Source organism: Notolabrus celidotus, chromosome 14 (genome assembly GCF_009762535.1).
Source record: "Notolabrus celidotus isolate fNotCel1 chromosome 14, fNotCel1.pri, whole genome shotgun sequence".
NCBI classification, from domain to species: Eukaryota; Metazoa; Chordata; class Actinopteri; order Labriformes; family Labridae; genus Notolabrus; species Notolabrus celidotus.
The window spans coordinates 29,059,570-29,193,995 of NC_048285.1; the positions used below are offsets into that span (position 1 = coordinate 29,059,570).

Consider the following 134,426-nt stretch of genomic DNA (forward strand, 5'->3'; position numbering starts at 1 on the left):
CTGCCCAATTAAGTCTCTGCCGACTCTGTATCGATGTGTACCTATAAATTAGCTCCTCAGGCTAAAGCACATCTTAGCCAGTGTCCTTGGAGCCTCATGCATGATTCTGCAGCTCTCACAGAAAGAGGACTCGCACCACAGGATGAGTTAAATCTCACTCAGCATCATTATGTCAGTGTGAATTAAAATTTCCCCGCCCCCGAGACATTCAGCATGCCACAAGATGAACCTTCACCTGGTTAGAGTCACTGCCGCCACTGACTGTGGGGAGAGCACATTCACAATGATTCATCAACCCAGTTACCAGAGACCCAGTGTCTGACAAATGGGACAAATGGGGTAAATTAAGAATCCAGTGTCTCCCACCCCCACTCACTCTACCCCCCTCACTATTGACTCTCACAGCTTTATCAGTGTACATTAGCGTCAGTGCCAGTCTACATTTAGAGTAACTGTGCCAGAGGAGGCAGCCCATCAGCACATACAGGCCTGTCTGTCGTCATGCAGAGCCAACGAGCCTTTGTCACTAACAATCTTCATCAGTTGAGCCGCCTGGGCGAGCCTTTACTGTCCAGTCTGTACAGCGGAGAGACTGTACACTGAACTCTGAATGAGATGGTGGTCAGTATACTCAAACAGTGAAACAAAGGCATGAGAGATACAAATGTGACCTTTCTGTACTTCACATCAGTATCCTTTTAATCTGACATGGCTTAATTTAAAGCTCTATACTTTCACAGAACTCTCATCTTTTAAATTTCCAAACAGAGTCATTACTTAAGCTGAAGTATGTATTCGGAGAAATATCGATTGTTTTCATGTGTCTCTTTTTTTGGCAGCATTCCCAACATATAGAGCAATTTCAGAGTAAATGGAGGGATCAATAGCACATAAAGAAGACAAGCTCTTCGTGTAGCTATAATTTAATATGACTTATAACAGAATTAACACTGAAAACAATGAAGATGTATAGAGAAACAGGCAAGGTGGAGAAGCTTCTCCACACAAAGGGGGGTTGAATGAGTGATGTCTGTGATGACAGGAGAACTTTTAGTGATATACAGTGGGTATGGACTGTATTCATACCCCTTCACTTTTTCTACATTTTGTTGTGTTACAGCCTTATTCCAAAATGGATTAAATTATTTTTTTCCCTCAACAATCTACACACAATACCCCATAATGAGAAAGTGAAAGTTGTTATGTAGAAATGTTTGCAAATTAATTAAAAATAAAACACTCAAATATCGCATGTACATAAGTATCTCTAGGGAGAGTCCTGGGGCTGTATGCACATCCAGCCATTACACAAACGGCACCATTAGGCTTAACGTACCGTTATGGAACGGCCCATTTGGCTGTAGAGTTAGCTGCATGCACGACTGCAAAATATTGGCCCTACTTAATTGCGCCATGAAAGCGAGGCTGGTGCAAAACGTCATATGTCCAGGGAACCTCCTGGAAAACCCTGATCCAACAAATTCCAATTGCGCATGCCTACTATGCATAAACAACAATAAACATGGCAAGTGGTACCAGTGTGACTCAGAGAAGATCAAGAAAAAACAATTTTGCAGCTGAAGAAATTTACATTTTATTACAAGAATATAGAATGAACAAAAATCTATTACCAGCAAGTCATTCCTCAAAGATAACAAACAAGGAGAAAAGGGAAAGTTTGGTTTAAGATCTTGAACCGGGTAAATGCGTGTGGTGTTTCTGAGCGCACAGTAGAAGACCTACAAAATAAAATAACCAACATGAAAGCGGCTTTGCGCGACAAGCACCGCCACCAACGTGGTCCAGGATGAGGACTAAACGTGCTTAAACGATAACGCAGAAGCATGATGTCCGCCATCCTTTAAACAGCCTAACAGGTGTGGTAATCCTGCCGTTAGCACCTGTAATGGTGGGGTCTACTGCCATTAAATGGGGCGTTAACCTGGCTCATGCATACCGCTAATCTTTTTTTTTTCACCATTAATACAAGCCGCCCATTTCCATCGCTATTGGCTGGACGTGCATATGAGCCCTGGTGGTTGCAAACTTCTTCCATCATGTATGATGGACACCAATGTGCTCTTTGGGACCTTCAATGCAGCAGAATATTTTCTGTACCCTTCCCCAGATCTGTGCCTTGATACAATCCTGTCTCTGAGGTCTACAGACAATTCCTTTGACTTCATGGCTTGATTTGTGCTCTGACATGCACTAGGATCTTATATAGACAGGTGTGTGCCTTTCCAAATCAAGCCCAATCAATTGAATTTACCACAGGGGGGAGTCCAATCAAGTTGTAGAACCACTTCAAGGATGATCAGTGACAAAAGGATGCACCTGAGCTCAATTTTGAGTTTCAAAGCAAAGGGTGTGAATACTTTTGTACATGAGATATTTGAATGTTTTATTTGTAATTCATCTGCAAAAAATTCTACAACACATTTTTCACTTTGTCATCATGATGGAGTATTGTGTGTAGAATGCTGAGTGAAAAAAATACTTTAATCCATTTTGGAATAAGGCTGTAAAATAAAAAAAATGGAGGCAAAGTGAAGAGGTATGAATACTTACCCACTGTAAATGAAAGTCTGAAAGATATTCTCCACATAACTGATTTAAACACTGAAGCATAGTTGATATTTATTATTTTAATTCTACTGTCTTTTGTTATTATCTGACACTGTATATTATAGTTACAGTTCTTGTAACAAGACCAGAGTCTTAACAGGATTTTTAGATGCAAACCTCCTGACCCCGGCATTAAGTGGTCACAAAATTGACCCAAATGTATACACCAAAAATCTTACTAAAAACAGTGCGTGTTAAATGAAGTATAACAGTAAAGATAGAAATAACTGGACACATCAGAGACAGAACAGTCTTAGATGTGCTGTTATATTTTATAATGCCCGACACAGAGCTGCGTGCACGTCACTCAATACCTCACTTTCAATGTTAGCAAAATTCATACTCACCTCTGGCTGACACGGTTTCACACTGCAGGGTAAAACCTCCCGAAATGTGTAAAGTGTCAATTAAAATTCAAATGTGATTAGTTGTTAAAAGAGCAGCAGTTTTAAAAAAAAAACTAGATCTGCTTCAGTTCCCTCAGTTGGAAATGAAACACGCAGGCAGAGGTGTGGAGGAAAAGAAGTGGGCGGTGGGATCTGATTAAACGCTGGAGGGACACACACAGGTAGCTGCAGCGGCGTCTGACTCAACCACTCAATTATCTTTGGGCACCAGAGGTCATCAGAGAATATTTAATTGAGTCCAAAGTTGTGCGTTTTACTCTGCGTCATGTCTGAGGGGACGTGTAGCTGCGGACATGAGGGTTTTGACCCCCAGACTCTGGTCTTTTGAAGGATCACAATCACTGCTAACTAAAATAAATCTTCTAATCTGCTACAAATGCAAACGCAGAGCCGGCCATTGATTAGATTACAGCGCTATTTGCGACTTCCTCTTTGAAATGCTGATCCATGCTAAAACGCAAAACAAACTAACTGATCCTCACAACACAGCCAGTCGGGACTAATTCTCCTGAAGTCTCAAGGCTGGTTGCCATGACAAGTCACAACCAATTAGTCCCCTCAAGAGGATTTGTTTCCCTCCAGCAGCAGGTTTCAATACTCAAACCTGGGGTCAGTCAGCGAGCGCACATCAGCAGAGCAGATATTGCTTTGTTCTGTGAAGGTGTCAGAAGTATTTAATCCTCTTGTCTGAGAAAAAAGGCCTAATGACTGAATCTTTTTCAGAAAGGAGAAATGTGAAAAGGATGAGGGAGCAATGCATTTCTCTATAAAACATCATGATAATTAACCGAGTGTCAGACCACAAGAGATCTGTTGCTAGCTGGTTCGTTTAGGTGTATCTGAGGACAGGTCTTCACTCGCTCTTTGTCTGTAAACCAAACTGAAAAAATTGCTTTGTCCTCTGAATTCTCCAAAAGATGATGATAGTAATAATAACTTTATTTATATAGCACCTTTAAAAACAAAGGTTTGAATAACAAATTAAACCTTTAGACAGACAGGGAGGAGAAATTTTAACAATGCAAAACAGAATACAACAACAATAAATTAGGTTTTCATAATAAGAGGACGACATCACATCAAGAAAATTAGAAATGGTGAAAAGGATAAATTAGGAACATTATAATAATAAATGAAAAAATAAAATAAATAAATTCAAACACTAAATAATCAAATAGAATTGAAAACAATGAGTTTTATAAAAAATTACAATAATAATAAGATAAGATATTACTTTATTGATCCCCCAGGGGGGGGGATTCAGTTGTTATAGCAACCCAGACATAAGTACAATCAAGAAGAAGTTTCAATAAGTCAAATAAAATAAAATAAAATAGATAAATAAAGATAGAATACAATTTAGATATATACAATGTTACAAATGGAATATAGTTTAAATAGCAGTAATTACAGGCAGTATTAAAATTGGTTCAGTAGTGACAGGCTGACATGGTGTGATTATGGTTGGTAATGACAGATTAAGCAATAAATAGAAATAAATATGGGTATGTAATATGACTGTGAGTTGTAGTAAACAATAATAATGTAATATAAAATAATATAATATAGCAAGATGATTATATGATATAATGTATTATGCATTATAATGCCAGCAGCAGTCAAGAGAGTCAGTTTGGGATGAGATGATGGAGTGGTCAGCGTGGTGCAGTGGTAATAAAATAGAATCAAAAACAGTTAGAAGGATGAAGTCACATAAAAGATTGATGCATCTGTTGCAGAAACAGCATGTATTAGCTCATTCTGCTCTGCATGTCTATGCTTCTGGTCTGGATGGGTTTAAACATCATGCATCACATGTCTAAGGTTAGAAGAGTGTCATGGATATTTTTCTTTAACCCAATTAAAATGAATCCTACCAAACTGTTTTCACGAATGCTGAAAAAAAAGAGATCCAATCAAGACGTGTGCGCATGCATTAAGCATTTAATCAGAATAAAACCATGCTGACATGCCCAGAGTCGTCCCGCTGGTCGAATGTGTTGAAAATAGCAGAAGAAGAAACTGTTCCTGCCACCTGTTCCTGTTGTTAATAACCACTGAAACTGCTTTACTCTAATGTGTGTCACTGATTAAGTTTGAAATAATTAAACGGCTGTCACTGCACAACTACATATTACTCCTTTCATCCCCCCTACTCTCTCACATCTGTGGCACTGGAAGTATTTTCTTCCTTCTAAAGTCTCAGGCAAAACGTTGTATGAGCTGTCCATTTCTGTTAGAACAAAATCAGAAACTCAACAGGCAGACATGTCCATAACAAGCAGACATGTCCATAAGACTAATTGAGGTGTTTACTTGAAGTGTTTTTACCCTGATGAAGCTATTATTCTCTGTATGTGCTATTTCATCTGTGTAATATCATCACAGCTTTACAGGTAATAAATCATGTATGTAGTAAGGTTGTCTTCTGTTTAAGGGCTGCATGTTTTTAAAGTGACACAGCTCATTACACTAGCCAAACAGCTGAAAGTCAAGTAACCAAAGAGGTGTCTGCAAGATCACGAATACAACACCAGAACATGTGCAAAGTGCAATATTTTTGACTAGTTATCTGCATGCTAACCAGCTAGTATATCAAACCTTTTAGCATATTTTCCCTCACCTGGTGTGGTCTGAAGGGTGTGCACTGAAAGGTCAAAGTCAACAAGACTCTGTCTTCACATGTACAGTACCTCTTTTCGACCAACACAAACCGGGTTGTATTTCCAGGATGGTGCTTGTGCAGGTTCGGAGTGGGTTGAACTCACAAACCAACATGACACCCATGGTTGGAGAACCCAGTGAAGTTTGAGAAACCTCATTTAGTAACTTTGTAAAATAGATTTCCTCAGGCTGTGACCGTGGTGGAACAAAAACAACCAAACACATTCTTCTTTCTTTTTTTTTTTTGAAGCCATTTGTTTGTTAAAAAAAGTGTTTGTTTTTGATCCTCACCAGCAGCCTGTTCCTTCTGCTACAGTCAGAAACCAGCATGGCTTGAGGAAGAAGCACATTTCAAAAATATGAATCATTATTAACTTACTGCACTTCAGTGAATTGATGTTTTCCGGTTGATGAAACGTGAGATTTCAACACGAGCTTGAGCTTTAATTTGCTAATCAACGTTGGACATGTATTAACATAACTTAATGCTGGCTCTGACTGATGACATGTTTATTTATGTTTGTCTGAAGATGATGAAGAAGAAGATGTCTGATAATAACTCAGACCTTCCTATAAAAAGCTTGTTATCTTGCTCTGCTGAGAAGTTGGCAGAAGCTTCTTAGTACTTGTTGATCATGTGCATATTGTGCTGTTTGCTTTGCATTAGCTTCCCTCTGTGGACTCAGTCATCAAATCATGTTTTAAGTGCTGCCATGACATGAACCATGTTAGACACTCATAATGAACTGTTTGAATTTGTTGCCAGAAAGTCAACGCACTTAGAACTTGGAGAACGTCATGTTTCTCGTTGTGTTATATTTGATTTGCATCAGTTTGATTACTCACATCTGTGACATGAAACACATCAGAGTATACTCAGCAGCCTGCGTGATGACTGAAGCATTTACAGTCTTTTCTCTGTACCATAATGTCTGGAAACGTCTCATGCTTTCACTCGCACATGTTTGTTGGGGCCCTCACTGCCTCACATTCTCTAAAGACAGGACAGAAGTGAGGAATGGCTCCGCACAGGTATCAACAGAAAGACTTCCTGCCATGTAGTGTCCTCTCAAAGGGAAACTTGATCCACTGCTGTTGATTTAACAAGTTTCCCTTCATTTAATAAACGGCCTTGTGAGGTAAAAAGCTTCCTGTTTAAAGAGCAGGTATTCACCAACAGCGAGTGGAAGCATGGCTGATTGCTTTGTGAGTAACTTGGCATAATGTGGCTCTTGACAAGACAAAACACAGGAATACAAAGCTCCACTCCAAAGCTGAAATCAAACAGCCAGCAGCACAAAGCTTCACTCGCATTCAGGAGATCCAGTTGCTTCACTTCCCTGCAAACTGTGCGAGAAGTAATTTATTCATCCTGTCGTTTCTTATCTGGCTCTAATAATTAAGACAGCCATAATGTAGTCCACTCATATCCTCCCTGTCAATATTTGCATGTTTATTTGTACATATCTGTGTCCTTGAGTTCTTCACACAGGGGTTTTGGTGTGCTTGTTTCTACCATTCCAATGACAGACTTGAAGGATGTTTTCTTAAGAGTGACCCCGGGGCCTCAAAGTACAGCACTACATGTGCTCATGCTGCTGAAAAATAGAAATCTAACAAAGCACATCTATCAGCCGGCTGCAGTGTGGGAGAAGTACGTTGAAACACAACTCGAGTGTCATTTTCTTCAAGTCAGGATAACAGTTGAGTGATGAATCCGGTGACCGCACATGGAGTTGTGTTGTCAAAAGGACATTTCTCTAAACACAGTGTTTTATCTGAAGGCACTGGGTGCTGTTACACAGAAAGGGATGCTGGGTTATTGTAGAATATTTGCCGTTGCAGGGTTTGAATAGAACCTAACTTTAAAATGAAGGAAATAAATGAGTAAAATTTTGCCCCTATGACTGTTTACTTATAATTCTTTCAATTTCAATGAATAAAAGGCATTATTATTTTTATGCCTCTTCTTGCAGCAAGAACATTTTGCATAAAGAAATGAAAGGATGTTGGAAACTAAATTGATTTCCCAAACATTATTTTTCATTGTTTATTGTGTACAAAACTGAAGGTCATTTTCTTTCTTGGGATTGTCTTGTGCTAGCTTATTTGTTGGCATGACACACTGAATTCAGCTGACAGATAACTTAAGTTACCTTCAGAGACAGCCTCTGTTTTCATGTTTTTATGCTAAGCCAAGCATAGACTGTAAATAAAAATGGACAGCGTTGCTCCGCCTCTTCCCGTTGTACGGTTCTGAAGCCCAAAAACCCAGCTCCAGGGCGCAGCCATTGTGCAGCCAGAGTCTGCGAAGCCACAGAATTTCTGTGGTTGCAACGGTAATTTATGTGTCGGCACGGCAACGAGCTCGGCCCTACAGTGTAGCGTCACAAGATCCTATGAAGTTTCCCTCTATGGCGCCAGTCAATCAAAGCAAACCCGGAAGTAAACCCCCGTTTTTTAAACTCTAATAACGAAAAGAAACTTTATTGTATTTACTGTATTTATTTTTTAAAGTTTGACTGCAGTCCCATTCAAATGAATGGGGGAGACAGAGTTTTTGACCTATACTGCAGCCAGCCACCAGGGGGCAGACACTTTGCTGGAAGCTTCACTTCCAGCCGAGGGAGATGCACCCCTGAAGCCAAGCTAACTGGCTGCTATTTGTAACTTAAAGGTCCCATTTATTGATTTTCACATTTTTCCTTGCTTATACATACAGTATATAATCACCCTATAGCCTAGCAAGCCTCTGCATTGTTTCTGTATCTCACCTAATGGGGAAGCTATAGCTTCCTCCTGCAGTAACGCACTGACAGGAGGGATTTGCATAGGCATGCATGCAAAACAAGAAGTACTCCCACACCTTGTGCTTCCTCCTCTGCTATTGTGGTTTTACTCTGGAGATGGAGAATCAAGATTTCAAAGGTTAGAGCCAGATACGCCAGCTGATCAGTTGTTGGTTGCAAAACACAAAACAAATGTCTATATTCTATATTCACCTCCGACTGCTTCAACAACAAGGGTCAGTACAAAGCTTGGTTTGCTTCATTACAGACCCTCAAGGCCAAATTCCAGGTTTCTATTCTAGTCAATCTGTGAACTCCCACTGGATCCGCTCCGTTGCGTTCCGGCTGTGTCTCTGATCCGGCAGGTCGGAAAGCAACGGATCAGATACGCAAGACTTCGTTAGATCGTTTTTAACTTAACTATGACAAGAAAATGTCATTTTGAGCAGAGGCAGGCCTGGAGTCAACAGGTCAGAGGTTTTCAGAGGCTGATAAAGACAACATGGATGGGAAGAGGAGCAGGATAATCCTTGATTTAGTGTTTGCCATGGGAAAACCTCGGTCACATGACTCCAGCTGTCCAGCGATCCAGGTCACTGCTGCATACCGAAACTGAACCGGTGGGTATTGACGGATGAAAGAGCATGAAGACAGACCGGACACAGATCTGGTGGAAGTCCTGTGTCAGACAATAATAATAATAATGATAATAATAATTATAATAATAATAATAACTGATATTTATATAGCGCCTTTCAAGAAACCAAAGGTTGCTTCACAGGGTCAGGTAGGGGGTCTGGGTGGTGGGTAGGGATATCTAATTGGGAAAGGCCTTAAGGAAAAGGTGTGTTTTGGTTGCTTTCTTAAAAGTGTCCAAGGTTGGGGCGCTGCAGATGTCAAAAGGGAGAGAGTTCCACAGAGTGGGGCCTGCTACACTGAATGCTCTGTCCCCAAAGGTCTGCAGCTTAGTCCGGGGGATGGAGAGGAGACCCAGGTCCGAGGACCTTAGTTTCCGGATTGGAGTGTGTTGGTGGAGGAGGTCAGCAGGTTTTGGGGGGCGAGGGCATGCAGGGAAGGATCTTTACCAACAGATCAAGATCCAGAAACAGCAGGCCAGGCACCATTAACTGTTGCCATATTGTGGTAATAACCACAGTATCTTACAGAAATATTTGGCTTGGCACAAGTTCTTCTGGAGGGCTCGCCATGTTTATTTTGGTGTTTTTCCACCTCTGCATCCTTCTGCATAGTGCCCCCTCGGCTAATCAATGCAGCGCCTAATTACTATAGTCCTGCCTAATGAGTTCACTGCATGGACAAGGAGGTTAGGAACTGAGGGGCTGCAGATCCTTCAGAGGCTGAATATGTGATGTGTTTTGTAACTGAATTTAAAAACTTGCTTAAAGGACAAGCTAAAAATACCATTATATTTAACCTTCAATATTTACTATACAGACTTGATTATGGTATCTTCATACCCCTCTAACTCACCGCAAAAAAAACAACAAGAAGTTTATTTTTCAAAATGTTCCAGTAGAACCAGGATGTGTTGGTTGAACCAGGCAATCTATTAAAGGTGAGATCCACTGACCCTACAGCTTGAACAGATGGACAGACTGTTTTCTCCTTTCAGAGGTAAACAGGAAAAGAAAAAGTCCAGTGGTCTTGATGCATCTCCCAGCAGTGAGAGAAAAACAGTTGAGTTCAATAAACTTTACTCGTCCCCACAGGCACAAAAACAACGAACACATACAACAGTATACAATGCTGCATCAGCTGTACACACTATCACACGTACAACAGATACTTAGAGACTGTGCCCTCCAGTGCAGCAGTAAACACAGAGCTGTGTTGTTAAGAAATGAAGATCTGTTATATTTATTGTTGTAAAAAGGGAGTTTCAGCACTCAGGAGTGATGTGATTTTACAATACACGAGGACAAGTTGTCTTTTTAAGTGCTGCTTAAATTGCTAAATTGGATTAAATTCTGCTGCTTTGCAGGATGTTGGAGTTCAGAAGGAGTGCATGTACTATTGGTTTTGTACCTTTTTTTTAATCAAGATCATATTTCAACTCTAGTCCTGTTGTTGTATCAGTGTACGCTTGTTCTTGTTGTGCAGATTAGATCTTTTAAGGCTTACTGTGTTTTGTTGAAACAGGCCATGTTTTGCCTCACCTGCTGATTTACCTGGTCAGCATTAGCTCTAATCTGTCATGATTGGCACAAGTCAAACCATCCTTATACCTGCATCTTAGTCTTGTTTTTCTCCAAATACTCAACAAGCTTTTAACAGACTCAGAGGTCACATTTCAACTAAAACTAAACAGCTTCACTTTAAAGTGTCTTGCCCCTAAACAATTCAAACAGACAAAAGTAGAGAGATGTCAAGTATCACCCTTATCTTGATGAGTAACATGGCCACAGGTTAGATGGTAATTGATCCTCCAAAAAGCTCAAGATAAATATGTCCAAAGTTCAGACAATAGAAGGTCCAGAGTTTTGTGTTAAAGGTGACATATTATGCTCTTATTCATCAAAATATATTGGTCTAAGAGGTCCCCAAAAACTGGTCTTTAAAGTTTATTGCTCAAAAAAACACTTTGAAATCAGATTTTGTCATGCCTGTAAACCCCTCGTTTTCAGCCCTGCTTAGATCAGGCTGTTTTCTGTGTCTGTGCCGTTAAATGAGAATGAGCTCTCTGACCACGCACCCCTCAGGAAGTGGATGGCTACATAGACATGGCTGCTCACAGACCCGCGTTACTTCAACCCTCTGAATTTGATCCAGAATCTGATCCTGACGGAGAGGCGCCTGCAGCAGGACCTTTCTGAACGATTGGTCACAGATTTTGTGATTCTTGTTGTTTTATATGTCAGTATGTGGACGTGTGTCTTGGTACACAGCGACGAACATGTAGCTATGTAGCTATGCTAACTAGCGCTAGCACTTTTCCATGAAAAATAAAAATCATCCACTAGATCTTCAAATCTGCAGACGTGGGGAGTAAAACTGACCCCTGTGTTTATTAAGACAGCCTACAACTAGCATGCCTCCCTCCTAAGCTCCTTGTTAGCACACATGTGTGCAGCTAATGACAAAGGTGGAGAAATCAGAACGGGGCAGAATGGATTTTTTTCATTTTCGGGGGGTTTGTAGACATGCCAGGGACACATATTTCAGGTAGAGAATCATTAAAAAGTCAATTTTGCATGATATGTCACCTTTAATTATTTTGTTAATTATCTCAAAACGAGTGTGTGTTTATTACACCCATTAGACTTATTTTCAACTAAACTCAAAAGTGTTTTGTCTACAGAGTTTCTGAATTCATCAGCGCCTTTATAGACTGAAGCCAGGGTGACATGCTTTAATCAAAATCTAAAATCATGCAGCTTTATTGTTTGTAAAATAATGACAACATGAACCGTGGTGACAGCTGATGAAAGGGAAAAAAAATACCTGCAGGGATCACAAAGAGAAGCTCCACAAAAAAACTTCTGGATGAAATGAAATGGAAGTCAGAAAGAAAAGAGGGGGAGCATTCACAAGGTTCAGAAATGATTTCAGAGGGAAACGTCCTATCCGGTCTCATTCCATTTTTTTTCAATAGACTATTCGAGTTCTTTTAGTTCGAAATGAGTTCTGGCCTTAGCTCTTCTTCGGAGAGGTGACTGCAGTTTGAGAGGAGACTCTTCTGTCAGACAAAAATAATCAATGACAGACAGACACAGGTGAAATTTTAAACTGAAAGATGATTCTGCTTTGAAGTGAGAGTCTAGACGCTGTAAGACGATAATGAAATGTTTTTTATGGAGGGAAAATGAGCTTTTATAGAAAGAAGACTAAACATTTATCTGACTGGTGATTTTCAAAGCAAATATTTGATACAGCAGAAAATGAATAACAAGAAGAATACAAAGAAAGAATGTTGAGAGTAATGAGAAACTAAATCCACACCTGTGTGACAGACTCAGTGAAAACTTTAAGAACTGTATTTATATCAAAGGCCGGGGAGGCGTATTCAATCTCAGGGGAGTGGGTGACTCTGGGTCAGTGGTCATCCACATTGAACCAGGCTTGCTCGTGTAAGTACCCAGGGGTTCATGCTGATACCACATTCAGCTGTAGGGCTCATGCTGATAATAATAATACTAATACATTTTATTTAAAAGTGCCTTTCTTAACACTCAAGGCTTCTTTACAGAAGGATTAAAACACAATAAAATAAATAATAAAAACAACAAGCAAAGTAACACCAAGCTAAATGAAGCAGTGGATATTAAACAGAGGATGCAGACTGAAACAGATGGGTTTTGAGTTTTGATTTGAAGAGGGGTAGAGAGTCAATATTTCTAATGTCAGGTGGGAGTGACTTCCAGAGTTTGGGGAGCACAGCGACTGAAAGCTCTGCTCCCCATGGTGCTGAGACAGGCAGGGGGGCACAGAGAGGTGGAGGGAGGAGGAAGACCTGAGGGAGCGAGAGGGGTTAACAATATGGAGGAGATCAGACAGATACAGGGGGGCGAAGTTCTGAATGGCCTTAAATGTGTACAGGAGGATTTTGAAGGAGATTCTGATTTTGACCGGGAGCCAGTGAAGCTTCTGGAGGACGGGGGTGATGTGGTGAAAGTAGAGGGGGGTTCTGGTGATGATACAGGCAGCAGAGTTCTGAACTAGTTGAAGCTTATGGAGGGATTTGTGAGGGACACCGAAGAGGAGTGAATTATAATAGTCAATACGGGAGGTGATGAGACTGTGGACCAGGATAGCAGTGGTGTGAGGGGTGAGAGAGGGGCGGAGACTATGATGTTGCAGAGATGGAAATATGCAGACCAGGTTATGTTATTGATATGAGTTGAAAGAAAGTGAGCTGACTAGGATGACACCCAGACTCTTTACCTGATGTAGAGAGTCTCTGCTGCAGAACGCCACTGCAACTGTGTTTTTACACACACTGAGGATCCATAGAGTTGAGCAGAAGTGTGTGTTATTTTTTGATGCTGCTGTTTTAGAAAGAATAGTTAGAAATGGCAGAGCAGCCTGGGATGGTCACTTGTCTGTTCAGCTAGAGTCACAGATAACCTATCTTGTACAGACAGCAATGTAAATCATGGGGGTTAAAAAACACCCATCACTCTGAACAATCTGCAGTCTGTTGTTGGACAGGCGCAGAAAATAGCATCTGATCCGAGCCAACTTCTCAGGCCAGAGTTTCAGCTTTCACCCTCTCATCCAGGGTCCCTCAGACCGGGCTGAGTTGCTATAAACAGTCATGTCTGCCCATGTCCACTGAGAGTCCGAATCACGTGATGTAGGATGTGCAAAGAGGTTGTGCAGCATGTCAATATGTCACAGTGTTCATATGGAGTATTATGGATTATGTCGGGTTTATTATGTGAGTCTGTCAGTCCACAACAAATTTCCCTAGGGCACATTAAAGTACATCTCTTATATTTCATAGTTTGTGTCAGTGCTATTGTATTAGATTGCAGGGTTTTGTACATGTGTGGATGTTGCAGTGCCCTCTAATCATATGCTCTTATGCATCTTAAAGACAAAGACAGATATCAGAGCACATGAGCCTATTTCAAAGAACGGCGGCTCTCTGAATGTCTCTGAGCGGCTTCATTGTGGAGGAGCTCCATTTGATTTTTGCGTACCTCATAATTAAGTGCCTGTTCATCCATCAGGTGATGTCTTTTATTTTGGCGGGGCTGTGCTTCCATTTTATGTGGTGGCGGCCCCTCTCCTGTCATCTATTTTCAGGCCAGAATGAATCAGCTTCTCGTGTCTTTTTTGTTCGTTTTGACACCCGACAAAACTCATCGCCTCTGAGGGAATTGGAGGAGAGGGTCTTGTTTTGTTCTGGCAGTTCTTTCAGGAGCGGCCATCAATCAGCTGATGGATTGTGTTAGAGACGGACCTTTCTCTATTGAATTCATGACTCGCTGCAAAAAAAGCAGATGCTACAAAGGTATTGAAAGTTTTCCAGGTACATTATAATCTGATGTGAAAGAGCCTCAGAGAGAGATGAGGGTCCGGAGCTCCATAATGATTTCACTGGGGGTTCATATGTCCAGAGGAGGTGACCTCAATGGACAGGGCCTCTGTTTTAATATTATATGTGTTATATCAATACAGTCCTGTGATTATTTCCTTGCAGATCTTATACTGGCAGCTATTTGATCCAAAAAAAAAGGAGTGGGTCATATTATTCTGCTTTTCTGTTTCAATATGTTTATTAAAGCTGGGGTTGGCAGTTTCGGAAAACTAGCATGAATTTGAATGTAGCATTTCCTCAGGACTCCGTCTAACCCCTCCCCTCCTCCCTCAGAGCTCCTCCAAAACGATGCCCCCCCCCCACCCCCACCCCCCACCCCAGCCCCCATGAGCGCCGCTGACTTGCGACCATATGATGGTGACTGATTCAAAACCAGTCCTCACCAAAACATTATCATAGTGAAAGTTAAAAACACAAATAAATATGGCTGCTGTTAGTACTCACAACTGTCATTCTAGCATTATCCAGTTGTACCAGTGACACGATACTAATACTGTAACAGCTCTACTGTTTGTTAAACGTGTTCAGTGTAGAGGTTCTTAATTCCTACAGTGTTGACGGTTCGTGAAGGCATCAGGAGAGGTGTAGAGTGTGTGAGCTGGAGAGAGGAGAGACAAGAGAAGTTCTTCATTCATTCAAACATTGATTGTTGCTTTGTTGGTTGTCGTGATCACAGCCGACAGTGACCGGTTATTAAAGATCAACGTGTTCACGAATCGGCTCGTCATCCCTACAGCGTCCGAACGGACGCTACAATACATCTACATTTCTGTAGGAGTTACTAAATATCATTCATTCTTCTGCTTGTCAGAGCCCCCGTGGTGAGAGCTTTTTAGACTCTGATCCGGACTACAGTCCTGAGCAAAGCACCTCATCGGGTCAGAGGGGACAGGCCCAAGGTTGAGCGAGAGGGGCAGTCAGTAGAGTCAGGGGAAGCAGAGACAGGAGACGGGGACGGGGAGTGAACGCCGGGGAAATGTAAGCGCAGGAGGCGGGCAGAACGGCAGGACGGGATTTGAATGGTTTAAAATTTTGGCACCCAAAAAACGGTGATTGGTTGGTGTTTTCCCAGGTTTACTCCGGCTGTAGATAGCAGCTTTTCTTCCTTCTTTTTTAGGAACACATTATGTATTGATTGCCATCAGGACATAAAGATCATTTTAACCAGTATAACAAAAAGTGTATCTAAATCTGATTACCAACCCCAGCTTTAAGGAAAACAGGATCTCCACAAAGCATCCACATCGACATTCAGTTTTCATGTAACAGTGTAAATGAAAGGCCTGGTCTTACAGACATTACATCATCACTAATTTGGATTATTCATTCCTTATTATCAGGCAAAACTTTCTTCCTCATAGAGTTAACAGTAGAGCTATAACTAGAACTATCCCACCCTCCCCCCTCCCTGAACCCTCCCAAGGAGTGCTACCTGACAATGTACAAAAAGTTGATGATTTCAGTTCTGCAAAAAGGAGATCAGTGGGCGCCAAATTTTTTCAAACTTCTCAAGTCTGTTTTTAAGAGCAAATCTAATTCTCTCTAAGTGAAGTGTGTCTGTATTCTCTGTTAACCATAATTTGAGGGTAGGTGCTTCTTTCTTCTTCCAAAATAGGAGGATCAGTTTCTTAGCAGTAAGCAGCCCATAAGATAAAAGACAGCATTCAGAGACTTGGAGGTTCCTGAGCCCCTCCGACACCCCGAAGATGATCAATATGGGATTATTCTGCTTTTCCAGTAACGGCAAATTAACCCAAGTTTTGATAAAGCCGCATGATAAAAATAACAAATTTGAACCCTGCTATAATGGGCTGTTTAATCAAAAAAACAACATCAGTTGTTTTGATTCTGGGCTCCTTAACAAGCCGCTCTTTGAGGTTTTTGGAATATGATTGTTTAATGACAGACATTGGAGGAATGAGTGCTCTTTTTTCCATGCAGTAACTGAATGTTGATAGATCTGGGAGAAGAGAGAAAACAGAGGCAGGAGGTGGTTTGGGTTTGCTCACTTCATTTGATGCTCTGGCTGATCGATGAGAGGGTCTGAGCTGAGCTATCGTGAAAACATTTACTCTTGTCTCAAAGAGTGCCGAGTAGTTTGTAAGTCTTAATTTGCGGGCGTTGTCACTCAATGCTTGTGTTCTTCGGGCTAGGAGCTGCCCAGACGGAGGATAAACAGAGTGTAGGCTCTGTTTAGAGAGCTGTGATGGAGGGAAACCAGAAACCGAACAAGGATCTGGGAGAAATTCTGACTCGGGCATGATTTCAGCAGATGAGAAGTGCATGAACAATGCATGTTTGTTTTGAGGTAAAAAATAAAATAACACAACATTTTCATGACAGGCCTGCAGGTCAGTGATGCGCAAAACCATCTCTGGAAACCTCAGTGATGTCAGAGTCGGTTTCTCAGCACTGCAGCAGTGTTTCTGGGGCCCAGCAGAGCAGAGGGTGAATATTCAATCAATCAATCAATCAATCAATCAATCAATCAATCTTTATTTGTATAGCGCCAAATCACAACAAACGTTATCTCAAGACGCTTTTACAAACATAGGAGGTCTAGACCACTCTATGTCAAATTATGAACAGAGACCCAACTTCAAGACAGGGTAAGACTCAGTCTGACCCCACCTTAATCCATCATGAGCATTGCACATCGCAGTATTTAGCTAGTTACAGTGGCGAGGAAAAACTTCCTTTAACAGGCAGAAACCTCAGGCAGAACCAGACTCATGTTAGACAGCCATCATGCCTCCACTGAGTTGGGTCTGGAAAGACAGATAGAGGGGAGTAAGAGAGAGAGGTGATAGTGATGAGATGAGTAGTAGAAGCTGTTGCCGCTGGAGTCCAAAACGTCTGCAGCAGGAGGACGTCTACGGCAGCTCAGAGGAACCTACGAGACAAGGGAGCTCAGGGACTCCAGAAAGGTCTATGGTTAGTAACTTTAATGGGACAGGCAGAGTTAAAGTAAGTGATGAAGGGGTTGGGGGGGAAGGGGGTGAGCTAGGATCCCAGTGTGTTAGTGCGCCAGTTCCCCCGGTAGCCTAGGCCTATAGCAGCATAACAAAAGCTCGTCCAAGCCTGATCCAGCTTTAATTATAAGCTTTATCAAAAAGGAAAGTTTGAAGCCTATTCTTAAAAGTGGAGAGGGTGTCTGCCTCCCAGACCTGGACTGGTAGATGATTCCAAAGGAGAAGGGCCTGGTAACTAAAGGTTCTACCTCCCATACTACTTTTAGAGATTATAGTTACAACTAGCAAGCCTGCATGTTGGGAGCGTAGAGTTCTAGAGGGGTAATATGGCACTATGAGCTCTTTAAGATACAAGGGTGCTGGATTTTTTAAGGGCTTTATTGGTTAAGTAAGTCAGACACATGCCTTCAGCGAACAAACTATATTTTATGAAATAAATTATACTTTTTATGGATCCAAACTGCAAGCTTTGTGGAAGATGATCCACCTGTCTGATTGGTCGATTCGTCCAGTTTTCTTTGAAGAAGTTTTGATGCACATTCACAGATAATCTTGCATTAGAAAGTACTTTTTGGGGTCTTTTTTGCACACTTCTTATAGTAATATCACACACAATGTCCATGTAAGTAAGTTTGCCTTTCAAAGTAGATGTTTCTACATCATGTGACCTTTAAAAAGCAAACAAACTCTAAGGCAGCACTTTGCAGGTGATGCATACAGCTTTTTTGCACTCTCTGAAATAATCGCCTTTCTCATATGAAGTTATCGATTCCTCGCCCTGCTCTCTCTTTTCATTTCAGACATTAGTTTGTTCAGGCACATGCTCATCTCTTTTTCCAGGTTTTGTTTTATTGAAATTCCGTTCACGTTCCCCCCACAGTGCACCGTAATTATCCAGAGCCTCATAATGACGGCAGCCTGCGTCTCCGGTGCCACGCTGCTCGTTAGGCTGACATTCAAACACGGTTCAGGCTCAGTCTCTCTCTCTCTGATACTCCGCTGTGGCTTTCTATTACGGCTGAGAGAAATTTAAAAAAATCTGGTGGTGTTCCCACCCCCTGCCAGCTCGGGCCAACATGGCTCCCACACAGTGTCTGCTCCCAGGTCTCCCGTGGAACAGTTTTGTCAGCTGTGCGGTGGAGGAGTGGGTAATGACATGCTTACTACAGATGTCTCTAATGAGTCATGACAGGAAAACACTGGAGCCAAGCCGCGGTTATTCTTTTCACCGGACAACGCTTCATTTCAATAGTTAGTGAGCTAGATTTGATAATGATAATAATAATAATAAGAAGACAGAAAAGCTGCAGAGTGAACGCTACAATACAATTATATAAAACCACTTCAGTTCTACATTTTACAGACACATTTGGTGGAGAAATGTTTCAATGGAACTAAGCCAAATTCATTGTGGTTACTCATTTCATTACTTTGTATCTTAAAAGTTTGCACCTTTACTTATTTAAGAAAATATCCAAACTTTTGTTAGAGCGTGTCAAATAAGTAATGGATGATGTTGTGTATGGGTGGTGAATCCTGACAGGGTGAGCAGGACCCAACACAAAGCACAGCGGTCCCTGAAGTGAAACTACCCATTCACTGTACATTTTGCTGCTGTTGAGGAGTGATGGCAGTTGTTTTGGAGTTTTGACCAATCAGAGTTAAGTATTTAACACATAAGGGATAATGTATGGTTGTTCAAGGTAGTCCGGCTACTAACTTAAAATACAAACATGTCCTAAAACATTGATTAAAAGTTTATTTTATTGATTTAAAATTATTTATTTTAACAGTTTTTATAAAATAGTCTGAGTGATTCCTCATCAGTTATCGCTCCCTGGCGATGGATTCCTATCTGCTTGTTGCAGTGGATTTAACATCAAACTGTCCTCACTCAGCTCTCTGAGCTCTGCGGTTCACACACCTTTAAAAATAAACAAGACAAATGTCACAACTATGAGCCCTGCTGCTGTCATCACCACCGCTCATGGTTTAAGTTTCTTTGTAGAGATCGCCAACCTAAAGTTTCTCTCACCTGCTCTGCTTGTTGCTAATATTGCTGGACAGGATCCAATATGTAAACATCAGTAGTCCGCCGATTTAGCATGCTAACCAAAGCTAACATTTTAGTCACATTGTTTGCCAATATGATGCTAACGGAAGCTAATGGTTTTACCACACCTTACGATCGATGGTGTCTGTAAGGGCCATTTCACGATGTTTGTGTGTGTGTGTGTGTGTGTGTGTGTGTGTAGGACACTAAGTTATCCACTAGGTGTCACCCTTGTTGGTTACACATGCATACTTAGGTAGGTGTGTTGCTAGACGTTGGAGCACAAATAGTTTTCTGACCGCAACGTGCCGCAACGCCAGAACGCTGGCTGGGTGAAATGTTTGTGGAATAATTGTGATTTATGGATTTTGATGGACACTAAAGTTGGATTCTTGCATGTTACACTGTAGAGAAAAGACGGTGAACAATAAATCATCCGTAAATGCAACCAAAGGACGTCAGGTACTTCTTTTCACAAGACACAACGAACGGCAAGCGCGTCAATTATGTTTAGCCCGTCTAGGCAGCCCCTCAGTGGCTTTAAGTTTTAGGCTTAGCCGCTACAGTGTCAACAAGCAGAAGCTCAATGAGCCGGAACTCTTTTCAGAGGATTGATTTGACATGACGTGTGATCAGTTTGCCTCTGGTGTTGCTCATGTTGGTGAAAGTTATTAACCTGTGTCAAGGGGTTTTGACCAATCAGAATCAAGCATCTTACACAACCAGAAGATCAGTAAAGGCTGATTTATGCTTCTGCGTCAAATCGACGGTGTAGCCTACGCCAGGGGTCCGTGTAGCTCCCGTACCTACGCAGAGGCCTACACAAGTAGCTGATGTGTACCTCCTCCAAAATGTAACTACATGTAGAATCAACGTGGACAGCAAGCCCTGTGATTGGCCCGCTTGGCGGCATTGTGTTTCCTGCATTTACAGCACTTCCGGGATCCCAAATCCTCCTCTCTATTCTTCATGTAATCATGTCTGTATGACAAACAGCAACATGTATCAGCTGTAGATTAACATAACACGCTCTGAATCACTGTGGAAAAGTAACCAGAGATCGTAGCGGGGCCGGAAGCAGGCGACCGGCTATCAGAGACCACACTGCCCACACTGCGTACGGGCGACGCTGAAGTATAAATCAGCCAAATAATAAACTATAAACATGTTTTCCTGTTTGGGTTTAAAAACCTGTTTACAGATGAACAAATAGGATACTGCGTGTTTACTTTCCAGAGGAAGGTTACATGGGAAAATGGATGCTTCTCCTATAAACATATATCTACAGCCTGCAGCTTGTTAGCTTAGCATATGATTAAAAAGCAGGGTAGAACAGGTAGCCCGTCTCTGTCCGCCTACAAATTCAGTTACATAACCCATCCATACAAACATCAATGAGACAAATACAAAAATTTGAAATTATACAGCGAGTTAGGTGCCAGACTATATCTTGGCTCTGTGCTGTTGCCAGGCAACCAGTGGAGAGGTTACCGGTCCCAGCCAAAAAAGAAAACTGGACTGAAACTTGAAGTCAGGCCAAAAAGTCAAGTGGAGGTGCTTGAATGCTCGTAGCTGCTTCCAGAAAACTCTGCAATCGTTTTTTTTTTGGGGGGGGGGGGGTTTAAGTGGCAAAACTTACTGCTCAGAATATAACGTGCATCACTTCAGAGAGCTTCTAAATATGAGCAGATATCCTCCCTCAGTGGAAGATTATTGATCTGGGATGGTGAGGCTTAAAGAGAATTAGGTTATAATTTCAATCAGAATCAAAATCAGATTCTCACTTTCTTCAACTGGTCATATTTTGGTGATGAAGTTGCATCAGCTCTTAGATATCCTGAAAGAGGCAATCAAACATTCAAACATCTCCTCATCAGTCAGCGGTTAAAGTAAGAGACACTTCTTTGCTTTTCTAGAGTCGGGGAGAAATACTTGACGGACTAAAAAGAGGGAGATTGGTGACCATCGCTGTAATGCCCTCCTCTTTGAGTCCAGAGTGAGATTAAGGGAAAGGTTCCCCTTTGAGACTTGTGAGATAAAGAGTTTTTCACTCCCGATGCCCTCCAGAGACTCGGCGCTGATGATTAGGTTCATGTGCCACTCAATTATCTGCTCCCTTAAAGCTCTCTCTTTGAGGATGCAATTATACAGGATGGATGTGATGGGGATGTTGGACACTGTGAAGCGAGGCTGGCCAGTGGTGGAGCTTTAAATGGTCGGATTAATAGATCACACATGTGTTGGCAGTGTTTGTGTTTTCATTCACAAGACAGGAGTCGTATTCTTAATGGAAATAAGAGTTGGTTAAACATGATGTGGCAACACGCAGAGAGAATGACGCTTCACTTTTCCATCTGTGCAATCAATTCCTAATAAAAAGTGCTCATGGTGCTTATTTTTAGCTTCTCTGTTTTGTTTTTTTAATACTGTTTTCTTCTGAGTCAACCCCACTGACCAGAAACAAGTCTGACCCCGCTGGATTTCTGGTAAAAACTATCATGTCGGTGCAGTTTTGGCCTGGCTCCTGGGTCTTTTATGGAGAGGTTTTAACTGTACGCTGCCTGCTTCTCCAGATCAGGTTTCCACTGTTCCCCCACTGAATCTCCCCCAGGCCCCGCTGCCTGGCAAAGCATTCATGATTAAATGTGAGACACGAGCCGTCCTGCCAAGAGAAAGCTGGAGGAGGGGCTGCTGGCTTAGGACAACCACAGTTTGGAATTTCTTTGCTGTTTGTCATACACACAGAGCAAAATGAAAGCAGATGTAGGAGCATGGGGGAGAGGGGGGGAGGACGGGGGGAGAGGCAATCATCAAAGACAAGATGTCTCTCAGGCAATAGATACTGTAGGAATAAATCTAAAGCAATATTTGTAAAGCAATATAGGGAGTATACGGAGCAAGCTGCCAAATGGGGTTTCAATTATACAACCATTTCTCAAGAGGCACAAGGAAACTTATTGGCTGTGCTCAACCAATGTGGGCGGGGCTGAGGTACCCACAGTTTTTCTGGCTAACATGCTAAGTAACATTAAAGCTCCACTAATGTTATAATTATATATGAAGGAGAGGAAGCAATATTTTTTAATTGGCACTGAATGAAATATTGGCGATGGGAAAAGGATTGCTCTCATTATGATCCCACAGGGAATCATTCCTCTGTGTTGCAGCTCTGGGTAACTCTTTAGCATCATTTAGCTGTTGCAGTTTTACAGCCTACAAACTTAATGTGTGGTACAGTCTCAATTCTCTTAATGGCTTGGTTGCTTGCACCAGGTACACCGCCTTCCTGTGAGCCCCGACAGTAAACAGACAAAGTTGGCAATCTATGCTAGCCAGTAAAGAAAGTTCAGACCTCCGGGAACTAAAGACAGAGTATTTTATCATCCAGTGAAACACAATCACTATCACACTTCCTGGTCTTTTGACAGCGGCAAAAAAAAAAAATGGACTTGTGAAAAATTGAACTTGAGTAGAAAAATGTCTTGAGAAACTATTTTTACTCTTGCTAGCTGCGACTTACAAAATATTTTCTTACTGCTGCTTCTTCAAATTGAGCTCTGAGAAAGGGGTTCTCAAACTTTTTAGGCCTGTGTACCCCCTTTTCAAAAACAATTTCAGCCAAGTACCCCCTTGTATGGCCGAGAACATTTCAGGAAATAGTATGAAAAAATAACATGAATAAATGTATGCATGCAGTTTTACAGTGTCATAATAACATTGAAATGAAAGATGACAAATTCTATACTTTTGTGGAATATTTTGAGACAGCTAGTCAGTGGTGGTTCTAGACCAATTTTACTTGGGGGTCCAGGCTGGGGCCAAGGGTGTTGTCAGAGGGACACATTCAACCCTGACAAAAGAGACTGAGAAGGGCGAGGACCGGCTGAGAACAAACTGGCAAAACATCAGTGCATCCCTATATACTAGACATATATACTACTGTGTACTAGATCAACATGCAGACTGACAGCAGCTGTTTGGCTGTTTACACTCAACATGAGTCCCTAAGTGCTCTAAGGGACTGGAACCAAGTGCCACACGCATGTGTTCCCCCTGTTGGCCCCTCCCCAGAACCGCCACTACAGCTAGTGCCTTTAAAGGCCCAAGGAGCACACTGATTTATTTCTGTCAAACAAGAAGCTTTTCAACCACCTGTCCATTGTTATCCTCCTGGCCTAGCTTTTATTAGCATGCAAATGTACGTGATCGCTCACTGAACAATTGAGACAAGGCAACAGATGAAGGTTGTCTGGTCCAAGCGGTTTTGCAAGTAATATAAATTTATGTATGAATGAATATGCTCAAACCTGTCCAGGATGTACCCTGCCTTCCGCCCGAAGCCAGCTGGGATAGGCTCCAGCCCCCCGTGACCCCTAAAAGGATAAGCGGTCAAGACAATGGATGGGATGGATGAATATGCTCAATTTGGAAATATTTATTTATTTATTTATTATTTATTGATTTCCAAATTGAGCATATTCATTCATTCATAAATGTATATTATATATTTGATGTTGCATTGAAATAAAAAAAATTATTCTGTTGATAAAGTTGTTTTTAAAAAAAAATAATTAATTTGTTATGATACAACTATTTATTTTATTTTTTATTTATTACATTTGTCACGTACCCCTTGCAGTACTCCCAAGTACCCCTAGGGGTATGCATACCCTCATTTGAGGATCACTGCCCTAAGACACTGAGCATGCTAAGGTTCAGTAGATAGTCACCAAAATAAGTCCTGCCAAGATTTTCAATAAATGTTTAATAAAGAGGAAACAAGTTATTTACAGTAATGAAAACGTTAGCCAATTTGTAATATTCAAGCTCCTTCCAAAATTGTATGGTATCTTGTCAGTTGAGGCCAGGCACACTGTTTCTGACCTGACTTTGAGTCACACGAATGATTTTGAAGTTGGGCCAAATTCACGCTCCATCCTGCATCATTTGCCATGCAGCAGTATGCAGGGGGTTGATCACAATGTTTCCGGTTGCTTACTCCTGCACAGGGAAAGGACAACCACAAGCTGATTCCCACACCTTAGGACTTTTTTGTCCTGATTGAGTCTGTGCAGAATGGTAGACAGCATCTGACAGCACCACGGCGACACACGGCATGATGTAGACACATGGAATACACATAGATATATCCGTGCAATCCAGAACAATGACTTGACTAGAAATTCTACTTCTACAAATCCACCACATTTCTGTTTTTCCTGGCGATAATTGTACTTTGTATTTATAGTTGAAGTCTGATTCTCGTCAGTCTGTTGGTGTTTCCAAAGAAAACTTTATTGACATTGTCAATGCTCCGTCCTGTCTGAACACAGCGTGAGTACAGAGTTTGTGAGCTTTAATTGTGCGTGTTGAATGATTCACAGTGTGTACTAGGCTTCACTAAAAACTTCACGAGCCCAGTGGATGAACGTCAGGGAAAGTTGTGCTTACCTGCTCAGACTTCCCGGTACATAGTTAAAACGAATGTCACTGAGCTGCTCTGGTTTTCTGTTTTTAGTTAATTTTAGTTGCACCAACAAGTACCAATGCAATGACGCAGAGATCACAACCTACTGAATTGTCACTTTAGTTTGCTTCACACCATTCGATTTACTCTGTGGTGGAAATCACATGAATGCATGGTTAGGAAATGTTTAGTTCACTCAGGCTTAGTCGCAATTAACTGAAATCAGTTGCAGCTGTGTTGGCTCATTCTGTGTGTGTCAGCATGCTGAGACAGAAAACATTTAATTTGATGAGCTTTATGAGGTCAATTGTAAGAAAGAGACACAGGATGGTCATTGTTGTAAAGACACAATGGTAGCAGGGGAGTGCAAACATCTTTAACTTGTTGCTTTATGATGGGAAAGAGCTGGATTTGATCATATTTCAGAGGGTACCGAGGAATATCTATGATTTATCTCCAACTCTGCTTTCTGCCATTAAGAATCATGCTTGGGCCTCTAGAACGCCGACATAAATCTCACATCACAGGTTGGTCATGCTTCATTTTTAACCAAGATTTCCAGTCAGAAAGAACAGTACACTCAGTGTGTTTGACAACTAATAGTTTGACATAATGACGGTAAAATGAACTGCAGACCTGCAAGAACATTTTAAGGTTTTATCCTTGCTAAATGATCGCAGCTGTGGAAAACATAAGAAGGTTGAGTGTTTTGTTCTTGAAAATAAGAGCTTGTTTTTCTATTATCTGCATACAGTTCAGAAAAAATTGTGAAATTTTGACTTCCAACTTATCGTCTCTTGCAAAAGTCAAGCACTGGGTTGTATCAGTTATGCATGAATTTAAATGTGGTGTTGTTTGAATTTGCTCCAGTTGGGATAGTTCCAATGGATGAAGTTACAACTTAAATCTTACACCTAACCTTTAGTAGGTGCAAAGTCCTTTGTAAAATAGGCTGTTTTGCATCTGCAATGCGTTCTCTGTGTTAGATTAAATCCCTCAGAAATCTATAGTGACTGATTTGCAACCCCACCTTCATTTTCTATGAGTGGAGATCATAGACTGTATAGATAATGGATGTAGTATCCGTGACGTCACCCATCTGTTCCTGAGTGCTGTTTTGAAGCCAGTTGTCGGTGGGAGCCATATTGGAAATGCTGAACTCAACCAAACTTGGTGTGAGGTAAAGAGGCGGGGTTTGAACCTCCTAGCCAACAGCTACAGTGCTCCCGCCTGTCAGTCAAGTCAGTCATGTCCTTCTTTGGGCAAAACTCGTAATCTTAATATCTTCTGAACTGTCACGTTGCAAAAAAATTCACCCCCTACACATAGAAGTTAGCTTCGTAGACCCAAGCTGTTTTTTGAACCAGGCTGTAAACATGTTTATTCATGCTGCAAGTGTCGTAATTTTTGAATGGGTGTGTATGTGGTTTTTGGTGTTTCTGCAGCCAGCCTCTAGTGGATGCTTGATGAATTGCAGTTTATAACACTTCTGCATGGGCTTCATAGTTTGAGACCAGAGGTTGCCTCTTGGTGGAGATACAGAAAGTCACCTATCTGCTGTCACTGTGTTTGTTATATTGTGACAATCTGCCCAATCACAGAGTTCCATTATGTTATCTTATGCTGTTGTTGAAGATTTCACCAGTTGATGTCACTGTTGCTGTCACTGTTGCTGTTGAACACATGCTATTAATTAAGGATGCAGGCTTTAGTCATCACTGAATTATAATGTTTCACATACCTTTCACATCATCAGCAGAAGTAGTTAAAGGAAACTAACTTCAGCCTGTTCAGAGATAATTAAGCTACAGAGACAACACTGCTTTAGGAAAAGTCAATTTCTCTGATTGGCAAATGGAGGTGTCATTTCTGGTTCAATTTTTCAGCTACAGTATATGTTCAACTAGTCAAAATGAACCTTACGTCTTCTTGGTGCGACCACAACATTAACACAGCTAACGTTACAAACTAGCCAGCTTCAGTGCATGGTTCAGTGAGGACTTAGAGGAGAGTTTACAGAGAGACAAAGGGAGAGATGGGAAAGCTTGAGGTGTTCGACCCAGGTCATGCAGCGGTCTCACCATGCTCACTGAGGATACTCACTGTTGGTGGCTTGTTTTATAAAAAGAGATGGTTGTGCAGGTTTTCTCTCCAGGACCTTATTCAATTGAAGAATAAATGAGTTCTGTTGGTAATTTGGAGATAACCTGCGCAGTGGCTGAGCTTAAAAGAAGATAAGAAACGACACAGAAATGAAGACAAGAAAACGAGACAATTTTTCACCCTGCCTTTTGCTAAATTAAACTTTTCCCAGCCCTCTTCAGACTTTAATTAAAACACACACTTGCATGCACATTGCACACACAGGTTCACACAGTCCGGCTCATGCCGACGCACGTCCACTGGATAATCCAAGAGGGGCAATCAAGCAGTTTGAAAGAGATCAGTAGACAGTGAGCAGTGAGCCTAACAGGAACATACCGGAGCTTCTCTATCTGTCTCTCCGTTGTTCAGATTAATCAGAGAGGTTCACTCTGAAAGTCAATGCTGCTTTGAGTCGTGAAACACAGAGGTGGTGCTGGGGATTTAGAAAGGGTCAGTTCATCCAAAGAACAAAAAACATGTTTTCTCCTTCGCTCACTGGTTTCTTAACAATGGCACTGTTGGTTTTATTCATGCAGGATTTGCGGTATCCTTTAGAGATTGTCGTTGTTAACCCAATGCAGTGGAGGTGAATGGAAGCTTTGAATTGTTTTCAATCAAAGAAAGCAGAAATCGGTGCACAGTGGTGGCAGGAGAGCTGAGAGAGCCTCGTTTTGGGAAAGACACGTTGCTTTGAGTTATCTGAATGTCATGCTCTTAACATTTCAGCAGAAGACGTTGAATTTTCCTCTGTTTTTTAAATGACAGCATATGTTCAGCATGTTAAACTGCAAATATACCTCCAGGCATAGGTGACTAGATAATAGAGGAGGACTGAGCATGAAGCAAATTACACAGACAGTTAAATAGACTGACAGAACCACCCCAGGCCAGAAACTGGTCTGGGAAAGTGCAGATCAAGGTAAAGACCAATTCCTGTGATTTGGAAACTTTTGGACTTCAGCAGTTGTCTCAAAGTTGACAGAGAGAATAGAAAGAACTGAACAAGAAGAGAGTTGAAGCTCCTGTGAGGAACATCAATTTTGGTGCTCGCTTGTGGACAATAGGTAGTTACGCGCTACCCGGCAGTGTGGATTTGTATTGTGCGCTGTTAGTACCAAAATAAAAGCTTCATAAAGCGATACAGATATCCCGATCATAGTCTGTTAGTACTTACTCCTCCGGGTTATAGCCGGACTGCCCGCTGTAAAAATACTGTATATGCAGTTTTGGAGGCTATAAAGAGATTTCACAACACTCAGAGACAGAACTGACTCAGTCTGTGGAACGGACAAGCTAAGTTGCTATTGCTAAGTCTGTATCTCTTTATGAAGCTTTTAATTTGGTATTTCCAAAATCAGCTAAATATTTAGGATCACAGAGCAACATTTAGTATTTAGATTTAACATTTAACATGTAGATTTAACATTTATATTTAGCATTTAGATTTAACATTTTGATTTACATTTGGCATTTATATTTAATATTTATATTTATATTTAGCATTTAGATTTCTATTTAACATTTTGATTTATATTTAGCATTTATATTTATCATTTTGATTTATATTTGGCATTTAGATTTATATTTAATATTTATATTTAATATTTAGATCTATATTTAACATTTATATTTATATTTAACATTTTGATTATATTTGGCATTTAGATTTATATTTAAAATTGATATTTAATATGTAGATCTATATTTAACATTTATATTTATCATTTATATTTATATTTAACATTTTGATTTATATTTGGCATTTATATTTATATTTAATGTTTAGATTTAGCATTTAGATTTATATTTAACATTTAGATTTATAATTAGCATTACGATTTAGATTTAGCATTTATATTTAGATTTAACATATGGATTTACATTTGGCATTTAGATTTATATTTAATATTTAGATTTAGCATTTAGATTTATATTTAACATTTTGATTTATATTTGGCATTTAGATTTATATTAGCATATTACCTATTTAACATTTAGATTTATATTTAACATTTTTATTTAGCATTTATATTTATATTTAACATTTATATTTAGCATTTATATTTATATTTAACATTTTGATTTATACTTAGCATTTATATTTATATTCAACATTTAGATTTATATTTAGCATTAAGATTTATATTTAACATTTAGATTCATATTTAACATTTTTAATTAGCATTTATATTCATATTTAACATTTAGATTTATATTTAGTATTTATATTTATATTTAACATTTAGATTTAGATTTAACATTAAGATTTATATTAAACATTTATATTTATATTTAACATTTATATTTAGCATTTAGATTTGTATTTAACATTTAGATTTATATTTAGCATTTGGATTTACCTATTATTTTAACTTAATATATTTTTCACAACAAAATTAAATGTGAAGAAGATCACAAATATTCCTCTTTTTTTCGGTGTGCACAACAAACGGCGCCCCATAGTTTTGGCAGCATGCAGTAGATTGCGTTCTGACACATACCCCCAGGTAGTGATTAAAGACATTAAAAATGATTGCCTAGAAGAGGTTTACTTTATGTTGATGATATGGTTTTCTTTTCTAGGTCATAAAGAGACATCAACTTTAATTTCAGGTTGTTTTACAGCCAGATAAAAACTCCACACAGGAGCTTTAATCTCACTTTTCAGATATAAGTGCTGGCTGGTTGTTCTGCTGAGAGAAACAGACCACAAAAATACTGGCGTGTTTATTTGGTTAATCTGAACCTCGCTCATTTGAAAAACCTTTAACATGGACGTGTTTTCAGAAGAGGCTCTCAGATGTGGTTGTTTTGCAGAATAGATCAACTATCCAGAACAATGAACACACACAGGACAAGTGATCCAAACAAACTATTTCAATAGGAGTTAATGTAGCAAAGAAACAACAATGAGTAATGCTGCACTCTTAGGCCTTTTGTGAGTCATGCAATTGATTTAGATTGGTTTTTAAATTGTCTGTGATTCATCCAATATATCTCGATGCAGTTTGTCTCAATTTACCTCGTCACTGTTACATTCATGCCTGTCAAATTTGAACAGCAGTAATGGATCACACTGGCGTTCTTTATTGTCCAACAGTACGCTTTATAAAACAAAATCTGAAGCCTGTACATCACAAAGTTAAATATTCATGTAGAGTGAGCAGATCATCTGTGCATCTGGTGTTTGAAACAAGTTTCCCTCTGGGGTCCTCGCCGCCAGTCCTCCTTGAAATTACGCTGTTGCAGCTCCACTGAAACCGAACAAAGAAACATTTGGTTGTAAATGGCGCTGCGAACCTCCACATGTTTGCACTTTGTGGATGGGAGCGTTTAACGACTCGTCTCTGAAGCAGTTCCCCTGATTCCTGCACGATTTACCAGTCAAAAGCCGCTTTGCAGTTTGTGTTGATCATCTTGTCTCACGGTGTTGATGGTTGATAGCAACACTCTGATCTGTAATTAATGCTGTGTCAAGACACAATGAAACATGAATATACCAACACTACCAAGTACACTTCCTCACTCTGTCTCAGCTCTGAGTTTACTACACTCTGAGATGTTTTGTTGCATAGAGTCCAATCATTTATTTTATTTTCCAATAGGATTAGCCATAATTTTCATTTGTCACACACACAATGTTATGATTTGCAACAGAGCATGAATGTCCAATCCAGTCACAATACACACAGCATCATCCAAACTAGTGATACATTTTTCCATCTGCAGCAGCAGCAGCAGCAGCAGCATTGAAAACAAAAAAGCTATTTTCCCTGAAATGAAATATGAAGCTGTGATGTGAGGAATCATCGCACGTCTAAATCTTTATTCAGTCATGATGGACCTAACTGAACTGTGTCCCTGCTGTCAAGGTAGGGTTAAGGTTAGATGTGTTTGCTTTGGATCCTGGGAGGAACTTTATGTGTGTGTATGTGTGCGTGCTGGGCTCTAGGAGAATAATAAAGTATGTTTTTACTGAGTTGTGTTGACATCTTTTCCTTTTTTTTTTTTTTTTTACTTCTCTTTCTTTCTTTCTTTCTTTTTTTTGCCACAACTGTGTGGTTTCCAAAAGTAACAAACTGAGCCCAAAGAAAGAGAGATGTGTAAATGTTTAAACCTGTTAGCTCTGCGCTCTGCTTGAAAAAAGGGAGATTATTTTTTTAAACTCAGTGTGTGCATGTTTGTGCACATTTAACTGTATTTATATGAAAACAAGGACAAATCCCCCCTCAGTGTTGCACTCAGATTTCTCCTCAGCTTGAGGGAATAACAACAGCAAAGCACAAGAAAAGCTTCTTTCTCCAGCTAAACTGATTTGGTTTCCAAGGACTTGCACAACTTTAATTTCTATAGAGCAGCGTCTTTTTTCTCCTTCCTCCTCGCCGTGCTCCCTTCCCCTCGCAGATTTCCCACCACAGATAATTTTCAGTGACCGCAGCAGAGTCTTGAGATTCCCCGGCAGTATTTAGCGGTGGAAGTAAGTAGCCTCAGCAGCTCGATGAAATGCCTTTGAAACTCTTCAGAGTGTCTAAGCAGTGTGTGTGCTCGGAGCCGAGCTGCACTTGGCTGGGGTGAGGGGGGTGAAGGGGGTGGAGGGAGGTGAAGGGGTGGGGGGGTGGAGAGATGGTATGCGTGCAGAATCACAATAGTCACCCCTGTTACGTGGTTTTGAAGCAGATCTGAGTTCAGGCGGCTTCTGTGAGTGCAAGGAGAGATTTTCCCTTTTTGTCTGTCAGTAAAACGAAACACCTCCTTTTTTTTTCAGTCAGGTCAGGTTTAAATTAGCCAAACACCCTTAAAAATGAGACTGTCAGTGAAAAATGTGCATGCAAACTAGCATACCAGCACAGTAGTGTCATCAGAGTTGAATTCGGGGTGAGTTTTCTGTAATACACTCAGATCTCTGGACTCATTTCTCTTAAATATCATCTTGTTTCATCATAAACACAATGAGACTCAAATCCTCTGTTGAGCAATTGCTCAGTGATTGTGTTGGCTGACCTTCATGGCAGACATCTCAAAAAGCTCTCCTCCTTCATTGGCTGTAATAGCCATAAATTGTGGTCTGCGGTGATGGGTCATATATGTCCCAGTGGTCACTCTGCAGAGTCAGCACGGTTCCTAAACGACTGTAACCGTCTCTGTTCAAGGATAATAACCTGTCAGATTCGCTGGTGTTCCTTTTTCTCAGAGCAGAGCACAGATTTCAGCTTCACGCCGGGATTTGAAGTTTGAGATAATAGCAGATTGGCGTCATAAATATATTTTCCCTCTCAGTCGAGGTGCGATTGAGAGAATCCCTTGAGTGAATTTTAAGGGGTTTATTTCCACTTGGAAAATTCAGAATGCAACCATACTGTGTTATTCTCTTTAGCTTCCTCCTCCGTGGGAGCCAGGAATCCAGGATGAAAGCATTTCATACATCCATCGATTGCTGCCTCCACCGTGAGTGCCACATCATGTTTTCACTAAAGTGTTTGCCTTGAATCTCAAGCACTGTGGAGACAGCCAATTGTGGACTTCTTATGGCAACCTGGCTTTCCATAAACCACAATGAACTGCACATTAGTGCCAGTCTGTGGAATCTGCATTCCAGTGGAGCAGCAGGGAAGGATGTGCCTACAACTGTAATTGTTCTGGCTCACTCTCAGACGTCAGATTCTCTGCATATTGATTTTGTGTGTGCACGTTTCTCTTTATGAATATGAGAGCATGCTTCAAGGCTTTATTCCCTTTGAAAATACCTGCATCTCATTTAAGAGAGGTACAGTATGTGAGCATGAACATGACACTGTTATGGAAAGAGGAAAGATGGAACAGCCTCGTGCTGCTTTACTAGCAGTGACGATCATATCCATTAATGTTGTCATGTGACACTATTACTGATCATTTCATGAGCATAGGTTTATTCTGGTTGTAGAGTTTCTCTGTCTGAAACAGCACTTCAATGGAAAACATGCGTCTTTTTGCTAATCCTGCTCCAGGATCAGCCATGAGGACAAAACATAATGTGCAAAGAAAATTATCTGAAGAAGAAAAACTCCTCCAGCTTGCTCACTTATTTCTCACTGCCAAACTTTACCAACAAAGCTCTAAACATCGACACTTCTGAGTGACTTCCAAATGTTGACCTTTTTTTTTCGTGCATATGATGCAACCATTAAAATTCAGTTTAAGGAAATAACAAATCTTTTCGCTGATAACATTATTTTACTCTATAGGTCATGAACCATAGACTGTACAAATATTGGATGTAGTATCCATGACGCACCCATCTGTTTCTGAAGCGCTGTTTTGAAGCCAATCGGCGGCGGCAGCCATATTGGAAATGCTGAACTCAACTGTCGAGCGAGTGTGACATAAAGAGGCGGGGCTTTGAGCCTCCTAGCCAACAGCTACAGTGTTCCCGCCTGTCAATCAAGTCAGCTGTGCCTCTCATAATGGAAAACTCATAATCTTAATATCTTTGAAATTGCTGCATTAGAAATAAATTCACCCCCGTACAGTGTGTGCCGACTGAGAAATTAGCTATCCAGGTTACACTCTAGTGATGGGAATTCCGCCTCTGTTTAGAGAGCCGGTTCTTTCGGCTCGGCTCACAACAAAGAGCCGGCTCTTTCGGCTCCCAAGTGGCTCCTCTGATTTTTTTTTGTTTGAATGACTGTATTACCTAAAACAATCTTAAATTATATGTCAAATGAATTACTAATGTAAAAAACATACATTATATCAAATGTGTATCATTTAAAGCTAGGGTTGGCAGTCTCGGAAAACTAGCATGAATTTGAATATAGCTTTTCCTCAGGACTCCGTCTAACCCCTCCCCTCCTCCCTCGGAGCTCCTCCAAAACGACGCCCCCCCGCTCACATGCACGAGCGCCGCTGATTCTCAACCATATGATCGTGACTGATTCAAAACCGGTCCTCACCAAAACATTATCATAGTGAAAGTTAAAAACACAAACAAACATGGCTGCTGTTAGTACTCACAACTATCATGCTAGCATTATCCAGTTGTACCAGTGACACGATATCAGGAGCTAAGTTATAACACATATATAATACTGTAACAGATCTACTGTTTGTTAAACGTGTTCAGTGTAGATGTTAGAGGCATCAGGAGAGGTGTCGAGTGTGTGAGTGGGAGAGAGGAGAGACAAGAGGAGAAGTTTTTCATTCATTCAAACATTGATTGTTGCTTTGTTGGTTGGCGTGATCACAGCCGACAGTGACCGATTATTAAAGATCAACGTGTTCACGAATCGGCTCGTCATCACTACAGCGTCCGGACGGACGCTACAATAAATATATATTTTCTGTAGGACTTACTGAACGTCATTAATTATTCTGCTTGTTGGTGAGAGCTTTTTAGACTCTGATCCGGACTACAGTCCTGAGCAAAGCACCTCATCAGGTCAGAGGGGACAGGCCCGAGGATGAGCGAGAGGGGCAGTAAATAGAGTCAGGGGAAGTAGAGGCAGGAGACGGGGACTCGGAGGAGTGCACGCCGGGGAAATGTACGCGCAGGAGGAGGGCAGAACAGCTGGACGGGATTTGATTGGTTTAAAATTTGGGGAGCCAAAAAACCTGTGATGGGTTGGTGACCTGTCCAGGGTGTACCCTGCCTTCCGCCCGAAGCCAGCTGGGATAGGCTCCAGCCCCCCGTGACCCCTAACGGGATAAGCGGTCAAGATAATGGATGGATGGATGGGAGCCAAAAAACGGTGATTGGTTGGTGTTTTCCCAGGTTTACTCCGGCTGTAGATAGCAGTTTTTTTTTCACTCTTTTTTAGGAACACATCATGTAATGATTGCCATCAGGACATAAAGATCATTTTAACCAGTATGACAAAAAGTGTATCTAAATCTGATTACCAACCCCAGCTTTAAAAGGCTTTATTTGTATTCTCAACATGGAGCAGAGTTTCACCATGTCTTGACCAATCACATGAGGCTTTAACAGAAAAAGACGAGGAAAAAAAAAACAGCTCCCTGTCAGGAGCCGGCTCCCGTCGTTCACTTCCAAGAGCCGGCTCTTAGAGCGTTGGCGACCGACACATCAGTACTACACTTGTTTTTTTTCCCAGGCTGTAAACATGTTTATTTCTGCTGTAAAGATCGGCTTTTTTGAATGGGTGTGTATGTGGTTTCCGGTACTTCCAGCCTCAAGTGGATCCTCGATGAACTGCAGTTTTTAACACTTCTGCATTAGCCTCATGTTTTTATACTGAAGGTTGCTGCTTGACATGAACACGCATTTTAAAATCAGTGAAAAACTCCAGACAGTCTTTTTAAGATATGCTTCTGTTTTCTGTTAATGTTACTTTAAGAACAACTCATGGTTAGTGATGTCATGTGACCAAGAATCAGGAAGTAAGTGAGCACATGGCTGGATTATGGTGTTACACCTGAGTGAATCCAGTGACATCTGCATGAACGTCTCATTCCTTTGATTCCATCGTGGTTACATGTTGTTGGTATGATCATTATCTTTATTTACAGATCACTATTTTTAAGGAAATGTTTCTTTGAACTGTCATAGGTACAAAGAAATTACTTCACATAAATAAGCCAATTCATAACAGATATTAAAGAGTTAAAAGCACAGTACATGTATCATACAGAAACTGTAAAAACAGGTTTAATTCATGTGAAAGCAGCGTCAATTTTTCTTATGTATAGTACTCAAGAGAGGACGGATTTATTGCTGTCTTCTTTCAACCAAACACTGCTGTAAAATTTCACATTGAATCACTTTAATCAGGGATTAATTGTAGACTATTTGTGGGATTGTTAGTTTTGCCGTAGAGCTCCATTTCTTATCAGGGAATCTCCAAACAGAAAGAGGCTCAGATGTGTAAACTGTCATGGTGTTTGTCTTAGTCTACTCAGATTATCTGCTTATCTTTTCTGTTTTCACTAAGCAGTCCACAGATTTGTTTCCAGATTTATGATAATATGACAAAGTAGCTGTCTCTTCTTGAGCTCTTCATTCTGACTCAGAAGCTCCAAGTCATCTGGAGGCAACGAATGTAGTCGTTTTTACCAGGAGTAAAAACCACTCATCAGTGTCAGAACTGAGGCCAACATAAACGTTTGAAACCTCCATATTGGGTGGAAATGAAAATATCATATTTTAGACATTAGTGGGGGTTAACTGGCATGTTTTTAAACTGATTATTGTGTCTGAACTCAGCCAAATGTCTTTCTCCTGGGAGAGTTTGATGTCCTCTCACAGACTTCCTGTGCCATTTTTTGAATGTGCGTTGAAAGAAGCTTCTGAACAGAAAACACATTATATAAAATTCTAAAAATAAAAACGGGGTGAAGTCTGGGTTCTTCTAGTAAAACATCATTAATACGTTCGATTGCACTTTTCGGAAAATGTGCTTCAGCTTGCCGAGTTTTTATGAGAACACTGCTCTCGCTGCTAAACGAAGGATGAGACATCGCTTTGGCTGGAGGAAGATATCATTTTATAAAAACAGGATTTGGTCTCAGTTCACATTCTTTCCTTTTATGTGTTCATTGTCCACTGACCTTATATCTTGGAGATGTTTCAGACATCTAAGCCAAGCCTCAGAGTGTCCACAGACAGGTCTTGCCTTGTTGGAGGACGTGTTTGTTTTCCTGTGTCTCTGCTCTGAAGTGACGAGGACAGACGAGATGGTTATCTCTGAGATGGTCACCTTTAGTCTTTTTTCCAAGGAGCTTTGTCTGTTTGTCTTCTTTTCCTGAAGAAGAGGAAAAGTCACGACCTTTAGGGACATGTTTTGTTGTTGGGTTGCAGGCAGCTTTGGATTAGTCACTTTAAGAGTCATTGTGTTTTGGAATGCATTTTGGATAATCTCCTAACCGGCCCTTATTAGACTGCTTTGTATCTCTTAAAGCATTTAAGGCACATTACATGAGACATTCTCACACAGAAAGCAGCTATAATTATCAGGTTTCTGGAGAGAGAGTCTTCCTGAATGACTAACCACATTGAATTGAATATATCACACTGTATAAGAAATGAATTCCACCTCTGGCAGCATTCATTTTCTTCTTAAACTATGTGTTGAACCTTGAGAGATAAACTCACGCAGACAGAGAGCTTCTTTTACACAGAATATATTTAACTCCAGAGGACTCTTCGTCCTCAAAGTTTACTGTATCATGTGACGCATTTGTCTCTGATCAGTCACGGCAATTACAAGCTTTCTAATTAAGACTTCGGTGATGATGCTGAGTGATGTGTTTGATGACTTTATATGTCGCCGTCGATGACAAAAACACGATCAACAACTTATCAGGCAGTGTTAGAGTCAGAGTAATGTCAGCTGTGTGATGAAGTGATCTTAATGAGCAGGTACTAGTGGAATATTATCTTCAGCATTGGACTATGTTGGTCAGCATCACCTCAGATTTGAAAGTGTAAAACTTTTTTCCAATATTAAGACTCTCATAATTTTCATAATAGATTTCCAACATTCTTACACATACTTCAGGCAGTAAATGTGCTATATCCAAAAATCTATTGATCAGAGACTGCAGCCAAACAATAATGCATGAGTTTTATAGTTGTGCACATGTGGGGCTACATATTGAGGTGAGCTCAAGGCTAATGCAAGTGGAGCTGCCCCAACAAAACCCTCACTCAGGAGTCCAGAGACTAGACTAACTGGTGGGGTCATCGCTATGTTCCCACAGCCCTATGGATGGTCAATGGACTTGTACTTATATAGCACTTTTCTAGTCTTTCTGACCACTCAAAGCGCTTTTTTTTTTACACTACTCGTCACATTCAGCCATTCATACTCATTCACTCACTGATGGTAGAGGCTGCTAATGTAAGGGACCATCAGTATTCAGATAATTTCATTTGTTCACATTCACACACCTCTGAACAACAGAGGGAGCAATTTGGGGTTCAGTGTCTTGCTCAAGGACACTTCGGCATGTGACTGCTGGAGCTGGGATTGAACCGCAGACCACTGATTGATAGACGCCCCCTCTATGCTCCCACGTTTCTAGGACATTTTCAAAAGTAGGTCTTGTGTTCCTACATTTCCCTTCAATTTAAGCCAAATCCTCCCACAAGAAGCAACTTATAGTAAATGAATGAATGAACGGTGTGTGGGAACATAGGGATGTGGGAACATAGGGCTGTGGGAACATAGGGCTGTAGGAACATAGGGCTGTAGGAACATAGGGCTGTGGGAACATAGGGCTGTGGGAACATAGGGCTGTGGGAACATAGGGCTGTAGGAACATAGGGCTGTGGGAACATAGGGCTGTGGGAACATAGGGATGTGGGAACATAGGGATGTGGGAACATAGGGATGTGGGAACATAGGGCTGTAGGAACATAGGGCTGTAGGAACATAGGGCTGTGGGAACATAGGGCTGTGGGAACATAGGGCTGTGGGAACATAGGGCTGTGGGAACATAGGGCTGTGGGAACATAGGGATGTAGGAACATAGGGCTGTGGGAACATAGGGCTGTAGGAACATAGGGCTGTAGGAACATAGGGCTATGGGAACATAGGGCTGTGGGAACATAGGGCTATAGGAACATAGGACTGTAGGAACATAGGGCTGTGGGAACATAGGGCTGTAGGAACATAGGGCTGTGGGAACATAGGGCTGTAGGAACATAGGGCTGTAGGAACATAGGGCTGTAGGAACATAGGGCTGTGGGAACATAGGGCTGTGGGAACATGGGGCTGTGGGAACATAGGGCTGTGGGAAGATAGGGCTGTAGGAACATAGGGCTGTGGGAACATAGGGCTGTAGGAACATAGGCCTGTAGGAACATAGGGCTGTGGGAACATAGGGCTATAGGAACATAGGGCTATAGGAACATAGGGCTGTGGGAACATCGGGCTGTGGGAACATAGGGATGTGGGAACATAGGGATGTGGGAACATAGGGCTGTGGGAACTTAGGGATGTGGGAACATATGCACGCTCCCAAAATGGTGCCTGACATCCTGCTCCCATCCCCAGTGTCAGAGTCCTGGTTCCCATTCTTTAAAATCTTTTGGCTTCTGTAATTTTAAAGTTACCCCCCTTCCTGAGCTTGGTTAGCTCGGGAACTAACCCTGTAGTGAGATCCTAATGACCACACTTAATCATAAAAGAGGAGGACTGTATTACTGAAGCAAATTATATTCACAAAAATCACTGCAGCTGTGCACGGCTGCTGACTGACAAAACTGTTAAACTACTCGCTTGTGAGGAGGTGAACTTTTCACGAGTAGGAGAGCACTGAGCTTCATGGAAAAGATTCACGTGCACGATATGTTTCTGCACACACTTAAAACATGGTTTTCTCCTCACAGGCTGCAATATTGTATGTGAGCAGAGAGAGGTTGCACATCAGTAACGTGAAAGTGCTGCTGGAGATAATACATGTGAGTAGATAGATAGATAGATCTTTATTTGTCCTTGATAAGGAGATTTGTTGTCACCATCTGTACAAGAATACATGTATAAAACACATATAAACAATAAACATCCACCCAGCCTCACAACAATGGTGCACATCATCCCACATATATGCACACCGGACACATATGAACACAGAGGACACGCTACATGGGCATTTTATCTATTTTAGCAGTGCTATGGATCTGGATCTGTGACCAGATGGGAGTAGTGTGAAGACTGAGTAGAGGGGGTGTTGGGGGTCCAGTGTAATAGTAGTTAGTAGATGCTTGATTGGTTAAATATGTCTTTTCTACATCCTTGCCTGTGAATCTCATTTGATATTGCTAGAATTGGCGTGATAATGCTGCTGTGCAAAAAGTCCTGAGGGTATGAGTTAAATCTAGTGGTCTTAATTCTGAATTAAGGAAGTTATTTTCCATGGACAGCACAATCAGTTAGACCGGCTAAATTGAATTATTTTATTTTGCATCAAATAGTCAACCCTTAAGGTTTCTTGACTACATTGGATTGCATGCAGAGATTAAGAAGACACCCCTGCTCAGCAGCAGAGACCAGGGAAGGGATCTGTAGCCCTGTGTGTTGCTAAATTGAAAACCTGCTCTCGAACATATCCGCACCGACTGGGTCCGCTACTCTGTCAGCTTTTTAACCAGGCAAAGGAAATTACAGCCATGACCTCACACTGCTTGGCAGAGAGAGAGAGACACTGAGAAGTAATTTTGCTTACGCTGAGAGGAAGGCAGCAGAGGGAGGACGAGGCGGAGACGAGGGTACAGATCTGTATAAGCACAGAGATTCCTCCAGTTTACAGCTGGGAGCAGCCATTAAATTAACATTCAACACATAGAGGAGTTCAGCTGGGGCATGAAAGGGCGAGAGAGAGAGGCTGCTAAAAAAGAGACTGGGAGCCCTATCAGTAACGCTGCACGGCCGGCTCTTTTTATGGAGCCAAAGCTAGTTTTCAGATTAGTGAGAGGAAACTGCTGCAGAGTTTTCTTCGTCATAAAAGCAGCAGTCTTTTTTGGTCTTTGTGCTATATACAACACGGCTATATGTTATTTTTTTTTTACTAATTAAAAAGCCGAAATACGGGCCAGTGGGCAGAATGGATGAAAAGTTATGTAGCTTTTAAAGTAAGCTATTACTTCTTGACAGCAGCTACCGGGTTCCTGAAGTTAATAAATGAGTGCAATACACTTCCTGGAGCGATGTTGCGGTTTATTCCCCCATTAGGAGGCAGTGGTCCACCCATTCCAATCATTCTTTAATTAGAGCTGTTGTTATTTAGCCTGTCACGGGAGGTAATACCTCACGACAGCATCAGCATCAGTTTGGCAGCCTGCAATCTCACATTCATTGACGGGGGCTTTGGTGCTGCTTGTCGCCGCTTCATCTGCCGCCGTCAGACTCCAGCGTTCACCACACACACACACACACTCAAACAGCTGGCGTGTGTGTGTGTCTCCAGCTCGCCATGAGCGTCGTCTGTTAAAGCGTGGAAACATGTTAGTGCTTTTTTTTTTTATTGTTGAAGGCTGGTGATCACTTCCCCAGATTGCCTCTACGTACCATTGAGGCTCAAGATGTTTACACAGGAATGGGAGAGGGAAAAGTGAAACAGGATGGCTCAGCAGACGTTTATTCACCCATGTAGAGACATCAATCCGTTATTTCAGATTTGATCCTTAACGTTAAGCAGTGTGAGAAAATAAAAATGCAATAACTACCCCCCTAAAATATGAGAAAAACAATGAAAAAAATCATGTTACATTCTGGACTCAGGTGTTTTTCATGTTTACACAGCAGGGCGCAGACAGTAAAGTTCATAATCGGCCTGGTTTCATCCTAATAAAAACATCCCATGTGTTAACAATTTGTGACTTAATGAAGTGCTGCCCTCTGTGGACTAATGTAGAACAGCATTCACACACCATCACAGCTCCAGTGCCTTCCATCGCCTGTGGCCCTGCTCTCCGCTGTGACACATGGGGTCTGAGAGGTGGTGCAGAAACAGGCCATCAGTGGGAGTCTGGTTGAGACAGGAAGCAGACCTGTCCATGGGGTAAACTACTGTGCACAGAGGATGACATCAGGAGCCCTTAGCTCCCAGAGGAGACAGCTGAACACTGAACTTTAACAAGATCCCCCACTTGGAGGAGGAGGTGGGGAGATGGAGACGAAACAGCATGTGCCGCTAAGAGTTGGCAGTATGAAATACAGATTTATGAACTCCATTAAACCACATTTCTTCCTCTTTATTGGGGCCTGCAGCATTTACCCAATGTGGAAAAAAAATAAAAATCTCCTCCAGATAAATTAGTAACAGGCTGGGCATTTACTCCTACATAAGGTAGCTGTGCGACTCATGAATAGAGAGATAAAAGAAACGAGACACCTTGACTGTTTCCTTCTGATTGGCTGCTTGTGCGAGCCGAGGTAGAAACCAGTCACTGTGCTTTGGAACAGGTGGCCGTCTCAGACTGGCATTGGTGGTGTGGAGCTGGCGTGGGTTAGTAGCCAGACTCTCAATCTGTCCACTTGAAAACTCCCCAGTATTGCTGGAAAGTATTACAGCCCCTGTGGAGGAGATCGCAATTACAATTTGTGATGGGAGGGAGAGAGAGCGCCAGAAGCCACATCCATTCTTGGAATATGATCAGACTTACGACTGGAACATTTTTTATGAAGCCCCTACTACACAAATGTCCTCTTAATACCATCAGTGTGATGTGTTATAGTTTCAGGCTTTCTTTACTCCTGCTTTTTACTGTCTTTTTGTCGGATTGCCAGGGGTGACTGTGCATTTAAAGACATCATTAAGCCGTGGATTGTCTCTGTTTGATAAACCGCACTAGGCCTCAGCAGGTACATGGCAGCAATCTGCTGAGAAAAACCTGCTTCCATTTAAATCCTGCATTGCTGCATTGTGTGACAGATTGGATTTGGAGTGGGCAAAGCCTTGCTCCAGCTGGAGACAGCTCACCCTTTGGCCTCTCACCTGAACTCTTCCTGCTCTGGTATGTGTGACTAACATGTTCTATGGGAGGCTGGTAACACTAGAGTCCACATGTTTTGGCTGTTGGGTACAGCTGGTGCTGGAGATTAGACTGTTTTCACGCATTTAGGACGGTCCAGATGCTGAATTGCTGTGTCACTCTGCATCTAGTTCCATTTATTCAAAAAGAGCCACAAGCAGCAGTGAGGAAGTAATCAATTTTCAGGCCACAGCTTCAGTTGATCAGTTGCTTTTGCTCCATCAGAATGTTGCTAGATCTTCTCTGTGTAGTATCCACCCCCTGTCGGTAGCATGCATATAAATCTGTAGGCTCTGCCCGAGGAATGAATACGTAATGAGCACATGCAAAGCACTTATTCACTCTGTAGCCTGAATCCCATGGGACCTCCGGCTGGCTACACGTTTGAACTCTTGCAGCGAACAGAACAACCTGCTGAGTGTAAGTTGCACTCAACCAGTGAAGCCTTCTTGATGAATCGTCGGGGAAACGAGATTCTCCGTGGGCTAGCAGCTGACATCAACGTAATGTCTCTGAGCCGGCAGAGGGCTCGGGTGCAAGCCTGAGACTGCACTGGATGTTTGGGTGTCGTGTGGACAGGAGGAAAAACAACAATGGCTCGTACATCTGCTGCAGCTCGATGAACACTGTGGTGGAGATGTGACAGGAATGAAGATTGCTGCCACCTCAGTGGGAGCTGCAGCCACAGAGAGCCAAGGTCAGGTCTGTCAGTGACCATGTGCCACAGAGGTGGACTGACAGCACAGAGCGAGCCACTGCATGGATGGCTGCATTACACTTATTGAAAATCAATAGCAATCTTTCAGTGGCAGCGACAAGACGTATTTGAACAACAGCCTTTACTGAGTTAAGTGCAGACGGATTTTATGCACGTTTTCCACAGGTGAAAAATCAAAAGAGGTCAAAGGGCTGTCTGTTCTGTTTCATACTCAAAAAGCCTTTCAAAATAAAATGAAACAATCAAATGTAGGAAAATTGCATATTTTATTTATATTGTAAAAATGTCTGCAAACATAGTCGTTAAATTCTAAGTAACACCATGCATAAAAAATACATCCTCCGTTTTCTACATAACTTTGTTGCCACACGACCCCTGAGGTGATTACCACAGACTAATTTTCTGCAGAGCAGCTATATTAAGTATCTTAGGCTTTAAGCCAGTATGAAACTCACAAAGCCACACAGACTCACCTCACTTATTTAACAGTCTGGTCACTGCTACAGTCTAAACATTAAAAAGTACAGAGTGTGGAAATGGGAATATTTAGTGATATCTAGCTGTCAGATTCTAGATTCAAACGCTCCCTCGCTCATCCCTCCCATCAATAAGGTGCCAGAAGCAACAGTGGCCTCAAGGACATGAAGCTCCTGTGATGCATGATAAGAATGATCCTCCATTTGTCAAGTTTTTAGCATCAGGAAACTTCTACCAGTACAAATTATTTTGCACACAACAACAAACACTCTCTTCTTCATGTCCAAAAATGCACATGTTACTAGCTTGTCCATTCTACGCTGCTGTAGAATCATGCTGGTGTAGAAAGTAGCCTCTGTGGAAGGGGACCTGCTCCAAAAGGCTTGTTCTAAGTTAACAAAGCCAAAATGTTTATATTTAAATCATCATACACTCATTCAAACATACTTGTGAATATCATATTCAATTTCTACCAAGTCTGTTGGGCTGAACGCCACTAAATCTGACATACTGCACCTTTAAAGAAACTTGTGTTCTTCTATCAACCTTCTTTTAGATAATACTAAAACATATGGTTGTTTGGCTCTTGTGTTTGGTTGCTGTGATGTCTGATAAGATTGGCCTGTTAGTGTCCACCTGTGGCTGTGGGCAACCTGTGACCACCTTGAACAACAGTGAGGGGGGCGCCATTGGCCTAGCGGTCTAAGTGCGCGCCCCATATACAGAGGCTATAGCCCTCATCTCAGAGGTCATAGATTCGATTCCAGCCTTGACCATTTACTGCGTGTCCTCCCCCACTCTCTACTCCCCACATGTCCTGTCTCTCTTCAGCTGTCCTGTCCATTAAAGGCGAAAATGCCCCAAAAAAAGTAACTTTTAAAAAATAAGAACAGTGAGGGTTGCCAGCCTCTGGTTACTTTGGGGTCACAGGCTGGAAAGTGTACAAACCCCTGCTTTCCAAGTATCTTTTGACTTTGTTCTTTGTTTTTATAAATGGTCAGAAGAGTTGCAGATCCCTTAAATTTCTTGACTTATATGCTGGTAAATAAAATACCTTGACGTTACAACTGTAAATTGCCGGTTTGTGTTACAAATCATGAGTTGCAGCCAGTTTCAGATCAACACCACAAGATTTGTGCGTCTCTCCTCTGCTGTGCAGCCTATTTTTTCTCATTATTTGGGATTTATTACCTGCACATTAACCTCACAGCTTAGTTGAGTCTGAATTTGTGGTGTCTGCCTCAGTAGTTTCCAGATACAGAACTCTCATGAGCCTTGACTCCCTATAGCACCGGAAAACACAAAGAAAGAGTTAGCCATTAGCTGGGTCAGATATCTAGCAGCTGAAGGTAGATGTTATGAATGTTGCATTTTCATATAACAGAAGCAAGCAGCATGACTCCAGCTGGAGGTGAAGAGGAAGGCGCTTTTGTATTTGTTAAAGGGTCAGATGAAAAAAACGGTAAATGGACTCGACTTATATAGACTTCTCTAGTCTTTCTGATCACTCAAAAGGCTTTTACATTACTTGTCACCTTCACCCATTCACAGCCATTCACTCACTGATGGCAGAGGCTGCTATATAGTGAGGGACCATCAGTATTAGCTAATATCACGCATACACATTCACACAACAACAGCGGGAGCAATTTGGGGTTCAGTGTCTTGCTCAAGGACACTTCATGTGACTGCTGGGATCAAACCGCCAACCTTCCGATTGATAGACGACGAACTCTACCCACTGAGCCACAGCCGCCCCCCATGAAGTGAAAATGTTAGTCAATGAACTTTATGTACTGTCATGAAAAGCAATGTTCTGTATTTTAGGGTTAGTGACCAGTTTGGTTGTACTGCACTGTCCAGTAGGTGGCAGCATATACCGTTTTACAACACAAGAAAGGAAAACACAGAAGAAGTTCCAGGAAGTAGTCTGTGCCTTGCTCAAGTGGTCTGTGTGTTGTTGAAGCGTGCGCTCGGTGTTGCCTGACATGTTGTATTCTCTGCCGACCGTGCTGTGGAATAATAAAGTGAATCATTTCTACACCATAAATGCCGTGGCAGTCTGGATGGTGTAACACAGTGATTTTCAACCACTGTGCCCTGGCACACCAGTGTGCCGTGACAGATCGTCAGGTGTGCCTTGGGACATTATCAAATTTCACTTAATTAATTCAAAAAAGTATTATTCATATACTGCAAATAATTTGCCATTGAGTGCGTCTGTGTCTGCAGTGTAGTGACTGGCGGAGTAATTCAGTCCTTGTCCATGTACTGGCCTGCGCTCGCCACCCACTGGGTTACAATAAAGCACACTTATGACCACAATAGAATTAATGATGTGCGCAAGAGGTGTATGTGACAAGACGTAGGCGTACAACAGCGATGGATAAATATCCAAAAAGGAAAATTGAAAACTCCAAACAGGGCCCTGGACAAAATTCTAACCCAGATGAAGAGAGTAATATGGGTGGTGGAAAAGGCAACTTGTATGAGAAAAACTACAACGCTGTTTGGAGAGCTCTCACAGCTAGCTACTTAGTAGCTGAACTCTTAGCCAACTCAAAAAAGTGACACACTGTGGCAGAGACATTAAAGGTGACATATTATGCTCTTTTTCATCAAAATATATTGGTCTAAGAGGTCCCCAAAACATGTCTTTAAAGTTTATTGCTCAAAAAAACACTTTGAAATCAGATTATGGTCAGCCTGTAAACTCCTCTTTTTCAGCCCTGCTCAGAACAGGCTGTTTTCTGTGTCTGTGCCTTTAATTGAGAATGAGCTCTCTGACCACGCCCCCTCAGGAAGTAGATGTGGCCTCGGCTCTCCAGCACGTTGATCTAATGTTTACATGTTGGCTGAATATACACGGCTGCTCACAGACCCGCGTTACTTCAACCCTCTGAATCTGATCCAGAATCTGATCCTGACGGAGAGGCGCCTGCAGCAGGACCTTTCTGAACCATTGGTCACAGATTTTGTGTTTCTTGTTGTTTTATTTGTCAGTATGTCAAAGTGTGTCTTGGTACACAGCTATGAACATGTAGCTATGTGGCTATGCTAACTAGCGCTTGCACTTTTCCATGAAAACTAAACATCCTCCACTAGATCTTCAAATCTGCAGACGTGGGGAGTAAAACCGACCTTTGTGTTTATTAAGACAGCCTACAACTAGCATGCCTCCCTCCTAAGCTCCTTGTTAGCACACATGTTTGCAGGTAATGAAAAATGGAGGAGGGGTTGAGTTAGTATTTTATACAGTCTATGGGCTGAACAAGTTCCAAGCTCTGACTTCAGTTACAGACCGGATGTCGTTGTGACGTATGAAAAACACTGAAAACTGAAACGGCTCGTTTCAGCACACATTTACAGAAAGGTGGAGAAATCAGAACAGGTGCAGAATGGATTTTTTTTATTCTCGGGGGGTTTGTAGACATGCCAGGGAAACATATTTCAGGTAGAGAACCATTAAAAAGTCCATTTTGCATGATATGTCACCTTTAACACTACCTGCAAAAGCCATTGTAAATGAGATGCTTCGCCCTGATTAAAGAAGTAGCCAAAGTCCCTCTCACAGATAAATAGATTCATATATTGAGAGACTAAATGTGTCATTTTGTAAAACTTTTGGTTGGTGGTGTGACTCCGGATTTTTTTAATGCATGAAATGTGCCTTGGCTCAAAAAAGGTTGAAAAACACTGATGTAACAAATGCAGCTCAGAAGAAACAATATGACGTATAAAGACTCTATTTATGGTCAAGGGACTGAATTCATTTTATTCCTTTAGTGGAACATATTAGTTTATTCCCAGCTAAGTGATCTGGTATAATAGAGAAGTTGCACTTTTTCCCATTGTAACGAAGTGCATAGAGCTAAGAGGTGCATTAAATATAATTATTACAGCAAAGTAAAAGCCCAGGAAATTTGTACTTAAGTGACTCACACCGGCCATCATACACACAAAAGAGTTCCATTTTTGTTTTTGTGAAAAGAAGACATCATTCTCCGTTGAATTGAGCAGCAAATACGTGTCTTAGTATGTGTTAAAATTCTACACAATGTTTACCTGAGATTTATCATTAAATGACAGCTGCGGCTTCATGTTTAATCAGATCACATCTTCAGCACCTCACTGTGCACAGTTACAGAAACACATTTCTTCTTCGTCCTGCAAACAGCATGGCTTCATTTTTCTTCCCTGAAGTATTTCATGATAACATTGGAGGCGGAGTACATGGCTGTGCTCCTGTTGCCACTTTCGCCGTCGGGTGGCTGTGAAAGCAGGAAGCAGAGAGCTGCAGCAGCCTACAGTAAGTCAGGCCCCATGCCTATTACTGTTGGCAATCCACTGTTTATTCCACAACAAGGACAAAGCCCTCTTCGTGTAGCCGTGCCTGTTGTGTGCGGCACGAGGGAATTTCCACGCGATTACTTTCACAAGTCCAGAGAATACTAACACACCAGGAACTTGAGTCAGTGCTAAAGACTAGAGCTGCAGCACAGAAGCGTGTGAGCAAGAACACAGTCCAAGGATAGGCATAAATATTTGTCAGTGACTCATTTGACTGTCACACTCGTCAGATCACTGCATTTTTTGCTGAGCTCCACGACATCGGGGAGCACTTGAAGTCTTAAGTCCCTGCTTGTGTTCAATAGCTCATGTCCTCAAGAGGCTTCAGCAGAGACTCAGGTTCACTCCATCAATGTGCTGCTTTTTTGATATTATTTATGCCTTAAACAATCTGTTGGAGGCTGAGATCTGCTTTAGGAACTGGAGCTTTTATTTAATAGAGTTGACCTCCGCAGGCCTCCCAATGTGTTTCCAAATTCTCAGCATTTCATGTCCTTGAAAATAGATTCGCCTCAGTAATTGAGCCATCAGGAACCAGTTATCAGGTTCAGTTAGACTATCTCACTCTGACTAATTGAATTTGAAGGTGTGTTGTTGGCTGCACATACTGTCAGGGGGTATAGCTCCCTCTTATGTGATAAAATGATCCCAGCTCAGCATTATTGTACACAGTGTTGCACTAATCGTTTTCCTGCACCGTCCTCAACTTTCCCTTCGTCCCACACTGACGACAGCAACAAAACAGTTCACCCATCTGAACGTTTGTGATGCTCTAAAGGTGACATATCATGCAAAATCAACTTTTTAATGGTTCTCTACCTGAAATACAGTATGTGTCCCTGGCATGTCTACAAACCCCATAGACTGTATAAAATACAACTCAACCCCTCCTCTGTTTTTCATTACCTGCACATGTGTGCTAACAAGGAGCTTAGGAGGGAGGCATGCTAGTTGTAGGCTGTCTTAATAAACACAAAGGTCGGTTTTACTCCCCACGTCTACAGATTTGAAGATCTAGTGGATGATTTTTAATTTTTCATGGAAAAGTGCAAGCGCTAGTTAGCATAGCCACATAGCTACATGTTCATAGCTGTGTACCAAGACACCGGCAGGCGCCTCTCCGTCAGGATCAGATTCTGGATCAGATTCAGAGGGTTGAAGCCAACATGTAAACATTAGATCAATGTGCTGGACAGCCGAGGCCACATCCGCTTCCTGAGGGGGCGTGGTCAGAGAGCTCATTCTCATTTAAAGGCACAGACACAGAAAACAGCCTGTTCTGAGCAGGGCTGAAAAAGAGGGGTTTACAATCTGTTAACAAGTGTTTTTTTGAGCATAAACTTTAAAGACATGTTTTGTGGACCTCTTAGAGTTGGATCAATATATTTTGATGAAAAAGAGTATAATATGTCACCTTTAATGTAAGACTTGTGTCCTGACAATGCACGCTTTAATTTTTGATGATTCTCCATCTCCATAAGAGGAAGACAAAGCGCTCTGACGGCTCGCCAGATGGCTCGGCCTACCTTTATGTGTGAGGAGGTGACAGTCGAAAATCCTGTGCACAGAGTGCCTGGGGCTGCACAACAGGGAAATTGCATTCTGATCCAGTCCACTCCTCTGTGTGTTAGTGTTATACAACTGACTATTGTGTCTGGCATTTGCATTAGGGCCATGAAAATCAGCCCACTGGCTTTCTCTATGTAGTGCAATGAGACAACAGTGGGAGTTCTGGCTTATCTGTTGCCATGCTACGGCGAGATCACAGTCTTTCAAAGCTGCTTTCTCAGACTTGTTTATTGAAATTCATCACAGACAGAAGTTTCGTGGTTATACACGAAAACGTTTATTCTCCTTTGGTGTGTAAATGTGACATGATGTGACTTTTAAGTAGCGGAAGGCTGAAAATTAGAACAGCAGCAATCAGCGTGGAGTGACACGACAAGCTGATGGACATGATTCGTTCATGCTGACTTTCAGGCGGCGAGTGGCGGGTACAAGGTAGAGTAACGTGGCTGCTATTGTGTGAGGCAGTCCTCTGTGGATCCATCATTATGGGCAGTGAATCGGGCTAGCAGGCAGGGGCTGTTGAGAAGAGGCCCCCAGGGAGCGAGGCCTTGTCCTGCCGCCACCAGAAGGGACGGACAGATAATAATGGAGCCATCATGAGGGCAGGAGATAGGCTTTCCTTTTCAAAGTGGAAGATGGTGAGAATTTGCAGGATCCCATCACAACAGGCACACAGCCATTGATTGATCCCTGGCCTGTCTTAAAAAGGGACAGCTTTAACTGCTGTTGTCGAAGGAAACAGATGCCGCTGATGTTTGCCTTCAGAATAAAAGCTCCATTATGCTTTTTGAATAGAGATGATTGTCCTTTTTCAGTGTACCTGACATTGCTTGGGACACAGTCGGAGAGTTTCACATGGGACCTGCTGTCATTTTTCAGCCTTTTATCTGCTTGACAACAAATGAAATACACCCTGATCTCATACAGGATGAGTCATTGTTGATATTGAATTTAAAAAAGCATAAAATAAGGCTGCAAAAAAAACAAAATAAAGGGGCTGATTTGAAAGCTTCTTCCTTCTTAGCAATGTATCGAGCCAAAAGAGTTATAGGCTTGCATCCAAAAGTATTTATTTTTCAATATTTCTCCCCGCTAGAGATGTTCTCTGGTCACACTGATTGCTTTTGACGTTCGCTTAGAAAACCCTCAAAGACACTTCCCGAGATTGGCTCTCAAAGACTCTCTCAGAAATTAAGTTAGGGAGACAGCTAAGCCCGCTCCAGCTCTTAAAGAAGTGGTTACAATCTCTTGAATTTTTAGTTCCCCTCTGCAATCCCTGTGCCTTTTTTTAAAGTTAATAGTCTTGGCTTTTATCAGCGGGGTGAGAGGACTGCAGTGTTGAAAACAGAGCAGGCAGTAACATCAACAATCTTCTGTGTTTACTGGCTCACAAAACAGTTGTCAGATTTGGACGAACTTTCTGCTCTCTACAATTAGCTGAACTGCTTTTTACTTTCTAAACCGCGCTCATGTTCTGTGCAATGCTAGATATGTATTTTCGCACTCTTTACCCCCTGCTGGCAGGGACTTTGAAATATAATAGCTCTGTCGTGCTTCTGAGAGTGCATTTGGGTTCGCTGTCAAAACCAAGCCAATTTGGGCTCCTTTTGAGAATTTGATGGAGTACACATTAGAAATGCAGCAGCAGCTGCTGAGTGACCACAACAGTGTGGATTCACGCAGGGCCAGGGCCAGCAGGACAAAAGGCTCCTCCTGAAATATGTCCCCGAAAATAGCGTTTGAATGTGATTTATGACAGAAAGCTTCAAGCCTGGCAAAGGCTATGCCAAATGTGTTTTGTAGATTTTCCTCTTACAATAGCGCATTGTGTTTTTTTTCTTATTTTTGGATGCACTGCAGCTTTCGTTTTGAATTCTTTTAACCAGCTGCTGATGCACGTCCAGAATTTGTGATTCATTGCAATAAGGTTTTCCTTCCATGGCAGTTGAAAACCTCAAAAAGGACCTCATTGAAATGTTGCTTTTGTGTTTCTTCCTCAGCGCTCTTCGATTTTTTTTTCTCCCCCTGCAAGTTCAACCCAGCAGCATCAATTACTCAAAGAGCAGCTGTCCTGACACTGTTATTTCTCCTCTCGTCTGCAGAGAAGCCGATGCCACAGGGTCCCCCAGGTGGTGTTATCGGGATCCTTGGAGGTGTCGTTGCCATTGGACTCATCATCGGCGTGGCTGTTACTGTTGTCATGGTCCATCGGAGGCAGCAGAAGACCCGCACTGAGACAGATAATGACCTGTGAGTACTGAGCTTCAGCCTGAGAATATTGCAGAGGCCTGGACAGGCGGTAAGATTAGGTGTGCGCTCTTGTCAGCCCATGAGAGAGAAACACTTAGAAAAGACAAAACACTTTTTTGGAGGGAGTTAATGTGTTCAGAGGCAGGAGGAGACTCTGGGAACATGTCGCTGGCTGCTTGTCTCATTTTGACAGCCGATGGTCTCCTTTCCTTCAGGTCCCTTTGTGAAAGGAATCTAACTGCTCCCAGACTTTGTAAAGTACTTTTGCAGTGATTGTCATTAAAGCAGCAGTTTTTAAAGGCTTGCTTGATTGTTATGTGAATTAAAGTGAACCCATTCCCTATTTAAACACTTCTTTTATTCTGGCTTGATTTAGGGAGCTGCAGCCTTTTCTCTGGGAAAGTTTCCCCACAAATATGATTCAAATATTGATCCAACTCTATCAATTATGACTCTGAAAATGTAGTTTGAGCTTGAACCCTTTAAAAGAAAAAAATTGCGGGTCATTGAAATGGACAAATTAAGCCAGGCAGACGGCTGGAGCCCCAGAATTATTCACTCCTGTTCTCCCTCCTCTGGCCAGCCAGGTTATTTAGTTCTGCCTGCAAACCGGAGGCCATGGCAGTGTTGAACATTGCCAGCTGCTGCCCGTGCACATCGGGGGGAAACAGAAGTTGCAGAGGATGCAGCTGAGGGATCCACAAGCGACTGAGCTGTGGAAATCTAAAATAATTTTTGTGTCACTCGGAAGGTGATAAAAGTCTCTTACATCTGTTCAGGCAGAAAAGTGTAAAAAAAAAAATCTGTTTTCAGCAAAGGAAGGAAGAAGCATTCAAGTTGAATCCTGCTAATTGCTTTTGTCTAAAACACCTGGCCAGGACAGATAGCTCAGTGGTTGCCAGGGTTTCCATGCAGCTCTTGGCGATGCTGGATGTGCAAGATGCTAACCACATCCCCATGGGAATGATGCTGCTGTGTGCAGGGGTTGGCTATCTTCCTCCCTGGGAATATTACCAAAACAACAAAGGTTGGGGGTGTTCAGAATCTGGCTGAGGGTCCACATGAGCCTTTAATCAACTCACATGATGAGATTACAATGCTTGTTTTAGAGGTCCCCCCTCCAGAATCTTCTAATTGATTTTAAATTCAAAGCAGAGATGCAAACATCAAGCATCGACAGGGGAGCTGTGCCCAGTTTGTGGCCTCTGTGACCCGGCCTGCTGCTTGTTTTAGCGAGCTGCAGGTCTACCGCTGAGTCCTCTGAGCCCCAGAAACACACTGCCGCTACCTCTCAGGAATGCTTTTTAAGACAAATGAAGCACACAGACTCTTACCTCTCCCATTGCTTTCTGTCTCTTTCTCCCTCCCTGCTAATCTATCTTTCTCTCTCACTCTGATGCCAATGTTTCTGCTCTCTGTCTCCCACTCCCCTCCCTCAGCATTGCTGTTGCTGCTGTTGCTGATAGTTGTGTGACACAGGCTCCAGAGAAGCCAGAGTCCCCCACAAGGAAAGTAGAGGCAACTGACCCCAGTCTATCCCCCACTGACCCCTGTCCTCCCGGATCCTCTATTCTGTTACCTGCATGTAACGGTGGCCTGCAAGTGACATACTTGAGCACACCATTGTGAGCGCTGAAAGCAGCAAACGTCCTTCAACACGATCAGTCATTAGACTTTCACACTGGACTTTGACGTCTGAAAAACTTTTTGAATTTAAGGAATTCTTCTCTGTGCAACACTCCAGAAAATGTGGGCGTTTGATGCGAAACGCAAACATCTCTATTTGGTGCATGACTGCAAAATGAAAAAAAAAACACATCCAGCTCCATCAAGTAACGGGCGATGCAGATTGATAAACAACTGAATGGAAACAGTGCCAAGATAAATCAAACTTAATTAAAAGACTTAAGATAAAATCCAGCTCCACTTAGAGTCGATCAGATTTGGGGGGCTTGGACAAAACAGAGCACTTTTTGTGGAGATTGAGAATACATATCCAATTGTTAATCAGAGGGAAATCTGTAAGCTTATAAAGGCTTTGTTTTGCATAAGCTAAAACTCACTGATGTCTTTTGTTAACAAACCCACATTGTGCAATCTCCCTCCTCCGCCTCTTGCTCTTTTCCTTTTGTGTGCATGATTGTCGTCTAATCTGCATGGCAAGAGTTCTGGTGGTGACAGTGCTGTGTAACTGTTGTTGTTGTCTCCTCCGTGTAGCTCAGCATGTAATGCTTAATGTGGTGAAATGTTATTCAGAGCTTTAATTGTGCAGATGAATATTTATAGATGTCCATTTTGTCATCCAACATGTTCAGTGTCTTAAGAAGAAACTGTCCACTTTTTTCTTGAAATGTCTGATGATGGGAATGCAGATAAGTTTCAGAGAATGTTTTGGGTTCACTCTCATGCAGAGAGATTGGTAGTTTTATATGAGTGTCTGATGTCGGGGGGGGGTAAAAGGGGAAGCATTTAGCCACACTGTTTAATTCTGCATGTTGATGAGCCGTTAATCAAGCCTGGGCATTTGATAACATGGCTGACTGCACCGCCAGTCACGCCTCTGTTTGCCCTCACAAAAGCAGCACATGATGTGACTCCAAATTGGTCAATCCTAATAAATCACTGGCCCTTTAGAGGCTGCACTGGCACAATAGTCAACTGATTATCAAAATAGATGGGCATTGTCAGAAGCGATGTTCTCCGAAAATAATGTGTTCATCGCTCTGTCGTGAGCCCCGGCGTGATGTATGACCTCCACCGCCGCCGCTGCTCTGAAAAAATGAGTCCACTCACACGTCGTTGACTCAAACCCTCGCCGGTAGAAACCACTTCGTCATAAACTTCCAAACTATTTCCACAAACATATCTGAAAGAGTCGCATGCAGAATGTAAGAGGATGATGGAGTATGAACTGGATGTCACCGAACATATCAACACTTTTTTTTTTTTTTTTTCCTTTCTCATGGGATGGTACAAACTCTTCCACCTTAAAAAGCTTGAATGCAGGACTTGTAGATGCTTTTGGATGTTGGAGGACACTTGAATTATTGATGAACTGATCCAGAGACATAAAAAAAAAAAGAAAAGAAAAATTGGGATGTTGCAGCTTTTGGAAAATGGATGTCTTCTTTAGAGGAATAATTAATCAGACCGCTCTGGGAGAATTGATTTGTAGAGATATGATTTGTTCTTGTGTATCCTCTGATTTATGAACCGGTCATCAGTGCTTTAACCTTTGCTGTGTGGAGACCTTTCAAAATGTGATAAATAATTGTTGGAAACCTTCTAGCTTTAAGCTGTAACCAAAGTAGGACTGTCTGTCTTGTCTTTCTGAGTCATAAACATGGACTGTTTTTGGTGTGAATCTGAACCATTTACTGTTGTTCATGAGTACAAATGGTGCTTGGTTTCTCTGTACAGAATGTTCTACATGCAGTACAACTGTGGACATCAATCTCCTTCACTTTCTTTTGTATAGCTGTGTATGTAATCTAGCATCACTGCTTAAGGTGTTGAATAAGGTGGGGTGTGTAATTGTAAAGTTAAATGTTCTAAGAAGCCAAACCTTCATTCAAGATCAGAAATAGTTTTTGATAAACTTGTCAAAGAAAAAAAAAAAACCTGAAGTCATTCTTGTTTTATTCTTGTTTTGTTCTTTCTTCTCTGGTACCCAAAAGGAGAAAAAAAAAAAAAAAGCTGAGCTCTGCAGAGTAATTGTTGTCCGCCTTTTTGAAAAGATCGGAGCGAGACAAAGCATGAAAGTAATTGCCTCCTAAAGATCAAATCACATTTATCCCGTCTTGCAATTAAAAGTATCATTAGCATTTAAATTGCCAAATAAGATTGTGATCAACAGAAATCAATGAGAGCACCGAGGATCAGCTCCACCACTTCACATTGTGGTGCACGAGGGGGGCTGTGGTCATACTTTAATCCAAATACTTCTGGGGGATGCGACACTTCACTCCCCCCCCCCAACACTCAGCAGTCCACAGCTGCAGAACGAGTGTTTTCTAACTGTCACAACGACAAACGTCTTCACTCTGATAATCTGAGGGTTTAAAAATACCTCCTCATTGTCGAGAACATTTCTGATAGAAAGGTCACTTTTCTGGGAGTGTATTGTAAAAGTCATTTTCTTTGCTGTAAATCTTCCCTCACAGATTACTCTCCTCAGTTTAAGGATTAGTTATGTTTTCTCCTCGCTATCCCCCTTAAATCTCTCCTTAAGCTGCCCTGAGCCTTTTGTAGCCATCAGAGCGAGGCGGAGCGAGGTCTTCAAGGTGGATGTCTGAGTAGGAAACAGTGCAAACTTGAATGTAGCTCTCTCTCCTCCTGCCCAGTGCTTTCTGCTCCCTGCAGGCTTGTGCTGCTTGTCAGCTCTCATTAGTGTCTGCGGCTCACAAAGCCGACGCCCACATGCTGCCTGCATCACAGCCAGCGCAGGGGGAAGTGTGTGTGTGATCGCATGGCAGAGATGCACATGAGATGGTCAGGCTGAGGCGGACATCGTCGTGCTGCAAGTGCTAGATTAAGATGGATCGAGCAAACGTGAAGAGATTCATTGAAATTATGATGTGAGGAGGAAGAGAATGCAAAATGAGATCATACATACATTAAAGCACTATATTTTACTCACCATGTGGTATCATATATGTGCTGGCAGCAACCTTGATCAATAAGTAATGCTGCACAGCCTATGAACCCTTACTTTACATCTTACTCTTTATTTTAGTCAATTATTTCTCTAACTCCACATCTTTACTTTCAGTGACACGTCCAGCCAATGAAAAAGTTAGTCTCCACAGTCACTCAGTCACAAATGTTAAAACAAAGTCTGCACGTATTAATCAACAACATTCACAGGAAGCGGAAAGAAGAGAGGAAAAATGAATATACGGTATATAATTTAGATCAAAGGGCTAATCTTATTTAGCTTGAAAGCAAGCTTTGAATGGGGAAGAAGTCATTTAATAATTTAGCTGCAGCTCTCTGTGCTTCTGTGTTATTGAGGGAAAATGCATTCTGTATTCAAATGACTCCACAGCTGTCACCGTCAAGCTTTCTCTAATTAACTATTCAGACAATAAAAACGTACATTTACATTTCCATACGGCTTCAATTAGTCCGCCGTATGCATGCGAGTTCCTTTTCCTACGGCTACATTTGCACGTGTTGCTTGCACAACTTACATGCTCCTCCCAGTGTGAGATGAGAAGCCAATAGATAGAAGCTGACATTGTGATGAATCAAGGAATGCCAAAAGTCACCTAGCAGGTGGAGGGGGCAAGACCAGTGTTGAACCAAGTGGCAACCTCTGGTCTAAAAATATGAGGCCAATGCTGAAGTGCTAAAAACTGCAGTTCATTGAGGATCCGCTTAAGGCTGGCTCCAGAAGTACAGGAAACCACATACACACCAATTCAAAGAAGACGATCTTTACAGCAGAAATAAACATGTTCACAGCCTGGTACATAAGACGAGTGTAGTCTGGATAGCTCATTAGTCTTCCAGTGAGAGGCACAGCTGACTTGATTGACAGGCAGGAACACTGTAGCTGTTGGCTAGGAGGCTCAAAGCCCACCTCTTTACATCACAATCGGTCACCAGCAGCAATATGGCCGCCGCCGCCGATTGGCCTCAAAACAGTACTTTCAAAACAGATGGGTGACATCACAGATACTACTTCCATTATTTATACAGCCTGTGGTTTAAACCCCTCCTGCTAACCAAAACATTACACTTACTGATATAACGTTACAAAACCTTCAGGTGGGTCCATTCCACGGCAGAGCAGATTCTTGTGTTGGTTTGAGGTATACATGTATAGCTATGGAAAGTTCAATGACCCCTTGTTGGCGTTCCTCCAATTTTTGACATAGTTTTTTCTGAAACTGTCAGAAAAATGAACATGTGGACATAAATCAGCATAAAAAGAGCTTTAATAAACAAGTTGACTAAAACTTTAACTTTAATTTTACAGTTTGCCCCATGTCCCAACTGTTAACATGGAGGAGGCGGGGTTAATGACCTATACTGCAGTCAGTCAGCAGGGGGAGCTCCAATTACTTTGGCTTCATAGTCTGTTAATACATGTGGCGTCAATTTAAATATACAATCCCGGGTTAAATCAGGTGAAGATGTCCACGTGCTTTGTCTATGTACGTTCTTTCCCACCCTGCAGTTGATGAGAAAAAAAGGGGAGGTCCTTGGGGCTTTGAAAAGATTTAAAATATGCTCAGGTCAACGTTTGTAAGCCTCAGGAACATCTTAAAAACAAAAAAAGTTAAATCTGTGTGTATTTTCTCTCCCTCTCTGTAAAAGAGATTATTTCAAGCTGTTACATTTTGGCTCCCATTTTCTCGGTTCAAGCCATAATCCTTATCTGCAATATTTCTGTCCATGTTTTCTGCTGAGATCTGACAATGTGGTGACGTCATTGACGAAATATCAGATGGGACAAGAAACACGAGCGCGCAGTCCGGCCAAAATTCAGAGGGAAAGAAAAGAAAAACAGAAGAATGGTGAAATCATTTTCAGCAGAAATCTGTTGTAAACGTTAAAGTTCCCCAGACATCTTTATGACACTGCACTCAAATAGACTCCCTACAATCAGGGATTTAAAACAATATCTCACATGTGTTCACTTTTGGTTTCAGCTCTTCAAAAAAGTGGGTTAATCTGTCTAAACTGTCGGTTTATTTCAAAATCTGTCTGAACATCTGACCGCTTATTTTCTTGGCACATCGGATTGAAGTGATGTTTCTGTGTTCACTCTGTTCTCAGATTTGACTTTGGTGAGTTCAACATTATTATAACTGAACAATAAATCACTAAAACTGAGTCATCATTTGATGCTGACCAAAAAGTTATAATGCATGCTTGGATTTGTTGAGGTTTGGAGCGTGCTACTGGACACTACAGTCCTGTAGTTTGATACTCAGAGCAAAGAGAGGAGATAAGATAAGATAAGATATACTGTATTTGTCCCCCATTGGGGGAAATTCTTTTGTTACAGCAGCTTACAACACGGGACAGGGGAATACAACAATGTACTAACATAGTTAAAAAATAATAACAATAATAATAGCAATGATAAAGGTAAAATAGAATAAAATAAAATAGAATAGAATGAAATAGAATAAAACAAAATAAAATAAAATAGAATAAAATAAAATAAAATAGAACAAAATAAAATAAAATATAACAAAATAAAATAAAATGAAATAAAATAGAATAAAATAAAATAGAACAAAATAAAATAAAATAGAACAAAATAAAATAAAGTAGAATAAAATAAAATAGAATAAAATAAAATAGAACAAAATAAAATTAAATAGAATAAAATAAAATAGAATAAAATAAAATGAAATAGAATAAAATAAAATAGAGCAAAATGAAATAAAATAAAATAGAATAGAATAAAATAGAATGAAATAAAAAATTGCAACTATTACAGATGTTTCCACACCGTACATTTCTATCTGATAAATAGATAGGAAAGTTATTGCACGATAAAAATTGCACCAGCTTATTTAAAAAAAACATACACAGTATGAAGAACAGTGTGATTCAGATGGATACAATAGTTATTTGTCACATAGTAACTTCCATGTAGTGGAATGAAAGATGAGAACAGATGATTAACGGGACACAGCAGTGCTGGTGTTAAACAGTCTGATTGCAGATGGGATGAAGGACCTGCGGTAGCGCTCCGTCCTGCAGGGTGGGAGTCTCAGTCTGCTGCTGAAGGAGCTGCTGCAGGGACCCCACAGTCTCATGCAGGGAGTGAGAGAGGGATTGCCCATGATGGATGTCAGCTTGGCTAACATCCTCCTCTCACCCACCTCCTCTATGGAGTCCAGAGGACAGCCCAGGACAGAAGGAGCCCAGGAGCTTCTTAAGATAAGATAAGATATTAAATAAGATATTAGGGGAGAACGGGGTTGGTTGTCACACTTTTTACTGTTTTGATGATTGCTCATCATCAAAACATCTTTCAATAGTCATTCCTACATTAAATTGAAGCTTAAGGTGTTGGCTTGAAATTCGTATCCCTCTCATTTTCCAACTCATTGTAACAAAGAGGCAATTAACTATCAAAGACACTCTGGGGATGGTTGTCACACACTGTGGGGTTGGTTGTCACACACTATGGGGTTGGTTGTCACAATGGTATTTCAATGGGAAAAATCTTTTTAAAAGGGCAAGGCAGAACTAAATTTGAAAGTTGAATTGCACTGACAAGTGATAGGCCTACATAACTTAATGCATTTTAACATAAAATGAGCAAGGGACATGAACAGGAAACACATCTTTAGGCCAGCCTATAGAACAACATAAAGAACAAAACAAATAGGCAATGTGACAACCAACCCCAACTGGATTTTTTTGCTAGCATCAAGGCTAATAGCCGTCTAACAAGTAGTTAGCTAGCTTATAAAAACCTAAACTATAGCTTTCCCCTCACACTTTGTAAGGGTAACACTTGTTTTGTTATAAACCCATCGTTTAAAAGCCTAGAAGAAATTTGGAAATGTCCATACCCCAATTTGAGAGACAGCGCCCTCTGGTGGTGAGATATAATGAGTGTGCCAACCAACCCGTGTGACAACCAACCCCGTTCTCCCCTACTTTATTGATCCCCGTGGAGAAATTTGGTTGTTGCAGCAACCCAGACAAAAGTACAATCAATAATACGTTAACATAAGTAAAAATAAAGATAGATAAATATAAGACTACATATTTAAGACATATACAAATCTTACAGCTGCTTTAAAGCTGCTGAAATAAAAAATAGTTGTGGATAAAGATGAGGGAGTTTGAGGAACAACAAACAAACCATGAAAAAGTAGATCCTCCTCCTCCTATCAAGCTTTTTCCTTTTTCCCCCAAATACAATTAGATGTCATTTTCCAGCATCAGTTTGTTTGATGTGAGGAAACAGTCCCAGTCAATGTCAATAAATGCGCTCACCTCTATATTTTAAAGGCTAACACTTTGTTGAAACAGTCAGTAGCACAAAATCAGTCCACAGCTCGAGCTCACACATCCTGTGTTTGTCTCACCACACGTGAATCTGCTCACACAATGTTTGCTCGCTCTACATACACACGCCGCTTAGTGATGACACCCTTCACCCTGTTTTTTCCTGCTATTGTGTCACCCACTAGTGACAGTTTGCACGCTGACAAGTCTCCCGAGGCGGCTGCTCATGAATGACGTGACTGCAGACGTAGCTGAATTCAATCACTAAAGGGAGAGAGAGAGAGAGAGAGAGAGAGAGAGAGTGGTTACCGCGGGGAGGCGAGAGAGAATTTCTTCATGTTTGGTCAGATTTAATAAACTCATTCTGCATGTGAGGGCCCCAACACACTACCTGTTTGAACTGCCTCCTCCACATAATGTGCAATGAAATGCAATCATCAGGGGTCCTGTGGGATCAAATGTTAGTTTCAAAACGCTGCAGGGTTTGAATGCAAATGCAGCATCGTACATAAACATGTGCAATTCATCCTTGTTTGTATACAGCAGGTCCAACATGAAGATATGAGACTGATTTGTGTTTAAGAGAGAATATTGCATCAAATGTTGGATGTTCCTGCAGGATTCTGTAATAAAATAGCAATTATATGAGAACATGGCGGCTTTTGTTTCTGCAAATTAAAACAATGTCAAGATTCAGAGTCTCGGTTTGTTCAGAGAGCAGCAAAAGGCTGGAAATTACATTTTCTCTCACACGCTTTGAAAGAACGATCATGTCATCTCTCAGAGCGTCTTTTAAAAGTTCTCACCCGTATCAGAATCCACTCAATCAGCAACGGATTACAATGCTTTATAATGAGCTGCTGTTGTACCTGCAGAAAACCACATTTCCATGAGACTTCATAATTATCCATCTCTGACAAAATGGATGCCTCTGCTGCGAAGACTCAGCGATTGGAAGAGGTTATTGTAGACGAAGGGGAGCTTGCTGCACGCCGCCTCTCTGTGTGCTCCTCGCTGTGTCTCTGTGCTGCAGGCGGGCTGGAGAGGGTGCCACGCGAAATCTGGCAGTGGCACGGCAGCCCTGTCTGGAGACAAGGTGATACGGACTGGAAATAATGAGCGTGAAAGAAAGAGTTAAGAGGTGCACTCATGCACAAATTTTCTGCACATTAAAACGCCGGCTTGGCCTTGCGGAAAGGTCATGTTATTCAATCAGGACGTGAACCAGTGCGAATGGGGAGGCGGGGAAGGAGCTGCAGATAATGCATGTAGGTACACAGCTCAGTGTCTGTGCTCCACTTCATTATCTTTGATCACTCCTGATATCATGTCAGAAGGCGGCAGATGACATCTGACTGCCAGCATGTTTGAGGGAAGGGGTTTTTCTTTGTAGCGATTCCGCAGCAACAAGCCTTCTGCTTCCTTGTCTGAAATAATTATCGGGATGCACTTCAAACAACTTCAACATCAAGCCTTCAATTACGGCTGTCTCTCCTGCTCTCTTTTTAATTCTCCTTTTATAATCACATCAACATCGACTGTGTGCCGGGGTGGCCTTTATCGCCAGTGAAATTTCCTCTGTTGATTTGAAGAGAAAATAGTTGTTTACTGTCAGCTAATGGCAGCATGTAAATGAGCACAGGTGTTCTGCTGCTGAGGCTTTGTTCTTCCCCAGGTGTGTCAACAGAGGGGTGGGGTGATGAGCGTCTTGGGATCAGGGGTTGTTAGTAGCAGGGATGCAGGTAAAGGTGAAGCAGCCTGCTGAGCTCTCAGTCACAGCTCGTGTCGCACAAACAGAGGCCCCGCACAGTTGGCAGGGTGTTTGTCCGCTCGGCACGCTTTTATGAGGCTCCATCCACCCTCAGGACTTGACTCACACATGCCCTTCTCCCTGCCCCCCTATACCCCCTCCATCCCCAACCCCCTTCACCTCAGTGTCCAATTACAGCCCACTCTCATTAGCACAGTGTCTCTCCAGCGAGAGCCTTTGAAAGGGCAGGGGGGAATGGCTGCCGCCGCAACAAAGCCACCAACACGAGATCTTTCAAAATCCGAGGAAAGAGTGAAAAAGGCAAGTGCAGGCAGGACTTCTCATTATAGAGTGCTGTAGAAGGTGAGGAAAGGAAGGAAGAGGCCGTCCCTCACTGTGCTGAGTGTCATGTTATCTTCTCGCTCTCTTAACAGGACCGACCTCCCACCTGCTCACAAACCTGCCCCGCCCCCACCTAAGAAGAAGAACAGTGACATGAAGGGACACTTGACATCTGATGACATCCAGGTAAGATCTGCCTCCTCCTCCTTCTTCCTCCTTTTTTTCTTTTCCTCTCTGGCTGATCTGTGTTAAAGTCTCACAACTTTAAAGAGTCTGCCTCTTTTCTGAGAAACGTTTTGCAGAATCGAGGTTGGATAAGTTACAAAATGCATTCCATCTAAGTTAGAGCATTCACAATTATTCTCCTGATACTGATGTGGCAGAGCGTTTCCTTCAACATCTCTTGAAAAGGGAGAGTGCTTTTTATTGGGGATGCACGATAAGTGTTTTTTTCCACCGATACCGATAACCGATATCAGTTTTTTTAATAGTCTATACTCACCTGACGGAAAGAAAGGCTAGGCTAGTGTGCCAAGATGAATTCAACATCATGGCTCTGCCTTTGACCTAAACAAATTATGTATCTGATATTACTATAGCTGTAATCACAACAACAACAACAGTTCAGTCTCCCAAAAAATAAACATTTATTAGTTTAAAGAAAACCAAATGCATCAGTCAATACAAAAATAAAGTGCTTTAGTCAATTCAAAAGTCTTAAGTTTTTACAAAACAACAGTCAGTGCAATAAAGTCCTGAAAAGTGCATCACATGTGCAGCAGCAGAAAATGTTGTTCCAGTCTGTCCTGGTCCTCTTTGCCTGCGACTCATCTGTGGTACCTGAGTGAGGAGCAAAGGTTTTTACCTTTTTTTAAATGAAATATAAATAAAATAAAAATATATAAATCCCTGAATGTCCATAACAACTGTGATTGAGGATTAAAACTTTACCCCAAGATTAGTTCTCTTTTATTGTCATTCACTTTATTTAGACAATTCATTTCCATTTTCTATTACTGACAGATAATAAGCAGCTACACTCTCATTTCACATTTCAAACAGCAGCATTATTAGAATTGGATTTTTGTACAGCCCCCATCAAATCTTGTAGATGCCCCCAACTTTTCAGACAGAAACCAATATTCAAATTCTCTTACCCTTTGAGCCATGGTCCTCCCGGCTGCTCTCACTCCTCTCCCGCAGCCTTTCTGTTACTTCTCGTGTGGATGTAGGCGTCTCTGTCAAACTTATTTGTCATTTCAAATGCCTCGTTGATAGGTACAAGACCGGCCCCAGATGACTTCTTGCTCGCGGCTGGTGGTTCGGTAGCATTAGCCGCAGCAGATTTAGCCGCAGCAGATTTAGCCTCTTCGTATTCCTTCCATACACCGTCGTAGCGATGATGACGCTTTAGGTAACTTATAAGGTTTGATGTGTTGTAAGTCACGCTCCTTTTCCCTCCTCTCTGAACTTCGGCTGAACATTTATTGCAAATTGCAATCGCGTTGTCTTCGTCGCAGGTAGTAATGAAAGCCCACACTGGTGCCATGTTTACCTGCATGCACAGTAGTATGACGTCTTGATCGCGACAACAGCATGCTGCCGTATTTATACAGTCTGTGATGCAGCACAGGCAAGACGAAAGGGACGTAATCAGAGCAATCTTGGTTTATTTGAGTTGGCTCTTGTTATCGGTAAATTTTTCAATATCAGACTGATGATTCTCAACACCGATATTTATCGTGCATCCCTACTTTTTATCTCTTAGATCTGGCAGGAATAATCATCAAAATACAGGAAAATGTCAAATTAGTGATAATTTTTCCACATGTTGAAGACGATTTTTTTTAATCTTATGAATCTCTCTGAGTGTTCCTCCTCCTCCTCTCTGGACTGGCTCTTGTTCCACAGTTCCTTCAACAATCCAGTTACAGTACATTCAGCTTAGGGTGCTTGGCTTTCTCAATTTAGAAACATGTCTTTGTCCAAGGGAAGCCACTAACATGTAGTGTAATTACAATGTAATTACTATCACTACTTCACTTCCTCCTTAGTAAGTAAAGTAACATTAAGTGGGTTATTTAAATACATGAGTACTGACCTCAGTGTGTGTGCAGCAGATATGTTTTAATTAGAACATCCTGCGTGGTGAGAGCCGGTCTGTATTCCTGGATTAACAGTGAGTGCAGGTGACATCACAGTCCGGGTATATCCAGCGTGAGATGTGTTTGTTGTTTGCCTTTTATTGTATTGATTCAGTTTATTGGGTTTATCAAATATATAGTGTAGATTGTAAAGTACACTGGAGTCTGATAAACAGCTTCATTTCAGCGCATTGTTTGTCTTTAAACCCCAGAGACGGAGACAAACTGAAATATCAACATGGAGTGGATTAGTGAGCAGAATTTACTGATATCACACTTTCCAAACATCACTGATCTGTGGGGGAAAGCAAAATACTCACAGCTTCTGTAAAGACCAGTGTTCAATCCCCGGCAGAGATACTGCTTTGATGTATAAACATGCAGAGGTTGGGGCTCACATCAAGGTGTGTGTGGGTGTGGATGTAGGTGTGTGTAGGTATGTGTGTGTGTGTGTGCCCTCCTGGTGAACTTTTATCCCTGCAGGTTGAAAGAGGCAGTAAACACTTTTGGCATGTCTTAAAGTCTAAACAACGCGCTGAACACACTAAACCCTCAAACCTGCTCATACTCACTCTGTAACTATGAGTAAAGTTCAAACTACAAATTACAATGTTCTGAAATAGTTCTCTGTTTTCATGATTTAATCCAAAAAGTTAAACTTTCATTTAATTTGTTTATTCGTGACACTTCAAGGGAAATATTTCAAGACTGTATGAGCTTAGCGCTCATGAAAATCAGAAATCCAGCATCTCAAATCATCAAAATTTTTCCTGAGATCAATTAAAAGAAGGATTTAAAATGAACTAAATGCACAACCTCTGAAAAGTACAGCTATTTGCCCACTTAATATTTCTCTTTTATTACAAATGACTGGATCAGTGGGGAGTGGCATGGAGGCGACCAGCCTGTGATACTGCTGAGGTGTTATTATTTTAAAAGCAAACTCAAGACCTACCTTTTTAGTCTTGCTTTTAATTAAGTTTTATTTTTATTCTTAACAGTTTTTATTTATTTATTTATTTATTATCTATTTCAAATGTAGTCACTTTTATTCTACTTTATTTATTTATTTACTTATTTATTTATTTTAAGTCTTGCATCTTATTTTCTTTTAATGGTTTAATATTTTAGTCTTTTATTATCTTAGAAATGTATTTTACTTTGGTGATTTTAATTTCCTGTTTTGAGTTTTAACATCTTATTTTACCTCCAGTGTTTCCTCATTAAGATAACATGAGAGCGTTTCCTCAGTTCGTTCAGCAAATTATTTAGATTTATTTATTTATTTATTTATTTATTTTTATTGTTTTTATTACTTTTGTTGCATATTGTGTTGTTAACCTTAGGATTGTGGGGTGGGTTTGGGGGTGGGATCTTTTTCTTAATTTATTCTATTTTAAGTTGTTTTTCTTGTACAGCACTTTGTGTTACAATGTCATTGTATGAAAAGCGCTTTATAAATAAAGTCTGATTGATTGATTGATTGATTGACTAAAATCAGGTTGAATAGATAGCAGCCGTCAGCTCGGCTGTATTTTTGGGTCAGGTGTTCCTCATCTTCCTCCTTATATTTACAGTTGTCAGTTGGTAGTAGTTTTGGCACTGTGGGGAAGTTCTAGGTCCTGGAAGAGGAATTTGGCATCTCCATAAAGCTGATGTCAGCATATTGAATAACTGAGTACTCTAAAGTCTCCAGGAAACTATTCTTGAAAACCTAAAACAAAATGTTTTTCTGTTTCTTTTTGCATTTGATTGTTTGTGTCATTCTGTTGTCCCAGTCTGATCACCTCTGTGCGGGTGATCAGCCTTAGTTTTGACACTCTCAAAAATCCCTTTCTTGAATTTCCCTATAACTCAATAGGATCACTCTATAAAAGTTTAAGCCGTTTACTTAAATCAAAAATAAAACAAATACAGAAAGGTGTCCATTTTCCATGTTTTTATCCACAAATCCTAAAAGAGAGTGAGAAAAAGAGAGAAGTCAAAAACCATGTGGCTTCACTCTCTCCTTGCCTAACTGTCCCCTCATTAATTCCAAAACTAATCTTCTATGGAGATCAACAAACCTTTAAAGGGGGCGGGTTACAGCATGCATGATTCAGCCACCATTCCAACACATGACATTCTATGTCACAAATCCAAATACCTTTTTAATATTATGAGAAAATACTTAACAGCATACTAAACTTTAACCTTTTACCACCTATTAATACATTTATATATGTATCTGTATCCTTATAAATTAACTATCTATGTAAATTATTACTTTGCAAATGAACTTAAATGATTAAATATAAAAGTGATATAACAGGAATAATATATATTGCCCTTTACTGTGGATTCAGGACTCAGCTTGTGGTCTGATGGAGACACAGTGAAGGCAACATAGCCATTGCACCACTCTCTCTGTGTGTGTACACAAACCATAGTTACAAAACTGCATCACAAACTGATGAATGCATCTTGGATTGTGTCACAAAATATCCCACAGCCTTCCTCTGAAATGTGAAAACTTAGCTTTAATAGCTGCACTCAGTCTGCACACAGCTCCTTTGATAATTGGCCCTGAGTTTGTGTGACCAACTTTCATATTGGAGAACAACGTTCTCTTGTCTAGCTTACATTAAGGCACAATCTTTATAATGCCGTGATGCAACAGCATGGTGTCGGTACTCTGTGTTAAGGACTCGTCAGACTTTCGTGGTTTTGCATCAACCGTCCCAGTGGCTTTCCAGTGTCTGCTGTTTGCTGATTTGTCCATTACACAAACAAACAAGTGCAACATAGTTTATGATGTGTGGATATTAGACAGCCGGTTCAGTGAGCACGAGTCCAGAGAGTTTGCAGTGGGCTGTCTGAGACCTTAACTGTTGTCAAGGACTGTGTTGCAGAATAATTGGCCGTTCCAAATCGGGGGAGATAACGTGTAAAAAAGAGTTATTAGAATGTGAATAATTGAAGATTCACCTAACCCCGGAGTTGGCCAAAGCTCATCAGCACTGCTGAGATTTTAAATCCAACTTTATGATACTCTTTATAGCTTCAAGGTCAGGCTCCCGGACAGCTGGGCGCAGAAAGTAATGGAGGAGGGGAAGGTAATGTCCTCTCCTCCCTGAATGAGTACTGCAGAGGAGTGCTTGAGCAAGGCAGCTAATGCCATCCTCTCTGGTGATTAGTAGAAAGATGAGGCTTTAATAGACACTTAACAGGATTTAATGTGTTCCCTTTAATGGCCGGAGATGCTTTAGAAAAAAAAAAAGAAAAGCTGCATGCTCAGCAAGCTTACATGCGCAAAAATAAAAAGTAAGCAAAAGGAAAAAATATCACAGACGGTTCATGACATGATGGGTAAAGTCTGCATGAAGGAACAATAATCACTGACGCATAAACAAGAAGCATCAGCGTTATACGAGAGGGCATGTGCACAAGAGAATAAATGTAATAACAGACCCAAACAGCTTCAAGGTCCGGGGTTTGTCTCACTATTTGGGCTGTAATAAAAACTGCACAGAAGATCATGATGTAACAGCGGCTGGCCCCCTTGAACATTGAGTCATTATTTATTTCATCATGTGCAGAATAGTTTCAAACTGCGTCATTAAAGGACGATGTGATGAACAACTTTTAAACACAAAGTCTACAACAATGCCTTAATCTGGACAAGTTCCTGCCTCACAACCTGTCAATCACCCTGTCAGAGATTATCAGCCTCTGAAGAGACAGCAGATGATGATTACACGGTGTAACGCCGCAGAATAACTTCAGAAGAAAACGTTTCTACATTTTTTTTTTCTCTCAGCTCTATAGACAGAAGCTGTTGATTTATTTTTGTCTCTCCCAGAGGAAGATTTTACTGCTCAAGGCTTTCTCTTCTAAGTCCCCGGTGACAAAATTGAGATTCTCACTTCAGCCTCATTCAAGTTTCAAATTGTTCTCATTCGTTTCTCCTAAAATTAACAAGGAGAAATAGTTGAGACATGAGTCTTATTTGAGACTTAAAGGTGACATATTATGCTCTTTTTCATCAATATATATCGGTCTAAGAGGTCCCCAAAACATGTCTTTAAAGTATATTGCTCAAAAAAACCCACTTTGAAATCAGATTTTGGTCTGCCTGTAAACCCCTCTTTTTCAGCCCTGCTCAGAACAGGCTGTTTTCTGTGTCTGTGCCTTTAAATGAGAATGAGCTCTCTGACCACGCCCCCTCAGGAAGTGGATGTGTCCTCGGCTGTCCAGCACGTTGATCTAATGTTTACATGTTAGCTGAATATACACGGCTGCTCACAGACCCGCGTTACTTCAACCCTCTGAATTTGATCCAGAATCTGATCCTGAAGGAGAGGCGCCTGTAGAAGGACCTTTCTGAAGGATTGGTCACAGATTTAGTGTTTCGTGTTGTTTTATTTGTCAGTATGTCGACGTGTCTTGGTACACAGCTACGAACATCTAGCTATGTGGCTATGCTAACTTGCGCTAGCACTTTTCCATGAAAAATAAAAATAATCCTCTAGATCTTCAAATCTGCAGACGTGGGGAGTAAAACCGACCTTTGTGTTTATTAAGACAGCCTACAACTAGCATGCCTCCCTCCTAAGCTCCTTGTTAGCACACATGTTTGCAGGGAATGAAAAACAGAGGAGGGGTTGGGTTGAAAACACTGAAAACTGAAACGGCTCGTTTCATCACACATTTACAGAAAGGTGGAGAAATCAGAACAGGGGCAGAATGGATTCTTTTCATTTTCGGGGGGTTTGTAGACATGCCAGGGACACATATTTCAGGTAGAGAACCATTAAAAAGTCCATTTTGCATGATATGTCACCTTTAAATGAGAGATCTCATTAATGGCTAATTTTCTTCTCTTTTTTCAAAATATATTTTTGGCCTTTTTTGCCTTTATTTGACAGGACAGCTGAAGAGAGACAGCAAATGTGGGGAGTAGTGAGTGGGGAAGGAAATGCAGGAAATGGTCGACCGGCTGGGAATCGAGCCGGCGACCCCTGTGACGAGGACTGTAGCCTCTGTATGTGGGGCGCTTAGACCACTAGGCCACCAGCGTTCAAAAGAATCCACCCTTTAATTGTAATAGTCTGGCTAAATCTGGTCGGCCCTTTTGCGGCCCATATTTTAAATAAATTGTCTGTAATACCTGGTATGAAATCTCTATCTTTTGCAGTTTCTCTCAAATCCACTAAATCTTTGTGAAGTTGTTTTGTTCTCAAACAGACTTGTAAAGGAATGACCATAGTGTGAAGTCAAAGAAGAGATCATTTGACATCTAAATAGCTGATCTTGCAAGTGGTTCAAATGTTTTAATGAGAATTGTAAGTTTGTGGACAATTACATTGAAATCTTAATTTTGCAGGGCACTATAAATGTTCATGAAAAGATGAGCTCAGGCTCTTTCTTTGCTCCATCTGAGCTCAACTTGAGACACAAAAACTGAGTCTGACAAAAACAAATGGATGAGGTTAGATTGAGACAATTGAGAGAGCTCCCTGATTTCTCCACCTGAACTCAAAAGGAGTCACAACACTTGAGAAATACCTGAGAATCATTTCAGATTTTGACCAGATCTCCCTTTGAAGGCAAGAATGAGAAACAGGAGACATAAGCTAAAGTCTCATTTTGCTTTCAAACAGATCTCATTGTTGTCTAGGAGACATAAATGAAACACTTTTGAGATCCCCTCTCTAAATTTATTTTCCTATGGGTTTGTGCCAAATCTGAATCCTAATGATTGGATTAAAAATAATAAAGGTGTACAAAAGAAGGAAATAGTGACAGAGTGTTAGATAACTTCAAATTTACTTTACAGACAGTAAACTGGATTTTCCTGTTTGCTGATAAGTGTGTTTTCTCTCCAGTCAGCACGACCCGAACATCAATAGAAACCTAATTTTAAGAACTCAGTTAAGATGACAAAAGACGCACAGGCAGCAGGTAAAGCAGTTCATCACATAATTATAAGAGGAGCCTGATAGAGTTGGATATTACAGCTTTATTTCATGATGAGTTGCTAGGTGACTCGGCTGGCCTGAAGAAATTGGCAGCACTGTGGTTTTTATCATTGCCCAATGCACAGAGCAACACGGGCAACGCAGCCAAAGTATCAACTTCTGCGCTCACTACATCACAAACACTCGCTGTGTGTTTCTGAGCGAGCCAAGAAACATAATAACCGTGCAGGAGGCTGATGTCGTTCTGCTCCAAACACACGTGTCCTGCTCCAGAAAAAATGAGCACAGATCAGGTCTGGTGCTGCGGCTCTACCACATTTTTCACCTTCCCTCGTGATGTGAATGAAAACACTCACAGACCATTTTCACTGTCATTCACACGCTTCTTTTAGAGAGAGGGAAATGGAGATCAATCCGTTGTGGAAGCATTTTGATCCCTTATATGGAGCAGCACCATAGACTGTATGAATATTAACCTGTGATGTCACCCATCTGTTTCTGATGCGCTGTTTTGAGGCCAATCAGCGGCGGCAGCCATATTGGAAATGTTGAACTCAACATAACTGCTGTCGAGCGAGTGTGACGTAAAGAGGCGGGCTTTGAGCCTCCTAGCCAACAGCTACAGTGTTCCCGCCTGTCAATCAAGTCAGCTGTGCCTCTCATCAGAAGACTTGTAATCTCAATATCTTTGGAATTGCTGGGGTGTGAAGAAAAATTCACCCCGTACAGTGTGTGCTGATCGAGAAATGAGCTATCCAGACTACCTTGTTTTTTGTATCAAATAATAATAATAACTGGGATTTATATAGCGCCTTTCAAGAAACCCAAGGTCGCTTCACAGGGTCAGGTAGGGGGTCAGGGGGGTAGGTGGTAGAGCTGAAGATATTTGTCCAACCCCTGGTACGGTCATAATTTCTATCATTTTACACAGGCTCGGGCCAGGCTCGGGCTTGCGTGGTAAATGAGCGGTGAATCTGGACTCCCCTCAGCAAGCAGTCGTGCGTCAACGGCACGAGCACTGGACCTCTATAGGATCGCATCGTTCCTCTGGCCAAAATTTAGCCAGCTGAGAATGTTGCCACACTCAGACAGGGAGGCCGTACATGCTCATGCTCATACGTAACAACAATATCCGGTCTGTCACGGAGTCAGAGCTTGCAGCTTGTTCAGCCCATAGACTGTATAAAAATAATACTGAATCCCCTCCTCCTTTTTTCATTACCTGCACATGTGTGCTAACAAGGAGCTTAGGAGGGAGGCATGCTAGTTGTAGGCTGTCTTAATAAACACAAAGGTCGGTTTTACTCCCCACGTCTGCAGATTTGAAGATCTAGTGGATGATTTTTATTTATCATGGATAAGTGCTAGCGCTAGTTAGCATAGCTACATAGCTACATGTTGTAGCTGTAGCTGTGTACCAAGACACACGTCAACATACTGACAAATAAAACAACAAGAAACACTAAATCTGTGACCAATCCTTCAGAAAGGTCCTGCTGCCTTTCTGGCAGAGGTCGGTTTTACTCCCCACGTCTGCAGATTTGAAGATCTAGTGGATGATTTTTATTTATCATGGATAAGTGCTAGCGCTAGTTAGCATAGCCACATAGCTAGATGTTTGTAGCTGTGTCCCAAGAAACACGTCTACATACTGATAAATAAAACAACAAGAAACACTAAATCTGTGACCAATCGTTCAGAAAGGTCCTGCTACAGGCGCCTCTCTGTCAGGATCAGATTCTGGATCAGATTCAGAGGGTTGAAGTAACGTGATCTCTGAGCAGCCGTGTATATTCAGCCAACATGTAAACATTAGATCAACGTGCTGGAGAACCGAGGCACATCCACTTCCTGAGGGGGCGTGGTCAGAGGGAAAACAGAGTGTTCTGAGGAGGACTGAAGAAGAGGGCTTTTCAGGCAGACCAAAATCTGATTTCAAAGTGTTTTTTTGAGCATAAACTTTAAAGACATGTTTTGGAGACCTCTTAGACCAATATATACTGATGAAAAAAAGCATGATATGTCACCTTTAAAATGACTGTCATGAAAGATGAAACTGATGTTCTTGGCTGGTGGAAGATCAACAGACCATCCTACCCAAAACTTGCAAAATTAGCCAGATCAGTAATGAATAATGTCGGGGTTCGGGCTATAAAAAATATAGGTCATTCAGGTTCCGACGGGTTCGGGCAGAATTCTGTCAGGGTTGGGTCGGGTCGGGTCTAACTTTTAAGGCCCGATTACAGCTCTAGTAGGTGGGGACAACACTAGCTACTGGGGAAAGGCCTTGAGGAACAGGTATGTTTTGACTGCTTTTTAAAAACTGTCCAGGGTTGGGGCGCCGCGGATGTCGGGAGGGAGAGAGTTCCACAGAGTAGGGGCGGCCACACTGAAGGCTCTGTCTCCAAAAGTCTGCAGCTTATAGTCCGGGGGATGGAGAGGAGACCCAGGACCGAAGACCTTAGGTTCTGGGATGGAGTGGGTTGGTGGAGGAGGTCAGCCCGGTATTGGGGGGGGCAAGGGCATGCAGGGATTTGTAGGTGAGGAGGAGGAGGAGGAGTTTACAGGAGATGCGGTACTTTACAGGGAGCCAGTGGAGGTGAATGAGAGTGGGGTTAAGATGAACTCCAGTTTTTAACACATCTGCATTGGCTTCAGTTCTCATGGGTTGAGCATCACAGAGCTGTGGAGCAGAAACACATTGTTCAACATCTTTTATAGAAATCTCATTTATCACGTTCATAACTTCTTTGTTTTCATGAAAGTCTTTTACTTCCTTCACTTTTGTTTCCTTTCTGTCTGTCTGACCAAAGGTAAATGAAGATTTTAAGAGTGTTCAGTTGCCATTCAAAAATTAATGAATTCAGCCCTGTCATGAGACGTGTATAGAGCCTTTTTTGAATATACCGTAAAAACCCCTTAAAAGGTTCTTAGCTGTCAGCGGCGTCAAACTTTTTATTGTGGTTGTGACAGAGTTTGACAGATCAATTAGGAGCACGCTGTGCAGAAACTTTAAGACCGGCCACCTGTGGAAGGTAAACCATAGAAGACCACTAACCCCCTGCAATTTTTCTTAAATGCAGCTCAAACCTCAAACCTGCTCCTTGAATTTTAAACGCAGAACTTCAGATGTATGCCTCAGCCCCCATAGTCTGCTGACGGTTATAAAAAAAAAAAAGGAGTAGCTGTCATGAATGTGTCATCTCTTGTTTTTATGTCTCCTTAAAAAAAAGTGCCTTGGGTTACAAAGGATGTGTACGTGCATTTTCCTGGTGTGACTCATGTTGTTTTGATGCATATATATTTAAAGTGAAACAGGATTAGTTCCATCATTTTCACCCTTCATTTCTTTTTTAATGTGCCTGCTCTCTTTTAACATGAATGACTCTCTAATTTGTTTTAAAAAAAGTTGCTCTCTCATCACTGGGGGACAAACTTCTTCAGCTGATGGGAGAAAATGCACAAAGAATGTCATCATTTCAATAATTAGAGCACTGGTTTCAAGACGGCACAAGAAATACTCTTAAATAATGCGTATACTTTACTCATCAGGTTTCATAATGTCATCTTTAATATGATGCTCTGCAGATTAAGTGATCTGACCACCGTTAGCAATGATAATCTTATTTATAAATCACATTTCATTACAGTCAAGATCAATGTGTTTAGATTAGGGACAGAAAAACATAGACATATAATGACAGTTGCTGCGGTTGTGATTAACCTACATAAATGTAATTCATAAAGCATAGATCCAACATACCTCAGACACATCAATAATAATAACAATAATAATTGTATTTGTAGAGCACTTTTCAAAAACCAAGTTACAAAGTGCGTCACATGGGCAGCAAAATAAAAAAGGCAGTTCATAAAAACACACAAGTCAATATAAAGAAAAAAAAACATATTTTAAAAGACATAAAATTCCCTTAAAATAACTCTAAAGGAATACAATTCTTTGAAAATATATTTCTTAAGACAGTGAAAATAAAATAAAACAACATTAAATTAAATTCAGATAAAATCAGAAAAATTGTCTACGTAAAAAATGTGTTTACATAATAATAATAATAATAATAATGATAAAAATAATAATATTTATTTATAGAGCACTTTTCAAAAACTATGTTATAAAGTGCTTAACAATGCCTCAAGGACACGTGCAAAATAAAGAACAATTTAAAGCTGGGGTTGGTAATCAGATTTAGATACACTTTTTGTTATACTGGTTAAAATGATCTTTATGTCCTGATGGCAATCAATACATGATGTGTTCCTAAAAAAGAAGGAAGAAAAGCTGCTATCTACAGCCAGAGTAAACCTGGGAAAACACCAACCAATCAGCCTTTTTTGGGTGCCAAAATTTTAAACCATTCAAATCCCGTCCTGCCATTCTGCCCGCCTCCTGCGTACATTTCCCCGGCGTGTACTCCTCGTCCCCGTCTCCTGCCTCTGCTTCCCCTGACTCTACTGACTGCCCCTCTCGCTCAACCTTGGGCCTGTCCCCTCTGACCCGATGAGGTGCTTTGCTCAGGACTGTAGTCCGGATCAAAGTCTAAAAAGCTCTCACCAGAATGTAGATGTATTGTAGCGTCCGTCCAGACGCTGTAGGGATGACGAGCCGATTCGTGAACACGTTGATCTTTAGTAACCGGTCACTGTCAGCTGTGATCACGACAACCAACAAAGCAACAATCAATGTTTGAATGAATGAAGAACTTCTCTTGTCTCTCCTCTCTCCAGCTCACACTCTCTACACCTCTCCTGATGCCTTCACTAACCATCAACACTGTAGGAATTAAGAACATCTACACTGAACACATTTAACAAACAGTAGAGCTGTTACAGTATTATAATTTGTCTCCTGATATCGTTTCACTGGTACAACTGGATAATGCTAGAATGACAGTTGTAAGTACTAACAACAGCCATATTTATTTGTGTTTTTCACTATGATAATGTTTTGGTGAGGACTGGTTTTGAATCAGTCACCATCATATGGTCGCAAGTCAGCGGCGCTCGTGCATGTGAGCGGGGGGGGGGTCGTTTTGGAGGAGCTCTGAGGGAGGAGGGGAGGGGTTAGACGGAGTCCTGAGGAAAAGCTACATTCAAATTCATGCTAGTTTTCTGAGACTGCCAACCCTAGCTTTAAGAAGCCATACAGACAGTGCAAGTGTCATTGCTATTAAAAGAACATGAAATCATAAAAACCTAAAAACCACATAAAAGCAAAATACAAGCAAAATAAAAGCAGGACCCTGTGCAAGACACCTTGATCAAATAAAATCAGGAAATGCTCTTCGATAAAAGTATGTTTTGAGCGATGATTTAAAAGAGAGCATAGAGTTCGCCAACTTAATTTCCTCTGGCAGTTCATTCCACAGCTGTGGGGCCCGGACTGCAAACGCCTTGTCCCATCACATAGTGTGACCGAGGATTAAGGAAGAAAAAAAAATCAGACTTCAGGAATAAACTTTATTCTAATGAGAATTGAGTTGCAATGTTATGAGAAAAAAGTCTTAATTACAGGCTCTGGTTAATCCATCTGTGGGCTACAACAACAACATATAGGGTGATATAAGAAAAGCAGCCAGCTGCCGGCGCTGAAATGAGGAACGTGGATCATCTTGCAAAGTGAAACTCAACAGCTGAGGACAAACAGTGTTTGTTGCAGAATGCAGAAGCGTGCACAGGCTGTCTATCAGCCTAACTCAGTGTCTCAAACAATCCATTCAGAGTCCGGATTCTTATAACAATGTGGTGCTGATGTGATAACAGATTGAGTATTCAGTTATTTATCAAAGCTATACTTAAGTATAATTTCACAAGATGCTGCACACTCCATATTAATTCAGGTGGCTGCAAACTGCTCCTCAGATCCATCCCTTCATAATAACACAGAGGCTAACTACAGACTAAAATTTGGACCCTTTTACAAGATTATTTTCAAAAATGTGCAACTTTAACTCTTTTGTAACATGTCAACATAAACAGCACAAAGAAAATAAAAACCTAGAAGAGCCTTTCTGCATAATATCAACCACACAAGTCATCATATTTACACACTCCCAGAGTTTTCTTCTACAGATGAAGTGACAGATAGATAATCTGGCCTGTATTGGTCATTGAATGCAGACTCAGATGCTGAAGTCATGTTAAGCTGTTTGTCTTGTAGCTCTCTGACAATACCAGAACAACTCTGGAACTGAAAATGAACACACATGTTCTTATTGTAGTAAAACAATAGCACATAAACACAACAGATAACAGCATAGCACACAGAGTAAGTAAAACCATCTTCAAATCTCCCAGAGTCCAAAATAAAACAACAAATTATCCATTAATGTTTAGAAATATTAAATAAGTCATAAAAACTTACAAACAAAGCTCCTCTGAGGCTCAGCAGAATGAAGATGTGTTATAACATGACTCTCAAATACCAACATAGCCATGTGATCATGCACAACCAATAAGAAACAAGCAAACTGTACAGCGGTTCTGACCCTAACCTCCATGAGGAGGTCCTGGGTTCAACCAGCTAGTCATGTGATTCAGAAGATATATTGTTTTGAGTTTAATCATAAAAGTAGAGACGGCCGTGATGGACCTCAGGTCTCCAGGCAGTTTGTTTCATCGAGGAGGACCACAGTAACTCCTTCACCGGACTTTGATCTAATTCTGGGTACGGTTAGAGACCTCCACCTGATGACCTGAGGTGCCAGATGGTCTGTGAGCAGGTCAGAAATATACTGAGGAGCTGAACCGTTGAGCGCTTTATGGACTAATAATAGGATTTGAAAGTGATTCTCTGCTGAACGGGGAGCCAATGAAGTGTTCTGAGAACCCCAGTGAAGTGTTCAGAGTTTCTTGTGCATGTCAGGAGTCTGGCTGCTGCATTCTAAATTAGCTGGAGACATCCTGCAGGTTGTTTGGATAGCTCTGCATACAGAGCATTGCATTAATTTAACCTAGTTGGAATGAATGCATGGAATAATTTTGCAGCATTGCTTTGGGATATGATTGATCAACATTTTGGTGTGTTTTTTTTTTTTATAGTAAAGCACATCATGGTACAACAACAATCACAGTTTAAAGTGGAATAGTGGCCTTTGTATAAGGCAAGGCAAGTTTATTTATAAAGCACCATTCATGCAAGAGCAATTCAAAGTGCTTTACAGAACAGTGACAATCAACAAAAACACACAGCAGACACTTTAAACTTTTACATTATATATGCAGCCAGTTATGTTTGATCTACTCTCTCTCTCTGTGTACTTATGTAACTTAACGTACATAGTAAATAGTGTTGGGTCTTATTATTTATTTAGATTAGGAGGGATTATTCTAAATAATCACCCCCCCTCGCTGCTCTGAAGTCTGTAACTTGCAGAGTCTTACTGTCCCACCGGACACAGAATCACAACTATTCACTTTAACTATTCGATTCACCTCACTTCGTACTTTGAAAGCTCTGCTCTTAGTTTCTTTACAGGGAAGAAATAAACATTTGACAGGCTGAAGAGTCTTCTTTGCTTTTGAAATTTTCAAATATTCACCCCTCGACTTTCAGCAGTCTGAGAAAACATTTCTATGAATTATTAGTTAAAGAGAAAGTGTATCTCAAGAAGCCTCTTTGCAGGTGGCTGAGCACTGATTTAAACATTCCAGTTTAAAAACACCAAACCATTCAGAGAAACCTGCACAGTCCATCCAGATCTGGAGCTTTATATTCATTCCTCAAAGCTCAAAGGGAGAGATCATTTCTGATATACAATCAACAGAAAAGATGATCTCAAAGAGCCTCACCCACACATCGACAGCCTGTTTGCAGAGCCGTAATTAATCAGCTGCATATCTGTTTTTTAGATCATGTCACCTTCATACACATTAAACTCTCTGCAGATCTCTCTCTCTCTCTGAGCGGCTGTGTAACAGGCGCTCGCCCATAAGGCTTCATAGAAGCTTAAGAACTTCCTCTCCTCTGTTGCAGAAGTTTGCGTCAGACCTTTGTGTGATATGGAAGTGATTAATTTGACACAATATCTCTCATGCACATATGGAGTTCAGCAGAGCAGCTAAAGTTCAAACTGCTGTCAGGCTGTATCTCCTGTCAGATTTCTCATCTTGTTTCTGCTCATTACCGCAAAATAAACAAATATGAGACCATAAAGTAGAGAAACTTGAAAACAGTATTCTACTGCTGACGTCACGTGGCTTTTCCTGTTGCATAGTGCCGCTTGAGTGGCTGCTTGTTGCAGCAGCTCTCTTCGTTGTTCTTTTTTCAACTTTGTTTTCATATCTCTTTAGTTATCTTTGTATTTGGAGCCTGTCATGACTTTTAAAGACTCATTTGTTGACCATAGACACCAAACTGGATACGTTTGCAGAGTGTCCAGAGATCCTGCATGTAACCTTGGTAACACTGTTTACATACGAGATCAGCTGTTAGCAGCCCGTAGCATGTCGATGCTAAATGATGCTAGGCCCGATGTTCCCTGCAAGCCGAGGAGAAGTAGGCAAGGACGACGTGCTGGTGTTGAGGTGCAAGCTAAGAAAAGACGACATCGACCTGTCCTTCCACACACCGTTATTGGGAATGTAAGATCTGGGGGCGGCAGTAGCTCAGTCCATAGGGACTTGGCTTGGGAACCGAAGGGTTGCTGGTTCGAGTCCCAGCATGGACGAAGTTTGGCAAGTGGACTGGTGGCTTAAGAGGTGCTGGTTTACTTGCCTGGGCACTGCCAAGGTGCCCTTGAGCAAGGCACTGAACACCCAACTGCTTGGGTGCGCTGGTTGACGGCAGTATCCTCACTCTGCATGTTCACTGCATGTGTGTGCATTTGTATGTATATACCATATGCATTTCCAAAAATAGCATGAGTGAAAAAATTGAATTTCCCCCCTGGGGATTAATAAAGTACCTTTTAAAAAAATCTATCTATGATAAGGTGGACAAGCTAACCCAGCACCAGAGTAGCATCATGCTAGCAGAGCTAACACCGGACACGAACGCCACATTGGAAGGATTTCACCTGCTGTGGGCGGACAGGATACAGGAGAGCAAGACTGAGCTAGCTGGTGAAGAAGGCCAGCTCAGTCCTGGACCCTGTGGTTGATCTGTCGTCTCTGATGAACGTTTCTTTTCTATATATATTCTTGTAGAAATTCTTGTACTGTACACCTTCTTGTTTGCTGTTGTAACTCCATGAATTTCCCCGCTGTGGGACGAATAAAGGAGTATCTTATCTTATCTTATCTTTAAACTCATCTCAGCTCGAAATGTTCTTGTTAAAGAAACCGTGTTTGTGTAAACTGCTTGACCTGCCTTGTTGTTGAGTTCATTACAACTCTCTCTCGATGTCTTCCCTGCAGGTGGTTCATCTGGACAAGGATGAAGAAATGCAGAAGCTCCCTCTTCAGCCTCCTTATTACGACATGGCGCCCTCCGAGTCGACCCCCTTCACTGATAAGCCGGTGAGTGGTGACGCCATGAGCGGGTTCAAAGGAGCGTCTTTATGAAGGGGTCATCTTCAGCCGCTGCCTTGGGCCTGCCTGTAATTGCCGGTGAATGGGTTGAACTTTATGTGTGCCGTAATGCTCGCAGGTATTTGAGAATTGATTTCCAAATGAAATGCAGAGGTGTGACGCTTCCTGAATGTCACTGAGGATCCTTACCCAAGCTGACTCTGTCTCTGCTGCTTGTCTGGTGTTAAAAATGGACAGGAGTCTCTCTAACAAGCTGACCAGTAAATCCACTGGGTGCTCTGACTAAGCTCCTTATCTCATCATTTACATCTCAACCACTCACCTTTCTCTCTGGGCTGGATGACATCCCATCTGTGTGTGTGTGTGTGTGTGTGTGTGTGTGGATGTATTTTCACATTCTGACCCCACACCCATCACTTACTCTGCCCTCTGCCTCACCTCTGCTCCTCTTCTTCGTATCCATCATAATTACGTGTGTGTTTGCAGGGAAACCGTGTGCAGATAAATTGCAGCGTGGTGCTCGACAGTACATCATCGCCCCTGAGTGCTAACTGTTGACTGTGAAGTGTTTGCCTTGTTGTATCAGAGGCCTCTGCTAACTGTGCTGAGCACCCCCCTCGGTGCCACAGATGCTGGAGTGTTTCTGAGGCTTTATTTGCTTTGGCTGGAGTCTCTGCTTTGAGTTAAAGAAAAATAAAACTCTGGGACTTGTAGACAGCTTGTGTGCATGCGTTAGTCTCTGAGTGTGTAATGTGTTAGTGTGTGTGTGGAGAGAAATTCTTTTAAATGTGTCACACAGCAGTAAATGCAGCAGCCACACAGTAGCAGACAGGAACAGCCTGTTTTAAATTAGTATCACCATCGCTTACTGTATTGCTAATGAAGGTGAGAAGTGTCATGCTGCCTGTAACAAGGAAACATCTGCTGTTTGTGTAGAGAAGAAAGTGCGACAGAGAGCTGAAGTGCAGAAAGTGACGGCGGTAACACGGGGGTGTTTATCTGCTCTCCAGCCTTTCTTTAAAAAACCTTTTTCCCTCCATGCAGTGTCTCGTTCCCGAGAGCTTAAAGAAATAATAATCTTGTCATATTAAAATGCTAATAATGTGCATTCCAGAGTTGACTTTAATTAGCTCAGGTCTTCAGATTTGAAAGATGAGGCTAGGGGAATTTGTTTATTGTCAACAAATCCTATAAAGACACCAAAAACCAGCAAATAATTCAAGCATTGTTTGTGATGAAGACTGCACAAGAATTGGATGAAGCCACACAAGCTTGTTGATCATTTATTCTAAAAATTAACCAGATTTTTAAAGGTGACATATCACGCTTTTTTCATCAAAATATCTTGGTCTAAGAGGTCCCCAAAACATGTCTTTAAAGTTTATGCTCAAAAAACCACTTTGAAATCAGATTTTGGTCTGCCTGAAATGCCCTCTTCTTCAGTCCTCCTCAGAACAGTCTGTTTTCTCTCTGACCACGCCCCCTCAGGAAGTGGATGTGCCTCGGCTGTCCAGCACGTTGATCTAATGTTTACATGTTGGCTGAATATACACGGCTGCCCAGAGATCACGTTACTTCAACCCTCTGAATCTGATCCTGACGGAGAGGCGCCTGTAGCAGGACCTTTCTGAACGATTGGTCACAGATTTAGTGTTTCTTGTTGTTTTATTTATCAGTATGTAGACGTGTGTCTTGGTACACAGCTACAAACATGTAGCTATGTGGCTATGCTAACTAGCGCTAGCACTTATCCATGATAAATAAAAATCATCCACTAGATCTTCAAATCTTCAGGCCTGGGGAGTAAAACCGACCTCTACCAGAAAGGCAGCGGGACCTTTTCTGAAGGATTGGTCACAGATTTAGTGTTTCTTGTTGTTTTATTTGTCAGTATGTAGACGTGTGTCTTGGTACACAGCTACAGCTACGACATGTAGCTATGTAGCTATGCTAACTAGCCCCAGCACTTATCCATGGTAAATAAAAATCATCCACTAGATCTTCAAATCTGCAGACGTGGGGAGTAAAACCGACCTTTGTGTTTATTAAGACAGCCTACAACTAGCATGCCTCCCTCCTAAGCTCCTTGTTAGCACACATGTGTGCAGGTAATGAAAAACGGAGGGGGGATTCAGTATTATTTTATACAGTCTATAGGCTGAACAAGCTCCGAGCTCTGACTCCGTGACAGACCGGATATTGTTGTTACGTAACAAAAACAGGAAGTCTGAAACGGCTCGTTTCACACACATTTACAGAAAGGTGGAGAAATCAGAACAGGGGCAGAATGGATTTTTTTCATTCTCGGGGGGTTTGTAGACATGCCAGGGACACATATTTCAGGTAGAGAACCATTAAAAAGTCCATTTTGCATGATATGTCACCTTTAATGTTCTTCGGAGTCTCACTTCCTGTCTCACTCGATCCTCCCTGTGTGGATCGATGCGCCATGCTCCAGCATACAGCAAACACAGCAGCCTCGCATACTTGCTGCAGAGGGCTCTGGATTGCTGGAACAGAGAAGGAGAAGTTCACAAGCAAGGATATAAGTTTGAACATTTAATGAGTTATTTATGCGTAGTGTGGCCCAGCAGAAGGAGACTCAGGATGGGGGTTCCCACTAAGCGTTATCCTGCTAGAGCTGATCTTGACCCACGTTGTACCTGGAAGTAGACAAGGGCATAGAAGAAGTGAGCACAAGTTGAGTAGAAGTGGATAAGGAAAAAGGTTAAGGTGAGGGAGGGTGGGTTGAAGAATCACAGGCAAACGGTTGGAGTAGGCTGGATACCTTTAAGTAGGCTTGTCAGGTGATTTAGGGTGTGGTTTAGGCAAGGTCCTGCTCCCGAATTTAAGTTAACACCTTAACTTCATAAAAGCAATGCAGCTTACTGTGCTGTACTGTCTTTGGCTCATAGAAAGAGATAGAGACAAACAGAGAAACAACAACAGAGATGGAAAACCTGACTTATAGTTACAGTGCCTGTAACAAAGGTAAAGTCTGTGTGCGGTATGAGCAGGAATATTAAAGCTTGATTATTTTGAGATTGATGAAACAAGCTCGGGAAAGTCTTAGAGCAAAGGCAGGAGGATGAAAGCAAACAGGTTTTGGTCTTTTCATGGGATTTGTTGACTGTACATAGAATTTAAAACACCAGCCCTATACTCAGTAAAGTGAAGTGGACCAGTGTGTAAGATTTAAGTGGCTCTAGAAGCAGAAATTAAATACAATAGTTGTGAGTATGCTTTTATTTGCACACAATAAGAATCAGCTCTGCACAACAAATGCCATGTGGAGCAGACATGTTTTCTCCACAGCAAAGAATGGACGAACTAAACATGGAGGCCTTTTAATGTTTTTTAAAGAAACTAATGAAGCTAATCGTTCGTCTGGTTGGAGGTTAAGGGATACAATTGTCACAGTGTTTTTCACCTTTAATCAATCAATCAATCAATCAATCAATCAATCAATCAATCAATCAATCAATCAATCAATCAATCAAGCTTTATTCATATATCACCTTTCATACAAATCAAATGCAACCCAAAGTGCTTTACAGCGACTGAAAACAAGAAAGAAGCAGAAATGAAACAATGGCAAGACGTATTAAAAAACAAAGATGGATTTTAAAATAGAGACTAATGCACACCAACCACAATAAAATATGTGTAATTAAAATAAGTTAAAGCCTCAAATTAATATTAGGAATATAAATAGTTAAAATAAATAAATTAAAAGTAATAAGGATAAGAGTTTTTAGATAAAGCTAAGGCTAAAAAAATCAATAAATTCAGTAGATAAATAGAAATAAAAAATAAATACAATTAAATAAGATAATCAGTTACAATTAATAAAATAAGAAAGCAACATTTAAATCAATATCAAAGTACAAAGTAAGTAATACAATTGTTAAACCCTACATAAAAGCCAGACTGAATAAATACGTTTATGGTTTGCGTTTAAAAGTCTCAATATCTCTATCAGCTCCTCTCAGATCCTCTGGCAGGCTGTTCCATAGTTTGGGAGCGTAGTGTCTGAGAGCAGCATCACCAAATGTTTTTGTTCTCCTCTGAGGAACAGCTAAAAGAGAGAAGCCAGAAGATCTAAGAGGCCTTCCTGGTTTATACACTAAACACATCTCTGATATGTAGTCTGGTGCGAGGCCATGCAGTGCCTTAAAAACTAGAATTTTAAAATCAATCTGAAAAGCAACAGGCAGCCAATGTAAAGATTTTAAAATAGGCGTCATGTGTCTACCTTAGTATATTTCAGGCCGTATAGTCGCTGTCCATTTCTACATTTATCTTTTGAATCTGTATAAGATTTCCATCTTGGATCAATGATTCAGAAGATCTCTTGTCACTCTCTGCCCCTCGTCTGATAGCCTGCAGCACCTGACACATGCTTTGCAGGGAGAGAGGAGAGAGAGGTCCTTTAGTGCATCCCTCCTGTAATGCACCGATTGAATTGCAATGCCTTAAGTGTTAAATATGAACCTTCTTTATACAGAGGACGTAAAGTTATGAGCAGCTGGTTACTGCCAATGCCATTCTGCACAGGCTTAGTTTTGGGTCGTGGCAAAACGCCTTGTTATTCACAAGTCTTGTCCAGACACTGATCACCTGTTGAGATAACTGAATATTCAGAGAAGGGTTTGAGGTCCTTATAAAAATGTGCTTCGGATGAATATTGTCAAAAGATCAGACACATGCAGAAAAGAGAAACCGTAGGAGGCGGGGCCGGACACGCTGCTGTGTGTTTAAAGAGAGGGAAGCTGTCAGTGTTTGAATGAGAGGCTGGAAAAAAGTAAGGTGAGCTCTTTTTAACACACTGAAATAAGTTTGAGACTTATAAAAACTAACCTCATAGTAGACGTAATGAAATATACCTCAGGTAATGTGTTTCAACATTTTCACTGCCCTCCATCTCACCCAGCCTCCTCCTGTGGGAAACACTGTATCAGGTGATTATAACAGTTAGTTCCAAATGAAACCTCCACAGCAGATTCCTCTTAATATTACACACTGGTCCTTTAAAACATGCAATCAGAAAAGGTAAAGCTCTGTTTGGTTTCACTGAAAGAGACAGTCCACTCATGTGCTTGAGTTTCATGACTCTTTGATCTGCTCGTCTGTGAGATTTTTTCTGCTGTGTTTGGTGAACTTCTCTTATGCAACTCATGCACACAGTTTGAGCTTAAACTACTCTGTAAATATCTTTGCTCTGTGTTGATGTTGTGCTTTTTAAATGACGCATCTTTTCCCCACTAAACTTGCAGCGATAACTTAATCACCGTCGGTCTTTTTCCCCCCTGACGGATTGATTCTGATTTTCTGTGTAGTTATTCAAGGATATTAAACGATCATCTTCAATCCTAAGCTCAAAGGAACCGGATGTTTAATTCTGGTAATCTTTGGACACAGAGGGTAGATTTCCCCCAGATTTATTTCTTATCTCTGCTAAAATTCCACTCGAAGTGAAGTTCAGGGCTGCTCTTAAGATGAATAGGGCATCAGCGAGGTTTCTCAAAACACTATTTGTGAGAGACATGCGTTGACTGCTGAGCGTCGAGTGTTACTAATGATGATTCTCCCGGGGCAAAACACTCTCTGCCAATTTTGGAAAGCGATGTGGCTGTAATTTTCCCCCTGATTGCTCTCTGGTCATGACAAATATCACAGATATTTAAATATCCTGCACGTGCAGGGTGAGAGCGCTGCGTAAACATGCATCGCTGGAAAGGCTGCGCAGTAGATCTGAATTATTAATGTGAAATCCTGTAAAAGATTCAATCACTTCTGTGTAATCCTTTCTCAGGAGGAGGAAATATGGTACACAGATGCATTGGGGGCTGACAGGTATCATCTCATTGCAGTTCCACCCTCACACCGCCTCACCATATATGCGGGACAGCTGACATCTCTTCTGTGCATTTACTGTCATTACCCCCTCACTTTGACACCATTTTCATTACCAGGAAACAAGCCGACAGACTAACAGGAGAGATAGAACCATTTTGATCCAATCACTGACTCTCTCATGTCGTCCTTTTGACTCTCAGAATACATAAATACCCACAAGCAGCAGCAAAGTAGATTCTGGAGTCAAAATGAGCCGTGTGAAATAGGTTTGTGCGTTATCATCTGATGCTTGTCATCATTCAGATGTAATTTCAGTTTGCCGGTAAAGCGACCCTCGGTGCAAATCTGATTCTGTTTGTCCTCCTCTGTGCTGAAAACTTTGTGTTGCTGCATCTTTGGTCAGTTTAAATCAACACCATAAATGTGCGTCATTGTCTACGTTTACATGAGACTTTTAATTCAGAATTAAAATTAAATCCTCTTTAAAAAGATTAAAAAATGACCTAGTAAACACCTAATTCTGAATGAAAATAACCATTCCGAATTAACCTTAAATCCGAAGTAAGTGTCTGGTTTATTCTGATTTTAAATCCGAATTGAATAATTCCTCGATCATGTATAGGGGAGAACGGGGTTGGTTGTCACACTTTTTAATGTTTTGATGATTGCTCATCATCAAAACATCTTTCAATAGTCATTCCTACATTAAATTGAAGCTTAAGGTGTTGGCTTGAAATGTGTATCCCTCTCATTTTACAACTCATTGTAACAAAGAGGCAAATAACTATCAAAGACACTCTGACACATTGTGACAACCAACCCCATCATGGGGATGGTTGTCACACACACTATGGGGTTGGTTGTCACACACCATAGGGTTGGTTGTCACACACTATGGGGTTGGTTGTCACACACTATGGGGTTGGTTGTCTCACACTATGGGGTTGGTTGACACACACTATGGGGTTGGTTGTCACACACTATGGGGTTGGTTGTCACACACTATGGGGTTGGTTGTCACACACTATAGGGTTGGTTGTCACACACTATGGGGTTGGTTGTCACACACTATGGGGTTGGTTGTCTCACACTATGGGGTTGGTTGTCACACACTATGGGGTTGCTTGTCACACACTATAGGGTTGGTTGTCACACACTATAGGGTTGGTTGTCACACACTATGGGGTTGGTTGTCTCACACTATGGGGTTGGTTGTCACACACTATGGGGTTGGTTGTCACACACTATAGGGTTGGTTGACACACACTATGGGGTTGGTTGTCACACACTATGGGGTTGGTTGTCTCACACTATGGGGTTGGTTGTCTCACACTATGGGGTTGGTTGTCACACACTATGGGGTTGGTTGTCACACACTATAGGGTTGGTTGTCACACACTATGGGGTTGGTTGTCACACTATGGGGTTGGTTGTCACACACTATAGGGTTGGTTGTCACACACTATGGGGTTGCTTGTCACACACTATGGGGTTGGTTGTCACACACTATGGAGTTGGTTGTCACACACTATGGGGTTGCTTGTCACACACTATGGGGTTGGTTGTCACACACTATAGGGTTGGTTGTCACACACTATGGGGTTGGTTGTCACACACTATGGGGTTGGTTGTCACACACTATGGGGTTGGTTGTCACACACTATGGGGTTGCTTGTCACACTATGGGATTGCTTGTCACACACTATGGGGTTGGTTGTCACACACTATGGGGTTGGTTGTCACACACTATGGGGTTGGTTGTCACAATGGTATTTCAATGGGAAAAATCTTTTAAAAAAGGCAAGAAGGCAGAACTAAATTTGAAAGTTTAATTGCACTGACAAGTGATAGGCCTACATAACTTAATGCATTTTAACATAAAATGAGTAAGGAACATGAACAGGAAACACATCTTTGGGCCAGCCTATATAACAACATAAAGAACAGAACAAATAGGCAGAACAATAATGGCCGACTCAACTAGGCTACATGCAGTCACTGTCTGAGTTACAGTGATGGCAAATGTAAGGTCTGTGCACTCCAACTAATTTCACCATGCATGATTTTGCCAACATAGGGGTTGGTTGTTACATGTGACAACCAACCCCAAAGAGAATGTGACGACCAACCCCAACTGGAATTTTTTGCTAGCATCAAGGCTAACAACCATCTAACAAGTGGTTAGCTAGCTAATACAAATCTAAACTATAGCTTTCCTCTCACACTTTGTAAGGGTAACACTTGTTTTGTTATAAACCCATCGTTTAAAAGCCTAGAAGAAAAATACTGAGGAGCTGAATATTTACAATTTGACATGAAAAACACAAAAAGTCCTCTCACCTCAAGTTCAGCTGTCTTACTCCAGAGAAGACTATGTAGGTGAGCTCTGATCCTAATTCTGGAAATGCCCATACCCCAATTTGAGAGACAGCGCCCTCTGGTGGCGAGATATAACGAGTGTGCCAACCAACCCTGTTCTCCCCTACGTTCATTCCGCTTTAAATTAAGTCCGGTCGTTCTGCGCATGCCCGTTCCCTTGTCCTGTTGCGATGACTCACATATTTCAGGCTGAGGTAGAGCAGCCGTTGCACTAACCGTTGGCTTTGATTCACCAAAGTACTATCTTCCTCCTCCCTTCTCCGGTCCTCTATCTCTCTTCTCCTCCTCAGCTGACGGAAGTGAAGCAGTATGTTTGTGTAGAGCTGCTTATTCAAAACTAGAATCAAAATCAAAGTGAAAATCTTACTTATTGTGTGGTCTTCCATGTTCTAAGCGAAAATAAAAGAAGCAGGAACTGGAGTCTGTTTTCTTCCGGTAGATGTAAATACGTCACGCCCGCCCCTGTCCAATCAGAACGCTTCCCAACCCTCAGACCTTAAGCTGAATTGAATAAAGACGATGTAAACCTCAATTCGGATTTACTATTTCCATGTAAACGCAAAAGAGAATACTTTAATTCTGAATTATTTAAATCTGAATAATTAATTCTGAATTAAAAAAACATCATGTAACCGTGGCCATTATCTCCTTAAAGGAGGAAAAAGGCAGAGGAAATCAAAACCTTGTTTGCTTGAATGTTGCCCTGTTACCTTGTTGTCTTTTTATTTTGTCTTCCAGCCTCCTTTGTTTTTTTTTACAGTACACTCACAGCACTCTGCTCTCCACAGTCTGTGCATACTCTTGTGTTGTCAGAGAGTGTCATCATTTTTCAGACCACTATTGACTCGTTGCCTCTGAGTCTCTCCGGTGTGAAGCCGAAGACGACAATCTGAGAAGTATTTCTGGAATAAACAGCGCTGAAGGCCCTCATTGTCATTTATCGATTAGCCCATTAAGATAATTTACTCAATCATCCACTCGGCCAACTGCTCATCCAGCAATCAATCAGTCAGTCAATCATCAGACTTGTGTTTATGCACGGTGTTCAGAAGTTTAAATGAAGGTCTTTGTCTGCGTTTACATGCACGCTGCGATATCCTCCAGCACTAACTGTGGTTGCAGCCATATTAGTGATTTTATTCCCTGATCAGGAATCTGAGCTCTCTGCCAGACACGTGTCACTTTAATCCAAGCTTAGAAGTTGCAACATTTCCCAAAGTGTGTCTTGATTTGTTTATTTACTGTAATTGTTTTTGTTTAAATTCACTCTTCATGCCCATTGACTCCAAGTTCTGCATCATTTCTGAGAAATGTACACTTGAGCAACAGAATCATGCAAACAGATCTAAAGTAAACAACTGAGTGAAAGCAAACACTTTATTTCCTGGATGAGAGAAATGGAAAAACGTCTTAATGTGCATGTAAACAAGTCCAAAGTCCTTCTCCGTGTCCAACCTTTATTTGTGGTCTTTTATTAATTTGTGTCTGCTGTTTTGGTTTTCTGTTCATCATCTTTACGTGTTTGTCTGACTTTTTTATTTACCTGCTCCATGTGTTCAGATCTCTCTTTGCTCTCCTCTCTAACACCGCTGCCCACAAACTCTGAATGTCCCCATGACCATCATCAGACAATATTTGTCCCCAGCTCTCCTCTCTCTCTCTCTCTCTCTGTCTCTCTCTCTTCCAGTCAGTCTGTCTCTCTCACTCTCTCATATTTTTTTTTGGGCTGCCTCACTCCTCACACACCTCTTGCCTCTCTTGTCTCCAGAACTCTGGCCACAAGGATTGTGATGTCCAGTATGCGGAGCTGGATACTGCAGCTTTGGCCTCCTCTCCCAGCCCGCGAAGCTCTGCTCACACTGGCCCTGGGGATCTTGTCGAGTATGCAACCATCCAGCCTAGCTCACACTAGCGCATGCCATTATAGGCCTTTCCCCTCAGACTTTGGCCTCAAGGTACACAGACTGATGCACTCCTTCCCTTTGTTCATCCCTCTTTTCACATGCACAGACCTCTCCTTTATGTGCTCCACATGGTACCCTTGTCTTCCTTCCTTCTTTGGTCCTGGGCGTTGTTTGATTTCCCCCCTCTCTGCTCTGCAGTAAGTTGGATTCGAGGCGGGAACATTTTCATGTCCACATAATAAAGCAGTCGTGGCAGAGATGTGCAAAGACCCAATCCAACCAGAATCTGGTTGCACATAATTGCTGGCCATCACAACATCAACTAAAAAATGCTCTTTTATTTTCAGAGGTCATGTGAAGTGCGACTTACTTCTTTCTCTTCTTCTTTAGTCTTTCAGTGCATGAATTCTGATCGTAGAGGAGTTTGTAGAGCTCGTAGTTATGTCAATAATAGGAGAGATTTAGCTGCATGCCTACATTGCACGAATATCTAGAAGGAATGTTGAATCGCCGTCCGTGAAATTGAATTTATAGGTAGAAAGTTTCAAAATGTGCTTTAGGCTGTTTCCAACTTGTCTCCTAACAGAAATGACACTGTCAAAATATTGAAGATGCATCAGGTAAAAATATGTTTGCAAACAGACGCTAACAAAAATGTGTTTCTCAGCTGATTATGCCTCACTCGACAACCCTGATTGGCTATCAGGGAAAACAAGCATCTCGTCTCCAAGAAGCTGCTCTGATATCTCATCTGAAGCCCACGGGAGGGAGACGGGAGAAATCCTTCCATCTCACACAAACACAGCCCTCCTCACGCAGCACACTCCAAAATCGTCATTACAAACACACATACAGCAAAGTGGGATATAAGGGGGCACAAATGGCCGTGTCTCTCGGCTGGTTAGACTGGTTTCTATGACGATTCCCTCAGATGGGTTATTCTCGAGGCAATTCAGGAGCTTTCTACGGGCAATTGTTGAGACCTGCTGAGGCGCTCAGCAAAGTGTGTGAAACAGCAATCCTGCCCTCATTTACAAGCAATTTCATTCCACAGACATAAATATAGAAGTAAAACGCATTATCGTGCACAAAATCAAATCGACAGCAGGGATGAGTTGTTTGTGTTTTTAAGTTGTGTGATGCTCTATCTGAATGATAACTGAAGAATCAGGACACATTATTTCTGTTTGTTATCTTGAACTGCAGCTTTTGATTCACTTTTTGAGGTGACTCTCAGGTGTAACAGCACCAGGCAGAGAGAATTTCAAGCCACATTAAGAGCCGTGGTTCGCAGCAGGAGGAACAGTTTGACTTGTAACTAGATACCAAGACAGAAATCATGATATCAGTGAACTGCAGACACTTTGGTAACCCTCAAACTGTGAAGTTCAAAGAGAAGAGACAGCAGAGCAGTAATGCCTGATTTATACTTCTGCGTTGAATCGACGGTGTAGCTTACACAGGAGGTCCACGTAGCTCCTATACCTACGCAGAGGCCTATGCACGTAGCTGACGTGCACGTAGCTGATGTGCACGTAGCTGACGTGCATCTGCAAAAGTAACCAGAGATCATAGAGGGGCCGGAAGCAGGCGACCAGCTATCAGAGAGACCACACCGCCCTCAAGCATTTTGGCTGAGAATTGCTGCACGGCACGGACACATCAACGTACAAGTATGTAGTGCTCATGTCCACGTCAGCCCCTGCAGAAGTATAAATCAGTCTTAAGTCCAGTTTTCTCCACACAAGGAAGTTTGTTTGCATTTAGTAGTTTCAATTATCTTCTTTCTGCTGATCCAATATGACAACAATGATGAGCCTCACTGCATTGTTAAAAAAAACAAATCTATACATGACAGTGAGTACAATTAGAAGTTCTTTAATATGCATGATGAATAACAATGAAGTGTGTTTTTCATAAGCTTCCCTGTCTGCTATTCAGAAGAAAACTAAAACCTAGCTTAGGGACACAAGTGAATTTTAAAGGTCCCATATAATGATATTTTTCTCTTTCAATATATTGTTTCTTAAATAAAGATTTCACAATACACAAAAACCCCACAAAGAAAATAAACCCATAATGATATTTTTAAGCTTTTTGAAAAAAGTACAAGTTATGTTTTAAGCAAAGAGTTGAATACAGTTGTGAAAACTATCACAAATCCAGCCTCTGTGGAGGATCTGCAGCCTCTCAGTTTATCAACCAATTATCCACGTAGCGATCTGAGCGGATGGGGGCACTTTGATAAAGAGGCACTGCACTGATTGGCTGCCTGAAGGCTGATTTATACTTCTGCGTCTCCCCTACGCAGCAGGGGCTGACGCGGACTTGAGCCCCACATACTTGTGCGTCGGTGTGTCTGTGTCGCGCAGCAATTCTCCGCCGAAACACTAGAGGGCAGTGCGGTCTCTCTGATAGCCGGTCGCCTGCTTCCTGCCCCGCTACGATCTCTGTTTACTTTTCCACAGAGATTCAGAGCGTGTTATGTTAATCTACAGCTGAAACATGTTGCTGTTTATCATACAGACATGATTACATGAAGAATAGAGAGGAGGAGATGAAATACACAGCCGATGTGCGGCCGATGTCCGGGATCCCGGAAGTGTTGTAAATGCGGGAAATACAAAGCCGCCGAGCGGACCAATCACAGGGCTTGAGGTCCGCGTCGGCTCTACGGGGGAGTTACATTTTGGAGGAGGTGCACGTCAGCTACGTGCGTAGGCCTCGGCGTAGGTACGGGAGCTACGCGGACCCCCGGCGTAGGGTACGCCGTTGATTCAACGCAGAAGTATAAATCAGCCTTGAGTGTTGTCTGAGGAAGGAGAGTGCAGTAGATGAAGAGGTGGAAAAACACCAAAACAAACACGGCAAGCCCTCCAGAAGAACCTCCACACATAAGATCCTGAATCTGACCCCGAATCTGAGTGTTTCAGCCTTGGTTACGACAGCATACCTCTGAGTGATATGTCAACGTTTGAAGGGTATTCCTACCTGTTGCCTTTTGTGTGTAACTTCATGTGATCAGCCCTCCTTGTTGAAGCAGTCCAAGGTGAAATAGTTGGCACAAATACACAAATAAATTAGCACTAACTATAGCTGGCATGTTGTTATGAATAGAAAGCAGCCACTGTTGTCCTTGGTCATTTGTGCTGGGAGAGAATATTGACATTTATAATGTTATTTTCAACCAACAACAGAGAAGTCTGGCTCTAACATTTCACATCTTGACTCTGAAACACTGAAACAAAACCATGAAAGCATATAGGAGGAAGCAGAAGTAGTTGAGGAGTGGAAGTGGTAATGGTTTGGCATGCATGCCTATGCAAATCACTCCTATCATTATGTCAACACAGAAGCCAAATCAAATCCCCCTGTTAGAAGCTTTGTTTTCACAGTAGGTGGGCTGCAGGAACAATGATGAGGCTTTACCGCTTGTTCATTCTCAGGGTTTTCTAAAGCTGGATAATGACTCAAGTATGTACAGGCAATGAAAAACATGTTTGTCATTATATGGGACCTTTAAGCAAAGCTTACCCGCTCAACACTGTCTCTGTGAAATTCCATTTGAAACTAGTTTTATTTCCTGATTACTTCGGTGTAAAACATCTTTCTGCATCTCTTTCCACAAAGAAGTGTGACATTGTTGTACCAGCTTGTAGAGTTTTTAAGATGGGGGACCAAGATTGGCATCCTCATTTCAGTATTTGTTAAGGTTTAGACCAGGGGTTCCCAAACCTTTCAGCCCGTGACCCCCAAAATATAAGTGCCAAAGACTTGTCACCCCCACTGTCCCTCAAAGTGATTAAATGTGGCTTAATTTAGCTGGTCTGCAGAAAATTAGACTACCAATATGAGCGTGTGGCCGTGTTTCCAGTGCCCTAATGAATTAACCTGCTGCTACTGATACTTTTGATGACTAACTGTTCACTAACCCTAAACTTAGGAGTCATCTGGCAAAAAGAAAGGCAGAAAACTCATTACATTTTCTATTTTTAAGGTTTTATTTCAAGGTTTGCTACTATGTCGATATTCTTTACTATAATTGGTAAAATGTACTATTTTTAATAATAACTTAAAAAAAAAAAAAAATTCAATTTCAAGACATTCAAGACATGTTGTTGCCAAAGCACATAAAATTCATACACATACATTACATATATATTCATTACATATTATATATATTACAGATTTGAAATGCATTAATGAACAATGGTGTACAGCATATCTCAATGTCCTCACTTGATGCGGTATGCTCATAAAACCTTCACCTAAAATCAGATATTATGGGATGGTGCGTCCCTCAGGCTGTGACAGGTATTCTAGAAGACTTCTCACGACCCCCCCATTTGTGTCTCGTGACCCCCCAGGGGATCCCGACTCACACTTTTGGAACCCCTGGTTTAGACAACAGGTTAGTTGTGTCAAACCCCAAAAATGTCACTACCATTCCAATATTTAAAACCATTATCCTTTCCTCGCCTAAGCCATGGGTTAATAATGGCTAAACATTATTGTTGGGTATAATGATGGAATTCTGTGTAGTATAACGTGCATTCACAAGAAAGCAAATGAAATATGATGCCAATTACATTTCTGCAGATGTCTTCTTTGTTAACTGTTTCCAACTTGGTATAGGAGCAGAGATCATTTAAAAAACAATCTTCAGACTGTATGGGGAAAACAACTGCTTGTTTCTTTTAAAACATGCTCACTCCTGCTAACTAAATATATGAAAGTAATTTCTAGGTGACAGGGTGGAACCTTGCAGAAGTTTGAAGGACGCTGAAAAAGAAAGTAGTAAAGTACATAGTGGAGGCAGAGCTTCTGAAAAGCATTGCTGGGTGCAGCCATTACAGCCTCTGTTAAAAATGGTTATTGCAATTTTTACACATGAGGAGGCAACTAGTGTAGCAGCAGCAGACACTTTGCAGCATGCACAGAACAGAGTGAGCAGCAAGGAAGAAGTGCTGTGAGTGTGCAGGATCAAATCCTCTCACAAACATCACTTTTATAAGTCTAACTGTTCATTCATGCTGATTATTTAGAAATACATGCTCAGAGACGAGCCCCATCAACACAGAGAATTGGAAAGTTTTATAATCTGACCAAATATCCAGAACAGCATTTCACCAAGAAGAGGAGATATTCTTTCTTTCTTCTGACCTAGACTGAAGAAGTTACCAGATTTTAATATTTTTGCATAACATAATTTCTAATACATAACCATGTGCTGTAGTCTGCATTAACATCCCCGATTTATCTTTGGTATTAAATCTTTGGCAGCTGCATGTGGGAAGAAGAAGCTCCTCAAAGTCTTCCAAAAATATCCAGTGAAACTTAATTTATTCTGGATGTGGGTCTTAAAAATCTTCATTACACTATCATCATCTCTCAGGAAATATGGGTAAAAAATGAATGTTATCTTTGTGGGGCGCAGAGCAGCCTCATTTTTAAAAAAACTGGGGTGTTCAAAGGATGTCATTGAAACAGGTTAAATTGAATAAGAATTGGAGAAATGATCTTGACATGGTGGCAATTTTAACCTTTTAAATAACCTCTTTGGATTGATTAGTAAATCAAAATCGACTTAATGTGCGTTCGTATAATCAATTACTTTCATCAACGCTAAAACAAGCGCTGTTTAGAGACGGATCTGAAAACATGTTCAACCATCAGATAACACAGTTGTGAGACGGAGAAAAGAAATTAATGAGCATTGATTTAGCTGTTATGTCAGCTCTCACAAGGTGTTCAGTCAGCGGCTCAGTAATTGATGTTTGACTGTAGCAGAGGAAGATTTTCAACATGAAAGTCCTCCTGGGATTTGCCTGTTAACATAACTTGTTTGTAATAAGCATTAAGCTCCGGTCCTGACTGGCTCCAGTCATTAGGTCGCACCGTTCAATAAAATCTTTGTTTGCTGAGCCAGAGACCGGACCTCCACTTCAAACCCGGAATGTCAAATTCCTCCTTTTATTCTCTGAGAAGAATAAAGGCCTTTTATTCCACCTTTTGGCTTCAACTTCAAACTGATCAGTTAAATAATCAGTCGTCCGTTAATCACAGTCTGATGTATTTCCTTGCACACATTTATTATTATTACAGATATGAAAAAAGGTATTTGGACCATATTTCCTCCAAGGTTTTGCTATCTGTCTGACATATGGGTTCTTCAGAATGACTTCAAGGTGAGCCAGATTCCATTTAGATAAAGCTCAGTTTTAAATGTATGCATTAGTGATCATTCTTTCACCTTTGTACTTCATGTTTTTACAAAGATGGAAAGAATTAAAAAGTTTTCATTTCGGCAAGAAGGAGAAAGTTTGACCTGATGGACAGTGAAGCACAGTCACACAAGTGACCTCTGATCAACTTTGAAAAGAGCTGATGAACTTCAGTGTTGAATCTTTCCTGCTGTCTTGACCCCCCCCCCAAGTTTTGCACTTCCAGGGCTCTTCATTCAAGCAAGCCAAAATACTAAAACAATGTGTGAATAAAACACTCAGTTAAGTAACAATGATTTAGCAAAACCAGGTGATATTTTCTTGATGAATGTCCACAGGTTAATGGAGTAATTAGTTGGAGCTAACTGGCTATAAACTCTGGCTGGCCTCTAGGGAGTCATTTTTAATAGTCCAGACTGTTACTTTCAACAGCATGCATCAGTTTTACTGTGATGCATAAAGAGAAATATCACTGCACTCTCAGATTTACTTCTTCAGAGTGTTGGTTTGAACCTTGAAATCCAAATCAGACTCACTCCTATGTTTCTTTTCTCTTGGCTTGGGTTGAGTCATGGTGTATCTTGTTTTGGAGGTTGTTTTCTTTGAATCAAAGCTCAGTAACTAACAGATTTTTGGATAGCTGTAGCTCAACATTGAGCATCACATGGAGAAATCATACCAGCAGGGTCAGTAAGTCCAAAAGCTTTCCAAGGATAGTGCAAAGAAAGCAACAAGGCCACACATGAGCTTAGTGTGCGTTCACATCCAAGAAAGATGTCTTGATGTTTCTAAAAGTTGATAAAAGCTAAGCTTCTTCAGGGTTAAACAAACTGCAGGTCATGTATCATACCATGCTGTGCCTTATCATGTGTTATTGTATCGTCTCATATAATTTAGTTTAAAATCATATCAACAGTTTGTGTCATTTTAAATCAGATTGCATTGGATTATATGGTATTGTATAATATAAGGTATGGTATGGCATGGTATTGTATTGCATGGTATGGTATGGTATCATACTGTATTGTATTATATCGTATCGTACCGTACCACATCGTATTGTATCGTATCATATCTGATGGAATCCTATCAAATTGTATAGTATCACACTGAATTATATTGAAATGCACAGACATATCCAAATTGTGTGTTGTTACATTGTTTGATATGGAGGAAAATGTACTCTGATTAATCAGATATTTTACTGATACTGTCATTTGAAGCTTTACTGAAATACTAACTATCTTCCATATCAAAAGATTAAAGTGACTTTGATATCAAAATAGAAGATATTGCAACCCTCACCAAGGGGCATGAAATCAAACATTGGCACCAGACTGCATTCTCAGTTCATGACATTATCCTGTTGAAAGAAAGCTGTGAATCTGGTTCAGATGGTCTTACACACCAGCAGCCTGTTGCACCAGTTCAAACGTAGCCTAGTTTGAACGTAATTTCTCATTTAGGATGAAGTTTACACTCTACTAACGTTTTGGGCGTTGCACCAGCTGAGATAGTTCCAACGTAAGCCTAAGTTGCAACTTAATTCTTACACTTGGGCCCTAGTAGGTGTAAAGTCCTCCATACAGTATATCGGCTGCCATGGCGCGTCGTTTTGAAAAGTGGGATGATGAAGAGATACAGAGGGTCCTCCCAGCTATATGACGTCTGCAACCATAGACTGTATATACGGGATATCCGCGAGAGATTAATTCCTTTGGAAAAATATGATGACCAAGATTTGCTCTCCTATGATTAACATATGTTGTAGTTGATAATTGTACCACTCGATGTCACTGTTATTATACACACACCGTAGATTAAGGATTGAGGCTGTAGTTATCACCTTACTTTAGTTTGTTTCAGCCGTTGGTCAGTTCTGAGACGATTAGGCACGAAAGATAACAATGCATCAAAAGTGGTGCTTTCCTCTGATTGGCTGCTGGAAGTGTAAACATCATATCTGCGACAATGTTTTGGTTAGTTTGGACGTTACTGTCTACTAGTTAAGATGAACCTTACGTCTCCGTGGTGCAACCAAACTATGTCACAACTTAAGTTACAAACTAACTAGTTTCAACGTATGGTTTGGGGAGGACTTTACACCCTCACTTAGGACTCAACTTATGCACAGCTGGTGCAACAGGCTGCTGATGATTCTTTGTAGTGTCAAAAACAGACTTAGTAGTTGTATTAACAAAGTTTTTAATCAACATGCTTTGTTCACTTTCAGAGGTTTTCAAGTTAATTTTTGGATTTGTTAGACCTTTATTGAGAGGATAGGACCGTGCATAGAGCCGGAAACAAGGAGAGAGCGGGTAGTGCCTCTGGTTGGAACAGGACATGGGTACCCGCCTGAGAGCTATGTCCTCTGTACAGGAGCGTGCCTATGTTCCCACAGCTCAATGTTTATTCATTCATTCGTGCTTCCAAAAAATCTTGTGGGAGGATAGGGCTTAAATTGAACGGAAATGTAGGAACACAAGACCTAATTTTGAAAATGTCCTAGAAATGTGGGAACATAGGGCTGTGGGACCATTAGGCTGTGGGGACATAGGGATGACCCCCTCTGTACATGGGGCGCATGATTTAACCACAAGGCCAAACAAGCGCCAGCACTTTCTGAATTTGAGGCAGGCAGTGACCACAAGTCATCCTGTAAGTGGCTTACCAAGGCACTGCTTAAGATGGCTTTCAACAACCTTCTGCTTTTAGAAGTGTTTTTACTTCCCATGGCTACAAAATATTTAAAACTTCAGTCTTGACATGAGTTCAAACATAAGTAAAATACAACAAAACAGAGAAGTGGGAGATGCTTTTCTTTGCTTCACTAATTTTTTTTTGACTGAAGTGGATAAGATGTTTAATTTTACATAAAACCCTCGACCAAGTGCTGCTTTAATTCTTCAAGTCAAAAAGAATCTTTTGCCATTAGTGACCTACAAAACATTACATTTCCTTTAAAAAGTAAGAATGTCTTCCAATCGACCATTATCCTGAATCATCCGAATCCTTGGCCCGATGCCCGGAGTTTAATGTTGAAAGTCTTACAGACAAGAAAAGACACTTTCAGCTTGACTTCTGCTGAACATCATCCGACAGTGAAAAGACTTCAGCCTTTAAAAAAGCATTGATTAACAAAAGCTAGAGGTTAAACTGATCATAGAAGTGTTTGAGGGCTCCAGGCTTCAGTCAAAATCATGAATATTTGTGTGAAATAACACACAAGTAAATCTTTACTCAAAACAAAAAAGAAAATGATAAACAGACAACTTTTCTTAAAGTTTGGATTGACGGACTGTGAAAATGTGTGGATAAATATAAGCTCCACTTAAAGGTGACATATCACGCTTTTTTCATCAATATATATTGGTCTAAGAGGTCCCCAAAACATGTCTTTAAAGTTTATGCTCAAAAAACCACTTTGAAATCAGATTTTGGCATGCCTGAAAAACCCTCTTCTTCAGTCCTCCTCAGAACACTCTGTTTTCTCTCTGACCACGCCCCCTCAGGAAGTGGATGTGCCCTCGGCTCTCCAGCACGTTGATCTAATGTTTACATGTTGGCTGAATATACACGGCTGCTCACAGACCCGCGTTACTTCAACCCTCTGAATCTGATCCAGAATCTGATCCTGATGGAGAGGCGCCTGTAGCAGGACCTTTTCTGAAGGATTGGTCACAGATTTAGTGATTCTTGTTGTTTTATTTATCAGTATGTCGACGTGTGTCTTGGTACACAGCTACGAACATGTAGCTATGTGGCTATGCTAACTAGCGCTAGCACTTATCCATGATAAATGAAAATCATCCACTAGATCTTCAAATCTGCAGACGTGGGGAGTAAAACCGACCTCTGCCAGAAAGGCAGCGGGACCTTTTCTGAAGGATTGGTCACAGATTTAGTGTTTCTTGTTTTATTTGTCAGTATGTCGACGTGTGTCTTGGTACACAGCTACAGCTATGAACATGTAGCTATGTAGCTATGCTAACTAGCGCTAGCACTTATCCATGACAAATAAAAATCATCCACTAGATCTTCAAATCTGCAGACGTGGGGAGTAAAACCGACCTTTGTGTTTATTAAGACAGCCTACAACTAGAATGCCTCCCTCCTAAGCTCCTTGTTAGCACACATTTGTGCAGGTAATGAAAAACAAAGGGGGGATTCAGTGTTATTTTATACAGTCTATGGGCTGAACAAGCTCCGAGCTCTGACTCCGTGACAGACCGGATATTGTTGTTACGTAACAAAAACACGGAAGTCTGAAACGGCTCGTTTTAGACACATTCACAGAAAGGTGGAGAAATCAAAACAGGGGCAGAATGGATTTTTTTCATTCTCGGTGGGTTTGTAGACATGCCAGGGACACATATTTCAGGTAGAGAACCATTCAAAAGTAAATTTTGCATGATGTCACCTTTAACATAGAATGAACAAAGAACCTGTGGCTAACAGCAATGCAGGTGTGTTTTATTTCCTGACAGCAGGCTGTTAGTGTTGTTCAATGTATAAAATACTTTTTGAGCTCCACTCCAGTAAATGTAAACCACTGTGTAGGTGTTTCTGTCAGTGCAGCAGATATTCTGCTCTCAGCAGGTTTTAGAGATCAGCTCAGCCTCCTTGAATTGTCCCATCCAAAAAACCCTCCTGGAAATCTGTTTGACCACTTTCACATCCATGGTAGAAAGAACCAGACCTTAATACCCCCGCCCCCCCTTTTATATACATGCAAGTCTGACAGATACTTTCCCTAAGGTATGCTTCCTGCATAAAAAATAAATGAGGCACTTACATCAGATATTGTGTAACCTCATAAATAAATCATTATAAAGTGAACAAATAAAACAAACTTATATGTGAGGTGGAGGCTCTTCTGTTTGATTTTCAGTGGACTGTTTCTGACTCTGGCTTCCCAGAAAAACTCAAATTTCAACCACCTACGAGTCGAGACAAAAATACCATGTCTAACCTAATATCGTTGGACTAAAGGAAGAGTTTGGCACTTGGGGAGACATGCTAATTAGCTTTCTTTCCAATTACTTCTTCCTGTTTTTGAGTCAGATAGAACAAGCCCAGAAAAATATGGTTTACAGCTAACAGCAGCCAATAACCTCAGAAGATGAAATGCTCTGACAAGCACCTTCAAAGATCAACCAAAGTTTAGACAGACGTCAAACTCAACTGGAAAAACACAAAGACTTCTTTGTTTCATTTCTTTATTTCATCACTTATTGATCTTTATTGGAAGATTTTTTAACACTAGAAGAGCCATGCTAGCTTTGTTGCAGTCTTTGTGTTATGGGTGTGAGGGTGAACCCAAAAGCAGCACACTGGAGCCCGGAGGAAACAGCAGGTAACAGTCTTTACTAACCCGGTCACACAATGTCTGTTGAGAAGCTGGTTTCGCTGTGTGGAGGATCAGGCTGGAAACAGACGAGGAGCAGGCAAATCTCTTGGTCGGGGACAGAAGGCTGAGGTAGTTACCAGGGCAGAAACGAGGAAGGAAGGTCGGGGACAGGCAGGGTCGAAACCGGGAGATCAGTCCGAGGAAAAGTGCTGGAGAGTCTTGCATTTGCAGTGAGAACAATCTGGCACTGAGTGAGCTGAAACCGGGACTTAAATACTGGCAGCAGGTAATGAGAAACAGGTGATTTGTGTTGGCTTAAAGAGGAGAGTGTGGTTCAGGTAAACGAAGGGGAGTGGAAATGTAGTGGGCTGAGAGGCTGAGCAGGTGTGGCAGGTGATAACTGTGACACTTTGTGCTTACCTGACTGGTTGCCAGCTCCAGCTTCATTTATATTAAAGAAGTATACTCTGTCTAAGAAAGCAAATACAAGTATTTCCAAAACTGTCAAACTAATGCTTTGAAAATAGATTTGATTTTAAAAATCACAAACTTGTTGCTTTGTTTTCACCAGTCTGAGAATTCCTCATCTGATTGTGTTTTTCATCAGGCTGACATGTTATCATCTCTACGATGTCAGACTCCAGACTAATGTGTTTTGTGTGAGGGGCACTCAATTTTGCCACACTCTGGCTGTTTCCGAAATCGCCTACTATACTAGCAGTACGTACTGATATGTCCAAAATTCAGTATGTAGTAAGTAGTATGTGAACAAGAGCAAAATCTGCAGTATGCCAAAACTCCCCGGATGTCTACTGATTCAGGAAAATATCTCAGTATGCATCGGACCAGTCTGCCTCGCGTACTGTTTCCCATAATGCACAGCGCTCGTTCTGCTTTTTCTTTTTCCTCATTTTTTGACGGGATGAAATCTGTTTTTGGGTGCTGTGAAAGTTATCAAATTACATATAAACCACTTCCTAACTTTTTAAATCATAAATGGATGCTAAATAAGCATTTTATTTATCGGCTTCGCCGTTGTTTACTTCCGCTTTCAGAAACCAGAAATCCAGCGAAGTCTGGCTCAGCATGCTGCATGACAGATCGGACAGAACAGTCATACTACATACTAAATTCAAATGCAATATGTAGTAGGCAATACCTACTGCCTACTACATTAGTAAGTAGTAAGTAGCAGGCCGTTTCGGAAACAGCCTCTGAGTTTGGTGAACTAATCAGCACAGTGCAGGGTCAGGTGTGTGTGCCTGATTGCCCCCTGATCTGCAGCAGGTGGGGGAAGCTTATATATATACTCCTGGGCTCCAGCTCCCTGTGCTGACTCATTAGCTCACCTTCAGAGTTATTGAGAGGAGCTCTCCTGTGATATCTCCATAAACACAAACACTATAAATCCCTGAGAAAATAGTTATTTGAAGTTAGGTGGGTCTTTTCCCAAGGCATCTCTAGCAGCCCTTTTAGTTTTGTTAAACTGGTCTCCTTCATATCTTGGTTCCAGTCAGTGGCTCTGCAGCTGTGGTTCAGTTTCTCTCATCATATTAACGCCTTGTTGAGGTTTTGGAGTCTCTTGGTTTCAGCCTTCGTTATTTTGATTTTCCCCTCTCCCTCTGATCGCTTGCCATTTTTGTGGTTATTCCTTTTCATATCAACTTTAAGAACCCCTGTGGTCCGCACCCGCGCCCCACACCCCCTCACCCTGACAGCTTTGAGACAAAGTGCTCCTCAGACTGTTGCTTTTAAATTCTGCTTGAAATAACCAAAGCTATGTCAACACAGCAGATGAACTTTTTCCTCAGCTGTCTGATTGTTCTTCATTCTGACCTGAAACAAACAAGATCTTCAGACGCTTCTGTCAATGTCCCCGGCGTGTGTGTCAGGTCAGGTTTACTCTCACGTCGTCTGCTGTGAAAACACTGATTCACCTTCACACACAATCACCGCTCACCCTTTGTCTCCCTGAGCTCTTTTGTGCTTATCTCAACATGTAGCCCTCACAATGCCTTTTATAAGAAGTCCTTTATTTCCAGTCATTTATGTCTAGAATCATATGGCACCAGAATAATTGTTAATATAATCACACTAACAATAATCAGTCCCTCCAGGAAGTTGCGATTTCGCAATCGCAACTATCAACGCAAATTCAACCAATCAGCGCGTTTTGTCATCAATTTGACTTCCTTGGAACATGAATGTAAGTCCTCACTTGATCGGCACTTTTCAGCAATAAAACACGCACAGAGAACGGGTGAAAAGGGGACAGCAGGCAGGACAAGTGACCATGACAACGTTATTATTTATAGATTGAGGGGCTCAGTGTTAGCTTGGTCTCTACCTGCAGCAGGTGTGCTTTATGAACCAGCTCTCCTCACCTCCATGCATCTGTCTCATCTTCATTGATGATTTGTCCCGGTGTGCGTTAGTGACAAAGACACAACCGGGGGACGTCTGTTTACTATTTGATGTTTGACGTTGTTGCCGTGGTTACCGTAAAAAGCTCTGCATCTACAGCTTGATTTAATCCAGTTTGGTGATACATCAGACACATTCAGTAAGTTTTGATCAACTCCTTGTCATCAAAGATTCAGATTCACTTCAGAGTGCCGTGAACTGACTGTGCATCAGTCGCTGCGAGGTGCATTCAGGGACCGTCGTAAATGTGCAATACAGTCCTTTCATGGCATTTTTCTGTGAATCAAGAGAATCAAAATACAGTCAGTGGCCACATCAAGAATGTTTTCTAAAAACAACTGTAATTTAGCATATTTACTTGCCCCTGAGATGTTATTGGGGGAAAAAAGCAAAAAAAAAAAACAATCGCAACTTTCACCGCAATTTTTTCAAAAAGCTGTTGCAAATTCAAGCTTTTTGGTTTGCAACAATCACAAAAAAATCCCGCGAAATCCTGGAGGGACTGTGAACGTCAGGTGATGATCGAATACCAGTCTTTTTCAAGTTGACACACAAACATCGGTGCAAACAACAGGACAGCAGACTTGACTAGTTCATTGAAATCCTTGTTAGCTTTCAAAACTCTATAGGCTTTCCTTTTCTCATATTTAGCTTCACACATAAACAGTTCTAGGTCTGTTCATGGTTCTGTCCCCTCACCAAAACACTTATAGAGATGAGATCATTGTTTAAATGGCTCGTCCTGTACCTACAAAGAAGTCTACACATGTAGCCTGACGTTCTCCTCCTCCAAAGTGTCCCTATGTGCCAAATTGAATGCCGTACATCAGCCTTATACATTACATCTCCTCAGGCGTCGTCTCTCTTTTCTTCTTTGCAACACTTCTAGTAAGATCAACTGCTCCTCAACATTTATCAACTTCAACTTCAACATAATACGTTCAGACAATACGCTGAGTATCCACATTCTCCTGTGTGGGAGAATGGGAAGAGGGAATGTAGTGGAACCAGAAAGTGTGGATATGACTGCCACAGAAATTGCACCTCCTGACTAGTGTTTCGGCAGAGTATTGCAGAGCGATGCTAACATGCAGACCCCACTACTCAGCCACTACTGCATAGCTATGGCCTAGAGTCATATATATATAAACCAGGCTTTAGTATTTTGAGTTAATGTGGTCGTTCTGTAAAAACCCTCTGAGCCAAAAACATTTAATTTGACTTTGTGCGACTGAGGGCGTCACATTTACATCCATGCAGATAAAGATGAGTGACCATACAGTGTTAATTTATGCAGTGATTTCATGGCCTGCAGTGCTTGTGTTGTGTACGTTCCAGTATAATGAGCAGGGGGCATAGTGGTTAGTAGTGTCGATGTAAAGTACAATCATGGTTTCTGGAAATTGACTCTCCACCCACTCAAACACATATTGGTGCATGGTTTAAAGTCAGTAAGGGGTTAAATGTCAGTACAGCGGTACATGAGAAATATATGTTTCTCTCTCCCGTCAGTGGATTAAATTCATAGAGACATTTGAGTGTGATGTGCTCTCACAAAGCACAGCAGACTACTGAAATCCTCTTCCAGCACCAGCACCTTTTGATTAAAATCTTACACAACCAACACAGAATGATGCAAAATAAATACATAAACCTACTCTCATTTTTTTTTACAGACTTGTTGACTCTTAACTCAGTACTCCAGGTTACAGCTGAATAAAAGTAGATTCAGGGACATCAGAATGGCGGCTGGCGTACTCAGGACACAATGTTCACAGCTCCATTAAAGATCTTAAAGCCATTATAAACTTTGAAGTGAACTAGAAACATTGTGTTTTGAATTCTAATAGAAAAACAGTCGGGCAGAGGATGCTGCTTTAAACATGATGATGTAACACAAACACAGCAGAACGGCTGCAGTTTTAGCTCAATTAAGATGGAAAACAAGAAGGTTTTACAAAGTCTGCTGTGAAAACGCTTCTCACAAGTCTCCCTGAATCCTTAATAAAATATAAATGACTATAACAGGGAGGTACTTTTCTATGAAATCCTTCAAACAGCTGATAGCACTCCATCTTTTAACACATAGAACACACAGCTTGTCTATATTCAGCCTGCTGAAACAGTCGTTTTAGGCCCGTCAGTGTGTTTCCTCTGGTTTGAGGAATTGACTCTCATAATGTCATCATGGTTATTTTTCACACTGGGTTTGCTATATACATTTAAAAACTGAGGTTTAGAGGTTTGAAAGGAAAAGGTTGGAGTTCCAAAGAAAGGAGGATTTCAGCTGCATGATGGGAAATGTAGTTCATGCATGTTTTGGGAGTTTCATCAAAGTAAGGGATTAAAAGTCAGGATATTTTTGGCTCTGCCTCACCAATTTTGACCATTCTTTCTTTCTTCAGCTTCTCTTCTATGTGTCCACAAACATTATCAAATTAAATGCAACATTGCCACGGTGTGCCTTTTAAATCGAACACTGTTTGACTCCAAGTTTTGACATTTTCAACAATGCAAACCAACCAAACCAAATTCAATAAATGAAATCAGTTCAGTTAATCAAACTACAGGTAACCTTTATTAGTTATTTTATTCTTATCCAGATGTAGACTGAAAAAGCTGATGCCAGACATCTCTACTATTTTCAGTGTCTATATCCAGACCCTCTCATTACAGCTTTGCAGTTTGACTTAAGCAGTATTACACAGGACTTCCACCAGATCCGTGTCCAGTCCATCTCTGATCCGCTGCGGTCCAGCTCCATGCTCTCTCGTCCGTTAACACCCATCGGTTGCATTTTCGGGATGCAGCACGGACAGCTGGAGTCATGTGACTGAGGTTTTCCCACGGCAATCACTATATCAAGGATTCTCCTCATCCTCCTCTCCTCGTCCATGTTGTCTTTATCGTCCTGTGAAAACCTCTGACCTGTTGACTCCAGGCCTGCCTCCGCTCTAAATGACATTTTGTTGTCATACTTAAAGCTGCTGTTCTGGCGCCCCCTTGTAGACAACATGATACCTCTTAGCTCTTATCCTGTTCATGCAAAATTTGTATCTTCAGACAATAACCTCATCCTGTTGTGTTTAACACACAGATGTATCACACGGTGTGATTATTTGCCATGAAAATAGACATAACAGGGTGTTTCTAAAGCAAGATGTCAATCGTCTGATCTGACACCTACCCCCTCAGAGCAGTTTCAGGTATTAAAAATGACAACAGAGAATCTATCAGTGTTGCTGTGGATGGTCTTGTTTGCTTTTGAGGGTCTAAAAGAGGCATCAGTATCATTTTCAATCTGTTTCTCAACCAGTTAAAAACTCCTCATAGTGCCTTTAAGTTAAAACCGACAGAGTGTTTTATTCTGAAAATGAACGGGATGTTTTTATTTTGTTTTGGTGCCTGACTTCCTGTCCCGCTCCATCTGCTCTGTGCTGAATTGATGCGTCGTGCTCCGGCATCCGGCAAAAACAGAAGTCTTGCGTATCTGATCTGTTGCGTTCTGACCTGCCGGATCAGAGACGCAGCCGGAACGCTACGGAGCAGATCCAGTGGAAGTTAACACATTGACTAGAATAGAAACCAATCAGATCCAGTGCCGTGACGGATCATAGACAGACTGAAGACGGACCTGGTGGAATTCGGCCTTAAATCTCCACTTGTGCCTGCATCTCTGATTCATCAAAACAAAGACCTTGATATGAAATGTTAGCAGCCAGTTATCAACTTGTGGCTTCCTTAATGCCACATCTGGTGCTGTTCACATTCCTGTAACATAAAACAAAAACTTCTGGTTTAGCTCCTCGTAATAAAAGCCTTGTGTTTTATCTCACAAGTTAATAGAGGTGTTCTGGAACAAACAAAGTGTTTTGGAAAGACCTCAAAGCAGCAGAAAACTGCATAAATTCAGAGGGTATTAGTTTATCTAACCCTGTTTGTAGCTCAGTGTAGAGAAACATGCATGAATATTTATTACCATTGTGCTTAAATTGAAGTTTGTAGCTGAACTGTGTTATCGCAAACTACAGTTCAAAATGTGTGTTTAGTAAATCACTTCATGTTCTGCTGCGCACTGTTATGTTCTGTTGTGATGTTGGGTTCAGTAGACCTTCTTTAGTTAAAGTCAACTCTGTGACCCTGCAGAATTATCTCCTCTCCTCCTCTTTCATCCTCTCCCTGCAGGACTCTGGGAGGCGTCCAGAAGAGCTGTTGAACCCGGCTGAATACATGAGCTACCAGCGCGTCGCCAACATGGAACAGTACCCCGAGTCTCAGCCCGCTCCAGCCTATCCTGTTACCTTCCTGCCTCAGCACCCTTACACACAGCAGCCACCCAGCGAGCCCATGTACTCCAACACCACCTTCACCGCCCCTGCCCCTGGCCCTCGCCCTCCATACACGTTCCCCAAGGAGCAATCTGTGTGACATGCTACATAACTTTTAGCTCTGCAAGAGGCGACGTGATAGTGCCACAGACGCCTCGTGGAAAAATAAAAGCTCTGCTGAAGGGATGTGCATCCGTTCCCACCTCGCTTCTGTTTATTCTCTACGCTTAAACCACGTGTGGGCTTCTCCCTGACATGATGAAAGTGTCTGTAATTTGTGGCCCTGAGTCCCTTGAAACCCCCCCCGTGTATTGTGCACTACACTGAGGCTGTCTGTAAGACCCCCACTCACCTTGTGATGTTAGCGTAGCCGACACAAACTACCCTCCTCCAGCACTCTTTCCCCTCCAACCCCACTCGCCCACACTCCCTGTTTGTTTTTTGACTGCCTCCTCACCTTTTGAATATTTGGTTTCTAGCCAGCCGTCTAAACCGTGTACAGAATATACCATGTATCACTCAAGATGTTATTTTTTCTTCTTCTTCTTCTTCTTTTTTTTTACATTTCCCACAGTGGTAGTGACCTTTTTATAGCATCGTGCTTCTTTTTGTTTGTTCTGTTTGTCTGTCAATCATATGCTTGCTTCTTTGAAAGTAATATACTGTACTGTATGTGTGATCGGGTGTGTTCTGGTGAAAAAAAGAAAACAAATGCCATATGATTTGTAAAAGTAATTATCAATTTTTAATGACATTGACTACCCCTTTAATGACAGGAAATGACAGGTTGTCATGTGAAGATGTGAATTGGCAGTCCCTCATCTAAATCCTTTGTTACCTTTCATAATAGCTCTGCTGTTATGAAGTTTGACTGGATATTTCGGACTATTGGAAGCGAATGTTATCCTCATAAGCACTAAGAAAAACAAAGGGCTTGAGATCAAACAGTATTACTTTCCTCTATTCCTCCATGTATTACTACCTATATATCCACACTGTTGTTATGATTATTATGACTATTATTATAATTATCTACCAGTAGTTGCCAAAGACATTTACAGTGGGGCAAAAAAGTATTTAGTCAGCCACTGATTTTGCAAGTTCTCCCACTTAGAAAGATGAGAGAGGTCTGTAATTTTCAGAGGTTCACTTCAACTATGAGAGACACAATGAGAAAAAAAAATCCAGGAAATCACATTGTAGGATTTTTAAAGAATTTATTTGTAAATTATGGTGGAAAATAAGTATTTGGTCAATAAGAAAAGTTCAACTCTATACTTTGTAAGATAACCTTTAATGGCAATGACAGAGGTCAAACGTTTCCTGTAAGTCTTCACCAGGTTTGCACACACTGTAGCTGGTATTTTGGCCCATTCCTCCATGCAGATCTCCTCTAGAGCAGTGATGTTTTGGGGCTGTCGCTTGGCAACACGGACTTTCAACTCCCTCCACAAATTTTCTATGGGGTTGAGGTCTGGAGACTGACTAGGCCACTCCAGGGCCTTGAAATGCTTTTTACGGAGCCACTCCTTCGTCGCCCGAGCGGTGTGTTTGGGATCATTGTCATGCTGGAAGACCCAGCCACGTTCCATCTTCAATGCTCTCACTGATTGAAGGAGGTTTTGGAGATTAAAATCTCACAATACGGATCAGTCGTCCTGTCCCCTTTGCAGAAAAACAGCCCCAAAGCATGAGGTTTCCACCCCCATGCTTCACAGTAGGTATGGTGTTCTTGGGATGCAACTCAGCATTCTTCTTCCTCCAAACACGACAAGTTGAGTTTTTACCAAAAAGCTCTATTTTGGTTTCATCTGACCACATGATATTCTCCCAATCCTCTTCTGGATCATCCATATGCTCCCTGGCAAACTTCAGAAGGGCCTGGATATGTACTGGCTTAAGCAGGGGGACACGCCTGGCGCTGCAGGATTTGAGTCCCTCTCGGCGTAGTGTGTTACTGATGGTAGCCTTTGTTACTTTGGTCCCAGCTCTCTGCAGGTCACTCATCAGGTCCCTCCGTGTAGTTCTAGGATTTTTGCTCACCGTTCTCATGATCATTTTGACCCCACGGGATGAGATCTTGTGTGGGGCCCAGATCAAGGGAGATTATCAATGGTCTTGTATGTCTTCCATTTTCTTACAATTTCCCACAGTTGATTTATTCTCACCAACCTGCTTGCCTATTGTAGATTCACTCTTCCCAGCCTGCTGCAGGTCCACAATTTTCTTCCTGGTGTCCTTGGACAGCTCTTTGGTCTTGGCCATGGTTGAGTTTGGAGTCTGACTGTTTGAGGCTGTGGACAGGTGTCTTTTATACAGATAAGCAGTTCAAACAGTTGCCATTAATACAGGTAACGAGTGGAGGACAGAAGAGCTTCTTAAAGGAGAAGTTACAGGTCTGTGAGAGGCAGAAATCTTGCTTGTTTGTGGGTGACCAAATACTTATTTTCCACCATAATTTACAAATAAATTATTTTACTACAATGTGATTTCCTGGATTTTTTTCCTCATTTTGAGAATTACAGACCTCTCTCATCTTTCTAAGTGGGAGAACTTGCAAAATCAGTGGCTGACTAAATACTTTTTTGCCCCACTGTAGTTCCATTTTGTCTATATGCGTTCTTGCCAGCGTTTACATTCAACACCTTTGTTTGGCAGGAAATAGACTTAGTTGATTGGCAATGTGCTACATTTTCCTGGTTTACATTTCGCTTGCCATATGCCATGTTTTTCCATATCTGTATGTTCAATTTTTGAGTTCCACAAGGAGGTTGGTTTGAGGCTCATTGCATTATGCGTCCTTTGCATTGTGTATATCAACCAGCAGGAGTTGTTCTTTATGCGGGTGTAACAGGTGAAGACAATCACGTACCTGGGTTGTCCTGGGAAAAAAAAAAAAAAGAAAAAACATTTAAGTTGACCTCCCCACACTAAAAAGGGAAAGACTTTTTCAAGGACAGCCCACACGACTTACATATTTAAATATTTTTCTGAATATGATTTGTACTAATATAGTCTATGAGTTTCAAATCAGTTGTAGAAACGCTCAAGAGAAAGCTTGCTACTGTATTTTTGTAGAGAATGCGTAGTTATATACGACAGCACCTCACTTATTTTCAGAGTCCCTTTTTCCACATGAGACTGTTGAGTTCAGACCATACATAAGCTAACGCACTTGAACGAGCCTATTTTCAGGATACTGCCTCCAACACACACAAGCCCTCTAGACACAGCAAATTTGCATAAACTGAAAGTTCACATTTTTTGCCATGTCAGATGTATGTTTGGGGAAAAAATAAAGAAAAGAAAATAGATGTGTTTGTGATTAATGTGATAAAAAAAACAACCTTTGAGGTGTTGAAGGTAATTTAGTGTTTACTCTTAATGGTGGTTAATGGGAATAGAGTAAAACTTGTGAGACTTTCTCCTGTGCTCACCTTGTTGTCTTGCAATGGCTTGATTTGTGTGCTAGCATTTAGTTTAAGACGCGGCTGCAAACCGCTGAAGGAGTTTGATATTGCTGTAACTGATGTGAGAAGAGAAAAAAAACAAAAAAACACGGAAACACAACTTAGTATTTTTGTGACACATTCATGAGATCCTTCCTTGTCTTGTTTATTCAAATGCTAACAATGATTATTGTTACATTACTGTTACAGTAAGTGCCACGACTTGCCACAAAGCTTGAAATGGCATTTACGTGTATTGATTTTCACTATTGAATCCTTACATTTTCAGTCACATTTGATTCTTTTGAATGTCCTGAAGATAATTGCCATGTTGGTTTTCACCCTCAACCTTGTTGTTTTGTGTTTTTGTAAGACTGTAACATTTTAGTTTTTATTTTTTTAAACATATATACATATATATAGGCCTACAGCACATTTCTTTTGACAATTATTGTATATTTGTGGAAGGATAATGCCTGAATACATATTAATTAGGGTCGTGAGATCTTTTTTGTTGCCCAAGCTGAAATGATGTGAAACATTTAAACCTGTTTTTTTATTTGGATTATGTTTGATGTAAATATTAACAATGTATCTGATGTGTGAAAAAAAAGTCATGCAGTTTAACATTAAACTTCACAAACTACCAATTTTGTAGTTATTCTGTTGACATTGTTGTCGACACGTTTATTATACATGTCTCAGATTTGAGGTTCCCATCAAATCAAAACAGTTGGCTTACCCACCGTTAAGGCTGATTTATACTTCTGCGTTGAATCATTGGCGTACCCTACGCCGGGGGTCCGCGTAGCTCCCGTACCTACGCCGTGGCCTACGCACGTAGCTGACGTGCACCTCCTCCAAAATGTAACTCCCCGTAGAGCCGACGCGGCCCGCAAGCTCTGTGATTGGTCCGCTCGGCGGCTTTGTCTTTCCCGCATTTACAACACTTCCGGGATCCCGGACATCGGCCGCACATCAGCCGTGTATTTCATCTCCTCCTCTCTATTCTTCATGTAATCATGTCTGTATGATAAACAGCAACATGTATCAGCTGTAGATTAACAGAACACGCTCTGAAACTCTGTGGAAAAGTAAACAGAGATCGTAGCGGGACCGGAAGCAGGCGGCCGGCTATCAGAGAGACCGCACTGCCCTCAGGCGTTTCGGCGGAGAATTGCTGCGCGACACGGACACACCGACGCACAAGTATGTGGTGCTCATGTCCGCGTCAGCCCCTGCTGCGTAGGGGAGACGCAGAAGTATAAATCAGCCTTTACAGTTACTTTTCTGGCGCGCTTTCTTAAACTTTTCTGTCCTCCCTCCATGATGCACAAAGCCTATGAGCTTTGGAGCTGTTACAGGTTGTCATAGTATCTCTCATTTCATGTTCTGTCATTCAGCATATTTGGATATTAATACAAATCAATGTCCTAGCCTCCTTTTTCTAAAGGAAACACATGAATGTGGAGGATTCATTACCTTTCTGTTGGCTTATTTAAGTGAACTTTGATTTTCTTGCAAGCTTAAAACATTACATTAAACTAACACTTTATTAAGTGATAGTTTAATGTACTCCTGGCACCTAGTTCACTTTATTTGGAGGTTTGTTTGTGTCAAACTGGCAAAAGAGAGTCAATATTTATTCAACTATTTGCTCAGTTTTTGGTCTCCACCACCTCCTGAGAAGAGTTGATGGCTCTGATGCAGCAAATGATGCCACTTTACACCTGCTACTTTGTTGGTTTTTCAGTGATTCCTTTATCACAACTGCCCGCTGCTTGAAAAAGACATGATGTGGGCAAAGTTGTTTGGTGTGAAAGACGAAACAGTGGGCTAACAGGAAGAATCAGTAACCAGCTAGCTAGCTAGCCTTTCCTGCAGTTTGTGGCTTCTCCTGCAGTGAGAATCACCATCAGACAAGATGACAGAGAAAAAAGGTGTGATACTTTACTTACATCCAAAAAAAAACCTCACCAGATTGGGAGTTTTTTGGATTTCATAAAAAAAAAATGGTGTCCTTGAAAAATATGCAATGCAGAATCACACGCTGAAGTAATTGACTAGAAGGTTCTGTCGAAGGCTGATTATGCAGATAAATTATAACTTTGAACATCATCAGAAACTGATGATGGCATTCGAGTCAGTTAGGAAAGTTTATGATATAGCATGTTGCTCCATCCTTGCCTTACCTTTCCTAATTTGACTGGAAGCGTTGTTTTTTTCTCAGTTTACAAACTAAATATTTGCATAACATTGCTGTCATGAATTATTTTGGCCACTATAATTGAGATTTGAACACCTGATATTGTGATGGCCCTAATTTGGATATTGATTTCTGTCAACTTGATGAAAAGAGATCAAACATTTGTCTGCATTCTCAAGCTTCTTGCTAGCTTTTGATCTCCTGTATCTTGTTCAGGTCAGACACAGTACGATGAAATTCACTTCTATGGAACACTTAAACATTAAGTGTACACCTCTTAGAGATCAAAAAGCTACTTTGTCTTTCTGTTGGCTTGCATATTAATCACACAGCAGGAATCATAACCAAACTTGTCAAATGTAATCCACACCTTTCCAATTCACGCCTCTGAAAGTTTAATCAGCTGAAACAAGCTGTTGTTAGTAAAAGCCAGAGGAGATGTAGTTTGGCTGCCAGAGTGTGTGTAGCCTAAAGCAAGCCCTCAGGATCACAACTGGACACACTGAGACCTACATGTGAAAGACTTCATGCCTAAAAAGATGTGTTTCACACACAGAAGTACGTCTGTTTCGACTATTGAAAGCTTTAAGCTTTTCAGGTTTAGGCTTTTTCAGAGTTTGAAGAATGTTGCATCTTTCTATTGATAGATTCTTGAGATGTTTGGCCTCTTTTTATACCACTGAGAGCTGGTTTCTAAAGAGGAAGAAACATTTGAGAAAAAGTGAGTGCTGTGTTTTGCCTTTTGTGCCCTTAATATTAAAATGTCTCACTGCTGAGTAGAACTACAATAAGGGTTTTGGTTCTGCTAAATCCATGTAATCCTCTAATGCATATGTCAGATGTCTTCTTTCTTTAGTTAAAGAGCCTGCTCTTAGTGTGTAAAGCACAAAGGCTGAGGGTTTCACATGACCTCACAGCACATTACAACATTAACAACCAGGTGTTATTCTGTTGGAGGACCTGGTTTCTAAGTCTGCAGATTCTCACAGTGAACAGCAGTGTTAGGTTGTGTCATCAAACCACAAGTCTGAGTTGGGTACAAGTCACTGGAGAAGAATCTGAGTCAAGTATGAGTCAAGTCCTCATTACTGGAGTAGGACCGCAGTTTAACTTCAAACATTCACTGGAAGAGCCCGGGCTTACTGTGTGCAACTTTTTAGATTAGTAGACAAACATGTTTAATTTATTCGGTAAGACTTTAATTGGATAGTCAATTCTTGACACTCCACAAGCTATTAGTAGATATTCAGCTGCATGTCAAGAGAGTGTCACTTGATATTCAACTAAACTTTTACAGCAGACAGGTATGATGCATTCAATTAACTGCCTGTAGACTAGACACTAAACCCTGACTCTGAGTTGAGTCAGGGTCAGGGTATTGTGAAAATCAGGACACAAGTCTGAGTCTAAGGCCCGTATGCACGTCCAGCCATTAGCAATGAAAACGGGCCCCAAAAAAGCATTAGAATGCATGGAGGTAGACCCCACCATTACAGGTGCTAACGGCATGATAACTGCACCTGTTGGGCTGTTTAAAGGATGCCGTACATCGTGCATATGCGTTCACGTTTAAGACAAAATATGTGAAGACAACAAATATTTAGGGATCGAATGAACCCTTTGGAAAAGTATGACGATGTCAAAATATACAGCAAATTTAGATTTAGGAGACAGGACATAAATCTTAAGTAACATACCAGCAACACCATGAAGTGAATCCTTCCCAAACAACTCCTTTAACAAGTCCTCATCTTTCAATGGGGGGGACAGGCGGTCCTCCACCTGAACCATGTTGGTGGCGTTGCTTGTTGTGCAAAGCTGCTTTCATGTTGCTTATTTTATTTTGCAGGTCTTCTACTGTGCGCTCAGAAACACCAAGATCAAGATCTTAAGCCAAACTTTCCCTTTATCCTTGTTTGTTATCTTTGATAATTGACTTGCTGATAATAGCTGTTTGTTCATTCTATATTCTTGTAATAAAATGTCCATGATCTTCTCTCGGTCACACCGGTACCGCTCACCATGTATATTGTTGTTTATGCGTAGTAGGCATGCACAATTCGAATTTGTTGGATAGGTGTTTTCCAGGAGGTTCCCTGGACATATGACGTTTTGCACCAGCCATGGCGCAATTAGTTAATTGGCCAATTATTTGCAGTCGTGCATGCGGCTAACGCTATGGCCAAATGGGCCGTCCCATAATGGTATGTTAAGTGTAATGGTCCCGTTTGTGTAATGGCTGGACGTGCATGCAGGCCCTTGAGTCAAGTACTCCACTGGTGAACAGACTATCTTTTTCATACTGTGGATGGCTCCTTTGCTTGAGACAGCATGCCACTTTGTAGGCATGTTGTTTTTTTATATGACGAGTTGTGTTTGAAGAAGTAATGCTGCAGCTGTCATACAGTGCAGGTATTTATCGAGCTGTACTCCTGACCCTGCAGTTTGTCTCTGAAGAGCCTGTGTAGTGTACTCAGAGATCATGAAGACCTTCATACTCCAACCACTCAATGGCAATACATTCAGCAGAATTACTTAAACTTGGGCTTACTTTCCTTTTTCAGTCATAAAAAATACTGAAGGATTTTTCCATTAAGAGGACAATGCTATCTCAGAGCACTGTCATAAAACAACGGCTGACTGCAGGCTGGAGTACAACTGGAATGATCTGCACTATTGTGCTATACGTACATAATGTCAAGAGCATGTTTTCAAAGATGGAGACATTTTGTAATGAAATGCAGTGAATATGTAGTTAGTAGGCATTAAAATGATAAACACGAGGAGTGTTTAGTGATTTAATTGAAAAGCTCTGACCTTAATACAGACCTCGTCTGAATACATCAGCTAACATTCTTCAGTTTGGTTTGACCCTGTTATTGGATGTTTGTATTGAGTTATTTAGTCCTACTTTTGTACACATTTTGTATGTGTTTCTCAAGAGCACCACCATATCTTTATTCACTGTGTATTTGTATTAGATAGACACTAGAGCCGATACTGTTCGCACCATCCTAAATAACTCAGGATGGTGTCCTTGTCTCCCTGCAGTGCGTCTCAGAGATATCTCAGCCCTTGCTGAATATTTTTATAACTATTTACTATTCTTTGCGGGTGCAAGGCTGTTAAAACATAGAGATCTCTACACTAAATCTGGACACCATTTGTTGTATATGGAGATAGTGGTTTGTTTTAGAGAATGTAGCCTTCAAGCTGAAGGGAAATATATTCAAACAGTCCACCTCTGGGGAATACTTATAGTAAGTGATACAGTAGAATGTTGTGTATAGCCATGAGCTGTGAGTGCTGAGGCAGTTTTATCAGAAGTGAATTCATTCAGTAGGAATTCAGAGAGTCAGTAAGTCAGCCGAAGTGCTCTGTCAGTAACACCCACACAGTGTTTGAGACAGCTCATCAAAATAAAACAGAAGCAGAGAATCTGAACTGAACGCTGAATCTGCTGCTGACTTTTACAAAAACAGTTTCCCTTCAGAGGAAGTTCAAACCTCCTTTTTCCAACATGTTGAATTTTAGCACAGTGTGTTTTGAATTCATGTTGAGCTCAACATATTAACTGGAATAATGAGACCACTGAACGTGAGGTGTTTTATTCTGTTCTTCTCTGATGATTGCAGCGAAGAGCAAAATGTGCAGGACTGACCCAGAACAAACTGAAGCCTGCCTCCTGCTTCTCCTACAAGTGAACATGGTGAGCAGCTTTACCTGATGCTGTGTCTGTAGAGATCACAAATGGGGAATAATGAAAACAAGTGCTGGCATTACACACAAATTGTAGTAAACAACATCAATTATTCATCCATCTTCTCGAGAAAGACATGCATAAGCTTCACTGATCACATTTATAGCCTGAAAACTGTTATCACTCTACCTCCATACTGATGGGCTGATGCTGAGCTCTGCAAAAGTCCTGCACAGAAGAGCACATGAGCTGAAAACTGTGAGTAGCATCTGTGTTGTAACCCCTGGGCTTGTGAACTTCTGTTTGAACCCTGGTGTTCTGGTCTGTTTGTGATTGCCGTGTTTGCTTTTTTTGGAGCCAGAGGTGGCCTCAGATGGACAAGATGTTGGAAGCTCTAGAGGTGGGTTCAGTGAACTGAATTAGGTTGGACACACACCACAGGATCTCAGGCCTGATTTGTGACGTGAGCCGTAGCTTGCCATTTAGCCTTGTTGGCATACGTTTGCCACTGTGGTATTACTTTTCTGTTATAATGTTGCCTAGAGGTTGTGGAAGAGAAAAAAAAAAAAGCTGGGACTTTTCTTAACAACCTCATGGCCCTGTCACACCTTGAGGATTTAGCCAGCGTATGCAGGCGTATCCAAAAATTGGCGAGTACACTGGCGTACGTTGCATAAGTTATAGGTACTGTAGAGGACTCCCTAAAAAGTCCATCAGATGGCTGCAGCTCATACAGAATGCTGCTGCTCGAGTCCTAACAAGGACCAAAAAAGTAGACCACATCACTCCAGTTCTTAGATCCCTACACTGGCTTCCTGTCTGTCAGAGAATAGACTTTAAAATCCTGCTGATGGTTTATAAAGCACTGAATGGTTTAGGCCCAAAATACATTGCTGATCTGCTGCTACTTTATGAACCACCTCGACCTCTGAGGTCATCAGGTACTGGTCTGCTTTCAGTCCCTAGAGTCAGAAGGAAACATGATGAAGCAGCGTTTAGTCATTATGCACCACATATCTGGAACACACTCCCTGAAAGCTGCAGGTCCGCTCCAACTCTCACCTCTTTTAAATCAAAGATTACGACTTTTTTTATTTGCCACTGCCTTCCTATCTTAGCTCATTTTAACTCACTTTAAATGCGAAATTAAAATTGAATTTTAATATATTTCTAATATTCCTTTTCTTTTCTGTTTTATTATATTTGTCATTTTAATTGTGTTCTTTTATGCTTGTCTGAATGTTTCCAATGCTTTTAATGTTTTAATGTAAAGCACATTGAGTTGCCCTCGTGTATGAAATGCGCTATACAAATAAAGTTGCGTTGCCTTGCCTTGCCTATGTATACGCCCAAAATTGAAAAAAAACTGCATATGTCAGCGTTTTAAAGGCATTTTGATACGTTGGGAAAATGCTAGCTAAATCGCCATGGTGTGACAGGGCCATAAAGAAGACTTACTGTATTAACAGAGTGCACAGCGGAGGAAAAACAAAGCGATGAAATGGATTATGCAAGGGATCATTTGAAAGAGCTTCAGGATCGGCGTGTCCTTCAACACTGACATAATGGTATGGCTGAGCATGACATAAGGTTCAAGGTCTAGAAACGAGCAGTCCAGGAAACTCATCAAGGGATTATAGCAACATCTGTGTTTCTCATGTTTATGCAGCTTTGCCTTATTATGGACATCCAGCGTTGTAATATGATATTATGTATGTATTACAGTATGGATTAGCATTCTAGGTTTTCCTCACATTAGTCATTCACATTATGATGCTCATTATTGACTCAGAATAAACATCTCTGCAGGTACAGCGATGATAAATATAACATGAGATTTGACTCAAGCGTTCCTTTGTGAGGAAAGAAAACATGAAAGCTGGAGGAAATATTACCTGGCAACACTTCACGACATGATCACCTCTCTCCTTTACTCTGATGAAATTATGAAGATATTTTGCCTCTCAGTGTGGGCTGTGAAAACTGCAGGATATCATACTTGTACCAAAAATGTCTCATCTCCTCATTACTGAAGGACAGGTTAACTTGAGAGTGCTTTTCCCAGAGAGATGCAAGAATTGCTTGAGAAGTCATCCAGAAAAGCCCACTTGATTGGATTGGGTGAAGTCTCCTGGAACAAATCCTCTGTGTCACTTTTATGTAACCGTCGCTCTGCTCCTCTTTTGCTCTTCTCTAATTTGCTTTGTCTCTCTAATATCTGGGTAACAGACATCTCGGCGACACAGACTTCTGTAATACCAATAACAGTATGACATTAAAAACAGAGCAAGGTTTACTCAGATGAATTATCTCTTGTGTGTTTCAGCATCAATACCCAAGAGGCTTTCTTTGCTTATCTTCCTCACATCAGCTGAAGACACATTTCGAATTCCCTAGTGGTCTGGGGGGCAACCAGTGCAGGGGCGCCTTAAAACGTCTTCAGTGTAATAACAGTGCACTTAACAAGAACACGTATAGTATCACAACACCGGTATGATCTGCAGCCTCAGAAATAACTCTGCAGTGAATTCAATGTGCATGGCACACTAGAGCTTTACACAGATAGTGTTTATAGCACATAAAGTCTAACAATATCTGCCAATGTAGGATGTGACATGCAGTCATACAATAAGTCAGCCTGTATATGAACAGCAATATGCAGTATTTCATCCCTGCAGCACCCTGTCACATGATTCACGTATCTTTTAGGAGGCTCATGACTGTAACAAAAAGTCCCTCATTTTCTTATCAGCGGGAAATCTAACTGAATGAGACTTGCACGTCTCTAATGATACAATGTCTAACTCTCAATGGAGCCTTTAAAAACATATTAACACAAAGTAAAGCAGTTAGAACCAGATATTATCTTTATTACCACTGCTTTGTTTAACTCTGGCACCTACTAACTTATTTATAACTTGAAGTCAGTTCAAAAATGTACCTTTTTAAAGCTTCTGCAGCTGCAACAGGGTCTGCCAACTTTCTACCAAATGACCTGCAGACTTCAACGAGTACAAGCAGCGTGCTTCCACCTGAGACACACAATCACATCATAAATTGTCTGCCCAAAAAGAAGTGCCGACCTTTGCAAAGAGTTATTTGTTTGTAAGATAAGAAGCAAGGCGAGGCGTGTTCATTTACAGTATGAAGCAGCAAAAAAGGCACTTCAAAGTGTTTTACACAGGACATAAAAACATCAGAACAAAGAGCAGGAGAAACATTAGTGCGATATAGACAGAGGTGATGTCACTAAGATGGTCTTCTCTGCAGATCAAAGATGATACCTGTTATGTGTACATACTGCTTCAACCTGAAACATTAAGATCTGAACCTACACGACACAAACTGAGATGTCTTCGGTGCATAGGAGGGAATAAAAACACAGGTGACACATGTATACACATTCTAAGACTTCTACTGACATCCCTTCTTAAAACTGTCTGTCAATATGTGTTGCTGTTAAGGAAATTGAACAGGTTTTATATGTTTTTCTTTTTATGCATCCCTGTAAACAAATAAGAAAGCTAACAAGCTCCCAGGCTACCAGACGACGTGGCATAGCAACGAGCAAAGCCCCAATCCTGCATGCTGTAAGGGAATTACCAGCACACCTGCAGCATTTCTGTGACCAATTACAGCCGGGCCGCAGGCGCCGGGTGTGTGTGTGTGTGTGTGTGTGTGCAGGCTTTAGAGAGATCCCTGTCACACAGTAAATCAAAGACAGGAGTGACCAGGAGCATATTAAAGGAACCTGAAGTGATTTCTCATTTTCTGCTCTGTATCAGAACAACCAGGGAAAAAGCATCAATTGTGACAAGTGTTTAGCGGATGCATAAACAATTCCATCTCATTACGTTCTCCAATAAGTTGGACGAAGCAATTTCCTTTGAACACTTGACCTTTCAGACGAGCATATTAAATGCATCTGTTTTGCTCTGTGCGCCTCTGTGTGTGTGTGTGTACGTGTGTGTGTGCTCATCTCCTGTGGGTGGACTGTTAATGCATCATGTGCTGGATGTGTTACTGTTTTTACTAAAACTTCAAGCAGGAAATGAGGTCAGGCGGTACACGCAGCAGCTCATATTGGACATAATGCTCATTTCTCTGCCATGTTTTAATATTGTGTTTAGCTCATTGGGATGCATTGAAAAGAAAGCAAAGATGGAAGTGACTGATTCACTGCCGTGCACAAATGGAAACAGATTCCATGTGACACTCCCAGCAGAAGGAGATAGGCCCTTTCCTCATGGTGGCCTCATCCAATAAACATTATTCCACCTGCTATACATCATACCTCTACCTTTTATTTTTTCCTAATCACATATTGTCAGGAAATCTCGTATAGGCCGACTCCAGCTGAAGTTAATGATACTGAGACTGAAGTTTTGCAGTCGGACTCACATTATTTGGAAGGGTTTCTCATAATTTATATCATATGACAGGAGGAATAATGAATAGGAGATAACACATTGGCCTGAAGGGGAAGATGCACAGAGGTAGAACAGTTAAATACCCACTCTCTTTTTCACATCAGTGCATCAAAGGTGCATCAACCAGGAATTAGATTTACCAAAAGGACCCCACAGTTTTTCCACGTCTGTAATAAAACTCTCTGACACACACAATGCGTCTTCCTCATCACAGCCTCAGACAGTAATGGACTGGATTATCTCCTCTATCATGCGGGTCACTGACAATTACCAGTTGCTTAAAGGTAATCATGTCAGTCAATCAATATTTAATTTTTTCCAAACTGCAGAATGTGTCCCAGCCGCAGACAGACTAACTGAGTGTGTTGCACTCGGTTAATGATGCTTTTGAATTATAAATGCATCTTTAAGCTCCTGTGAGGAGTTTTTAACTTGTTATGAAACAGACTGATGTCTCTTAATATCCTACAAGAGACAAAGTGACCATCAGCATAAAGATTAGCTATCTCTGTGTGGTTATTTCTTATTGAAACCACTAACAGGAAGTAGGTGCCCATTATGAATATTAACTTCAAGCTGCTGAGAGTCTTTTTTTTTAATACAGCAAAGGTTGTCTGTGGGTCACAGATTTAACTTTTAGATTAAAGCAGTGTTTTTGTTGTTAAAAGCTCCACTCACTCATGTGTAGGACAAAATCAACAAATAAATAACAAGCACTGCTTTGCCACAGGGGCCGCCAAAATCAACACACTGAATGTTTCTCACAGGAGCTTCAAACAACTCAATTTGATTTATGTTTTCAATCAAGGTCAAAAATTCAGTAATCCCTTTATCTGATGGTAGTTCCAATACTTTTGAGTATTTACAGAGTATTTTGGAGGGAAACAATGTGTGAAGAGATAATATTAATATCAGTAAAAGGGTATTTCTTGGGGCGCTGGTGGCCTACATACAAAGGCTATAGTCCTTGTTGCAGAGGTTGCAGGTTCGATTCCAGCCTCGACCATTCACTGCATGTCTTCCCCCTCTCTCTGCTCCCCTCATTTCCTGTCTCTCTTCAGCTGTCCTATCCATAAAGGCAAAAATGGCTATAAAATGTAACATTAAAAGGGTATTTCTTGGGGCGCTGGTGGCCTACATACAAAGGCTATAGTCCTTGTTGCAGAGGTTGGAGGTTCAATTCCAGCCTCGACCATTCACTGCATGTCCTCCCCCTCTCTCTGCTCCCCTCATTTCCTGTCTCTCTTCAGCTGTCCTATCCATTAAAGGCAAAAATGCCCCAAAAATATAACATTAAAAGGGTATTTCTTATCATATTTGCAATGCAAGCATGATCATATACATAGCTTTTAATGATGCATAATGATTCTCTTTGGGTTGATAGTGTTTATTGAGTCCCTACTGATGGTGATTGTCATGTGCACACATGCAAAGCAGCAAGTGAAGCAGAGAGTGTGCACACACATTCAAAGTGTTCAATCTGACTTTTCTTTTGGTTTGTCACTTGTAACAAAGATAGTATGAACAGGGCGACCATCACAGTTCGATACCAAGTGAAACTTAACAAATAAAAGCTAAGAAGATGCTTTATGTTGTATTCGGTTGACTGACAGACAGACACGCATAAGTATAATACTTTCTATAGACCCTGCCAGTTTTTTTTCAAACCAAAATGTGTTCAAATCCCAGAACTAAGGGAGCATTATCTTCCTGACTATACTCAGGTAATTGTTGCTCAGCAGGTCCCTGATTGCACTTACTTGTTCAAAGCGAGCCTTTCAAAATAAAAGATTAAACTGCTCAATGATTCATTTAAGGATTCAATCTGCCACATGTTGGATGGTTCAACAATGAAGGTTTATTTCTGTGCTGTCACCCCGGTAGCGAGTGTAGACATAAAAAGACATCTTTTTCCTGACAGGCGAGACGCCTGTCTCGATGTGCTTCATGAAATGTGGAGCCCTTTTAAGCCTTGTCAATGGAAAAATGATCACTTAGCCATTTGTACTAAAATGATTCACACCTTTGTGTGGCTTCATATGACACTTTTGTTTTCCTCATTGTATCTATTATAATTTGTTTTATTGATTCAACAGCTTTTGCGTCCTACAAGGTTGGAATGCTAATATCATTGAGAAATAAGGCATGCTGTACTTTTTGCTTCTAATCTTTATCATCATGGGGATGTTTCTGATTTATTTCAGAGAATTGCTTGATTGATTTTTTATTTAAATGTAGTTAAGATCCATTTGATTCTAAATACAAGAATAATTGTTGCGTTGATGTCTGTTTTATGAGCTCAGAAAAAGAGTTAGTTGTTTTTTCCTCCAAGGTTTCCTTTTCTTTTCATGGTTCTGCTGTGTTTTATCTTATAAACTACCCTCCTTATGATTGTCAATCAAGGTCACATTTTCAGACAGGGAGGAAGCAGAAATGACACTCCCATACATTTCTGATCATCGCGCTGGGATTCCCAGTGACAGGGGCGGGGAGGAAAATTGCTTTAACAGAAAGCCAGAGAAACTAATTTACACGAGATCAAAAGCATGAAAGAGCACTTCTGTGGAGAGATGATAAGCCTTCGAGGCCACTGCCAGAGCCCCAGGACAGCACTCTGGTCTCAGCCATGTGGACACTCTCTCTGACCACCTGTGTCCATCATTGTCCGAGAGAAGAGCGGCGGGGGGGCCGGAGCAGGAATGCCAGAGCAGCTGATAAATGGAGAGCAGATAAACAAAACACAGGGAGAGATAAGGGCTGCTGCAGAAAGTCATTTTCATACATTACACTTCAAAAGGTTCAAACTATGTGTGGGTGTGTGTGCGTGTGTGCGTGTGCGTGCGTGTGCGTGCGTGCATGCGTGCGTATGTGTGTGTGTGTGTGTGTGTGTGTGTGTTTGTGGAGACAACAAACAAGGTAATTATTCATGATCACTTGTAAGGCACAGAAACATTTTGTTCCCTCTCTAATCATGGCACCATGGCCCTGACCTTTGACCCCTCTTCTTCTTCTTTTCATCGCCTGTAATGTTGAAGATGGAGACATTTTAAGCTAATTTAGCTCTTGTACTCATTGTGCTGCAGTCACTCTGGGTAATAGAGTCAGCCATAAGCTTCTGGGGATAATGTGAATTAAAACAAGTATCCTGTTATTAGAAGGGCATTGAGTGTTTTGAATTTGGGAGGGGTTATCAGGTGCTAATTATGCGTGTTTGCATTACTGTTAAAGAACCATGAAGATCACAGTCCAGATCAGAGTCTAAAAACAGATTTATAGATTTACAAAATTCCCTGGCTTTGAGCAGAAACAACTCGCTGAGGTTGAATATTTTATGCTAAAGCAGATTCATCAAGACTGCTATCATATACAACAACAGATTAATAAAAATATAAACGAAAAGCATAAAATACATTTAAAAGCAGTTCTGAATAGGTGGTTTTAGTGAGTGTTTTGATGGTGGACAGGTTGGGGCAGCTTCAAATGTTTGGTGGTAAGGTGTTCCAAAGGGTGGGGGCGGAGACAAAGAAAGCTCTATCCCCCCAGGTTCGGTGCTTCGTGGCAGGTGGTAGGGAGAGGAGGTGGGCGTTGGAGGATCGGAGGTTACAGGAGGGGGTGTGGTGATGGAGCAGGTCGGTGAGGTAAGAGGGGGCCTGGTTATGGAGGAGGATTTTAAAGTGTATTCCCTGTCTGATAGGGAGCTAGTGGAGGTTTTGGAGGACAGGGGGGGATGTGGTTACAGGAGCAGGTGTGGGTGAGCAGGCGGGCGGCAGAGTTCTAGATACATATATTATAGTTTGTTGAGCTGTTTGGAAGGAAGGCCGTAGATGCTGGAAGTGATAAAAGCATGGATCAGGGTTTCGGCGGTGGAGAAGGAGAGAGATGGACGGAGACAGGCAATATTTTTCAGGTGGAAGGGAGTCAAAAATAATACCCAGGTTGTGAACATGTGAGGATGGAGTGAGGGAAGGATTGTCGATGGAGAGGTTGAAGTTGTTGGTGGTTGTGGGGACGGATTTGGGGCCGATGATTAAGAGGTCAGATTATTCACAGTTGAGTTGGAGGTAGTATTTTATGCATCCAGGATTTAATTTCAGTCAGGCAGTTGGTCAGGGTGGAGACAATGCACCTTGTCTGGACAGTCATCTTCATCATCCTCATTATGTGTTAGAATCAGTGTCCTCCACAACGTTAGCATTTAGCATCCTCATTGTTTGAATAAGCAGTCTATGATTGTTGTCACAGATATTGTACGCTCGATCAGTCACTCTTTAAGAAGCTAACAGGCTAGCTGCTACCCTCCAGATCCTACTCCTGCTACCCTGCTCGCCCTCTTTCACTTGGATAGACTTTCTTTAGTTACCAGGAATAACATCCCTACAACCCAGAGGAAAATTTTACTGCTCAAGGCTTTCTCTTCTAAGTCTCAGGAGACAAAATTGAGATTCTCACTTCAGCCTCATTCAAGTTTCAAATAGTTCTCATTGGTTTCTCCTAAAATTCACTAGGACAAATAGTTGAGACCATGACATGAGTCTTATTTGAGACTTAAATGAGAGATCTCATTAATGGCTCATTTTCTTCTCTTTTTTTTAAAATATATTTTTGGCCTTTTTTGCCTTTATTTGACAGGACAGCTGAAGAGAGACAGGAAATGTGGGGAGTAGTGAGCGGGGGAAGGCATGCAGGAAATGGTCAACTGGCTGGGAATCAAGCCAGCGACCCCTGCAATGAGGACTGTAGCCTCTGTATGTGGGGCGCTTAGACCGCTAGGCCACCAGCGCCCCAAAAGAATCCACCCCTTTAATTGTGATAATCTGGCTAAATCTGGTCAGCCCTTTTTTGCGGCCCATATTTTAAATAAATTGTCTGTCATACCTGGTATGAAATCTCTATCTTTTGCAATTTCTCTCAAAGACACTAAATCTTTGTGAAGTTGTTTTGTTCTCAAACAGACTTGTAAAGGAATGACCATAGTGTGAAGTCAAAGAAGAGATCATTTGACATCTAAATATCTGATCCTGCAAGTGGTTCAAATGTTTTAATGAGAATTGTAAGTTTGTGGACAATTACATTGAAATCTTAATTTTGCAGGGCACTATAAATGTTGATGAAAAGATGAGCTCAGGCTCTTTCTTTGCTCCATCTGAGCTCAACTTGAGACTCAAAAACTGAGTCTGACAAAAACAAATGGATGAGGTTAGATTGAGACAACTGAGAGAGCTCCCTGATTTCTCCACCTGAGCTCAAAAGGAGTCACAACACTTGAGAAATACCTGAGAATCATTTCAGATTTTGACCAGATCTCCTTTTGAACTGAAAGGGAGACTAAGCTGAGACTTTTTGAAACTTTTTTTTCTGGAGGTAAGAATGAGAAACAGGAGACATAAGCTATAGTCTCATTTTGCTTTCAAACAGATCTCATTGTTGTCTAGGAGACAAAAACAAAACACTTTTGAGATCTCCTCTCTAAATGTATTTTCCTATGGGAGTGTTAGCCCCGTGTAAATGTTGTACTAACCCAGCACCTTGGAGCAGCAAGGATTTGTGTTTTGACATAAGTGCATCTGCTGCTGCTGTTCCCTGTGCTTTTGAAAAGGATGGCATACTCTGGCTTTTCAACTTTTCTGCATCTTACCAACTTTCCTCGTTTTGCATCTTGGAGAAGGATGATTCGCAAAAATGTTCTATTATCAAAATGTCACGCTGAATCATGAAGAGTGTTTTCAAGAAATATTTATCATATTTTTTTCCTCTGTGGCATTTCCTTTGATGTGCTGAGTGATTGACAGGCTTTCATGTTCTGCAGCAGCATTAGAGTGTCTGGAGGCTGACTGTACAAGGAAACACGTGTCACAAAGGAGGAAAAACTTGTGACATTTTATTTGCCAATTTGAGGGGGGGTGGGTGTGGGTTGTCCACTTTCTTGCACTGCTGGCATCCTGACCTTAAACGACACAGAGAGAAACTGTAAAAGTTGAAAAATTACAGAACACATGGATGAGGTGAATCGGTAACCTTAACTCTCCCTGTGTCGCTTTTCTTTTTTCCTCTTCACTCTGAAGTCCAATCTCAGGCCCCCTGAGTAAACCCTGCAGGAGCTCTGGCTCCAGCTGACAACTCCACAAAAGGCTTTCATCAAAGTGAAATTCTGATGGCTCTATTTGAAGGTGACATTAAACAAAGAAAAAAAATATGCAAAAATATGAAAATCAGGTACATATTAAGCAGCAGAAAAGAGGGCCCAATACTCTTGATAATTGTAAGATTCTTACCAGACTCTGTACTCCATCTGCTGCTCATGGGAAAGTTAACTCTAAATCTAAACCAGGATATTCAGCTGGTGTGATTCAATCTATCAAAGGTGTTTATCAGCTTGAACACAATGAATCAGGTTTCATAATGCATGTTTTATATTAGTTTATCCATGCAGACCTATAGAAACCAGTAGGATGGAGCACATTTATTAATGCCCCCTTTGCCAGTCATTCACTGTGACCTTTAATTTCCTGTCTGATGACTCAATAGAAGTGCTGATAAATGTAAAAAAAACACACTGCAGTTTATCACCTTTCACACTGCCCGATTGTAAACCTGTCATAATTGACAAATGTCTGAGAATAGTTATTTTTCAGTTCTGAGTGCTGCTATCACAGCAGCACTATATTTCAATTAACTTATCTAAGAGCCAGTGAAAACTCGCTCATAAAAGGGAGGACTGTATCATTAAAATGAATAAAAGTACTATTATCCAGCTGCAGATAATTACTGTGACCAAAACCCCTGTCACGGTGCAATTCTCTTTTACACCTTATTCAGTTATGTAATATTATCTAATTTAATTTAATGGTCATCTGACTTTGAATTGACATTTTTTATTCTACTTCTCTTAAAATTGCTTATTATCCGTTTAAGCTTGATACTCCTGAGGCGAGGAGGGTGGAGGAGTCTGCAGTTTGACCTGACTCACTGACTGCATGTTTGACCTCGAACACTCAGGACAGGAAAATCCAGGAGTGGGATGAGAAAAGTCTGAGCTCTCATAGTACCCCCAATAAAATGTATCATCAAGGTGACCTTAAAGCTAGGGTTGGTAGTCTCTGAAAACCAGCATGAATTTGAATGTAGCTTTTCCTCAGGACTCCGTCTAACCCCTCCCCTCCTGCCTCGGAGCTCCTCCAAAACGACGCCCCCCCACTCACATGCACGAGCGCCGCTGATTCTCGACCATATGATGGTGACTGATTCAAAACCGGTCCTCACCAAAACATTATCATAGTGAAAGTTAAAAACACAAACAAACATGGCTGCTGTTAGTACTCACAACTATCATGCTAGCATTATCCAGTTGTACCAGTGACACGATATCAGGAGAAAAGTTATAACACATATATAATACTGTAACAGATCTACTGTTTGTTAAACATGTTCAGTGTAGATGTTCTTAATTCCTACAGTGTTGACGGTCAGTGAAGGCATCAGGAGAGGTGTAGAGTGTGTGAGTGGGAGAGAGGAGAGGAGAAGTTTTTCATTCATTCAAACATTGATTGTTGTTTTGTTGGTTGGCGTGATCACGGCCGACAGTGACCGGTTATTAAAACTGAACGTGTTCACAAATCGGCTCGTCATCCCTACAGCGTCTCGACGGACGCTACAATAAATATATATTTTCTGTAGGACTTACTGAACGTCATTAATTATTCTGCTTGTTGGTGAGAGCTTTTTAGACTCTGATCAAGCGGCAAACTCCAGTCTCAAATGATGAAGCCAATGCGGAAGTGCTATAAACTGCAATACATCGAAAATCCGCTTGAGGCTGGCTGCAGAAACACCGGAAACCACATAGATATGAATGGGAAAAAGACGATCTTTGCAGCATTAATAAACATGTTTACAGCCTGGTTCAAAAAATGTCTTGGCCCTACAAAGCTAATCTCTCTAATGGCACACACTGTACAGGGGGTGAATTTTTTTCTAACGTGACGGTTAAGAAGATATTAAGATTACGAGTTTTGCCCAAATAAGGACATGACTGACGTGACTCCCGGTCGGGAACACACAGCCATTGGCTAAGAGGCTCACACTACGTCACACTCTGCCTAGTTGAGTTCCGCATTACCAATATGGCTGCTGCCGTCGATTTGCTTCAAAACAGCTCTCAGGAACAGATGGGTGACGTCACAGATACTACGTCCATATTTTATACAGTCTATGACTCTGATCCGGACTACAGTCCTGAGCAAAGCACCTCATCAGGTCAGAGGGGACAGGCCCGAGGACGAGCGAGAGGGGCAGTAAATAGAGTCAGGGGAAGTAGAGGCAGGAAACGGGGACTCGGAGGAGTGCACGCTGGGGAAATGTACGCGCAGGAGGAGGGCAGAACGGCTGGACGGGATTTGATTGGTTTAATATTTGGGGAGCCAAAAAACGGTGATTGGTTGGTGTTTTCCCAGGTTTACTCCGGCTGTAGATAGCAGTTTTTTTTCACTCTTTTTTAGGAACACATCATGTAATGATTACCATCAGGACATAAAGATCATTTTAACCAGTATGACAAAAAGTGTATCTAAATCTGATTACCAACCCCAGCTTTAAGAAAACCAGCAGTGTTTAAGTTGTAGAGAGTGAAGCTCAGAAGGAGAAAAAAGAAGCTGGAGACGATTATTTGGAGTCTTAGATGAAACGATCTATCTAATTACATTTATGTCTCTTTAAAGAAAATTATTGTTATAGTATGAAGATAATCAATTCAAAATCACTTTTGGTTAAATGGGTCACTTTTGACCCATGTGTGTGAACTTCCTGCAATAACACAAAACCCATTTTTGTTCACAAAATAAGAAAGGAAAAATGGAAATATTCACCTGTACTCATCAGCAACATATCCAATCATGAAAAAAGTTGACTTCAAAAGATACAGCAAAGAAACACTCAGCCATCATTAGAACACTTTGAAAATGAATGCGGGTCACTTTGAACCCATGTTGTGCATCAAAGGGTTAAAGTATAAAATCTTAATTTTGCTAAGGATCTCTTCTTCATAAAAATGTACTAAAATCTTGTTTTAAGTACATGGTGAAGTATCACAGGTCCGTGGTGACTTTTGTCTTTTTTGTCAAACACCAACTGTGACTGATTCAGATGTATCTGACATGACTCACCTAAAAAATAATGTTCATGGACAGGGTGATATAACAAAGCTTTATTCAATTTATACTTATTCATTTTGCTCCCCTAATGTCCTTTCTTTTTAATGAAATAGTCACAAGTAATGGAGCTGTTACAATAGTTCATTGACTTCCTGCCCCTGAGAATGAGTGATCAAATAAAAGCCACGTGAAACTGATTTCTTTTTCTTCTTTTAGGTTTAATTTAATTTGAAAACTTAACAAAACGTTTAATTTTTTATGAAAATCAAAAAATATGAAGGCTTTAAATACAGTCTACAGCCCACAGTCAACCAGCATGAATAATGGACAAAGAGGAGTGAGCTATAATCAAACAAGATTTGATGTTTTGTGCTGACACCCTTAGAAAACACAATGCTGCCTGCTTTCAGGGAATTGTTTAGAACTGTTGAAAATACAACCCTAGAGCCAGAAAGTTGGGACACTGTGTTAAATGTTAATGAAGACAGATTTTGAGTGCTTGCAAATAATTTCAACCCTTAAAAAAACTTGGACAGACATCTCCCAACTCTGCAGGGTATGTGGTAACAGGTCAGTAATCTGACTGGGTATAACAAAGGCATGCCAGAGGCTAAGTCTTTCAGATGTGAACACTTTCAACATAATGTTCCTCAGTACAAAGTGGCAAAGAATTAGTGGATTTCATCATCTACGGTACATGAAGTCATTAAAAGATCCAGAGACTGGAGACATCTCTGTGCAAAAGGAACAAGTCCAAAAAAACAATACTGGATGGCTGTGATTAGGCCCTAGAAACAGACATGACTCTGCAGTGGAAATCACTGCATGGGCTCAAAATCACCTCCAAAAACCATTATGTTAACACAGTTCATCCCTCCATCCACAAAAGCAGGTTAACACTCATGCAAATGTATATATGATCCAGAGATATTGGCAACTTCTCCTGGCCTGAGTCTGTTAAAGTTGCACAGAGGGGAAGAGGAAAACTGTCCTGAGGTCTGATGAATCCAAATCTGACATTCTTTGTAGGAATCATGGACGCTGCATCCTCAACTCTCAAGAGGGGAGGGACCAACCGGGTAGTTATCAGCACACACAGTTCAAAAGTCAGCATCCCTGATGGGGATAAATAAGTGAACATGGCATGTGTAGCTTACATATCTGTGAAGGTGTCGTATCTTAACAGCCCGTGATGTGTAGATGTAGAATGAACTTCGTGACACTGGCCATCTTGGATAGTAATCAGATTTATTACAATCAAACAGCATCAGCATCAGTAACAAGCATCGCGACTGCTTGGAGGACGACCGGGCCAGATGAAGTCGCCTCTCTTCTGTCTTCACGTGCTGGCTTAAATACTATGGAGGTGTACTCAAATTAGAATGAGGGTGTTTTCCTAACACCCCTAAATATGGACTCTTCAACACAAGTTTAACATTAGCTGCTATTTGACTCTTTTTATGAGCGCCTTGTTCTGAGTATTTGACAGAGAAGTCAGCTGTCATTGTCAACCATATATTTGCCTAGGTCAAAGGTGATCTTTTTTAAGCCCTCCTTAGAGACACCCGGAGCCATTGTGCTGTAACACATTCTGTTGGACAAAACTGAGTAAACATGAGATACTTCATATTCCCCCCTTGGAGACGACACAGAGTCTCCAAAAAAATGATGTTACCAAAGTGATGCATAAAGAAACTTAACAACATACACAAAAATAATTCAATGCAAACTTCTGATTCAACACATCTTGGCACTGCGGCCAAGTCATGGAGTGTGAGAGCTGAAAAACCTGTCAGACAGTAAACAATTCGTCAATATCCATCAATCAATCAAGACAGGAAAAAGTCACTCACGGCCCCTCTGCCTTAGGCAACCACACATGGTACTCCATTTGATCAGAAAAGAAAAGAAAAGAAATCTAAGACTACGGGGAACAAGACAAAGGCAAATATAGGTGGGACCTTCAAAAATAAAAATAAAACATGTCCAAAGTCAGGCTGGTCATCCCATCTGACCTTTCAATGGACCTTGCCCTGCCTAGCAGTACTGGCCCTAGGCACCGAGAAAGAAACAAAACCTAAGATCCCAATATATTTACTTTTTACTATCCATATTCCCCCGTTACAAAAACCAAAGTATGGCTAATGCAAGTTTAAATAAAACCAAGATAACACATCTTGCAAAACACATAACCAAAAAGTCCATAAAAAGTACTTTTCCATGCATAATATTTAACACAAAAACCTAAACTCATTACTCCTCAACAACATGAGCCACTAGTTGCGTGCCCTTAATGATATTTCAAAACAAAGGGTCACACACAATGTTCTCA

At 41.3% G+C, this 134,426-nt stretch overlaps 1 protein-coding gene across 2 annotated transcripts; it reads left to right on the forward strand.

The window, feature by feature from the left end:
* Positions 1–25,342: 25,342 nt before the first annotated feature.
* On the forward strand, positions 25,343–110,108 carry LOC117825290. 2 transcript variants are annotated; one of them, XM_034701052.1, is made up of 6 exons: positions 25,343–25,571; positions 51,875–52,022; positions 63,195–63,288; positions 80,582–80,683; positions 90,702–90,888; positions 109,021–109,130. In XM_034701052.1, the coding sequence occupies exons 1-5, from the start codon at positions 25,490–25,492 to the stop codon at positions 90,843–90,845; spliced, it is 570 nt and encodes a 189-aa protein (XP_034556943.1). In that variant the 5' UTR covers positions 25,343–25,489; the 3' UTR covers positions 90,846–90,888; positions 109,021–109,130. The 2 variants fall into 2 exon arrangements, with proteins under 2 accessions (XP_034556943.1, XP_034556942.1); XM_034701051.1 differs by lacking the exon at positions 90,702–90,888 and having other exon boundaries at positions 109,021–110,108.
* Positions 110,109–134,426: the final 24,318 nt, after the last annotated feature.

Excerpts from the sequence above, each read along its gene's own strand:
- LOC117825290 (XM_034701051.1), top strand. The coding sequence starts at position 25,490 with ATGATTTATCTCCAACTCTGCTTTCTGCCATTAAGAATCATGCTTGGG. Across the intron at positions 52,023-63,194 it reads ACTGAGACAGATAATGACCT|GACCGACCTCCCACCTGCTC; the intron begins GTGAGTACTGAG and ends CTCTCTTAACAG. Across the intron at positions 80,684-109,020 it reads CCCCCTTCACTGATAAGCCG|GACTCTGGGAGGCGTCCAGA; the intron begins GTGAGTGGTGAC and ends CTCTCCCTGCAG.